Source organism: Myotis nattereri (genome assembly GCF_964212035.1).
Source record: "Myotis nattereri genome assembly, chromosome: 10".
NCBI lineage: Eukaryota > Metazoa > Chordata > Mammalia > Chiroptera > Vespertilionidae > Myotis > Myotis nattereri.
The window spans coordinates 65,085,371-65,229,549 of record NC_138085.1 but is presented as its reverse complement, the minus strand read 5'-3'; the positions used below and the strand labels follow the sequence as shown (position 1 = coordinate 65,229,549).

General features: G+C 41.9%; 1 protein-coding gene across 3 annotated transcripts; it reads right to left on the bottom strand.

Moving 5' to 3' along the window:
• Positions 1-71,655: 71,655 nt before the first annotated feature.
• ATL2 (atlastin GTPase 2) lies at positions 71,656-122,458 on the bottom strand. Of its 3 annotated transcripts, XM_081101274.1 has the most exons (14): positions 122,317-122,458; positions 96,566-96,810; positions 87,419-87,553; positions 86,459-86,563; positions 83,843-83,893; positions 83,474-83,530; positions 82,163-82,255; positions 80,069-80,207; positions 78,973-79,100; positions 77,457-77,513; positions 76,524-76,595; positions 75,418-75,849; positions 73,942-73,956; positions 73,651-73,848 (listed from the first exon to the last, which is right to left on the bottom strand). In XM_081101274.1, exons 1-14 carry the CDS (start codon positions 122,432-122,434, stop codon positions 73,741-73,743), a joined length of 1,755 nt encoding a protein of 584 aa, XP_080957400.1. In that variant the 5' UTR covers positions 122,435-122,458; the 3' UTR covers positions 73,651-73,740. The 3 variants fall into 3 exon arrangements, with proteins under 3 accessions (XP_080957398.1, XP_080957399.1, XP_080957400.1); XM_081101272.1 differs by lacking the exons at positions 73,651-73,848; positions 73,942-73,956 and adding an exon at positions 71,656-73,359; XM_081101273.1 differs by lacking the exon at positions 73,942-73,956 and having other exon boundaries at positions 73,525-73,848; positions 75,414-75,849.
• Between the last annotated feature and the right edge of the window lie 21,721 nt (positions 122,459-144,179).

The following is a 144,179-nucleotide window of genomic DNA, read 5'->3' as shown; positions in this document are numbered from 1 at the left end:
CAGCATAGCATTCCAGTTATTTTGCCTTTATTTTTGGAAGTTATTTTTCCTGGGCATAGAATTCTGAGCTGAGAGTTTTTCTTTCGGCACTTTAAACATGTTACACCAGTCTTCAGCTTGCACTGTTTCCACTGAGAAGTCTGGAGTTACTCTTATCTCTGTGTGTCTGTGCCTTTTAGTCTCTGGTTGCTTTACATTTTTTCTTTTTTGTCCTTACTTGCCAACAACTTGATAGTATTATAATCCTAGATACAGTTTTATTTTTTCCCCTTGTTTGGTGAGCATGTTTTTTTTAAAGTTTTCTTTTTGTTGTTTGTTTGTTTGTTTAATATATTTTTATTGATTTCAGAGAGGTGAGGAAAGGGAGAGAGAGAGAGATAGAAACACCAGGGATGAGAGAGAATCATTGATCAGCTGCCTCCCGCATGCCCCCTACTGGGGATCAAGCCCGCAACCCCGGCATGTGCCCTTGACCAGAATCAAATCTGGGACCCTTCAGTCCGTAGGCCGACGCTCCATCCACGGAGCCAAACTAGCTAGGGGAGCACGTTCTTTTTAAGGCTCACAGAATCCTGAGGTTTGACCTTGCTTCAGGAAGAAGAACCAGTTGACATGTGAGAGGTTTTAAAGATGAGACGCAACATGAGGAGGACAGGGAAGCCGGTGTTTCACCCCTTTCCCGCAAGCCCTGTGGTCATCCCCGAAGACATCCATTGGGTGGGAGGAGGCCCATTGCCAGAGAACACAGTCTGATGTTTTCTGTTCCTGCTGCAGGAAGTCCCCTTCCCCTGCCGCCCCCACATCCTCAGCCTGGAAGCAATTTTTAGAGGAGAAGGGAAACAAGGCTGTGAGCAGCCGATATTCGTGGTGGGTTTGAAGCCTTTCTCCTCCGGATGTTGAAAGGATACTCCGGAATCATTCCTATAAGTTTTTTTTTTTTTTTTAATATATTTTATTGATTTTTTTACAGAGAGGAAGGGAGAGAGATAGAGAGTTAGAAACATCGATGAGAGAGAAACATCGATCAGCTGCCTCCTGCACATCCCCCACCGGGGATGTGCCCGCAGCCAAGGTACATGCCCCTGACCGGAATCGAACCCGGGACCCTTCAGTCCGCAGGCCGACGCTCTATCCACTGAGCCAAACCGGTTTCGGCCATTCCTATAAGTTTTAATGCTTCTTCAGAATTTGAGTAAAAAATTTACCCTGGGTAGACAAATCCCTGAAGCTGAATGAGAGCTAGCTGCTACCACGCCATCTTGGCCTGTAGTTTACCTGACTTCATCGCTTCCCACTCCCTCCTCTTCCTGACTGGGATGCAGCCACACAGCCCTCCTTGCTGATTCTCAAACGCCAAATGGGCGCCTAGTCCACAGCCTTTGGCCTCCTGGTCTTGGCCCACATAGCTCCACGGCTGGTGCCCTCACTTCAGGACCCTGCTCATATGTCATCTTGGCAGACAGATCTTTCCTGGACACCCTGCATATACCCTAGTCCTACTGGGTTTTCCTTTACAGCGCTTTTTATTACCGTTTGGTGTGTTTAACAGTTATATGTTTGTTTGTAGTGTGGCTCGCCAGACTAGACTATAAGATCCATGAGATCAGAGACTTTCTGCTCAACCCTCGACACGGGGTGGGTGTTCAATAAATATTTGAAGAAGAGAGAGAGGGAGAGGGAGAAAGAAGAGGGGGTAAGATAAAGTTTGAATGGGGAGCTACATGGGGCCTCTGAAAGTAGACATCTGAGACAGCAAAAGAAACATTCCTGCCCTATTTGCTCCCTGTGCCTGGGATAACTTACCCTGGATGGTAAAGAAATAGCTCGATTTTGTGTTAATTCCATGTTAAATGAACTGTTGGTGATGTTATTCTCTCTCATTCCCTAAACCCATGTTATAGTGTCTATTCTTTTGTTCTGACCTGTTAACCCCACTATTCCCCAGCCCTCCCTGACCCTCAGGCTGATGGCTAGAGACCCTTCTCCATGCCTCTGAGGAGTCTGTCCTCTCCCTCTCCCTGCCCCAGTGCTGCCTCTGAAACCCTTTCCCAATATCAGCTGATGGGAACCCTGTGGACTCCTGCCTGCTGCACAAGCAGAACAGGTAGCCTTCCCTTTCCGAGCCAACCCAGCTGGCCCTCTGGAGTCAGTCGCCACAGTGATTTTCAGTCTTGTGCTGGATCCCAGCCTCTTTTCTCACCCACCTCTGGTACCACAGAGTGGACCATCTTGCCTTGCATCCAAATCATGGTTAACAGTTCTACAAAAGAGAATTTTTTTAAAAATCTAGCACATACATACTTCAGAAGGCCTTTGGCCTAATAATAATGTGCCACATCAAGGTAAATGAACCAAAAAGTAAAAATTTCCCATTTACCTCCCTAAAGTGGACTAGCCTGCAGAGATAGGGGCCTGACCAGGTTTCTGATCACTTCCTGTTCCCAAAGACCATCCCTTGAGCCTGTCAGGTCCAGGGTTGACCAGATGGACTCGTGTGTAAGTCTAAGCTGAGCCAGCAAGAGGTGGTTCCCTCTGAGCTGCCAGGAAAGGACCTGGCCTCCCCTGGACTCACGCGTCTGGGTACGGCCTGGTTTGCCTCGGCCTTTTGGAGGTCCTGCATCACCAGCAAGGCCTCCCTGATCTGTGCAGGCCCCTTTCCCAGACACACACTCCCAACACCGACCTAGAACCAGAGCCAGGTGGCTTTGGCCTGGAGTTTTTCTCAGCTAGACTCCCTGCTCTGGGAATTTCCCAGAAAGTCTCTGCCTGAGAAACAATTTATCCTTGCACAGCCCTCCCCCGGTGCAGTGAGATTGTTTACGAGGAAAAGTTGATCGATGAAGGGTGATGTCATAAACTGCAGTCACGCTGCTTGTCTTGAAGGCTAATCACATGGTGGTATAGTCATGCAGACTGAGATTCAGGGAAAGAAAACAGAAAGCAGACACAGGCCTCGGGCGGAAGCATACCTGACATGTTGTAGAAACCAGGAGGGGCTCCTGTGCCTGGAGCGGAGTCATTAGGAAGTAGGGAAGGTCAGCTCAAGGGCCTGCTGGCCCATTGCAATGGCTGGAGCTTCCACTGCGAGTGGGAGAGTAAGCAGACAAGGTGGAAACAGGAGAACAGTTAGAGGAATGTTGCAAAAATCTAAACTGGGGGAGTGGTTGTGGTCAGTTAGGAGAAGTGGTCAGACTGTGGATATGTTCTGAAGGCAGAGCTAACAGAATTTGCTGGAGGGTTAAAAGTGACATTAAAAGAAATAGCGAAGTCAAACACGACTTTAGGGATTTGGGCCTGAGCAGCTGCACAGATGAAGTTGCCATTAACTGTAAAACTATAGATGGGTGAAACTATAGATGAAGCATGTTTTAGAGGGTTTCAAGTCTAAACATTCTAAGTTGAGATGTCTATTCGATTTTCAAGTAGAGCTATAGAGTAGGCAACTGCGAATGCAGAGCTAGAACTCAGAGAAGTCCATGCTGGTAATACACATTTTGAAGTCCTCAGCATATGGGGGAAATTTAGAGACATTAAACTGAAAAAGAGACCACCAAGGAATAAGTGTAGGTTGGGAAGGGAAGAGAAGTCCAAGAGTGAAATCCTGGGGCACCCCCTCTTACGAGATCAGAGAAAAGAGAAGGAATGAGCAAAGCAGGTTGAGAAGTGTGGTCTCCTGGAAACTGAGTAAAGACACTGTCCCTCAAAAGAGAGACTGATCAACTATGTCATCATGTCCAGAAGTCAGGGAGGAGGAGGGCTGGGAATTGACCATTGGATTAGCAACATAACAGTGATGTGCAGGTACATGGTTAACAACTAGTTCTCCAGGGGCAGGGAGTCCTGATTAGTAGGGTTTGCCAATATCCGTGTTGAAAATACTCCCACCATGTCTGATTCCAAGCTATTAATGTGAAGTCGCTGAATACAGAGTTTGGAAGAGATGCATGTAATTGCCTCTCAAGAGGCAGAGCAAGCTGGCCCAGCCACGCCCTGAATGCTAATGGTATCCATTGCCTCACAAAGCTTTGACTTTGGGTTCCAAGAAGGAGCTGCTTGGTCAAGTGGGAAGCTGGCATGGCTGAACCTACATCACCTAGACAGAGCGAACGAAGATTTATTTTATCAAACATTCACTTAGTGTGGGGCAGCCAAGCACTTGCTGGAGGCACCTGGGACCCAGAGGAGGATATCATGGTCCCTACAGCCCAAACGCATACTAACCTCTAAAGAGAGTGCATTCCAACAAGGAAAAGACACAAGGCATGTCCCCTAAGCCCACAAACAGTACAGGTTGGAGTCATGCAGCCCCAAACCAAGGAACACCAGGATTGTTGGCAACCACCAGGAACTAGGGAAGGAAGTATAAAATGGATTCTTCCCCAGAACCTCCAAAAGAACCAGCCACGCTGGAACCATGATTTGAGACTTCTGGCTTGAAGAACTGTGAGAGAATAAATGTTTGTTGATTTAAGCCACTGGGTTGTAGCCATTTGTATGGCAACCCCAGAAAATGAATACAGACAGACAGGATGACAGCATTCTTCACAGAAACATGAAGGAAGAAGAACAGAAAAGAATAAAAGATTGAGAAGTGTGGCCCCTGAAGCTGAGTGCAGATACTGTTCCTAGGAATATGGTATGACCCCCGCTCTGCTGCCTATAACAAATCCTGGACTCCTGATCTTGGTTTGATCCTGACTAGCTCATTATGGGCTGGGCAGTTTGCCTCAGAGTAGCTAACATCTGGTCAGTTTCCTCAGCTTACTGGTTGGACTGGTTTTTGTTGATGGAAGCTATGTTTGACCTGTGTAGACATAGCTCCTGGCATATTTGTCTTCAAATATCAGAGAACATTGAGTCGACCACTGAGGAGATAAGCTTCCAAGAAATAGTAGCAATATCACTGATAATGACTACCATTGGTCAAAAGTAAATTTCTCAGTGACTCCTGGTGGTGCCTAAACTTTTCCCATGAGCTCTGTCAGATGCAATGTAACTGCTTTAACAGAATTAAACCATTGTGAGCCATTAACACATCAGTTCTATGGAAAGCAGCTCTCTAGTGATGTATTGTGAAGTGAGAGAGGAAAGAAAACTCTAGAACCTAGGCAAGACCCAAAAGGAGACTATCTGGGAGTCCTACAAACATGGGAATGTTAGTGAGGAATTAAGGAGGGGACCGAAATAAATATGACAGAATGAGAATAAATCATACTTATGTCTATTTCTTTTTGTGTTGTCAGTTCAGAGGCCAAAAGTAGCCATTTACTGAATTCCACGTACAGCCACTTACTCAGATCTTACTAAGGGCAACCAATGTACCCTATTAGGTAGATACCAGAGCCACAAGGATGAATGGGTCCATCAGAAGTCTGACTCCCAGTAGGGGAGGGAGTATATGATCTGAGTGACAGTAGAGGGAAGAAACACGATGCCTCATCCCTCAACTTCTGGGTGGTGATGCCCCCAAGAGAACAGCAGCATCTTTAACGTTAAGAGCCCCATGAAGTTCTACCAGAAGGAAGCCATGGGCACCAATAACACACTAACAAGTTCATAGGAAACTGGCTGTTCAGAGCTTCAAGCACAGGTCGGTACCTGCCAAAGCGGGGAAGGTACGCCACCTTTATGTAAACCAAGGCTCACATGCATATGTGTTTGCCATTTCCTGGATCATGGGGAAATGGCAGAAGCTTGTTGGACAAAGGATCACTGGAATCTTTTGGTTTATGTGGCAAGATGTTATAGCATCCTTATCAGGAAGCGAAGTCACAGCGTGTTCTTCATGAATCCTCTTGGGTTTCACAGTCAGAGTGCCTCTGGCCTTCCCTTGGGCCTCACCCACCTCCATTAGGAACAGTTTCCACGTGAAGGAGTTCAGATGGAGAAACCATTGGAGGGTTGGGTTTGTTTGTTTGTTTGTTTGTTTTTTGTCATTATAAGCAAGAAGAAAGGACAAATGAAGACAATTATTTGCTTAATTCACTGTCCTTAACACATCTCCTATTGTTTTAAATCAAGGCACCTATATTTAAAGTAGGCTTCATGTGCCAGTCCTTGGAGTCATATATTTTTCTTGGGGTTTTTTATTATTATTAATATTATTTGGAGAAAAAAAATGCTTTTAGGCCTAAGGAACTTGCAAATTGATCAATTTTCCAGTTCATTTTTTTCAGGAGTAGGCACAGCTTTGGGAAAAACAGATTATATACCCTCCCAACTCTCTCATTCCATCGCAGCTAAAAAAATGTGTGAAGAAAATGAGGCCAAATGAAGCAAAGTTCAGGAGCAGGAGAAAAGTTGGCACAAAGACTTCAGCGACAGCGGCCTGAACTCAGGAAAACTCAGGCAAACTTTGGACAGAAGAGTCTGAGATGAAGGGGATGTTACTGAGTGGCGCGGAGCCAGCCACATTGTGAAGTCTTGCAGGAAGAAAAAAGAGGGAATGGGGAATTAATTATAATGAACTCCTCCTAAAAACACTGAGAGTTGGACACAATGCATAGGTTATTCAGAGGGTAACTTCTAATTTTGCAAGGTTCAGAGAGCTTTCTACTCACAAAGGGAGCTACAGGAACCTCTGCCAAGCATATGGAATTGCCAACATAAAGTCAAAAGAGCTTGCTTCCGAGACTCTTTGGAAAGGGATTTGTGGACACAGATGGCAGGTTTGCTCTCCAGTTTAGTAAGGAGTAAACTTATGTTTGTTTGCTTCTCTTACTACTTTCTATCCCCTGCTGATATCTCCCTTGGCAGAGAATGATTGCACAGACTCAGCCAAATGCAGGCAATAAATCCACCGATGCTTTATATGCTATTAACTCCACCAAGGGTTTAGGAGGCCCCAAGACAAACATGCCTGTTGTGATATCAGAGGTTCATTGTTTGAAGGGCAGACCAAACCCTGGAAAAGTCTAATGTCTAAAGCAGAGGCTGGGAACGGGAATTGGAGTTGGGGGTCTGAGGGGGTCACTCCAACTTTGTTTGCTTTTGGTCACTCTTCTCAGAGGATGGTGGGCAGACCAGAAAAATCGTTCTGGAGCGGAAGCCAAACAAATAGGGATTTTAGTAAAGCTGCAAATAAAGGTCTTCTCTAATAAAGCTAGCAGGACCAATAAGAGGCTGCCAAATGCTGCTCACTCCAACCCCATTTTATTGGCAGCGAAGCAAGTCAAATACTTGCTATGAAGACCAGCCCTTTCTTAGAAGTTACCCTTGTTGATAAAAACATCCTGTGTTTTTGCTAAATGGTCTGTCTCTAAATAACACTGTGAAAGAGAAACTCTAGCTGTGACTTTGACCAAGTGAGATGGTCTTGCAACTCATGAGGGGGCTGAGTCCAAGTACTCAGATTGATACAGAAAATGAAAATCGATGCTGTCTGGCCAGAAGGTTCCCATTCCCGAAAACTGACCCGGAATAGGCCCTCGCCTTTGAGCTACTTATACTAAAATTTGGTTTGCTTTAGGCATGGGGTGTAAGGTAAACAGGATTCCCTAGTGGTTTACGGTGTTGAACCCACCATATTCTGTTGTGGACACAGAGTGTGGTAGAATCCAAGTCATTCATTGAACACATCTCCTATTGTTTTAAATCAAGGCACCTATATTTAAAGTAGGCTGCATGTGCCAGAACAAACATTCTGAAGATGCATTTGATGAGATAGTCAACAGGGCTTCTCAGGCTCACCCTGCAACTACTGAGTTGGTCTCAGGGGCGCTTAGGGGAGGGGCCTGGGAAGTCAGGAATGTGGGTGGAAAGGCCCCACCACTTATAAAGTTGGTAAATTGAAAAACCAAAATGCAGACTGACCTCTTACATTTGGGGGCAAGTTCTCATCTGTGCCTAACAAAGAGAAATAACAATTGGGTAGATTTCTACTGACAATTTCACGTGATGATTCAGTATGAATGGCCTAATATCCAGCTTTCTCCATGAGCCACCAAATTATCTATCCAGCTATGTCTACTGAAAGTGCCCAGGGGCTCCTCATATTAGGTAAATGCTGTAGAGCAGTGGTTCTCAACCTCCCTAATGCTGTGACCCCTTAATGCAGTTCCTCATGTTGTGGTGACCCCCAACCATAAAATTATTTTCGTTGCTACTTCATAATTGTAATTTTGCTACTGTTATGAATCATAATGTAAATATCTGATATGCAGGATGTATTTAGGCGACCCCTGTGAAAGGGTCGTTCGACCCCCAAAGGGGTCGCGACCCACAGGTTGAGAACCGCTGCTGTAGAGACAGATCCCCTTGGAGTCGGGAGTAGGAATAGAGGACATATCGGTGGAACGTGGCTTCATGTAATGCTCTTTCCTGAGCATGTTCCTCTTGCTCTCTTTGCCTCGACTAGGTTTGAGATTCTGTCTCTTCTCAGTGACTTTAGGAGACTCTGCTTTGGGCTCTCTGCATAACACGAAACAAGACTTAAGTCATTTGGGTTTTCGCCCATGGCATTCAGGATATTGAAACAAAAGGAGCATTTTTTCACACTTCCTGTCCTTAAACCTGTAGGCCACAGGCTTTCGTGCCAGAGGTGTTTGGTTAGAATTTCTATGGTATCATATCTCACAATCCACTGAAGTCTGTTCTTTAAAAGTTCTAGGCAGGAACGTGGCAGCCATCTTCGGTTCTGAGTAATTCACAAAATAACTCCATCAACATAAGTCTATGAGAATTGATGTTTAATATATATTTAGAGGAGAGGACTATACTTTACTTACTCTAAGGCTACACATCTTAAGCTGAGTTACACTCACTGGGGAGGTTTGTAGCCAGAGGAAACTCGAGGCTCCGCAATAAACCTGGTGCATCCTTCTGTATTGAAACAAAGGCAGGTATATCATAATACAGAACTTCTTCTGGTGATGGCTTCATGAGTATTTGGCAAAGCTGCCATGCCTGCAGGCTGTTTTATTCAGGCATGAGCTTGGGCTCCTCCCTCCTCTGGTTCGTTGCAGCCACACCCTCTTTCAACTTTGAAGCCATTGTTAGCTAGACATGAGATATATTCTTTAAAAGGCCCAATGTCAAACATTACCAAGAAGCAAAAAGTCCAGGTCTCAGCTATGGACTGAGTGATTCCAAAAGGTTTCACTAAAGCCACCCAGCCACAGTGCAGCATCCTTTCTGTCACCTGTGCTCCCCCCTAACCCCCTTCACTTGACAACTCCTACTCATCCGTGAAGACTCAGCCAAAGAGATTGTTCCCTTTCTTGTTTTATAGGATAGACCATTTTCTGCCCCATTTTAAGCACCTTCCATTAGGCACTAGACAGACCCTCGTCTGAGAACTAGGGTGCCTGGGTTCTAAAGCTGGCTCTTACCTCTCTGGGCCTCAGCTATTAAAAAGAAACACTGAATTAGGGGATCACCAAGGTCCCTCACAGCACTAACTTTCTGGAATTCTAAATATAGCATTAAGGAATTTCAGGAAACATTTCTCTCTGCTTATTGTTAGTTTCTTCCTGCCTCCTCAGCACATACTGCGCCCTTCTCTGTAGCCCCTCACCCCCTGCATGGGCCCAGGCCCTCACCTTCTCCTGCTTGGATTACCTATTCCAACAGCCTCCAAAACTGCCTGCTATGATCCAGTCTTTCCATGGCACTGTAGTGGATGTATCCACAGTGCAAATCTTACTCTGTTTCGCCCTTGCCTCAGGCCTCCCTCTGCCCCATTTCCTAGTAAAAGAACATCTGAGAAGCCTTACAAGCCTGGTTTACCTCTTCAATGTCGCCCCTGCCTGCCAGCTGCCTTGCAGCTGGGCGCTCACCCACATCACACTGTTTCACCTTTGTGGCTTTGCTTCCGCTGTTACCTGTGCTCCAATGCCTTCCACCCACCCCACCCACACTTCACTTGGCCACCTCCTATTCATCCATGAAGGCTCATCCCAGGAGATTGTTCCCTGGCTGAGTGCCCTTTCTGCCCCCCTAAAACCCTGCATGCTTCTATCACATCACCCCCATGAAATACCATAACTAACTGTTCAATGGGTCTTTCCTCACCTCTGAACTATGGGATACTTGAGAGCAGGGAAGAGATTGTATTCATTGCATCCCCAACATCTAGGACAGTGCTTCTCAACTGGTTGTGATTTTTCTCCCCAGGGGATATGTGACAATGTCTGGAGACATTTTTATTTGTCAACACCGGGTGGGAGGTTCTACTAATGTCTAGTGAATACAAGCCAGAGATAACTGCTAAACAAGCTACAGTGCACAGGACAGCTTCCCACATCAAAGCATTATCAGATCCAAAAATGTCAACAAAAACCTTGATCCTGGACAAAGAGTACCTAATTTATGCTTCCTAATAAAAAATTGTGAATCTGGGTCACTCAATCCAACTCTGCTCTCAAGTAAGATCCATGTGATAGTTATTAGGTCTGAGAAGGAATTCAAGTTAATGTGTTTGCTTTTTTCAGGACAATTTAGTTTAAGTCTAATCTTTCATTATGGACTGAAACTTTGGCTTCAGTAAAGGTATCTCAGTATCAACTGGATAAATGGGAACAGTATTTTGGGACAGTTCTATACTAAAACTAAGAATTCTGAACCTGGAATTGAATCATGAAATGTAATAAAAGGGGCTGTAGAAGCCACCCAGGTCAACCTATGATTTTACAGATGAAGACTCTAGGTTCTGCTTGATAAAGCGACTCATTGAAGGTTTCCTGGCTAAGAATAACAGAGTCGGGGGACCAGTGGAAGGATGGCTTGTGTTGTGACTTTACTGAAAATGAATATAGGACCCTTGTGGCCATCTCTAAGTCTCTGGTAGAGACTGTGGCCAGGGTGAGGGGATGGAGAGAGCAGGGAAGTTAGATTTGCCCTCTTGGAGAGACAAGGAGAAGAGAGGAATATGGATAGCTGGGAAAGAAGCTTTATGACATATCTTGGTTTCCTGAACTTCTAGACCTTCCCTCAAATCTCATGGTTACTAACCTTACTGCCCACCTGGTGCTTAAGTCTATACCTTGATGCTTCTGATCATACACAATCAAAACCATTCCACGTTCCAGGGTCTCTCACTGGGTGCTCTATGGATATTTGGGGTGGGACTGCTGATTCTTTGTGGAAGGACTGGCTGTTGGGCATCCCTGGCCTTCGTTCACCAAATATCTGTTGCAGCTCCAATCATGAACATTAGAAGAAAAGCTTAGATGTTTCCAAATGCCCCCCAAGAAGGTGGTACAGCCTCCCCCACCCCCCACCCCTTCAGTGGAGAACCACCGAAGGCCAGGTGACAGAGTAGTGTTTATGTTGAGCAAAGTGCACTTGGCCAGGACAAGAAAGCAATCAGAACAGTGCGTGAGAGTGGTTTTAATGACCATCTTTATCAAAATGACCCGTGGGGTCTGTTAAATTTAAAATTCTCAGGCCCACCCTCAGGGGATAGGATACAAGAATACATATTTTTAATAGTCTCACCAGATGATTCCTATGCACACTAAAAGTTTGAGAACTATGCCTTAGCAGTAGCTCTCAACCCTGGCTCATAGGAGAATCAATGTTTAAAAATCCCATTGTGAATCTAATGAACAAAATATATTGATGAACAAAATAGAACCAGAGACATAGAAGCATGGAACAGAATGTGGAATCTCAGAGGGAAGGCAGGAGAGGGAAGTGATCGACCAAAGAACTAGTATGTATCTATGCATAATGCATGGACATAAACAATACAGTGGTGAAGGACTTGGGGGGAGGTGGGGCAGGGTGTTCAGGGTCAGGCTAGAAGGGATCAATGGGGGCTTAGGGGGGATATATGTAATACTTTCAACAATGAAGATTTAAAATGAAATAAATAAAATAAAAATGCCACTGTGCATATCTCACACTCAGGGATCCTGAGTTAATTCCGCCTGCAGTGTGGCCCTGGCACTGGATGTTTTAAAAGCTTTCTAGATGGTTCTGATCTTCAGCCAGGGTTAAGAAACACTACCATTAAGGAGTCTTGCTCAGTAAGAGGTAACCACAAATTCATTTCCCCTTTCTCTCTTCGGGGTGATGCAAACAACTTAAAAACAATGGTTCTCAACCTTGGCTCCATCCTCCAGGGAGCTTTATAAAATCCTAATGCCCAAGTCACATCCCTTACATTGAAATCAGAATCTTTTGCAATAGGATTCAGGCATCCGTGTCTGTAAGGCTCCCCAGGTGACTTCAATTTCTAGCCAAGTTTGACAACCACTGATTCAGAAAATTTGCCTGTCTTCTTTGATAATCCCCTGCTCTTGGCTTATCTCTCCTCCAACCTCCAAGTTTGAAAAGTCTGAGAAAGCTTGTGAGAGTGATGAGAGGATAAAGGGCAAGATTCAACCTGGCTCTCTTTGCCATTTAATCTCTTGTCATTTATCCAGCACTCAGGGAGGAAAGGGCAATGGAGAAACCTCTAGACCTATTACTATATTTTACCAAGAGGAAGAGTCTTTGACCTGCATCAAGCCTGCTTTTACATCTCTATTTTTCCAAGAGGCTTCTAAATATTGTTCCAGGGTAGGGATTTAAGCTTTCATTCTTTTCCAATATTTCATTTGTGTGGCATGTGTGGGTCAAGAAGCCATGGAAAGTTGGAAACCATTCCTTCCAATTAGCAGATGCTTCGGTGGCTGAAATTATTTGCCAGTAACAGTGCCAGCACTGCACCGGAATGTTAATTACTATCACTGGTCCTCAACCTGCACATGTAACTGACAAGGATTGTCAATATGTCACCATTGCAATTAGAGGCTCATATAAGACTGTCATCCTATGCCTATTCAGTGTCATTGGGCAATGGCTCTCAAGTCTGCCTTTGGGTAAATCAGAAGTCAAACATATCCCCCTTTGAAGAAGTGCTAGATCTGATCTCAAGTGTTAAAGGCAGAAGAGTAACATGAGTTTCAGACAGAGCTGCCTCCTCGTTGAGGTCTTACAGTCATGTCAGAGCAGGGGCTGCCTATCAGCTCCATCCCCGTCTTGTTGCTGCTTCCTTGAGATGGGAGGGAAAATGTTCTTCTTTTTATGTTCGGGTAGATCCTAGGTGCTCAGAGTAAAGCTTGCTAAGCCTGGAGTGCTCTGGCTCCTAGTGTTAGGTTCTTTCAGTACATACACACAGGCACATTTTCTCTAAGGCATATCATTTGTGTTGGGCTGGTGGACCCCAGGGTCATGTTGGGAATCACCAGCCCACACTCTGCTTCCCTCTTGATCAACAGTCCTTCCCTGTTGTGTCACCTCACGTGGGACCAGCTCTGATCAACAGGTAGTTTAATAAACCTGAACTGCTAATCCTTCTTCCCCCAAAGGATTCCCCTCTCCTTAGGTAAATGTATGTCAGCAGATAGATAAGGGCTTGGTGAGGGAAGAGCACAGCCTGATGACATAGAAAAACAGCAGCATCTAAACCCCAAATAAAAAATATCCTCCAATAGGTAGATTCTTGCCTTAAAACAGCAAACCCTAAAGGGACCACTCAAGTAGTTCTTACCAGAATTCCAGACATTTTCCACCAAAAATGGCCTCTGAGAACTTCAAATGTCAGTTTCAAAAACATTAACATCTAGTTCTCAACAGCTACTCTTTATTGAGTATTGTGCTAAACGCTTTACAGCTGAGACATTACTCAGTCTCAGACAACCCAAGAAGGGAGGCATGATGTCATTATCCCCACTATAGAGGGGGAAATGTGCCCAAGTTTACACAGACAGGAAGTGAGGATGTGAGTCAAGGTGTGCCTGGATCTGGAACTACACACCATTAACTGCTGTGCTGTCTGCATTGCTGCTGATTCTGCTACTGCTCTGACCGAGGGTACTGGCTGAGTTTGCTGTGAGACTGGAGCATGGTCTTGTCATTTTTCTTTATTTTCATCATAGTTTCTATCACCTCTTTCCATAACCTTATCACTCTTACAGCTTTGGTTCAGGTCAGAGAGGTCTTTGCCAACAAGTCTCAGTTCTTTCGGTTCCAAATATGGCATCTTCGTTATCTAGTTTTTTTTAATAGTTCCCTAGTATTGTAAACTTTTAGAAACTAAGCTTCCAGATGTCTTACAGATAACTCCTTGCTCTTCTCCTTGATTCTCTAAACTTGTTTTTGCAACAAGAAACTTACAACAAGTTCTCTAGAGGTTGGGTCAGAAGCACTTTTTGGGGGCCAGAAGAACATTAAAAGTGATAGTCTGCCAAACTCCTTTATTCTCTCCCACCTCAAGCTGAGTATGTGTCTGTCTCACTATTCTTAGACTGACTATTCAATGTTTTCATTACCAATGGAAGTGGACAATTGTTTTGTGCCTTCCAGCACCCTGATTTTACTTTAAGAAACCATTCTTATCACACTTTTTATCCATATGCAATCAATTGATGACTCCAAGGGTGGACATATGACCCAGACTTCACCACTCAGAATATAACCTCTCCTGGGCCAAAGAATTGGCTCAAAGAGTTAGATAGGGACCAAATAAAGTGAATCAGAATTCATTCTAGACTTGTCATTAAGTAACTGAATAAGACTGAAACTCTTTACTTCTGGACTTGTAGCATGAGGATATAAGTGTGAAGTTGCTGGCAGCCACCAGTCCACGAGGAAGGGAGATGAATCGATTTCACAATATGTATGGATTTCTTCTCTGTAAAAAGAGAGCCTACAGAGAAGAAAACAGAGCCAAGAGTTGGAGAAACCCTGGGTCATTATGACATTGTCTGAGACTTTGTATCCAACCGTGGCTCAAGCATAGCCATGGACTGTTCAGTTGCAGGAGAAAAGATAAGGTCTTTTTTGTTTAAATCAGTAGGGTTGATTTTCTGTCACTTGAATAAAAAGGTTCACAACCAAAATCAGATTTGGATCATCAGATGGCTCCTCATGCAAAAGGACCATTCTTTCAAGACTTTCAAGAGTTACCCTTCAATGAACAGACATTGACACTGAGGAGAACAAGACTGCTGCTGGAGTGTGGGAGGCTACGCTGCAGCTGGGCTCTTGTGTTGGGCCAAAGAGCTAATGGGGTTTTGGCTTCCTGAGCACCTCTGTTGAAACTCCCTGGGGAATTTTGCTTTATAAAATTCCCAGCAACCTGGTACCCCAGTGGGTTGATAATTAGGAGTCTGAATGGCTCCCTGTTGGATGGAAAAAAAATGTTTGAAGTCAGCTGCAAAGAGCTGTAGGAGGGAGTGGATCAGTCCTCCCTAACTCCTACTGTGCATTGACGGAAGCTGCCCCCACCACCGGGTATTGCCAATCACTTTTGTCTCCACAGCCAAAGAAAATATATTTGAAGTGAACCCTTTGAATTAGACCCCTTTTCACAAGGATCCACAGATGGTGAAGTATTAATAAACAGGAGGGTTGCACAATAATTCAAGGTTGCATTAGAAATTATTTTTATAGGTTAACTTACTAACACCAGAGGTACTGACATATATTCTGGTATGGTTATCCAGAAGGCATTAATATCAACACAGAGCAACCTCAGAACTAGCAAACGCCAGGTCTATTTTTACAAAAAAAAAAAAAAAAAAAAAAAAAAAGGAGTAATAAGTGAAGGGATGGGATTACACGGGGACAGCTAATTTCGTAATGGATTGGCAGCAAAAGCTGTGGCAATGCCTACTCTGGAAGTCACTAAATTTCTTTTCTGCCCTGGACTGGATAGTTACTGGCATAAGAAGGGTTGGAAGAGGACAAATAGTTCTCCTGGAAGTCATGCTCACAACCAGAACAAAATTCAGTCTATGCAGAAAGTTATGCTTAAAGAATTACTATCCATCAGCTAAATAGTTCTGATCTTTACTTGTGCCTCTTGAACATACATTATTCAGGTTATACTTTTTAAAGCCTTTTCCTCCAGCTCAAAACATTCTCCTGGCCTTCACCTGTTTCAGAGGCACTCCCTTACCAAATCCTAAAACTTTGCTCCAGCTCCAAACAAGCCAATAAATATAATGTGTGCACCTTATTTGAACCTAGTTCAAGCAAACCAGCTGTAAGGCAACAGTTTAAAGACAATGAGAAAATCTGAATTTTACTGTGCACTAGATGATACCAACAAACTTTGATATTTTTGATAGGTGTAATAATGGTATGGTAATTATGTATGAAAACACCCATGGTTTTAGCAATTCACACTTAAATACATAAGGATGAAATGGTGTGATTCTGGGATTTGCTTTAGCACACTTCAGCCAAAAGAGAGAGAAGGAAGGAAAAATGTATAGATGAAGCAGAAGTGGGAAGACACTGACAATTCTAGCATTTGAATGATTGATATTTGAACTTCATTATATTATTATCTCTACTTTTGTGTATGACTAAAAATTTTTCTAATGTAATTTTTATTAAAATAAGAAAAACTAATACAAATATACTCAGAATATCATAAGCAAAGACAAAAATAAATCAGAGAAAGATATTTGAAAACAATAATAGAAGAGATTTTTTTTTTAGACAGATAAGTCCATCAAGCAAGCCTGGCATATATGAATGCCACTGGTGGAACCCTGAGTCAACAGCGCTGTGTGTGGTATATTTCAGAGCAAGCTCTCTACACCTATTCAGGAATGAAATGGAGAAAGGTAGGACCACATTTTACAAAGTGGTCCTGTGGAATCATTCTCTGACCTCCCGTTGTAAAAGCAGGATGCTGCACACAAACATTTTAAACCTTTATAATTCTTTTAAGCCTGAAGAGCCTAGTCTCATCCATAAAATATTTCCTCACTACTTTTAAAGCTAGTGATATCCTATTGATTTCTTTATTTAAATGTTTTAATGAGAGATATTTTAAAAAAATACTCTAGCCGAAACCGGTTTGGCTCAGTGGATAGAGCGTCGGCCTGCGGACTGAAAGGTCCCGGGTTCGATTCCGGCCAAGGGCATGTACCTGGGTTGCGGGCACATCCCCAGTGGGAGATGTGCAGGAGGCAGCTGATCGATGTTTCTCTCTCATCGATGTTTCTAACTCTCTATCTCTCTCCCTTTCTCTCTGTAAAAAATCAATAAAATATATTTTTAAAAAAAAATACTCTAGTTGAGTAAAAAACAAGAAAGGGATGAGGTTAGGCCTCTGAGGAGAAGGGAAATTGTACTACAATTTATCAAAAAGAAGTTTAACCTCATCATTTTCTGGCAGGACTTGGTTTTCCTCCCACACCCTCCGGTCTGTGGCCAATGTTTGGAAAAAAGTATTGCTACTCACAAGTGGAATTCTTAAGAAACTAGCATGGATTCTGAAAGAAGCAGTCACTAGAGGGAGGAGGAGGGGAAGGAGGGGACTTTTATAGCATCCTCAAAGGGTTTAAAGAGAACTGAAATTTATATCCAATTGATGTTAAGAGCACAAGTACCATTTGAAAAACATTCAAGAAGTTGGAATTGACCTACCCCATCTTGTAGGAACTAAGGCCAGTGTGCTATCTTGTGTTGCTTATCTCCAAAACAGAGAGCCCAGGAAATCAGGCTGGGTGAGCGGACCATTCCTTGAGCTAGAACAAGCAGATCTTTTCCATTTCTCAGAGTCACAATAACTTTCCAGCTTTTGGCTCTTATTTGAGCAAGACCTTGTCTATCCAACACTGATCTGGCCAAATGACTTAGTGGAGAATTTGCTCAAATTGGTTTTGTTGCATCTTGTTTGGAGAAGTGGGAAATGAATGCTCAAAAATTCCAGTTTTCATCCTGACATGTGGAGACGTGAGGTTGGTGAAACCGAGGTTCCTCTGGCTGGAGAGGTAAGATGAACACATGGGCAGCGATAGGACCAGGAAGAAAATGAACCATCCTGAAGAAAGACGTGATTATGCCCTAAGACTTTTAAAGGAGAGATGAGGACACTGAGTTTCAGAAAGAAACTATTTGCATTTGACCGTAAAGGACAGGGAAGGTAAATCAAACAGAAGATCAATCATTAGCAACCTCACACAGGCTGTAACAGAGAGCAGGTGTGGGGAGGAGGAGGAGCTTCATTTGACTGGAACACAGGGTAAACGGAAGGAAGGAAAAGGTACAGACGATTGGACAAACACTTCATGGAAAATCTGGAAGGCCAGGATGAAAATATTTGGTGTTAGTAGATACTGGGTGGGGCACTGAGCATTTTAAAAACATGATCAGAGCTGCCCTGTTGAAGGTAAAACCTATCAGTGGTATTGTAGTAATGAGAGGACAGATAGTAATAATCACTGTTGTTATCGAGTGCTTTACTGCTGCCACTTTATATACAATGATTCTCTCTCATTGTTGATGTTTTTATTTCTCTCTCCCTCTCCCTTCCTCTCTAAAATCAATAAAAATATATTTTAAGAAAAGGAAAGCGGCATCAAGTTGGAAAGACTTAGTAATCAGTTGCCTATGGAAGTCCTTGATTGGGAGCCTGGGTGAAGGGAAAATGATACTGTCACTAACCTAAGTAAAGAAACCACAAGAAAAATCTGGTATGGGATAAAAGATGATTGGTTTGCTTTTAGCTATGTTGAGTTTGAGATGCCATTAGTCAGTTCCAGTAAAATATCTATCTGGTGGTTGGAAATATAGTTTGGCTGCCAAAGGGAGAAGACAGAGCTAGGAAGAGAAATCAAGACATCATATGCAAGCAGCAGAGAGGTGAATAGGCAGAGGAGAGTGGAGGAACGAAATAATCACAGGTGTCTGCTTGTTCGTTTTTTCTGCTCTCTCAACAGATAATAGAGATACTTTTTGAGTTTTGTCAGCCATCCCTTCCCAAACTATCTCCCCCCATTCAGGAATGAAATGGAGAAATGCAGGACCAAATTTTACAAAATGGTCCTGTGGAATCATTCTCTGACCTCCCATTGTTGGGAAGGATAGAGGCAGTGTTGATGGAAGTGGGAGGATTCTAAATGAAACGATGAGGGCAATCCACTCTCTCTCCACCAAGATAAGAAAAGGGTGTCCATCTTTGGACCTAAAGTCCTGTGTGAGTCTCCCAGGGAACCATTGCGCATAGCTGCCACAGCAGGCTTTGAGGGGCTAACGTAGGTCAGGGAGCACACATGCCTTGTTTGAGGGGGGAGGGGAGGGAGATGAGGCTTAAAGCTAGTAGGATATGCACTGCACCCCCAAGATTCTCCTTCGGAGCAGCCAGTCAGATCTTTCCTGAAACATCCTAAACAAGAGAAAGGGCAGTGGAAGGGCAAGATTCCACTGATGAATTTCCCCACAGGCCCCACAAATAAATGACTTGGAGTCAATGGGGGTTAAAGTAAAACAATAAACACAGCAGGATTTGTGCAATCCTGTCTAGGTCAAGGAAATCACCTCATCAGTCTCCCGTTGACGGACTGATTCTCATCTCTCAGTTCACCATCTTCCTCTCAACTCGCCTCAGCAATTTTTGTTCCCAATTGCATGTTCGGGAGGCTATTACATGTCTCTGTTGTGAGTGTGAAGGGGTCACAATGGGACAACTCCCCCGCTAGGGACTGAGAACTACGGGAAATAAGATTGCCCGACAAGACTTACATTTTTAATGCTGATGAATCAGAGAAGAAATCTGGGAAATCGCTTCGAAGAGCAAATGTGTTCCTGGGACAGCAAGACTTGACTGGGCCCTGATGGATGAGGTTAATATAGCTGCAGAAAAACAAAGCATCCTTGAGAAGGGAGTTCCGCTCAGTTACGAAGAAGGCAACTGCATTCAATAAAAATGTGCTGCGTACCTACCAGGTGCCAGCACTCGGCTCACATTCTTGTTGGGGAGACAGACAATGAGCAAATACATATGTAACTGAATGTCAGGTGCTAGTTCTCAGGGAAGGGTCTGCAGAGCAAACAGCATCTAGGGCTCAATGGCAATTTGCTCGTTCAAGTTCTGTGCCAGATTTAGGAAGTGTGCTCAGACCTATAGCCTGAAAACTGTGTCTCCAACATTACTGGTGATACTTTGACCGATCAATAGCCCTTCTGTTAATTTCTTTCTATGTGATTTCCATGAAGACATATATAGAAAAAAGAGTACCTATCAAAAGCGTACAGTTCAGTGCATTTTTCAGAGAGAGCACACTATAAAACCAGCGCCCTGAATCACTCCGCGTGCCCCCTTTCACCACAAAAATTAACGACCATCCTGATGTTAACACCGTAGGTTTGTTTTGCCTGTTTCTGAATTTTATGTAAATGGAAATATACAGTACATACTCCATACATAATGTCTGGCTTCCTTTACTCAATATTATGTCTGTGAAATCCATTCATATTGTAATATGATTTGTTCTTTTACATTGTTGTGTATTTCATTGCACCACTATATCACAACTTATTTATCCAGTCCATGTCAATGGGCATCAGGGTAATTTCCACTATTCTTTTAATAAATTATTTTTCTGCTAAATCATGTGTCCAGCTAAGAACCTTGTCTGATACACTTTAATTTTAAATGTTTATTGAGTGAGAAAGAGTTGTGTTCTGTAAAAATTCTTTTTAACGATGCTTTTGAGGACATGGACACTTTCTTCATCCGCTACTTGGCAAGGAACATCCACTTATTATGTTTCAACAGTGAGGCCAAATGATTAAAAATAACATTCCGTGTAGATAAAGCTCTGAGTTCCTGGCCTGAAGACAGTACTTCCTAGAATAACAACGATCGCTTTGGCTCTTAGGTTGCTACGCAGTTGGTTAGGAGGTTTCTCTGCGGGAGCCAGTGAGATGACCACTTCTGGGTCTGAGCCTCAGCAGTTGGAGTGGTTGGTTTGCATTGCGACTGCACAAGAGCAGAGGTTGGAGGTTGCGGTTTTCTCCACAGCCCCACAGCCCACTGCCCTGGCTGCTGCTCTCAGGAACTCTAAAGAACATTGTTAACAGGCAAGCACAATCCAGTGAAAAAGAAAATAACAGACTCAATTATAAGACAGCCATGTCAATTATTCATCAATTACTAGGATCTTTCCTTTTTCAAGCACATGTTAACCTCCCTGGTGTAGGCGTCTACCCTGGCTGAGTGGGGCTGTAAGAGAGAATGGACCACTCTGTCTTTTTATCTTCCTCATGGGCCAGGCCATATCAATTGCTGATGCAATCATTCCCAGCTTGACTTTTGAGCCTTGAGTTGGACTGGCCAACTGTTGCCCTTAGTTATTCAAGGAGCCAGACTCTTGTAATAATAGCGGCAATTATTCACTAAGCACTTACTATGTGTACCAGGTATGTGTGCCAAGGACTCCGTGTGCATGCCCACTTCACAAAAGGCCAATCTCTCCACTTCTGCTCTGGATATTATTCCATCTTTCCCAAAGACTTTCCTCCTGCAATTAAGCCCTCTTTCCCTACATGATCGATTTCTCCCTCCTTCCTGGATCACCACCACCAGTGCTCAGACGTGCCCTAAGTACCTCCTTTAAAAAATTCCTTTGACATCATATGCCTCTCTAGACACAATTCTTAGCTCTTTTATAGGACCACTTTCTGAAAGAATTGTCTATAATCACTGCTCTACTTTCCCATACTGCATCTAAGCTAGGAGGTAGGACTGGAAAGCTTTGTTCTCTGTTAAAGGCACTTCGAGCCTAGATGTCCTGAACTGAGGATCCACCTAAAGCTGGACCTCTGCCTTGAGGGGAAAAAGACCCTCACAGTCAGGATGTGACCCAAGGAATATCAAGGGCCCAGAGCTTCAAAGTTGGGACCTAGAAGAAGTTGGCAATGGGAGGGTAAACCCACCAGAGAAATGAGGAATTAAAACTAGAAGGCCCAGAAGTTGAAAACATGCTTCACTGATGTGTTTTTTTTTTTTTACCAGAGCTACTCCAAGGTGAGCATAACTCACTTAAAAGAAAACCCTGAAAGCTGTTCTTTTATGCCAACAAATAAAGTGCAATTTAATAAATAATAGTCCATCATTTTTCTATAACATGCAGGTCAAGCATGAATGGTTTTGATCTTTTATAGTCTTGACACAAAAGCTTTTTGATCTGCTCATGGTTATATCATTGCATGAGCCTGGACAAGACTTACAATTTTGCTGGCCTTGACTTTTATTTATGAGTTATAGACAATTGTGCCCTGCCTAGTGGCCTGGGGGGCTGGTGAAGATGAGCGGGGTGAATTTGAGGTTTAAGGGGAAGGCCAGATGTGGTGTTCAGTGGTTGATTCCAAGCATTACCTATGGTCTGGATCTAATCTTGAAAAGTCCAAGATTAAATATCAGGGAGAATTTAATGTCTTGAGCTTATTGTCTAGTTACATGAGTGTACAATTAATAACTTGCAGCACAGATTTATAAGAAACTAATTGAAATATAACATAAACCCCACAGAGAGTAAAAGACAAAGGGAACTTAAAAATAAGGCTCAGGAAATAAATGATATTTAACTTGGACATGGGCCCCCAATGCACCTGGAGAAAAACAGATATCAATGAAAAATCTAGAGAGATGAGCCATAATTACTGTCAAAGATAGACGAACAGGAAATTGGATAAGAGCTTACATTGTTGTTTTGGGCTGCACGGATGGCCTTTTGTGCCTGCAAAGGGAAATGAGAGGTTACGTCTGAAAAATCAGATGGAATTGTGCATAAAATCAGGCTAAAAGATGTCACAAGCCATCCCACAATTTTGGGGGGTTCTATACCCTGCAGGTCAGTCATGATCCTTGGAGGGACATGGGTGTAGAGAAGAGGGGTCAGGTTTATGGTCAGCCATCTTCCTGGGATCTTTGCTCCTTATTAGCATTGTGACGTTAAATGTGTTTTAACTTGTCTGACCCAGGGGTTTAACATAAAAAAAAAAAAAAAAAAAAAAAAAAACACAGAGAGAAAAATTTCTCCCATTCCAAGTTGTTGGCAGGACTACAGATAAAGTATATGAAGTTCCTGGCACATGGGAAATATCAAATAAATGTCAGTCAGTAGCAACAGCAGGAGTAGAAATGAAAGCTGACTCCTGAGTTATCAAATTCTGCCGATCACAGAGCCCTTCTCTTCCCCATGTGTCCCATTGTCCTGATCCCTGCATGGTGCTCCTCACCCACAGCCAGTAGAAGCTCTAGAACTGTTAAGTAAGAGGGGCTTGGGAAGGCAATGGAGACTGGGATACAGGAGGAACCCAGCTGCTAGGAGAGTTGAATTGAAACTGAGTTTATGGTGACTGCTAGCTGGTTCACTCACCAGCCAATACCATCAACTACTAATCCCCCTAGGAGGGTTCTTCAATGGACTTGATAGAATCAAAATCTAGGATGTCTTCACTTTAAAAACAATCCATTTTCCAGTGGCAAAGTACAGCACTTCCTTAGCGCCTTCTACAAATTAAGGTGAGATGTGTTTTAAATACATGCTTTCCCAATTATTTTATGAATTTGTTCATATGATCATTATAACCACATGCTTGTGAAGGTTTTTAAGAAAAGCTGTTAGAGATAGGGGCCCCAGCACCCCATCACCCACTGGCACCACCATAGACTCCCCATTCCAGAGAGGTAGTCCTAGGAAAGCAGGAGCCCATGGAGCAATATCCTTGATCCCGATACCAAAGGTGACAAGGGGATCGCTGTCTGTGTTGCATTCTCAACAACAGAAATGACAGTCTTACCCCTCAGAACCCTCGGAGACCCTGGAACGTGGAGGAGGGTAGCACTGAGGAGCAGGAGGGAGGTGTGGTGGGGAGACTTCACCTCCATGACTTGCTCTATCCACTATCCCTTTTACACTGAAAACTGTACATGCCAGCCATATTCTTTGAATGTGGGTTTAGTGCATTGTTGGCTATGGATGAGTCAAGATTTCTTGTCCTCGCCCGAAACATAGCCCTCTTTGCCCTCTACCTGAAACCGAGGGACCTGATTTAATGTGTGATGTTAATATACGGTATAGCCCCCCACTCTATTCAGTTTCTTTACAGCATGGCCTGGAGGTCTTAGCTCTTTTCCTACTGGTTAGTAACCCCTAAGGCAGCCAGAAACAATGGCTAGGCCTTGACTGAGGGTGACAAGGTAAGGGTTTCTGCTAAGCAAAAGATAACATCTTGACCTAAGTTATGTTTCAGGTCCTGAGATCTAAGGTGGAACGACCCCCTGGCTACTTTTCCATGAAACCAGATGGAGGGAATTAAATCCCTGAGTTTCCAAGGTCCCCCCTCCCTCCATCCTGCCATGGAAGAAGCCCAGCTGTGTCTTCGGCAGAGCTAGGGCCATTCCCCAGAGTTTATATTCCATATTTGCACCGTCCAGTCCAGCATGAGGCTCTCCTCGCTTGTGTTCCCCGCTGTCGTCCACTGTATGTGGGGCCCGCATGGCCTTGAGCCATGCAACTTTAGGGCCACATGGCTATGGAGGGAACATGAGCAAGTGCAAGGAAGCAGGAGCGAAGCAAAAGGAACAAGAGAGAGAGAATTCCTTTGTCTGCAGATTCTAAGCTAAGATTCCACGTGCTTGCAGTGGCTCCACCCTCTCTAGTCAACCCATGTTTCCCCAGGCTAGACTGACAGAACAGTATTTGCCCACCCCACCTGCACTATGCATGTGCCCATCTTCCCCTTTTTCCAGTCCCTTCCCCCCTTGATCTGTAGGAAATGGACAGGTAGCTCCCTGGGGAGTGCAAAGTTGCAGCTTCCTGGTGAAGCTGCCCAAATGACTATGCTTATAACGTCTGGCCTTTCCTCTGTTCCTCCCTATTATTACTATCTAGCTAATTACAATGGTAACACATTGTGCTGATTTGATGGTCAAATAAGAATTATCATTTATTAAAACCACCTCAGCTGGCCAATTTTTATTTCAGCTATAAATCCAGTCAATTTGGACATCTAAAAGAAGAACTAGATACAGGAACTATCTTTTCTTTCTTGCAGGGGGGAAAGGGGACCTTAGAAGGGAATTAGGGTTCTTTTAGCACTTAGGGTCGGGAAACACCAGGTGAGAATGTATGAAAAAGATAAAAAGGGGAAGAGAGAAGGGGGAGATGAAGGGTGAATGGATCAAAATGGAACTTAATGCTTTATTGTGTCCCAGACAGAATGAACATCAGCAGTCAATTATTTTTTCTTCTCCTGTCTAGATTAAACAAGGAGAAAGAAACAGCCAGTGTTATATGAATATACCTCTTTCTGTTGTACAGTTTTATAAATCATAGTAAAGCCTCAGACTTAAATGATTAAAGGGCAGACCAGGTTACCGATTGACCTGAGATACTGAAAATTATGAAAAGGATGCATTGTTATAACTAATACGTATATGTAAGGACATAAACTGGTGATACCAAATCTTTTGTTGGTACAAACTTTAGACCATCTGGGTGGTGGGGTGCTACACTCAACCGAAGATTGGCATATTACTGAGGAGGGGATTAAGCAGACTTCTGCCTGGATTTTGCTTTGGGAAGATGCTGAGACTCTGCTTAGGAATATTTAAAGCAGTCACACCATTCAACAAATGTTTGTTGAGTCTTTCTCTGTCCTGCCCAAACAGGACACAATGTGGTAAATTGGGGTAATATGAGTACGGTAGCTAAAAACAAAAATAGACAAACAATACCCACACATTCTACAAACCACACTGTAGCCACAAGCACCTCTTCACCTCTCACATCTCTTAGCCAAAAGGCCAAAAAAGGGTAAAAATACGGTGATTTGAATTTCACTTCCTCTCCCTCATTCTGCCCAAACTCTGGGAATCAGAAACAGACAGTAAGAGGTATTAAGAAGAGAAACAAAACCTGAATTAGCACAAAAGCAAATGGCTTTGGGGTGAATTCTAAAGCAGAGCACAGGAAAAAGGAAATCATTAAATGTTGTTGAGTCTTTTATCTGTGTGTGTGAACCTTCAAGTCCCACTTCTTTTTCAAATACCATCTAGTCTCTGCATGAATTTCCCTGCTCATAATTTCCTCCACATCCTGAATGAGCCCCATGTTCATCTCTGAACATTATTGTCATTTGAAGTTCAATGCTTTTTCTTCAATTTAGCTGAAATAGCAGCCACTTATGAATTTCTTTATATTGTCTATTCCAGCTTCAATTTTTTTTTTTTTGCCAGCTCTTAAGAAGTCAGTCTAAGTTTAAAATTCAGAACTCTATTTTCTCCCTACATCCCCAATTTTTCCTTCTCATAGTTCAAATTTTGGTCTACTGCTCTGACTCATTCTTACTCTGTGTACACAGAGGGTTCATTTTTTATTATCCCTTTCTGAAATAGCCTCTGACCCAAAGGCTACCCTACACTACACTCATCTGAAACCAGTGGTTGAGAGGATATGTTATAGAACAGAAAGAGTCAGTTACCCGGCACTAGCAGAGCCAGAAACCAAACACCAGAGAACTGCAGTGGACATAGGCTATTTTAATATGAATGGTGGGAAGCTAATGCTATAAAGCAGAAACTCCTTGATGGCGTAGAGGTTATAGATTATATAGGGCAAAATCACAAGAGACTATGGGTTAGAGACTCAGGGTCTTGCTGGGAGCTGATTGGTCAGAGGTGAGATAAGGGTCATAAATTATTTCTTTAGTCTTGAGGACTGCCCATTCTCCCATGTGAGTCTCAGAAAATTCCATTTCTCGTGACATCACAAGAAGCCTGCTTCCACCAGCAGCAGGTGGGGACACAGAGAGCACCCCACCATATCAAATGGGCCACTGCATATCCTCTATAATAAAGCCTAATATGCTAAGTGTCCCACCGTTCGCTCGTTCAACCAGTCGCTATGATGTGCACTGACCACCAGGGGGCAGACGCTCCAACAGGTAGGTTAGCTTGCTGCTGGGGTCCGGCCCATCGGTACTGGGCAAGACGGGCTTGACATGCTCTGGAGCCCTCCCACGATCCCTCCCCTCCCCCGATCGTGCACTGGTGGGATCCCTTGGCTTGGCCTGTGCCCTCTCACAATCCAGGACCCCTCAGGGGATATTGGCGAGCGGGTTTTGGCCTAATCCCCACAGGCCAGGCCAAGGGACCCCACCGGTGCATGATTCCGTGCATCAGGCCTCTAGTAATATATAAGTACACCCACAAGTCAGTCCGTTAAATAGACAATGCCTAAAACTATAGATACACCGGCTCCTGGCTCCTTCTGAGGAATCTTTATTCATTTGTTTAGTCTGCAGCAGGAAGCCAGCTGCCCCACTTCAGTCCAGAGAGGGAATGCTGAGATACTGTACGAACTACATCTAGTGTTGCCAGCTTCAGGAAATTTGACCTGAAACATTGACCGAAAGAGCCCACAGTACATTTACACGTCGGGCTGTTGTTTAAAGCCTCATGTGATGAGCTCATATTCAAACTGTTTTGACTCAACATGCCTCAGGGCTTGGCAAGGTCTTGCAGGGAGGAGCAGCCTGTCACGGGGACCAGGAGGAAGAAAACAAGGCCGGCTCAGCCCATTCGCTCACAGACCTTCCTGGGCCAGGATTTGTTATTTTTTAGAAAACCACATACAGACTCTCTCCTCTTGATCCAGCACTAATTCCTAGGTTACAATAAATCAACACCTTTTCCATGTCTTCCTGTTACAGAGTGTCCTAATAACAATATAGACTTAATTTATTAATATATGTTTTAAAGAGTAGACATTAACCAGTACTTGGTTGGATTATGTTAAAGCCACGCATGTTTAAAACAGCCACCATTTCAGAGCTGACCACACGCAAGATACATGTTGCTTTAAATAGGTATGTTGGTCATCTGAAAGGGATACCCATTTTCCCAGGACACGGTGTTCCCAGGGGGTTTATAAAGGCTTCAGAGCTCCCGGGCCCTGGGGTGTTAGCGCTGAGGCTGCTCATCCTGGCATTCACCAGTGTGCATGCCCTACAACTTGAGTCCAGCTCCAAGTTACTCTCAGGCTTCCATACTTCCCCAAAAATCCTTGGAAGGGACTGCTGACACAGTTCATGCATAAAGTGCTCACCCTCAAAAAGATAGTCATTCTATCACATAGACTGAACTGGTGGTTGCCAGAGGGGAGGGGAATTGGGGGATTAGATGAAAGAGGTGAAGGGATTAAGAAGTACAAATTGGTAGTTACAAAATAGTCAAGGGGATATAAAGTAGAGCATAAGGAATGTGGTCAATAATATTGTAATAACTATGGATGGTGCCAGGTGGGTACTGGAATATCGGGGGGGGGGGGAAACATGTTGAAAAGTATATGATTATCTAACCCCGTGGTCGGCAAACTGTGGCTCTCGAGCCACATATGGCTCTTTGGCCCCTTGGGTGTGACTCTTCCTAAGCCTTAGGAGTACCCTAATTAAGTTAATAACAATGTACCTACCTACATAGCTTAAGTTTTAAAAATTTTGCTCTCAAAAGAAATTTCAATCATTGTACTGTTGATATTTGGCTCTGTTGACTAATGAGTTTGCCGACCACTGGTCTAACCACTTGAAACCAATACAAAATACAACTGGAAGAAAAACAAATAACCACAATACCATAATTACACCTAAAAGTTAATAATAAATAAAATTAAAGACCGGCATCCTATTCCTGTGTTTCAGTTGAACCAGTAGGTAATCCAAGTCAAAGAACAAGGGTGGCTGCAGTGAATGGACCACACGGAATGCCGTGCTGAGCAATGTAGATTTCATTTTACATCAAGGGGACACCCAGTAAAGTTTTGCAAGTTTATTTGGAGATAGGAATCCGGTAAGAGCGAGGATGTCGGATTTAAGGGAGTAGGCACTGTGGGGAGATGTAGGGAGAAGATCAAGTCCTGGATCTGAGTAATGTTGGTAAGAATCGGGAGGAAGGGAAGAAATGGAGAAACACTTAGAAGATTTGACAAGCCCTGATAACTGAACAGATATAGGGGACATAGAAGAGAGGGCGGTGGGAGACAGGGACAGCATCAAGGTTTCTATCCAGACAGCTGGAGCGTGACAGGGCCATTGACAGAAATAAAACACCAGGAGGAGGAGCCAATTTGCAATGAATCAAGAAGAGAGTTTAACTCAGAGAACCTTAAAGCTGGCATTGATCTCAAAGAAGACACGAAGCCCAAATTTTTGCTTCCTCTATGTATTTCAGATACAGAACTGAGGCCCAGAGAGGAGATCATAGAGGACTATGAAGTCCCACAGCTCGTTAGCACGAAGCAGACACCAGTACCCAGTCATTAGACTCTTGGTTCTTCTGTCCTACCCCAAAGCTAGAAATCTCTTGGTTGCAAGGGGTAGAAAACCCAACCTGATCTTACTTGTAAAAGAATTTATTGATTCATGTCATTGTGAAGCCCAGAAGCTTCAGGTGAGACTGGGTCCAGCACCTCAGCAATGCCACTAAGTACCCAGTTCCTTTTAGTCTAGTCCCTGCTTAACACCCCTGGTGGTTCCGAGATGGGTGCGGACAGCTCCCTGGGCTGTGCTGACTAATTCGCATTCAGCATGAACGAGAAAAGGTATGTGTTCTGGAATTCCAAGCAAAGGTCTTGAGGTTCCCTCTAATTGCATCTGCTTAGTCACATGTCTACTCAGAACCAACCACAATGAAAAGGGAGTCAAATATGCCGATCTGAGTCATATGCTTTACCCCTGGGATCAGGTTCCATAGAGCCGAAATGATCTCCAAATGAAATGAGGGCCAATAGGAAGAAAATAAGAGAAGCTGTAAGGGAAACCCCAAATGTCTATTAGATACATTGTTCCGTTAAATCCTTTTCACTCCTTTTCCATACCACGTTTATGGCTTTTATGTTACATACAATGATTAAGTGGTTTGTCCAAGGGCTTAAAAATATATATTATGTAGAAATACATACTCACCATAGTGGTGAGAAAGGGGAGCGGGCGTTTAACAAAAATGTTTAAAAGGGAAAGAAAAGTAATTAGAGCGAATAGATTCAAATTCAAGACAAATTCAACCAACTCTTTGCCCTTAAATATACACTGAGTGCCCTGGCCGGTTTGGCTCCGTGGATAGAGCGACAGCCTGGGAACTTAAGGGTCCCAGGTTTCAATTCTGATCAAGGGCTTGTACCTTGGTTGCAGGCACATCCCCAGTGGGGAGTATGCAGGAGGCCGCTGATCGATGTTTTTCTCTCATCAATGTTTCTGACTCTCTATCCCTCTCCCTTTCTCTCTGTAAAAAATCAATAAAATATATTTTTTTAAAAAAAGAATTATAGATTTCTCATTAAAAACCAAAAATTTAAATAAATAAATAAATAAATAAATAAATAAATAAATAAATAAATATACACTGAGTGGCCAGATTATTATGACTACCCCATCAGTACAATGAAGTGAATTAGTTATGCAAATAATAATAAGAATAATACCTTGAGAGTATTTGCTTAGGAAGTTTTCAATATTCAGTATTTCTGGAGGTGTCAATGAAGTACTGATGGGGTGGTCATAATAATCTGGCTGCTCAGTATATTTCAGGCTGCATTCTCTAAAGCTAGGCATAGTCTAAGGCTGCCACGTGTAGGCCTTTTCCCCTCACTTCAGTTGTGGGCTGTCTTGGTGGTTGGTGGCTCTGCAATGTGAGACCTCTGGTCACTCTGGCATCCATGATGAGTGCTGTGACAATATTAGGTATATCTTTGATAATTACTTTAAAATGACTCCAAACTACTTTCAGTTTTTACTTTTTCTCTCCTACACCATTGCATAAGGAAGTCCTTAACAACTACTGGTACATGCTTCTCAGAAACACTTGACCACAAGTGTCTTAGATTCAAAACATATTACTTTGTGGGAAGAATGGCACCACCCAGCACATTTTGAATGGACTTAATTTCTGAATTCTAGACACTGACTCACAATGCTATGAAAACACACACACACACACACACACAGTAAGAGCCTCGTTAAAATTTCAGTGGCTGTACCCACAAACAGGGACTAATGAGGTCTCCAGGAGAAAGGTATCTTGGCTACATTTCTAAACTCTGAGTTGTCTGGCAGGTGATCTCACGGTGGAAGTAATTTTCAAAACATGTGATGCTGACCCATCAGGACAGCAGCCAACCGAACTCAATGTACACTGATTCTTTCCTGCTCCCTTTCCTTACCAGTTAAATATCCGCCCTGCCCTGTGGGCTGAAGGGATCTAAAGAGGGAAATCAAGACAAGATTGTGTTGGGGCAAGAAAAGGCTGTTCTGAATGGTGAGAAGAGGAGGCAGCCCACCCATCCTAAGTCAGAGGAGTTGACCGGTTCTAGGAAGGAGGCCCAGATGAGGAGAAGAAAGGGAAGAAGTGGAAGGAGACAAGGATGGACAAGGAGCAGAAGCAGCTGAAGAAAGGGATGGAAATGAACAGAGAAGAGTAGAAAGAAATGAAGACAGGGAAGAACAGGCTAGGGAACAGACTCATAGACCCAGAGAACAATCTGATGGTTGCCAGAGGGGAGGGCAGGATCTGGCTGTTGGGGAACTGTGTGAAAAAGGTGAAGAAATTAAGAAACGCAAATTGGTAGTTACAAAGTAGTCACAGGGATGTAAAGTACGGCATAGGGAATAGAGTCAGTAATGTTTTAACAACTATGGATGGTGTCAGGTGGGCACTAGAATATCGGAGGATCACTTAGGAAAGCACACGATTGCCTACCCACTATGCTATGCACCTGAAACTAATACAAGTTAATATTGAATATAAACTGTAATTGAAAAAAATAAAATATAAACTCAAAATATAAAAAATAAAAAACAGACCAGGAATAAGCAAAAAAAAGTGGAGGAAAGGAGAGACTGAAAATCCAGACAAGTAGAGGAGGAAAAAGAGTAGTGATGATCGATAAGGGAAAATAAGGCAGAAAAAGGAGAGGTGTTGCATTGCAATATGAAAAACGGCAGTGTTTGTGAGTAATATTGTCTCTTACCACCATGTGATACAGGAGTCAGCCAGCTTTTCTGTGAAGGGCCAGATAGTAAATAATTAAGCTATGTGGATGGTACAGCTTTTGTTCAACTACTCAACTCCGGAAACATGAAGGCAGTCATAGACAATGAGTAAACAGGTGAGTGTGGCTGGATTCCAATTAAACTTTACAGAAATAGGTGCTGAGCTGGATCTGGCTGTGGGTCATAGTTAGCGGACTCCTGATGTAGTGTAAACCCCCGCAGACAAGGGTGTGTATGACATTTCTTATACCCCCACAGTGCAATGAACTTAGGGGTGCATACAGTCTTTCCAATTAGTGTTTTGGGTTTCTTCAGGTTATATACCCAGAAGTGGAATTGCCGGGTCATAAGGCAGTTCCATTCTTTATCTTCTGAGGAAACTCCATACTTTTTTCATCGTGGCTGCACCAGTCTGAAAGTTGCACCTTTTCCATGGAGTCTTTCCTGATGTGACCCTGCAGGGCACAGTGGCAAGAAGACTCTAGCACCGTAGTTCACACGCACCCTCCTGTTTCTCTGATGATGATGATGAAGATGATGATGATGATGATGATGATGATGATGTGTGTGTGTGTGTGTGTGTGTGTGTGTAAGTCTCCCCATTGGGATTGTATGCTCCTGGAGAACACAAACCATGTTTCAAAGTTGTTTTGTTTGTCAGCTTGTTTCGGTGGTGGTGTTAGTGTTCTTTTCTGATTTATCTTCCCAGGGTCTTGAACAACATACGAAATGAGTGACAGATAGCCTGTTACATCAGCAGGTACACAGATCATGTGTTACTCTACTGGCCCCAACCCTAAAGGCTCCCCAAGTCTCTCTGGGACTCTCTAGGGGACATCTTGGGTGTGTTCTGAAGCAAGTCCTCTCAGCCCCAACCTGCTGGAATGCAGTCTTCCAGTGACCTCTTAGATTTGAATGGGTTGAGAGGGAAAGGGGTGAGTCAGATGGCTGCTGAGATCATTTGTTTGAGAGGACTTAGGGGCGCCTCTATGAGATGACCAAACATAGCTGCAGGAACATTGGAGGTCCCACACAACCAAGTCAGACAAAATGCTGCCTGGGGCTGAGGCAGTAGTGCCTTGCATTACGGAGAGCAACTCTCTTTTCAAAAGAAGTGTTTTTGGAGACAACAAGGATAAGATTCAATTTGTCCAAAAGCTTTATAAAGAGGGTGAGTGTGAAAAACTGCAGGCCGTTAGGCCTGATCTACACTTTATTAAGAAGATTCTCCCTGTCCCCCCCCCCCCAAAAAAAAGAAGATTCTCAAGTGTGGTTTTGTAACCACCTGAATGGAGCCAGTGATTTCAAAGGGTTTCACAATACTCCCAGACAGATGACTTTATTTCTTTATAGTAAGTGCTAAATGATATGTTACATAGCAATTTAAATATGGGGAGGGAAGGCCATCACTGACTAAGACAATAATACAGTTTCACCAGGTGGAAAAGTTGGCTACCTGTGCCTTCTTCACTATAAATAAGCGAGTTGGGGATTGTCCTTCTGAAGTCTGCAGCTTTAAGAGAAAAATCGACACTGTGGATTGATTTTTTTTTTTTTTTGGTCATTCAGTAAAGTAAATAAACTTCAAACACTGTGTAACCATGTATTTATTCTGCCAAACGACTATAAAAAATAATCATAATTGAAAGCCAAACCACTGATTAGTGAAATTCTCTCGATTGTCAGAATCTCATGTTCACTTAGGGACAGACGTCGATTGGGGTTTGTAACCCAATGTCACACTTCCTGTAAGGTGCGTGCATTCTTCCAGTTCTTCCAAAGTCAGATGCTCAGTCACCTCTTTGCTGCTCTACATGGTCCCCTCGTGGCTGGCAAGTGCTCATTCACCACTGAGTTTACTTCCAAACAGTAGTTTACCATAACATATCTAATTTTATTTTCTGGAAGAAGTACTTCAACCTTGCATATTGGCACAAACTAACTATAAACATATCAAAGAAAAGGGTCTTATATAACCTAACCATTTATGGACACAGTACTTGAGGAGAAAAGAACTTTAACTTTTCCCTCTCGTAAATTAAGGAAGTTCTCCCTGTAAGAGCTCATGTTGAATTATAGCTGACAACAGTATGAACAGCTCGGTCACGCCACTGAATTCTTTCCAACTCCAGCTCCATAACTCACCCTCTCCCACATGTCCTGTACTCTTGACCTTAGAAGACTTTTCCTAATAATTATTACTTATGGTATCCTAATTGGGATGCAAGAGGGAAAAGTTCAGTAGCTATTTCAGGACTCACAATATGGTAGAAAACAATTGTTGGATTTAAAGACTAAGAGTTTAGGATTGGGTGCAGCTTCCACCAGATGCTATATATGTTACCTTGGGAAAGTCGCTTGCCTTCTTTGAACTTCAGTTTTCTCATCTCTCAATTGTTCACTGGGTTTAGTCATTCAAAATCATTTTTATTATCTTCTAAAGTCCCCTTTAGGTATTGTGATAGATAGATAGATAGATAGATAGATAGATAGATAGATAGATAATCTATACTAATAAAAGAGAAAGATGCAAATTGACCATACCTTCGTGACACCCCAGCCAATCAAGAATGGGCATGCAAATTAACCCAGCAAAGATGGCGAGTTGATTTGCATACGCAGGTGCCCAGCAGCCGGGGACGGGATACTTGCATCATCACCATGACGATGATGCAGGCTTTCCATATCGCCCCAGCCGTTCCAGGCCTCTGGGCAGCATGGGAAGGTGGAAAGGCGGCTCTGGCCAGAGCGAAGGCGGTACCAGCAGCCAGGGGAAGGAAGGCCCATTCTTGCACAAATCTTCATGCATCAGGCCTCTAGTAGATAGATAAGATGCTAGGTGATAGATAGATAGATAGATAGATAGATAGATAAGATGATAGATGTTAGATAGATAGATAGATAGATAATAGATAGATAATCTGGACCAGATAGACCTATTGTAATGAGATTCTGCTCTTCAAAGTGAGCAAACCAAGTAACAAATTTTCCTTTTCATAATGCTGTCCTGGCAGAGTCAGCACTTCCTGTGTGAATGTGCTATATATTACAAAAATATCGGTTGCATTTTCAAAATCTAAAATGATGTAAACTCCTCATCACCAACTGGATCTTGGGCCTGAGCCCTTGCCCTGCTGACCTGGGCTGGCCATACAAACAGGGAGGATTTCTGCTGCTCAGAAGGCTTGGATAGCCCAGAACAAAAGCAGCAGAGCACCCACACTCTCTCCTGGGGCCTAAGGTCTTCACAACTTGAAAAGGAAGGAAGGAAGACCCCAAGGAGAAAAGAAGTATCCCTGGGACTGAGAGCAGCTGATCAGAGGGAGGTGAGGAGAAGAAGGAAAGGAAGGAGGAAGGAAAGAAGGTTCTTATGGCTTCCTTCTAGAGACTTCTTACCTATTCAAGGAAGAATGAACTTTCAATGATCAACGGTTATACATTTTGAATCCTCTACCTCACAACTGCCATATATTTTTACTGTGGACTAACCAACTGAAATAAACTTACATGTTTAAATGTGTCGCTTTGCAGAACAAGGAATCAATCAGCAAGGGACTCTCAGAAGCAGACTATCCTGCCACATCCCCAAGATCAATGATTCCAGCAACAGCACATTAGGGTCCCTGACACTGCACATCCTTAATTTATGAAACATTCATTGGAGGGGCTTTCCCAAGGGTTATTTTCATACACAGATTAATATAGGGGCTTTTTCTTGCATTTGTTTAGAAAAATCTCGTCCTGATGGAGAACATTCAAGCTTCTCTGCTGAGTAAGCTAAAGTCTTTCTTCTGAATTGTCCCTTAACCTTCAATCTCATCTCATCTGAAGCAGAAAGCATGCTGGATTTTGTTTTGTTTGCCTTCTAATATAGAAAGCGCTTCAGATCAAAGAACTGGGAAGAATGTGAATGCTGACCCTATATTATGCTTTTAGTTATTTGTGACATCCTCTGTACTTACTCTAGTGTGGACTTTTTCCCCTTCATCCCCTTCATCCCCTTTACCCCCAAGCTGTTAGGATCGTACCAATGTGTTGTTCTAACCTTGAGTGAACAGCTTCTTAACTAACCTACAGCCATGGAAAGCCCACTGAGCTAACAACCACAGAGGTCCATCCGGAGTCAAGATGTCCCAATCCCAGTCTGAGGGACCTTCCTCAAGGGGCCCAGGAACCACTCAGGACGGCTGCTTGTCTGTGTCCTCTTCTTTCTCCAGCCAAATATCTTTGAAAGAAAGAAGAAAGAAAGAAGAAAGAAAGAAAGAAAGAAAGAAAGAAAGAAAGAAAGAAAGAAAGAAGGAAGGAAGGAAGGAAGGAAGGAAGGAAGGAAGGAAGGAAGGAAGAAAGAAAGAAAGAAAGAAAGAAAGAAAGAAAGAAAGAAAGAAAGAAAGAAAGAAGAAAGGAAGAAAGAAAAAGAAAGAAAGAAGAAAGAAAGAAAGAAAAGCTCTCTTTGAACGCATTCATTTCTTTCCCAAATAATCCTGTTTAATAATGAATACCTTATTAGGCCAAATCCAGCACCCTGAACACACTGACACATCTGCCAAGCACCTCCAATTCTGCACAAAAGGGGTTTGAAAATAGCCAGTAGCCACTGCGCGGGGAGGACATGTGAGAGGCCTCACTGAGGAGTTTCCCATCCGTGTTTGGAGGTCCACCATGCCTCGCTGTTGGCAGATTTGGGCTGAGCTATGCGTCACATTGTTCATGTAAAGAAAAGCAACTGTTTTCCCCGAGCGCCCTTTCCCTGTTCCAAATGGCTGTGATCAGCAGCCCCAGGACCCTAATTGCCACAGCCTATTAGGAATAATGAGACATAGATGGCAGAAGCCAAGGGTAAAAGCGACATCTCACAACACGAAAGGTTAATATCAACATATACTGCCCCTGAGTGCAAAGGGCGCCTCAACCGGTGGCTCATTACTGCGGTTGACCCACGGGGAAAGTGTCATTCTGCAGAAAGGCTTTCCCAGGATGGGGCAGCCAAAGGTACAAAAGATAAGGACTTGCCTGTGGAAAACGCTCAGCTAATGAGAGCTGCAAAGGGAAACATCCCGATGACCTCACAGATGGCGGATGCTGATTAAGGTGGCTACAGGAGGCTCCTTTCTTGTCTGACAGCCCGTTCAGAAGCTTTGGTGAGATGTGACTAACAGGCCGTGAAGGTGTCTCCATCTTGTCTGGCATGGTCCACGCTTTGGGCAAAACAAACATGAAAACTAAGTCCAAACCGACATGCATGTGTGAGTTTAGTTTTCAGAGACATGTTTTGGGAAATGCGCACGATGGGGCCATCAGCTATGATTCCTTTATGGCAAAGGGGGGTTGTGACAACTTGCGTGACTAATCGCATGACTGCGCTGGGGGCGAGCCAGCGGCAAATTTAGGTCTTGAACACTTGACAAAACAACCCTACTGTTCTGTGGGTGAAATTCTATGGAGCTTCGTGTGTAATTAAATGAAAGTTTCACAAGAATTTGCACCTCAATCATTCAATGCTGATACGTGGCACAAAGGAAGGGGTTTTGCCACATCAAAATACATCCATGAAACAATGGAGAAATGAAACCAAATTTCTGTTTGCTTTGTGTGACGTTTTCTAAGACAGAGACATTCACAGAAGAAACCCAGGAGTTCTCTTGACTTTCATTTAGTGCCTGGGACTCTGCAAAGAGATCACCATTACAGATGCCCTGCCCCAGCTCACACTACAAGCCAGGATGAGAATGCACCTCCTGCTGCTTGTCTTAGCTCTTTCTCCAGCAAAGCCAGATGTAACAACCGCCCGTTTACCACCGCTAGTGGTAACTAGTATTGCGTAACTAGTACTAATTATACTAGTTGTCCAGAGCTTGTTGACAAATTATCACAAAACATAGTGGCTTAAACAACAATGAGCTTTTATTATCTCACATAGTTTCCCTGGACAACCTCATAATAGAGTCAAGATGCTGACCAGAGCTGTGGTATCATGTGAAGGCTTGCCTGGGGCTCGAGGATTCGCTTCCAAGGTGGCTCACGCACATGTCTGGCAAATGAGTGCTAGTTGTATCCAGGAGGCCTCAGTTCCTTGCCCCGTAGGCCTTTCTACAGAGCTGCTTGAGTGGCCTTAGAACATGGCAGCTAGCTTCCCCCAGAGTGATAATCCAAGAGAGAGAAAGATGGAAACCACAACTTCTTTTATGATCTAAACTCAGAAGTCATATACCATCACATACACAGTATTCCAGTGCATACAGAGGTCAGCTTATTTAGTACAGGAGGGGACTCCCCATGCGTGTGAATACCAAGAGACAAGAATCTTTGAAAGCCATCTTGGAGGCTGGATACCACCCCACTTTTTAAAATATTTAAAGTATACCAGACTGTTTAAAAAATATGAGGCATATGATGTTGATCTAGTCAACCAGATTCTACAAAGGAGACCAAAACAAAGAACACCACAGGAAAATTTCTGAAGAAAATATAATCCACTCAACTAAAAATGTTTTCTTGTACTGATAAATGCTTATATATTGTGCCTGTAAGGACAAAGTTGAAGTGACAAGTTAGAGGTGATCCAAATGAGATTGATCTTGGTAGATTATTTTTTTTAAGAATCCAAGGTTTTAAAAATATATATATAACTTACTCTCTTCTGACCTCAAGAGCAGGATTTTTTACCTAAAACATCTAGGAAATTGCAGTCTTCCTATTTCAGTATATATCAATGGAGTGGTCTACAATCATTCACCAATGCACCAAGCACTGATAATTTAAGAGGAACAAGGTAGAGAAAATCTAAATCAACTGATTCTAGAATTCATTTTATGGAGGACCCACCTCTTTAGGGAAATGGGCTTGATAAACCTGTTTAGGAAAAGTGTGTTCCTGTGAGTTTAGATGTGGCCAAGATTTATATATGTTCTCTATATATTAAAACTAAATTGATTTATAAAATGTATCAATAATTTATCTCATAAAAGAAACTCTTACTTAAGCACTTGATGAATCAGTTTAATGAATCAACTCTTCTTGTTTCTCTATAGAATACATGGTAGACTTGTTCACCTAGTTTGAAATTATCACAAAGTTAATATTCCATTCTTTAATTTATATTGAATTCCTATTTTATTAATAAGAACCATTACTTTCTTAGACTTCTTTTTTTCATTTCACCTCCATCACCAACACTAAAAGTTGGTTGTCTTTTCTAGGCCAGTTTCATTTAAAAAAAATTTTTTTATTACTTCATAAGAAGTATTGAATGCACACTAATGAGGAGAGAACCCGAAAGCAGATTTAAGGTAAATTCTAGGTAGTCAGCTGGACTCACCCACAACTTCATATAATTCAAGGCTCAAATTCCTGGAAAACTGTACTTTGTTGTGTGTTTTCAGAACCTCATGTGAAGAATCAAAGTCACAAATGTTAAATCCACACATGCCAAGGGTATACTGTCTACTGTATATCTTCTAAGTAAAAGTAATAAAAGTAAGAGCTATTTATTTACAAGTAAGAATTTAATCACTATTAAAATTGTTCATTTAATGTATCTACATATATTACAGAGAGCAAAAACCTATGTCCAAGTAACCATCAACATATATTAGTCTATCCTTTCACTGAAATATTTAAAGTCAAGGTTATCCAATTGTAATAGTAGTGTCCTCAGCACAATTAATGGAAATATGGAAGTCAAGACAAAGGCACATTTGGGTAAGGTAGTTAAGTTTAGTATTAGTCATTTAAGTTTGAGGTACTTGTGTATGAAAGGTAGAGATATTCAACAATATGGACCCAGGACCAGCTCAGTTTATGGGCTAAGAATAATGGTACGTTTGGAGGAGAACTAATAGATCTAAAATAAAAGCCACTGATAAATTCTCAAAGAAATTGGGACACAGCAAGAATTTTGAAGAGCCAGAATCCAAGCCCAGATCTGTTAGATAATAACCTTACTTTTTTTTTTTTTTTTCATTCTTTGGAATACAGTCCAAGAAAGTTTATATGGTTCACTGGATTTGGATTACTTTAAGGTTATAGGCCAAACATTTAACTTTAGTCTATTTCTCTTTCTTACAGGGTAAACAGACCCATCCTATTTCTTTTGTTCAAAGACCCTCTCATTAAAAAGAAATACAAAGAATGGTTACTTATGTGAATAGACTATCTGCTTTAATAAACGGTAAAATCTCAGTAAACATATTAAAATTTTATTTTGCCTTACACAAAGTTCAAGGTGGATTCCCTGGTGGAGTAGTAGTCCTCTTCTCACGTGGTGACTTGAGGATTCAGGCTCGTTTCATTCTTAGGGTGTCACCTCTTCAACATGGGACTCCCAAAGTCACCATGAAGGGTACCAAGCACATGGGACACGCAACCACCTTGGCCTGAAAGTGACAGTCACCCAGCTCACTTTCTACCAACGAGAGCTAGGCACACAGCCCCACTAGATGCAGAGAGACTAGGAAATGCCATTTCTGGCTGAGTAGCCACATCCCAACAGTACTCTGCATTGTGGAAAGGAAGCATGAATTATTGATGATCAGCTAGCTGTCTCTGCCACAGGTTATTTGTTGATTTTTTTCACTGGCTTTTCACCTTAAAATATGATTTATATCAAGCCCTAGCCGATTTGGTTCAGTGGAGCCTCAGCCTGCGTACCAAAGGGTCTCAGGTTTGATTCTGGTCAAAGGCAGGTACCTTGGTTACAGGCTCCTCTCCAGCCTATGCCCTACGGCGCATGAAGGAGGCAATCAATGGATGTGTTTTTCTCACATCCATATTTCTATCTTTTCCTCTCTCTCTTCCACTCTCTCTAAAATCAACAGAAAAATATCCTTGGGTGAGGATTTTTTTTTAAATAAAAAAAAAATAACTCACATCAATTAATAAGGCAAAAAGGTTATTTGGGAACCTCTTTTAAATAAAAACATTATTAACAGCACTTTGAAGTTTTAGAGTGATTTCTCACATGCTTTAGCTCATTTGTTTCTCATGGCAATCCAATTAAAATAGTGTAATATCAGACCTTAATATGGATATTGTTCACTATACTAGTTACAGTTTTATGTTCCTATATTGGACAATGTGTTATCATGGTTCATGTCTCAACATATTTCTAAATAGAGTAGATATTTAGAAACTAAATCAATATAAAAATTTGAACAAAGACAAAGATAGAATATGAATTAAAATCTGAGTCTGTGATAAATTTGCTTTTGATAAAAAACAATCTAAAACAAACAAACAAAAAGGAGAAGAAAGAAGAGGAGGAAAATTTTCTAACTTTTTACAACAACAGTTGAACAATAATTGTGAGACTCACAATGGTTTAACGTTAATGTCCAAATACTTTGTCTCCCACCCCAATTTCTCTTATCTAAGTAAGTGGAGAGATATAGCATGTTAAGAGATTAGAAACTCTAAACAGTTAAAATGGCAATGCTGCCCAAATTCTTCCCAAGATCCAACACAAAACCAATCAAAATTCTCACAAGCATTTTTGTAGAAATTAACAAGCTAATTCTATGATTTGCGTGGAAATTCAAAGAATCTAGAATAGCCAAAACAATTTTTAAAAAGAACATAGTTTAAGGACTTCTGCTTCATTTCAATACTTACTATAAAGTTATATAGTAAATTCAGACACCTTGGTGTTGCTTAAGGATATAGATACAGATCATTGGAACAGAATAGAGTTAGCAAATAAATCAACTGATTTTTGACAAAGCAATTCAATGGGGAAAGGAAAGTCTTTTCAATAAATATTCAATCAACTAAGTACCCATATTAAAAAGTAATTATCAATCCTTAATATCATACACAAAAATCCATTGAAAATGTATCCTACTGCTTCATGTGAAACAGTGCAAAACTTCTAGAAAAACACACAGAAAAATCATTTGCTACCTTAGGGCAGGCAAAGATTTCTTAGACATAACACCAAAAGCATTATCCATAAATGAAAAAACATTGATAATTAAACTTTACCAACATTTAAAACTTTTGCTCTTTGAAAAACATCAATAAGGAGAAAAAAAACATAAAATACTTGGTAGAAAATATTTGTAATACATTTATCTTATAAAGGACTTGCATCCAAAATATATAGAGAACTCCTAGACTTCAGAGTAATATAAGCAGACTTCAACAAAGAAGCGCTATGAATGGCCAATAAATACATAAAAAGATGTTGAACGTCATTAGTCATTGTTCTGACATAGGTATGACAATACCACCTAAAACCACAATGAGCTACTACTACACACCCATTAAGTTGGCTAAGATTAAAAAGAATGAACATACCAAGTGTTCGTAATTATGTAGAGAGACTGGAACTTTTATGCAATGATGATGGGCATAAAAAATGGTACAGAACCCCAAAACAATTCAGCAATTTCTTAAAAGTCAAATATACACCAACCATACAACCCTACCATTCAAATCAAAAGAAACAAAATATATGTCCACACAAAGATTGTACATGAATGTCCTCAGGCGCTTTATTTGTACTAGCCAAAAATTGGAAACAATTCAAATGTCCATCAACAGGTGAGTGGATTAGTAAATTGTAGTATATCCATACAATGGCATACTATTCATCAATTAAAGGGATGAACTATCAATATACACAACAACATGGCTGACCCTCAAAATCATTATGCTAAATGAAGGAAAACAGGCAAAATGGGCAGACACTTGGGCTCAAGTTCCAACTCCATCTGGCTATAAAACACCAAGCAAGTGACTTAATCTCTACCTGCTTTAGTTTTCTCACCTGTTAACTCAGAATAATAATAGCTACAATACTAATAATTGCTACTACTTACTGAGTGCCACTGTGTCTCCAGGCCTTTATTTGCAATATCTCATTTAATCCTCACAACTCTATAATATTTGAGACAATCATGTTTAGAGCTTACCACAGTATTTAATAAATTCTACTTGTTATTACTTACTAATTTCTTATTAATAATAGATAAATAAATGAATGTTGAGACCTAATTATGTGAAAGGCCCAGTGTAAAGCCCTGTGGAGAGATACAAAGACGAATAAGACAAGAGCCCCTACACACCAGAATCTTATGATCTAGAATTGGAAACAAATCATACACAGATCATTTTAACACAAGATAGCATTAAAAAGAGGGGGTGCAGGTGGTGCTATGAGAGGCGACCATGGAAAATGTTACAGAGAAAATAGTGCTTAATTGGGCCTGGAATGATGGTAGCCTTGCAGCAGGAAAAGCTGCTGAGGATAAAGAAACTCTGGACATCTATAATAATAAAAGCGTAATATGCTAATTAGACCGGACAGCCAAACGACCTTCTGGACGTCCTTCCGGATGTCTTTCCGGATGAAGCCTCGGCTGCGTGGGCCAAGCCCCTTGCACAAATTTCATGCATCGGGCATCTAGTAATAGGATAAAGAGAGAAAGCAGGAGCATTGGGAATCTACAATTGTCTCAAAATAAAAAGTATTTTTTAATGTGTCACACTTTTTGATAGCAGTCCCTTGATATGTGAGAGTTTATGTCCAAACCTTCAGGAATCCCCAAATCCTGGAAAATGGACATGCTCATACAGGCTGTCTCCCACATCACCCCCCTCCCCCCCCCCCCCACCATCATACGTCCCTGCACACACCCTCAGTTCTCATCATACTCTCCACTTTGACTGGAGTTTTATTCAGGGAGCAGACACCAGGTCCTGGGCTGCTCCAATCCACGCCTCAGTAACACGCCAAACTGCTGCAAAGACTAGTGAGAACCACGCTGCTCAACCTAGAGATGCCAGGGCATGCGTGTCTCTTTCTTTCTTTATTGGCATAAACAAAATGGGCCACGCGTTTTTCTCCAGATGTGCCAAAACCACACATGATACGAGGAGGGAATGATTCAGAGGTGGAGATCGTGGAGGCCCTTGTTTGCAGCAGGATTCTATCTGAAGTTTGTCTGTATATTTCAGTGCCGAGGTCTTCATCTCCACTCCACTCATGTCAGCTAAACATGAATCACACCTGACTACACGCTCCCTACTTTTATGTAAGGTGTTGTCTTAGTCAGCTCAGAGCAAAACTACCATAGACTGGGTGGCTTATAAACAAGCAAAGTTTATTTCTCACAGATCTGGAGACTGTAAGATCACGGAGCCAGCATGGTTAGGTTCTGGTGAGAAACCACTTCCTGGGTGACAGACAGCTGTCTGCTCTCTGTAACGTCACATGGTAGAAGGGACCAGAGAGCTCTATGGCATCCCTTTTATACGATCACTAAGCCCAGGTCACTTCCTTGATGATTATTTTTATCAAAGAAAAGCCGGGATCAGGGCCTTGCCACTGTCAGAACCTCACTGGAGCATCAGGGGGGAGGAGACACGCTGGTGGCAACGGGAAGAAATGAATGAATCTTCCCATTGACTCAACTGACACAGGTGGGGGTCCAGGCAGGAGCCGCTCAGACAGAGCCCCCCGTGGGCACCTGGTGCAGCTGTGCATGGGGCCCGGTGGCTGTCGCTGAAGGCCTCTGAGCACTTATCCGGATGAAGTCCCAGCTGGATGCCAGAGCTGTTTTTTTAACCCTAACAAGATCTGTCACTAAACATTACGGGAGCCTGACTTTGCCTCTTTTCCTCCAGGCCTTGCTAGTGGAGGTCGAAGGTCACATCATCCTTCAACACAGGCTCCTGGGCTTTTGTTCACCAGGCCTCATACCAACGACGGGCAAGCAGTCTGCTGGCCCTTGGAAGACACACAAGAAACCAGCGAACCATGGTCCTTAACGAACGGGCCCCTCCAAGGCCAGCCGGCAAAACCACTTTAAGATACGTACAGCTTCCTGTCCATGCAAATTACACACAGGGAATGAAAATGGAACTCCTTTGTCTGGTAAATGTATGTCATTCCTTGTCAAGACAAATTGAGAACAAACCTCGATTATGTTGGGAAACAACTTTTGCTTCTAAAGACAGTCTTAGATGAAGGTGGGGGCATTTCTGGGGACAAGGACATCTGGTACAACATTAGTATTAAGTGAGAGTGTCTTCTGATCATTTCATAAACACTTCGGCAGTATTGTTTTCTAGCAACAGAATATATTTTCGCCCAGGGCAATATTTTTCACTTGTTCATTGGTGATTAGTGTTGTAAACAGATACCTTGCAAGAGCATTCCTCAGCAAAGAATCAACACTGAAACAACAAGATTTTGGCAGCCCGAGTTATTTCTGTTTGAAATGTGGACAGTTTCCTAAGGATACATCAGCACTCTGGGTGCTGAGGTTGAGGAAAGTGTTCTGTTCACTGTCTCTACAATCCGAGAACCCTAGGTCTAAGGACAATGAATTTTGACAGAGAAACGCCACCCCCTTTTTTTTTTCAAAGAAAGCATATTCATGAGTTAATATGTGCTTTAATTCAACCCAAATAGAAGACCAGAGCTCATCTGATCAGCAACTCTACTTCTCATGCTCACCCCCACCCCACGTCCCACCCACGGGGTCCCCTGCGAAGGCTCCATAGACTACAGCTTGCAAACCACGGGTCTGTCTACTATCTGGAGCTGGTTGCTAGGAGATCTGGGTGCCTCCTGGACCTTCTGCAAAGCTATACGAGCTTGGGGAAGGTTCATGGTCTCACTGTGTCCGGCATCCTCATCCAGTAAATATGACTCCCTTAGTCCACCAGTCCAGTAGAATGGAGAGAAACATGTGCTGATAAGTCCATGACACCTACCATTGAGGTGTGGGGGTTACTACTCAAAGTGGTTGTTTTTCAAAAGAACTTTACTGAGATCTGATTCACATATCATGTAATTCTCCCATTGAAAGTGTGCATCGTGATGGTTTTAGCATATTCACAGTTCTACAACTATCACCACAGTCGATGTTAGAATATTTTCGTCACCCTAAAAAGAAGCCCTGTACTCATTAGAGCCACTCCCCATTTCTGCAAACCCACATGCAGCATCAGGCAACCACCAGTCCACTTTCTTTCTGCATAGACTTGCTTCTTTGGGAGGTTTCATATAAATGGTATCATACAATACATGTTTCTTTGCAACTAGCTTGTATCCCGTAGCATGTTTTCAAGGTCCATCACTACTTCAGTTCTTCTTCTTTTTTTTTTTAAATATATTTTATTGATTTTTTACAGAGAGGAAGGGAGAGGTATAGAGCGAGTTAGAAACATCGATGAGAGAGAAACAGTGATCAGCTGCCTCCTGCACACCCCCTACTAGGGATGTGCCTGCAACCAAAGTACATGCCCTTGACTGGAATCGAACCTGGGACCCTTCAGTCCACAGGCCGACGCTCTATCCACTGAGCCAAACCAGCTAGGGCTTCAGTTCTTCTTATACACATTTTGTTTATCCTTCATCAGTTCAAGGATACTTGAACTGTTCCCACGTTTTGGCTGTTATGCATAATGCTGCTATAAACTTGATTGAACAGTAAAAACATGTACAAGTTTTTGTTTTTGTGTTTGGTGGATGTGTATTTTTATTTCTCTTGGATATATGCCTAGATATAGAACTGCTGGGTCCTATGGTAACTCTGTGTTTAACCTTCTGAGGAACTGCCAGCCTGTTTTCTGAAATGACTGAATCATTTCCCATTCCCACCAGCCCACCAGTGGTGGATGAGGGTACCAATCTCCACATCCTTGCCAACACTTGTTATTATTTGCCTTTTTGATTATAGCCATCCCGGTGGGTGCAAAGTAGTATCTCATTGAGCTCTGATTTAAATTTCCATGATGGCTGGTGATGTTGAGCATCTTTTCATATGTTCATAATGGGTTTTTCTTCAGGTAATGGCAGAAAATTTAACAGTAAAAGATGTCAGGACAGATGAACCTCTTCCAGATCAATTGTTTTCTGTCTTCCAAATGTACTTCTTATTTGAAGACTTAAAATATTTTTACTTGAGTTTTGACAACTATCTCTCTCCAGCATCCCCCCAGCCCATGTGCTTCTAACTCCATTATTATACCTTGAATTGGGCCAAACTCTATTGTAAGAGAGATGTTTTCACAAAACTCCCAGAAAAGCTCCAAAACCCAGCCAAAACTCAGTTTCTCAATAAATCCTAGCATATTTTATCTTCTGAATTTCACAAGGCTACCTTTGCAGAACCCTGTAGGACACCATTCGCATGGTCACCTGTGTGCCTGGAGCCCCCGGGAGCTGTGCATTGCTCATCCTCTGAGGCCTGCCCCCTCCACCAACACACCTTGAACAGGAAGTGCTCTTGAGAGCTGTTGTTCAGTTAAGCATGGAAGTGACGGACCTAAGGGGCATCTGCCAGCCTGGTGGTCGGGTAGAGGGAGAAGATGGAGTGAGAGTGGCCGCGTGGATCTGTTTTGCTCATCTAAATGTTGATTAACAGGCTTGCCTAAAGCAATGGCTTCCCCGACATCTAAGAGAGCTCTTCTCAGCCACAGCCAGTTACTAGAGCAGCTCTGTCCAGTGGTTAGGAATGAGCACTGGCTCTGGTACCCAAAGGGTCTTGATCAAAACCTGTGCCACCACCTGCCAGCCCTGTGATCTCACAAAGATCCCTTCGTGATGGTGTCTCAGTTTTCTCATCTGCACCACTAGCCGTGCAGTGCTCAGAGTTGTGAGGACTAATGAGACAATGCATAGGCAGTGTTTCATAGGGTGTGTAGGACATGGTAGGTCCATAACCAATGTTGTTGTTATTATTGTTTTTATTTCCAACGGTCCATTAATGCACAAGGACTTCTTGCTTCCAGGTCTTCACATTTGCTTGTTTCCTCTGTCCAGAATACTATCCCACACACTTTACCCAAGTCATTCCTGTTCATCTTCTGACCTAGGCTTATAGAGAACTACCTCCAGGAACCTCCCCTTCCCTGCACGCCCAAGAGTAGCTGCCCCTACCACGATCTCACACGCATCTCATCTGATCTTATTATGGTCCCGCTACCCCGTCTCTAATTGCCTCTGTGCTTGTCTGCACCCTCCACCAGGCCCTGGGCTCCTGCACTTTGTGGGAACTCCTTCAATATCTGTCTCCATTTCTGCCTGTGCCTGAACCTGAGTTAGAGTTCTGTCATCCTCAGGGCCTCCTTCATGAAAAGGAAAGAAAACTAATATTTACTGAGCCTTTACCATGTGCCTGCACTGTCCATAGGTTAGTTCATACAACCCCAGTGGAAAACAGGTGAGGTAGGTATTTTCCTGTTTTATGAATCAGGAACTGGTAGCTCAGGAGGTTAACCTAACTCACCTTCACTTGCCTAAGGTCTCACAGGCACTAGGCTAGGCTGGCACCAGAGTGGGTGCTTTTTGTACCACCTGCATGGAGCTTCGCCCTGTCCTCTTTAAGATCTAGTTCCCAACAATCCACAGGGCTCACCTCAATAACTGCCGTTTGGCAATGAGGAGCCAGACCAGTGCTCTCAGTGGGCTGGAATACATCTTTTCCCTTTATCCTTTACACAAAACCACTCGATATTTTATCAAAATCTGTTCCATTTGTTTCATTGGTTTTGAATGCTTAGAAGGAAACAAGGCAAAGTCCTCTCTGGGGGCCTATCTCAGGGAGGAGAACTCAGGTGGGGTCAGAATGGGCCTCAGGGGCTGAGGTCTGGAGCTCAGGGACAAGCCCCTGGGGAACCAAAGATCCGAGTGGACGGGCCAGAGGAAGGCGGAGGCTTGGCTGGAGACCCAAGACAAAAGCTCTGGTTGTGCCTCTGGCTGACCCTGCGAACCCCACACACATTTCCTAAGAGGCTTTGTGGTTTGAACTTGATTGCACATCTGTGGGTCTGCGTGCCATGGAGTCCAGCCCTGCCCTCTGTTGACCCAGCCCTGCTCAGCAGGCAGGACTGTACGTGCAGAACCAACCGCGTGGGATTGTAAAAGCCAGGGTCAGCCGCCCCTCCTGGCTGGAGACTCCTGCAGAGGTGGCTCCTCCAGGGAAAGGCTGTGGATGTGAATGAGGACTCATTGTCCTGTCAAAATGAAGGACTCCAGAGCAGCCTGGGGATGGGGAGCCAGCATCTGCTTTGTGCAACACGGCTGTTAATGAAATGAAAAGGATCCTGCTGCTGCTCTTATCTCGAGGACACAAAAAGCACTTCCTCTGTGCAAAATAGAGAACACCGGGACTAAGTGATGGTCTGTGCTCTCTTAGACAGCGTGGGGGTAAAGACCATGTGCTTGGGGAACTCTAATGTGGATGGGTTGCGTGCATGTCACGAGTACAGTGGGGGAACTTACATTCTGAAAACTACAAAACATTGTTGAGAGAGTTTTAAAAAGATCTAAAGCATTGAGAAAACATCCGTGTTTATGGACTGAAGATTCTGTGTAATATGAGTTTTAACAGAGGTCCTCAGGCAAGGAAGCATGCCAACAACAATCTCAACAGGAGGGAAGGGGAGTCTAGAATAAGGACAGTCTCTTGGTTTGGGGGTCGGGGAGTTGCTAGTAGAGCTCATCCAGGTATCACTCATGGCCCCAAGACAGGAGCAGGCAAAATAGTAAAGAACACTCAGGGATTCATGGGCCAGTAAGGTGGAGGGTCTCCTGAGAGGGACAGTCTGCACTTCCTGCTCGGAGCACACAAAGGCATCCTGTACAAAATGGTATCGCTAAGGCACAGCTTTATTTGCTGGCTTAGGGTATTGATATCTCATACTTAACTAAAAATCTGCCTGCAGGCAATTCTTCAATGACGATTTTAATAGGGTGTCACCTGCCGATTATGTAAAGGTGATTCTCTTCACTTGAAGGTAGATTAGCATTGTGATATGGCTGGAAGCAGCATGAAATGGGTATCTAATTCCAATGTTCCTGGGACAGAAATTAGAGATAGGAAACCTTTTCATTGCCATGACCACTGCAGTTGTTACCGAGCTGCAGTGCAGCCACAGACAGGACACCCACACTGTGGGACCCCGGCAGGAACATGGTCACTCTGCCTCAGGTCAGGTTCTAATGCATGCTGCGTGATCTGTTCCCACATTTCCCACGTGATTACTCAACTCACTGTCCACTTTTCCACTTTCAAACTCCCAAGAACCTATGTTTGAAATCTCCATTTGACTTCATGCTCATAAACATAGACATTGACACTGAATCCATGTGATCACAATCATCTGAAAAATCTTCTAGAGCAGCGGTTCTCAACCTGTGGGACGACCCTTTTACAGGGGTCGCCTAAGACCATTGGAAAACACATATATAATCACATATTGTTTTGTGATTAATCACTATGCTTTAATTATGTTCAATTTGTAACATGAAATTGGGGGTCACCACAACATGAGGAACTGTATTAAAGGGTCAAGGCATTAGGAAGGTTGAGAACCACTGTTCTAGAGCAAGGGTAGCAAATGCTCCAAAATTCCAGATAGTAAATATTTTAGGCTTTCAGGACACACACTTTCTCCATTTTCAAGTTGGTCATTGATAACTTAGTTGAAACGGTTCCTTTCTTTGAAAGACACAAACTTCCAAAACTCACACACAGAAAATACAGAACATCAGACTAGGCTTATATCTATAAAAGAAATTTAATCAGTGGTTAATAACTTTCAAAAAATAGAATTCATCAGGTCCATATGGTTTCACTGATGAATTCTACCAAACATTAAGGAAGAAATACCATCTCCCTACAAGCTCTTCCAAAAAATAGAAGCAGAGAGAACATGTTTTAACTTATTCTATGAAGCCAATATTACCTTAATAACAAACCAGATTAAGAACATTACAATAAAGGAAAACTTAGACAAATATTGTTTATGAACATACATCTCCAACAAAATCTTAGCCAACCGAATCCAACAATGTATCTAATGTATAAATGAAAGGCTTTTTGACACTTGTTAATTTCCACTGAGTTGCCTCCACCACAGTATTTTCCAAAGTGTTTCACAGAAAACTAGTCCTCGAGATATTAGTAGCTAGATTTTCACGGCTAAATGCTTTCGATAAATGCTGAATTGAACAAAGAATGGCATAATTGTTTATAACAGAATATATCACAGCCTTTATTAGTCTATAATGTCTATGCGTGTCTCCAAAACAGAGTATACATTCTTTCCCAAACTTATTTGAGAAAAAAATCCTCCTTTCTACTTCGTTTGTTTGGGTGAAGGCAAGAGAATTTCATGAAATTGGTGGCATCCTTTTTTTTTTTTTTTCATTCTGTGGGCTAGCAATACTCTTTTTTTATTATTAAATCTTTATGGTTCAGATTATTACAGTTGTTCCTCTTTTTTCCCCCCATAGCTCCCCTCCACCCAGTTCCCACCCCACCTTCTGCCCTTACCCCCTCCCCACTGTCCTCATCCATACGTGTATGATTTTTGTCCAGTCTCTTCCCGCACCCCCCACCCCTTTCCCCCCCGAGAATAGTCAGTCCATTCCCTTTTTATGGTGGCATCCTTTAGTACACACTTTTGAGAATTGCTACTCTGCCATATGTCACATCAATGATTCATGGGCCATGACTTATCGTGTTTGTCAGTATATCCCCTACTACTCCCAGCAACAAGCACAGCAGTTAGCACATGCTTTCAATAAGTATTTGTTAAGTAAATGGATGACTTTCCTTAAGAAAAATGACCACAAAACTCTACACTTTCTGTAGCTCTTCTAGATTTTACTTTCACTTCCCTACACAGGCAATAAACCATCTAGGATCACAGTGAACAGCCCAATATAGACAGTCCACCTCGACACGAAAGGATTCCAAAACCTAGTCTCACCAGGACTCTGTTCCAGGAATTCTTTCATTTGAAAATGAAATTCTCCTCCCAAGGGTGAACCAGGGAAGATGGGTCTGTGGTTCATCTAATCACTCCCCAAATTCAACTTGCTTCACAAGAGCCCCTTGGGAAAGGCCTCCAAAGGAAACAGCCACTTGGGTTATATTATGTGAATGCATGGCGGTCAAAGCCATAAAACCTTGCCCTTTCCTCTTCTCCACCAAAAGTTAAACAAGGACATGGTTTCGCCACCATAGCCTGATAACAGCTGCCCCAGAGGATGGATTGCACATGGATTACAACTAGCTGGGGTCAAGGAGAGAATGTCTACAGTCTTGCAAAGGAGGAGCACATCTTGGGCTGAGAAAGTGCGTGTTCCCTCATCTACTAGCATTTCTCTGCCCCCAAACGCTCAGCCCCTGTGGCACTTGGTGTTTCTACATTCTGCAGGCTCTGTCATTGAACAACAAAGAGCTCTGACCCTTGTTTCTTCTAAGAGCTGAAGGAGCTCCTTAGCCCTGCAAAACACAGCGAAGGAAAAACGAGTTCAGCCAAAATTCAAGCCTAAATTCTAAATCTAAATATTTTAACTGATCAGGATGGCCACGTGTCACAAAATTATAACTTTCTTTAAAAGAGAAAAACAAACCCTGCTAATTCTGCTCTAAGTATTTTATGCAGAATGCTTTCTAGCGCCCTTTTTGAACTCTCGACACTTTATATATGCAAGAAAAGAAAACTGAAAGTAAGAGTCACTCAGTTTAAATATAGTCCTAAGATGAATTTCAACCTCCCTGGTTCTCAATGCTCATGCTGCTGTCCAGACCAGCAGATGCTACAAGGTGGGGTTTCCTGTCACATAGGGAACTTGGACTAAATTACTCCAGAGGGGTATGTGCCATTTCTAAGTTTGTGGGTTGCTTCACTGTGTAGAAAGCAACTGTTGTTAGATACTAATGCTACACAGATTTCCTAAATATTCTGTGTGGCAATGGCTGAGCCAGATGCGAACCACATCAGGAGAGACATGCGTGACAGCGTTTTCCTAAATGCCGTGATGAATTATAATTTGCAAAGAGGAAAGTTGCAGCAGCATGATGCCAGGACGATTTCCTCCAAACACCACTCTCATCGGGTCATGTTCTCCCTGGACAGAGTCATCGCTCCCTTTTGTGGTGAACTCTAAAGACTGGTAGGAAAGACTTCAGTCCTCTGCCTGCCCTACCTTAAGCTTATCCAGAAGGACCCCTGCACCCCAGGGAACTTCTTTATTCTCTTCCTATGTATTTTGCTGGGGTGGCTCTTTCTGTCTGGAATACAGGGCTACAACACCCTTCAAAACCTAGCTCACACCTCAGCATCTTCCCTACCCAAGGAAAGGAGCCTTCCCTACCCAACGCCCTCTCCATGCCGATCATTTGCCTGTATTCAACATCCCCTGCAGTTATTATCTATAGCTGTCATTGTGGCTATTGGTGGTAGCCACTGGAAACCTTAACATCAGACCTGTGTCCCCCAAACCAAGTGGGTGGAACGCTGCATTTTCTGCACTTCCTCCCTCTCACTTTCGCTCTCCATCCAGAACCAGGATACTGAATCTTTGTTTACTAAGAACCTTTTGACACATTACCTTCTCTAACTCCCTCCCAACTCCTCCTTGGTGGTTCATGCTTATGTAATATTTACCACATGGCATTATAGTGATCTGTCTATCTTCACCACTAGACCACCAGCGACTCAAGGACCATAATATAATCTTTTGGAAATATCATACATATGTCACTCCTCCCCAAATGGATCTAATTCCAATAGAAAGCCAAATAGAATTGTTGAGGAACTTGGCCAATAATTCTCAAATTTATATGGAGGAGCAAAGACTTAAGAATAAACAAGGCACCCCTGAAGAGGAATAGTAAGACTTACTACAAAGTAATGAAAACAGTGTTGTACCCACATAGAAATAGACAAATTGCCCAGTGGAGAAGACTAAAGAACCAGAAACAGAGACAGAGAGAGAAGGGGGTGTGGGTCCTTGCAATATAATAGACTAGAGGCACGATGCACAAAATTTGTGCAAGGGGATTGGCCCTTGCAACCCCAGCCAGCCCTTGCAGCCCCGGCTTTGTCCAGAAGGCCGTCTAGACGGTCATCCGGAAGGTCAGCCAGATGGTCGTCCTGCTGTTTGGTCTAATTAGCCTATTAGCTCTTTTTTATATAGGATAAGGCATTATAGATCACAAGGAAAAAAATTCCTCAACAGATGTAATGCAATTGGTTATTCATATGGAAAAAAATTGTAATTAGATCCTGCTTTACACCATAGAGAAAATCAAATCCTAGTGGATTTAAGACATAGATGTAACAGGTAAAAATCTAAAATTTTTTAAGACACTGTCCAAGCATATCTTTAGGACCCCAGGGTGGCAAAGCTTTCTTAAACAGAACACAAATGTATAAAGTAGGAATGAAAGAAATAATACATCTGGCTGCATTCAAATTAAGAACTTCTAACAGTAGATCCCATGATGAAAATGACTGGAAAGCCACACACCAGGAGAAGATATTTACAATATGTGTAATCAATAAAAAATACATAAAGAGGATTTATTTTTAAGTCTTCAAAGTCCAATAAATAAGTAAATACAAAACCAAACAGTACCATAGAAAAAAAAAATGAGTAAAAGATAGGAACAGGCAGCTCACAGAGCAGGAAGCATGAACTGCCCAGAAATACAGGAAAGAACACACAACCTCATTAGTAATCGGAGAGACACTAATTAAGACACCAATGAGATACTACTTTTCACCCACTGGATTGGCAAAAATTAAGAAGCCTGACACTGTCAAAGTCTTGGTGAGGGTGTGAATCAAGTGGCATTTTTCTACGCTGTTGATAGGAGTCTAAATTGGTACAATCACTTGAGAAAAAAGAGGTTGAATGTTCGCATACGTTTTAGCCTAGCAATTCTACCCAAGAGAAACTCTTACACACCTATCCAAGATTCATGTGATTCTACTTCTAAGTAGAAACCTCAGAGAAACATTCGCATAGCATTTGTGTGTAGGAACATTCATAGTAACATTGTAATAACAACTGGAAATAACCCCTGTCCAAATGGCCAGGGAATACAAAAACAATTATTTACTCATACTCACACAGTAAAACTTTATATAGTTTTACTACATGCCACATGGGCCAATCTTAGAAACATAGTATTGAGTGAAAAAAGCAAGTGAAAAGAAGACTAGGTAGAGCATAATGCCATTTTTATAAAGCAAGCAAAAATAAATAGCATGTTGTTTGAGGTTGAATACACATGAGCTAACTTATTCTTTGAAACAAGGGGTTTCTAGAAATAACATTCAGAATGTTAGTATGCAGGGCTCTTGTGATTATGTTGTCATGCTTCATCATTACTCGTGTGATACTCACATTCCTTTGCATATATCAACTGTTACATAATAATAATAATAAAAGGGAAGTCACCTGGCCAGGCTCTTCTGAGAACACGGGAGCAATTCTTCCAGTTACTCGTGATTCTGCCTGTGCTCACAGACTCACCAACGTCCAGCATTAGAGCTGGATGGCCCAGCGAGATCATCCATGCCCATCACTAAGGGTACAGGTTAGGAACCTGAGACGCAGCCACCATAGGCGACTGTTCTGCCATCACCTGTCAGAGGTGGGAGTCCAATGAAGTTATTCTGACATTTCTTCCCTTGGACCAGGTTCAATGACCATGCCCTTCAGTCTGATGAATAATAAAAAGAAAACTCCAACCTTCTTTATTTTCATCTCCAAAGCCTGGCCCAAGGCCCGACAATGTGTTGGCCTTCAAAATGGTTGTTAACTGTCTGTTACGGAATTCTCGATGGATTGTCCACAAGGTGTCTCCAAAGTGGGAAAAAGTAATTTTTTTCTCCTGGTTCAATGGCTTCAAACAAACAAACAAATATTCCTGGAAGCAAAACAGAAGAATCTATCAGTCATGTCATTAATGGGCATTCCCAGAACTGGCGCGTGGGGGCACATGGGAGGAGAGATCTGAGAGAAGGGCGGGGAGATCTCTGCAGAGACCACGGGTGCACTTCCCAGCAGGCCAGCCTCGCGTGACTGACTTCTTTAGCTTAAGGTATAGAATTCAGAAGGAAGGAGCCAAACCCTGGGAATGTGTCTTTGTTGCCTCTGAGGCGAGGAGTTGCCAGTGTCTGTGGTTTGGCTGTGGAAGGAGCAGTGGAAGCATTTTCTCTTCCATTCTATCTGCATAACAGGCTGGCCGAGCCCACAGCGTGTTAGTAAGTTCCTGGCAAGGCAAGTGGTTTCCGTCTTACTTCACTGCTGGCTTCCCTGAGCCTCAGGTTTCCCAAGTCCCTCGTGCTTCAAGGTGCAAGTCCCCTCAGGTATCATTATTCTTCCTCCGTTGGTTCCCCCAGACCTTCCCTGTCACCAGAAGGCTGGGCCGAGGCTCTCATCTGTGGGGAATCTGCAGCCAGCCTCCTCCTGCATCTCTTGCTGGACGATTGCTCAGCAAAGGCTCTCAGAGCAGAGCTGTGGTCCTGGCCTCAGTGATGCTCCGGCCCACAGTCTCTCAGGGGGCCCAGGTGTTCCAGCTGCAGCTGCCAGTGGCCATGCCTCTGATCTACCACAACACCTCCTGGAGGGACTGTGTTGACAGACCAAGACTCTCATCCAGAAACATAATACATCTCCCCCTTTACTCAAATCTTTTACATCCCTCAATAAAATTTGGTTTCTTCACCAAACCCCATGCATTTCTCAGTAACTATATTTCTAGGTATATTCTCTTTGAGTTGACCATAGCCAGCAATCTAAAAAGGCTCTGAGATAATATCTAAAAACAACCTAAGTGCCCATCAGCAGATAAGTGAATAAAAAAGCTGTGGTACATTTACACCAATGAATACTATGCAGCTGTAAAAAAGAAGGAACTCTTACCCTTTGAGACAACATGCCAGGGGCCTGGAGGTTATTATGCTAAGTATAATAAGCCAATCAGAGAAAGATAAGTATCACATGATCTCACTTAAATGTGGACTCTAATGAGCAATATAAACTGATGAACAAAATAGATCTAGAGACATAAAAGCATGCAAGAGACTAATGAATCTCAGAAGGAAGGTGTGGAAGGAGAAGAGAAACCAAGAACTTACGTGCACAGATGCATAACCCATGGACACAGACAATAGTGTGGGAGTGGGGAGGAAGGGAGTAATGGGGGTGGGGGACATCTGTAATACTTTCAACAATAAAGATAAAATTTAAATAAATAAAATAAAAAGGCACTGAGATGCCTGCTGGCTGCTGGGAGTTCTAATGAGGACCTTAGCCAGGATGGCACCATCTGTTTTCTCTAAACAAACCACTTCTCTCCCATGGAGAAACACCACTGCCCTGCAGGTTGTGTGAAGCCCAGCTGCTCACTAGCAATTTCTGGTCTGTACAGGTCATCCCCAAGGGACTGTAGAGAGGGCGCTGCTCACCACAGTGAAAGCCTGGATGTGGTCCCCCACCTACAGTAATGCCAGGAGCAGGTGTGGCCACCTCGGCTGGTCACCATACTTGGCCAAGGCTGCCTGACTTACTACACATAGAAGGGCTGTGGGCAGATGACAGGAAATGCTTTCTCCTCAGCTGAGCTCACTGGGTGCCTGTCTGGAGGAACATCACCTTCAGCCACAGGTTATAGGGGGGTGATGTTTGTATTTCTTGCTCATTTGGGGTTTTGATTTCCAGCACACTTGGGTCTCAACTTCTGCACCTAGTTTTTCACATCACTGGCCCCAATGATTCAGTAAAACCTAACTCATGAGATTGTGGTGAGGCACAAATGACTTTGCCAAGAGCCACGCAAATGAGAGGCACCACAATTGTACCTGAAGACTAATAGTAAATGTACCATCGGAGGAACCAAGATGGCAGCGTAGGTAAATGCCTGTACTTGCCGCCTCCCACAACCACATCAAAATTACAACTAAAATACAGAACAGCCATCATCCAGAACTGCCAGAAAGCTGGCTGAATGGAAGTCCTACAACTAGAGAAGTAAAGAAGAAAGCACACTGAGACGGTAGGCGGTGCGGAGACTTGGAATGGGCTGGTCCGGCACCCACGTGGGCTGCTTTTTTAACTGGGAGGGAGAGTCTCTCTGCAGAGGCCCCCCAGAGGAGCAAGGGGTCTCAGCCCCACACCAGACTCCAGCCAGGATTCCAGAGCTGGGAAGAGAAGTCTCCATAACTATGGCTGTAAAAACCAGTGCAGTTTGGGGCTCAGTGACACAGAGGCTGCTGGAGACCCAGCTGTTCCTCTTAAAAGGCCGGTGCATGAACTGAACTTACAAGTTCCGCTTCCTCTGAGCTCCAGGCTTCCTGGTTCAATGGCTTCAAACAAAGAAACAAAAGGGTGAGGCTCTGGGAGACACAGACACATACCACGAGGAACAGGATTGTCTGGCATCGGGGCAGGAACTCGGGGGCAGCTTTCTCCCAGATGGAGGTGCTTGCAGGGATCATATGCTGGGAACTCCCTGCTTGCAGGGCTGACTGGCAGCCATTTCTGTTTGCCGAGCCCTGGTGATTCCCTAAGAACCCGCCTCATCCAATTTACCACCTCACCCAAGCTGTGTGCAGTGGTTTTTGCATATGAATGGCCTGTCCTTACTTAGGCTAAACAAGCTGCAGCTGGGTCAGGGAGTCCCAAACCTATCAATAAAAGGCCCAAGTCCCAGCACCAGCACCAGCCTGCCTTGCTTCACAGCTGGGTCTCGTCTGGGCACTTCCAAACCTGATACAAAGAGGAGGAATATTCAGATCTCTCTGTAGCTCCTGCTGGATGGCCCTTTGTGCATAGATGTAAACCCATGCACCTTCCTGGAGACCCAAGAGCCAGTGTACCCAGTGGTCAGTGTCAGACCACACCAGATTACAACTCTACACATCCATGAGTGACACACTCAAGGGGCAGACTCAGTGAGCACCAAAGCCCCACTGAAGCAAGTCCTGCTCCACAGGGGTGTCTCCTGCTCAGCAGCTCTCCCATTGTAGTCTCAGCTGGTTCTCACAGCCAATTGGCCTGCAGGTCAATTCCTCCCAGTGACACCAACAGCAATCAAGTCTCAACTACAATAAGACTGTGCTCACTGCCCACAAACGGATGCACCTAGAGGGCCCAGCTCAGGTGACTGGGGAGGCTGCTACTGGGCCCTATAGGACAGCTAATACATAAGGCCACTCTACCAACTCAAGGAGACATAGCAGCTCTACCCAATACATAGAAACAAACACAGGGAAGCAGTAAAAATGTAGAGACAAAGAAACATGTCACAAATGAAAGAAATGGAAGAAAATAAACGATTGGATATAGAGTTCAAAACCACAGTTATAAGGTTACTCAAGAATCTTCTAGAAACCTCCAAGAGACTTAGTGAGACTTTTAAGGATCTTATTAAGAATGGGGAAAAAAAAATGGAAAAGACCAGTCAGAAATTAAGCATACACTGACTGAAATAAAGAATAATGTAGAGGGATTCAATAGTAGAGTAGAGAATTCCAAGAATCAAATCAATGATTTGAAATATGAGAAAGCAAAAAAACACCCAACCAGAAGAGCAAAAAGAAATAAGAATCCTAAAATATGAAGATAGTATAAGGAGCCTCTGGGACAACTTCAAGTGCCAGAAGAAGAGAGAGAGCAAGATATTGAAAACCTATTTAAAGAAATAATGACAGAAAACTTCCCCTACCTGGTGAAAGAAATAGACTTACAAGTCCAGGAAGCACAGAGTCCCAAATAAGAGGAACCCAAAGAGAACCACACCAAGACACATCATAATTAAAATGCCAAGGGCAAAAGACAAAGAGAGAATCTTAAAAGCAGCAAGAGAAAAGAAGTTAGTTACCTACAAGGGAATGCCCATACGACTGTCAGCTGATTTCTCAACAGAAACTATGCAGGCCAGAGGGAGTGGCAAGAAATATTCAAAGTAATGACTAGCAGAGACCTACAACCAAGATTACTCTACCCAGCAAAGCTATCATTTAGAATTTAAGGTCAGATAAAGAGCTTCACAGACAAGAAAATGCTAAAAGAGTGCATTACCACCACACCAGTATTATATGAAATGTTAAAGGGTATTCTTTAAGAAGAGGAAGAGGAAGGAAAAAAAAGATAAAAAAATAACAAAATGGCAACAAACACAATCAACAATTGAATCTAAAAATCAAAATAAATGAATAAAAAACCTAATGAATAGAATAAACTGGTGAATAAAATAGAATCAGAGGAATGGAAATGGAACAGACTGATGATTCTCAGAGGGAAGAAGGAGGGGGCAAGAAGTGATTAAACAAATCTTATATGCATATATTTCATTACCTATGGACACAGACAATAGGGTGGTGAAGGCCTGGGGTTGGGTCGGAACCAGGTGGAGGGGGGCAATGAGGGGAAGAAAGAGGGAAATCATAACAGTAAAGATTAAAAATAATAATAATAAAGGTATCATCAATACCTTATTTCAAGATGACAATTAATTATGTAGTGTTTACCTGCAGGTAGAATATGAGAGATTCTGACAGCACCAGAAAATGGTGACAACAACAAAAATAATAATAATACTAGTTCATGTTTATTAATCACATACTTCATGCCAGGCACTGTGCTGAGGCCTTCATGTGACGTTTCTCATTTACTCTTCAGGTAATATTATTCATCCATTGTTACCAAGCTTTAGTGACCTTTGCCAAGGTCACATCACTTCTAAGTGGCAGAGCTGGGATCCAAATGCGAAGTACAAAAGACTTGAGCCTTGCTCCCAAGAAGCTTCCAGACTATCAAGAAAAATAAAACGTATTTACAAACAAGACATAGTCACAGAAAAAAATAAATCCAATTCACAATATTACAAATAAATAGAAGGTAGATCATGGATTATAATTTTTACCTGGGTTAAAATTTTTACTGAATTATTCGGAACTGCAAGTACCTTGTAAATTAATAGATATTCAACTATTAGTATTCTGACTTTTCACTTATTTGATTTAGGTGCAATTTGAGAATGACAGATTTTTTGCTTTTCTTTTAAATTTTTCCTCCCTCAGCACAGATCCGTGATAAATAAGTGTGTGTGGTAGAAGTATTTAATATACAGCACACGTTGAGTAATATCCTGAGAGTATGTTTATAAGGCAAGATTTATGAAAGGCAATCTTTAGTTAATAGACCACATGCTTCAAATGTTGGCTGCTTACACCTGAATTTCTCAAATAGGAGAGCTACAGATTGATCTCAAATTCTGCAGAAAATGCTTACATTTTGTTCCTGGTATGATGACAACCCAAAGGAAACTAAGCAAGCACGTTCTGGATTAGCCAGATGACTTATTTACGCTCTGAAAGCATTAGTATATATGAAAAGTGTCATGTGAAAAGTATAAGGAAAGTCGATGGTGAGCAAAGATGAATGGTAGAAGTCATGTTAATATTAAATTTTAACTTAGAACATTAAAAAGTAAATGAAAGAGAAACATCATGACAAGTCGAGAGAGAGAGAGAGGCCACTGTAGAAAGGGGAAAGCCTTCTAATTGTAAGACTTTCAATAGCACTTTGCCCCTGATTTTTGAACAAGGGCCTTGCCTCTCCCTTTTGCACCGGGCCTGATAAATTAGGTAGCCAGCCCTACCCAGGAGATTAACACTGCAAAGACCTTAAAGATTATCTATCTCAATCCCTTCGTCAGACAAGGAAGATGAGGCCCAGAGAGGTGGACTGGCAATTTATTTAGAAAATTAAGAAGGAAGAACAGGATGGAAGGAACTTCCTCCATCTTCACACCTTGATCAGTGAACTGGGGTCTCAAGGAAACATGCTAAATCCACAGGGATGCACACCTGTCCAACCTGTCCCTGCCCAGCTCTCTAGTATTCACACCCTCCCAGGGTTCCTAGAGCCCACTTTGTCTTCAGGGTTCGGGGCAGTAGAGCCAAAATCCCAGCATTATTTGCAGCTGCTGTGTATTTTGGCCCCATTCCCACCATCCTGGATTCCCCCACTAGGCATCACTCCCACACACTCAACAGCCAGACAAAGTCCTACCTCACCACAGGGTGTCGGGGGACTTTCAGCGGATGTGTGTTTTATTCTTGACAGCATTTGGCTTCTAGTAAGTCCACAAAGCCTTCAGATGTCTGGGACATGCATTTTCAAGATGGGGTTTAGGGGAGAACAGAGAGAATTTGCCTCCTTGGGACAAATTTCTTCCTGCCTGTGACAGTATAGAAAGGGAAAGAAGAAAATGCTAGAACTGACCTGGGAAACATGTGAGGTCTTTTCCTACTGCTCTGCTAAAATCCTTGCTACGAAGCTTAGAAATGTTGATTCGAAAAAATTTACCTTTTTGCCCTGGCCAGTGTTGCTCAGTGGTATTGCCCACTGAATGGTCTTGGGGTTGATTCCCAGTCAAGGGCAGGTACCTGGGTTGCAGGTTTGATCCCTGGCCCTAGTCCAGGCATGTGCAGGAGGCAACCAATGGATGTGTCTTCCTCACACCAATGTTTCTCTCTCTTCCCCTCCCTCCTTCCCTTCCATTCTCCCTTTAAAAAAAACAATAAAAAATAAAAAATCAATGGAAGAAATATCCTCTGGGTGAGGATTAACAAAAGAAAAAAAAAACAAAAAGAAAGATTTAACTTTTTTTTTTTTTACCAAGGCAAATGATTGAATAACACAGATAACAAGTCTTTTTATCAGATGTCGTGTCAATCTAATATTCTAACCCCACCCCCACCCCAACACCCTCTCTCTCTCTCTTTCTCTCTCTCTCTCTCTCTCTCTCTCACACACACACACAGAGTTGGGTTTTTTCCCACTTCTTCGGGGAATAAGAAGAAAATGGACACTTTTTTCAAATTGCAGTGAGATCATTTTACCCTCCCCTGCAGTCCTAGAGCCCAAAGTACTCCCAGAACACAGACAGCGGTGTCAGAAAGGACACCATGTACCATTTCGGAATTCTGAACTCCACCCTGCCTTCCCTCCAACTACATTAAAATCCTAGAGCAGCAATTTTCAACCTTTTTCATCTCGCGGCATACATAAACTAGTTGCTAAAATTCTGGGGCACACCAAAAAATATATATATATTGCCTATCTGACTGAAAAATACATATACTTTTGATTCATTCACAGCAGACAGCTATGGTCTTTTTTAAAAATCTTTATTGTTGAGAGGATTACAGATATCCCCTTTCTTTCCCTCCCCTCCCTCCCCCCCCCCCCCCCCCGTCCCCCTCCACCCAGTTCCCACCCCACCCCAGGCCTTCATCACCCTATTGTCTGTGTCCATAGGTTATGCACATATGCATGTAAATTCTTTGGTTAATCTCTTCCTGCCCTCCCTCCCCTTCCCTCTGGGATTCGTCAAGTCTGATGTTTCCATGCCCCTGGTTCTATATTATTCATCCGTTTATTTTGTTCATTAGATTCCTTGTTCATTTATTTTGATTTTTAGATTCCATTATTGATAGACATGTATTTATTATGTTGGCTGTTGTCTTTTTTTAAAAATCTAAGTGGGGGGCTGGGGGGGGGGGCCGTCAATGTCCCCAACTAAATAGTCAGGTGTTGCATGTTTTAAGAATTCTTGTGGCACACTGGTTGAAAATTGCTGCCCTAGAAAGGCATTTGAATAATATGTTTTCTGGGACTTCTTTGTGCTGCCTGAAAAGTACTTCCTTTTGAAGGAAACGGTTTGGGCACGGGCCATAGTAGCTGTGGAGTGGCGGCGGGAACTGGGACTGTGGTCGCACCCTGGTCACAGCACACCCTCCCCCAGTTTTCAGGCTGCTCCAGCTTTCCTGGAGAAAGTCCTTTCCACGGACTTTACAGCCACACACACACACACACACACACACACACACACACACAGTCTGGCTTCCTTGCTATGGGGGCGGCTTCAGGCGCTCCACCCCCTGACCCTCTGGCCCTGCATGGACCCCACCCCTCACAGTCAGCCCTCCCCACAGAAGCTGGAATCTTTCCACCGGCTCCTGGTGCTGGACTTGTGGCCTCTCACTTGCTTCCCGAGATTTCTTGCAAGGACTCAGACTTGGGTCCTCCTGCCCAGCTCTCCTCCTGCTCTTGCGTGAACCAGTTCAAGCCACCAGGCCACCCAGGGCCTCCTCGTCACTCGCAGCCCGTCCTGGGGCGTTGAAGCACGTTCTGGACTGGAACTCGGGGACAGCGACTTCTTTTTCTGTGCTTCCCCCTTCCACACAAAGGCCTGGTGCAAGGATGGTACGGAGGCTCACGTTAGGTGTCCGGTAACGGTTGGCTGTATAAATTCAAAGTTTCTCACGGCGAGCACAGCCTTGTTTGTTAACATGCTGCACAGAAACTCAGTAAACACGGGTGGTGGTGACTATGACTTTGGATAAGTATCTCCCGGCGGCGTGTTCTCAGAACCCTCCCTCCACCACTGCGAAGGCCGCAGGCAGGTTGACACTCTCAGGAGGCCTGAAACCCCACGCGGCTGCTCTGCCCAGCTGGAGGGCACTGGGGGCCGTTGTTGAGCTTCGAACAAATCCTGGGATTATTTATCATTGAAAATCGGACTCCAAGAGCCTTCAGATCCACGAAGGAGTTTATTATTCTCCACCCCACATCCTTTCCCCTCCCCTCGCCCTCTGCCCTGACAGCCTGCCACACTCCCAGCAGGCTCTCCGGCTCTCTCCGACCTCAGAGCACCTGTGCTTGGCAAGAGGCCGCCTTCCAGGAGTCCGGAATCGCAGACCACCCCGCACGCCACACCTGCCCTCTGACTGGGGTGGAGCAGCAAAGACTGAGAACGGCCAGCTGAGGCGGAAACTGACTCCCTTGTTGCAGGCTCCTCTCAGCAAGGGCCCGCAGCAGAGTCCGGAGAAGGAATGGAGGCCGCTGTGCCTTGGTGGGAGCTCAGTCCTGTTTCCAACCCTCGGGGCCCCCTCTCACCCCACCTCCTCCACTCTCCTGGCCTGGGCCTAACCCTCCCTCCAGCACAGCATGCTCTTAGGCCTCTAACAGGCACACACGGAGGCCAGGTGACCAAAGAGAAATAACAAAGAACATTAGAGCTGGAGAGGCTGGCAAAGGTCTTCTAAGTTCGAGAATGGAAAACTCTGTTAGTTGCAGGGCCCTTTCTTCAAAAGAACCTTACCAGAAAACGCAATGAGCAAAACCAACAAAACCGCAGAGAGGACAGCCCACACTTGTGCCCTCTGGTTTTGCTCCTTCTCCTGAGCCAAGGTGTGTTCACTCCACTCCCCTTCCTCCACCGCCTCCCATGCCAGAGGCCCCTGACGCCTGAGCCCAGCTGCGGTGTGCCATCTAGAGACGGTGTTTATGGAAAGTTGTAGAAGACAGGTGTTCATCAGACTATTCTTTCTTGCAGTTGGTAGAAGCCCAATGCACACAAGCTTCATTCAAATGGAGCTTCACTGGAAGGGTACTGGAGCCCTCACCCACATGTCTGGGCCCTCAGTGCCGGGAAGACCTTCTCTCTCTGTCTCTCCGCCCTCCTTACCTCTACTTGGCTTCATTCTCTCTCATAGAGACAGGATTTCCAGGGGCGACTGAAAACATAGCCTCTGGAACCCTAGATTCCCATCCATCCTCCCTCCCTCCTTAAGTTAGGAAGCCTTCAGCGCTCACTCTTCTTAGATCATTGGAAAGGCCTCTGATTGGCCCACATTCTGTCATATGCCTACCCCTGAACCAATCACTGCAGCCCTTGAGATGAACACATCCCTGAAACAATGCCCTGACCCTAAAGAATAATCCCCACGAGTTCCACTTCAAGACTTACTAGTAGAGAGTGGCCTCGGAGAGCCTTGCAGAGCCCCCGGACCACCCACAGAGGGAGCCATGGACACTGCCCCCTACACAGCCAGAGCTAAACCCCCGCATTCGCTGGGAGCATGTGTGTTGTTTTCCTTTTAAACTTAATTCAACTTGAAAGGCCTCTTCGTCTTATCTTGTGCAAGTGAGCAAGGGAGAGTGTGTTCGTTCCGTGGTGCAATAAATAACCTCTCATTATGAGAAATGTGATGCCTCAGTCCACTAAGCCATTTGGTAACAATAATCTGACATTACAGAAGCTTTTCTGGTGAGACCAGAGATATCTGAGCCACTTCCCTTTTCAAACAACTCTAGCTAATGGCTTTCCCTGCTATTAGTGGACTGAGTCCAAGCTCTCTTTGATTTGTGGTCACTTGATTGGGTCCTGACAGGGGAGGCTGAGCTTTGCGAGGAGGAATGATCGCCTGCGAACACTGCAGGGTGATACAATTCCTGTGGATCCGGAAAGACCACAAATCTGGAGAAACTTAATTCCCCTGGAGAGATGAACATATTTGTAAAGGCTCTTCATTCCTAGGCTGGCCCTGTCCTCACTCTGACAACTCACGTTGGCCCCTCTGCTTCTTCAATTTTCCTGACGCTGGGAATGCTGTCTTGGAGAGGAGGGGGGTCTTCTCCGGTCCTGCTCCACAGAGCCAGCGCCATTTAGAAAATGATCCAGCCGCACAGCCAAGCAAACAGGACAAACCACCATATCCTTAGGCAAAATGCCAGTCCTCCCAGCGTCCCTGAAACCCTGGCTATGAATTTCAAGCTCTGAGTCCAGGGGCCCCAGAGCAATGGCAGCTGGAGGGCAGTAGTGTGTGAGGCCACGGAGTCGACTCTCTCTTACTAATAGGAAGAGAGGCACCATTTTGTACTGCGAAGATGTATGACCACCTGCATGCTTCTGGACTAATCCACAGGCCATTGCGGGGAGATGGGTGTTTGGTACCATTTGACCTAAAAGAGAACAACAGTAGAGCTTGACACCACGCTAGGCATGCGGCACACAGGTTGGGAGAAAGAACACCAGGGCGACAGCATTGGTTTTGACACTGGAGACCTGGTCTCATTCTCCGAACCCTAACAACTCAAGGTTATCTCGGGCTTGGAAGGGACTTTCTTCTTAATAAACTTCCGATCTGGGACTAATTATAGATTTGTAGAAAAGTTACACATACAGTACATAGCTCCCATATCCCCTTCACCCAGTTTCCACTCACGTTAGCATCTTTCATTATCATGCTACATTTGTCAAAATCAGGAAATTAACATTGGTACAGTACCATCCACTGAACTCCAGACATTACCCGGAATTCACCAATTTTTCCGCTAATGTTCTGATCCTGCGTGGAATATAGTCACCATGTCTCTCTGGTCTCCTCTGACCTGTGACCGGTTTTCCGTCTTTCCTTGCTTATCATGACCTTGACCATTTTGAAGGGTACTGGACAGGCATTTCAGAGAATGTCCCTCGATTTGGGGGTTGTCTGATGTCTCAGAACAGACTGCAGTTATGGGGTTTGGGGAATATCCAGCGGTGAAGTGCCTGGGAGGAATTACTTCAAAGAACAGGTAGCTGCCTTCAAACTGAACTGCCTGCAAACCAAATTGTGTTTCGTTTGTTCCATCTGTATTTTTAAGAAATTTTGGGCTGAATTATTTCAATTCAGACTTCCAGCTTCCCTTAAGAAACAGAAAGAGCTGGTGACTGCATGCTTGCCCGGCAGGCACAGGCAGGCGCTAAGAAGCAATGGCCTGAGAGGCCCTCCCTGCTCAGCCACTGGCTGTTGTCCCTCAGCTCCATGGAGACTGGCTGGATCTGACAGGTTGGGAATCCACGAAACCAGGAGATGGCCTTGTTCACAGTAGGCAAACGTGCAAACAAGTCATATGAGCAAAGCGGAAAAACCAGGAGAGACGGAGCCAACTTTGGGCCTGGCCAGTGGGACCCTGGTCAGAGAGATCCTCGGGGACTGTAAGTAACCGGATGGCGTTTGTCATAAGATTATGCAACACTGTGGAGCTGTGGTTCCTGTAATTTGTCTGCCTCAGAGGAACTAGTGTGTATTGATTTTCTCCTGCTGGAGGCAGAATCATCACTTCGGTTTGCCGGTATTGAAAGTGCTCAGGTTTCTGGAAGAAGCTTGGACTGAAGAACTGAAATAGGCATCTCTATATTGGTTTTATTCTTAATAATAGGGAGTGCTGCATGAGATTCATGAGATTCATGAGAAATCGATTTAGTCCCTCCCCTTGCACATCTACTTGACCACTAGCTCTCCATGGAACCATAGCCAGAGAGAGTTGGCACAATTTTCCTGTTTGTCCCATAAAGAGGAGTAGAACAGGAGGGCGGGGGAAAGCATTGACTAATGAAAGAGCCAACAGAATACTGGCTGCTCAAGTAACTCTCTTTGCTTTAGCTCAGATTTGCCTTTTCAGAGGAAATTCCAATATCTAGCTTCATAATTCAAATGCATACGTATCGCTTTTTTAAAGCACCCAGAAAAATCCAAATAGCATTAAAAAGTCCAAAATTAGAATATGCTCTTGAGGTCTTTGCCCAAAACACAGCACCCCACATTCCTGGTCCTTTCCTCTCTCCTGCTCCGATACCATTCTTGTGCCCATAGCAACATCACACACACACACACACACACACACACACACACACACACACACACACACGGCATTTGCTATCTCAACACTTCTGAAAACTTCCTCTTGTTTGAAAAGCTAAGGAAGTAGGAGGGGCTACTACTCCTGAAGTAGGAAACAAGATTCGCTAAATGAGCATGATGGTCTCTTTGACCCATTCTCTCAGCAACAATAAAAACGCAGCCACAGTTCAATTTAAGCAAACACCTAAATTAAAATTCAGATTTGCCGTATAGAAAACATTAAATTAATATTAAATCCATTCAATAGTCTCTTTTTTAAAGCATTTGGAGTAGAATTCCTTTACTTAACAAGCTTCTCTCTCAACTATTCCAGAAAATGTTTTCACAGATTTGATAGCACAGGTACCAAGTGTTCCATAAACAATGAGCACCATGCAAAACCAGATTCTAGTTTCCTTCAAAAGCTGAACTAAGTAAGTTTTAATTGGCTACATCTGAAATGCTAAGCGGCCACAAATGATTTGGATAAACGGATTTCCTCTGCCCCCTGCTGTATTCTAGGTAAATAACAAGACTTCCCAATTTAGCCTCAGGAGAAAGTCAAAATTGGCCCATACTACTAGCATCCTTTCCTAGCATATAAAGACTTTGTCTGTGACTCACCGTTGCATCTCAGCATATAACATACATAGCTGGAATAGAGTCGGTGTCTCAGTGCCAAATGATGGGCATACAGGTACGTACACATTCTTAGTTAGAGTGGATGGTCAGGGACTTTGGCTACAGTATGAAAATATAAGACAACTGGGGAAAGTTGAAGGCTTATTGGATATTTGATATTGAGTAATATTTTATTCTTTTAGAAGTGATGAGTATTGTAGCTGCTAAAAATAAGTCCTGATGGTTTACGGATACATATTGCGGTATTTATAATTGAAATGAAGTATCTGAGATTTCCCTAAAAATAATTAAATTGGGGGTGGGGAGAGACATGTGGGAGTATATAAATGAAACCAGATTGGCTATGTGCTGATAACTATTTGAGTGGTGGGTACATGCCAGATCATTACACGGTTCTCTCTCCTTTTATATTTGAAAAATCTTCATAACCATGTCTTTAAATATCTTAAGGACATTTTCATTAAGTCCTGATTTAATCTGTGCCTGGCACTACACTTCCTTAATCAAGAGAAACACAGTCGGTAAGTGCGCACACAATGACACCAAAAACAGCCCAGAGGTAGGATCCTGACCTTTTACACAGACATGGCAGTAAGCACAGGAAAGGTCTTGACGGCTCATACCAAATAGTTACCTGCAAGGTGGACAGGAAAAAACTCACTTCTTACTTAATATCTGTTTTTAAATGCATTATTACAGGCGATTTTCACCTTCCGTATTAACAGCATCTTGTTTTCTCCATCTTCTGGTGCTTTTCCTAACACAGCCAAGACGGCTTTCACCTTGCTTTAGGGACATCACTCATCTGTATCTGAAACTTCGTATGGATTCTCACAGTTCCCCAGCCATCTCACAGTACTGTGGTGAGTATAAAGGTGCTGATGTATGTGGGGGTGCTTTACTGCGCCAGGCAAAGGCTGTGATCCCCACTCCTAACCCTTTTTATGCATGCCTTTGGGTAATTTTGATCTAGTCAACTGCTAATTTGAGTTCTGATGAGCCCTAAGACATGAAACTACACGAGCATAGTAGTTGTATTGCACTGAAATATGTCAAGAATAGATCAATTCCTGTCTAAACTCCAGCAAACTGCAAATCTAAAGCAGACACTCCTAGATCTGGTACATGACTTCGGTAGAGGCAGTGGCAACTCGGTCCTGCTTGGGAAAGCCCTAATTTAGCTTGGTTTGCCCAGGGGCCAACTGCAAGGCCTCCCCATGACAGAGGCTCCAGGTGCACTCTAAGCGACAGTCATCTGAGCAGCAAACCGGGCCTCCTGGGAAGGTGGTGGCCAGGAGCACAGCTGCCAGCTCTCCAAACGGGTTTTCATCACCACCCCACATCTAGGACACATGGAAAAACACGCAGGCGCACAGGCCAATGCTGGTCGGTGTGGGGATTCGGGCCATGAATGAAACTGCTGAAACCTGCCTGAAAGTGTCTCCAACTGACACCAGCTACCCATGCTAGCAGATACGCAGCTAGTCAAAAAGCCAATTCCCTAGTTAAAAGGACTGCTTAAAGTGACTTTCTGAAAGGCCATTTTGAATACTTACATAATGGACCACTAACAGCAACATCACAGTGTTTGCTGGTATATTTTTAATAGGTTCTTAACCAAGGCCTAAGCTTATTTTTAATCCCATAATGATGAAATAATGTAATTAACAAGAACAGCCCTCACACTACAAGGGTAAAGTCCCTCCCCTGTCCAATCCGGAAGTAAAATAAGTGAAGTAAGTCCAACTCAGGGTTCTTTGAAAACGTAACCCTCGAAATGAAATACTGATTTTTGATTCTACAAAGATGATGTTCACTGAAGCAACTAGCTATCTTCATGAGAAATGTGTAAGGGATGCTTATAACAGGGTCACAAATGAACTGCCTCTTCCACAAAAGTAAATTGTCATTTTTTTAAATATATTTTTTATTGATTTCAGAGAGGGAGAGGAGAGACAGAAACATCAATGATGAGAATCACTGACCAACCGGGAATCGAAATGTGACCTCCTAGTTCAGCCGTGGGCAAACTATGGCCCGTTTGAAATGAATAAAACTAAAAAAAGAAAAAAGACCATACCCTTTTATGTAATGATGTTTACTTTGAATTTATATTAGTTCACACAAACACTCCATCCATGCTTTTGTTCCGGCCCTCCGGTCCAGTTTAAGAACCCATTGTGGCCCTCGAGTCAAAAAGTTTGCCCACCCCTGTGCTAGTTCATAGGTCCACATGCAACCACTGAACCACTCTGGCTGGGCCAAATTATTTGCCTTAACTAGGAAGATAAATCACTTGTCCTAAATTATTTTTTTTAATCCTCACCCAAGAATATTTTTCCATTTATTTTTAGAGATAGAAGGAAGGGGTAGTCAGAGAGAAAGATCAATGTGAGATGCATTGTTTGGTTGCCTCCCGCACGTACCCTGAACCAGGGCCAAGGACCAAGCCCACAACCAAGGTATGTGCCCTTGACTAGAATTGAACTTGGGACCCTTCAGTCCTCAGGCTGATGCTCTATCCACTGAGCTAAACCAGCTAGGGCCTAAACTATTTTTGTAAAAACCCACCTTGTAATATAGATTACTAAAAAAAAATTGTATCACAGAAAATGTACTACACTGAAGTTATTTCAGTCAACAGTTTATCTTTAACCTCTTTTATTGCTTTTTGCTTAAAAATGTTCAGAATCTTCCAGCTGAAATCAGTGTGTTCTTGGAATCCTTTATAGAAGTAATCGTCTCTAGAGAAAGCACACTCCTTCCAACAATACTAAAAAAATCCAATGGTCTAGATTTCACAGCCCTTTAGTTTAGGAAGGAGTAAGCTATGTGTCTTTAATTTCAGAAGAACTGCTATTCTACAACAAACTTTTTATTTTTTTCATTCATAAAAACAGTCCACAGCATTCATAAAACAGGGTAGTCGAAGAAATAAAAAGAGACACTTTTCAGGTGGATTCTTTATGTTTAAGAACAGATGAGTTGGTAGCAATTTAATACAGATGGAAACAAATACAATCCATAGAAAAACAGGAGTTGAAAGGGGGAGGAAATAATACCAACCAAGATAAACTTAGAGTTTTCAGGCATGCAATTCAATATCTGAATTTTCTTCACTTAAAAACCAAAGTAGGTGCTTTAACAGGTGTCCTAAAAGAAAGCTACAAAAATATTGCAAATGTTAACCTTACATATATCACACACACACAAAAAATTAATAAATCCTGAGCTACACCCAGGCTAATCACAACAAGTTCTCCCTATCCAAGACAGACACAGAAAAATAACTTTTTACAAGCTTAGCTTAAAGGTACAGTACCTTAGAGCTCTCACTTGGGTGTTTCCTGCTCATGCTCTTTTCAATATAAACAAATGTGATTTATGTAATGGAATACATACTTGAAGAATTCCTTAAAGAAAGAATCACAAGTTTCATTTTATATATACAACAAATTTTTAATTATGTACTGAAAATAAATTACAGGAAATAACTTTAAAATGCAACAGAGAACAAAGTCACAATAAACATTCCCATTGGATTCCCTTGGGGGTGAGATTGCAGTGCTCAAGGAAGATAAATATCACAAATATATCAAAAACTTCAAATAGTTTATGCATTCACACACCGACGTGAGCCACAAACATTCCTTCACAGGGACTGTACTTATTAGCCTACCACAGAACCAGATTTTGCCATAAACTACAAAACTTTTAATACAAAATTGTTATTTATATATTTATATTTCATATACATGCCCTATCTGTGAGTTTAGAAAATAAAAGCTACACACTGTACAGACACTCTTAACTCATAGCTGTAGGCAACATTTTTGGATGGAATTCCTCCCCCAATAAAATTAATGGCATATTTTATGTACATGAAGGCTAAACTGCATGACAGTTCAGATTCCCAGATATGCATCTCCTTTTAGGGCAGGTTTATAAATTTCAAAAGGCAAGACAAATGTACACCTCAGAATCACTTTCTTAGCTACAAGAGTTGTCATGTAATTTCTGTGAAGTTTCTGATACATGCATTTATGTAATACTGGTATTGAAGGCAGTAAAGCAATATATACTTTTAATGTAGTGGCTCAATAAAGGCTTCATTGTCATTCCAATCTGATTCTTTATACAGTGATTCATAGCTTCTTTAAAAATTAAAATTCAATGGGACACTGTTAGAGAGACTCTAAATAGATTTCTTAAAATATTTCCCTGAAATATCCTTTTACATAAAACAAATTTCACTAACATTAGCTTAAGTAAAAAGGAAAAGAAAGATTTAAAAACATGGCACAAATGTGCATGATAAACTAATGCTCCTCAGCCAATTTCCATGCCTTAGGAGCCATGAACAGAATGCTTAAAACCAACCAACAATTTTCACACTCTGTGGCAGCCATCTGTGAAGCCAGTTGTACTAAACTACTTCTACAGTTGATTGTAAACTTTGGTTTATTTGTATTTGAGTTCTCATTGTACAGCAAGCATGAACAAGAGGGAGAGTGGAGTCCATGAGGAGATGAACTGTCAGTCTGTCTTTAACCGGGCATGATGAGACACCTGGTCAGTCAGGCCTGCTTTGATAGAGTTTGTTACAGACTGCCTTATGTTTTCCTCCATCAAATTATCACCCAGGGGCTTCAATACCTGTGGTATGAGAAATGTGCAAAACAAATAAAAACATGAGGTAAAAAAGGAGTTACACATAAAAATAGATATAAAAATTCAATTCAAAGCAATGAAGAAAATAATCAGAATGTGGAAAATAAAAAGATGCTTCTCCCAAAAAAAAGTTATGATGCTATAAATAATGCAGTTAGACATTTTTTAATGCAACAAAAATCACTTTCCTCTTATTCAAACCATTTACAATTCCTATGAGATGGATGTGCAATTCCATACCCTATTTGCAGCATCAAATCTGGTATGTACACAGCATTTATGCAGACCGGCCCAGACGGTCCTGCTTATTGTCCTACATGTATAAGTGTGAACACTTCAGATAGAGAAAAAAGTTTAAAATACTGTCTAATTTTTCTTCTTGTTATTGTTGGATGGCAGTCTCTGTCGCTGTGCTGATGAAAGAGCACGATGAACCATTCGGCGTCTAGTAACTTCAAACAGTTTGGAAAACACCTAAAACATGGAGTGATTTGTTAGGAGAATCACTGAGTGCCTGTAAGTTAGCATTTAAGACTACAGGAATTTGAGACTGTGTAGGTTTCTCACCTTCCTGGGACTCCTCTGAAGCAACAGAAAAGAGAAATGCAAAATAAAATTTAGACAAGTTTTGTTGACACAGCACAGACCTTCTCTGACTAATGATCCCCTTACCTCAACTACACTTAAAATAAGTTCACCCACTTGAGATCCTTCCATTTAACTGTTTTGTAATAATGGCACCTCTAAAATCTTAAGAATCAATGCTGTATAGAAGATGACTGGTTTTCAAAAGAAGACATTGTACAATTATTGAAATTCTTGTTGCAGAACATTAGTAATGGTCCAAAATTTTAAAGTGGATAACACTTTTTAAAAAAGTGAAGTTGTAATAGCTTTTAATCCATCTTCTATTAGAAGGTATCAAAGGAATGTGAAGAGCCAGACTTTTAAGACAAAAATTTAAATTTAACAAATATCCGAACATAAGCTTCCGAATCGGACCTGAATAAAAATGAGCGTTTCTCTAAAGAATAAATTCAAAATCCAAATTAGTATAGTGGGTCACTTTATAAAATAACAGTATTACAAGAAAAGTCACCACCCAATCAACTTTCTTTAAAAAAAAAATGGTTTACTTCTTCAGTCTTTGCATTTAAAGCCAAAACCAATGTGGACCTGCATATTCTACATCTTCAATTAAGCCCAATCCTTCATTGGCCCAGAAATGATAGCTGAAAATGCCTATTTTACTGTCCACCAGTAATAACTGTAGCTTTCATTCTGGTCCTCGACATGGTGCTAAAGTATTTCATGATGATCATCACTTTAATGACAACATCCTTAAATGCAATTTTCTGTACATAGGAAATTCTAACATACAGTTGGCCAATATATAACATAGCTTGCCTTAGTAGAAACATGTCAGGTCCGACTTTGATTTCTGGGTGAAGTAAAGATTATGATTAACAGTTGGTTCTCTGTAGTGCTTTGCTTTGTTCATCAGTATTTCCTTGGTACGGAGGTCAAACAAAGGGTTTTTTTGGTGTAAGAAATCACTATTGGATTGTTCCTTGTAGTATATCAGCAAATCACCACTATCTTCATGATAGGCAACGAAGACCTGAATGCCACCTAACATTTTCGCTGGAATATATGCATGCATTGGTTCTTGCCAATATTAGTAAGAAACTTCTTTTGCTTTCCTAAAGTACTGAACTTCCAAACTTCTTTTCCTTACCTTCGTAACTCTTTCACCGATTACATTTCCTCTTCTCAAAGAAAGAAATCCTTAAAGACTTGCCCTGCCCACTGTTTGGCAGTTAGGCCTATGATTAAGAATCTGTCCAAAGGATATTACAGATTTAAGCCAACCAAAACACTCTCCCATTCACACTTTATATTCAGATTATACATCCAAACAAAACAGAAAAATCCTTTTGACATTTTGTGTATAAAAGAAAAGTAGGTGCCAAGTATTGTGTGGGAGGAGGGGGAGTCACAGGGATGAGATTAGTCACTGAAAATCAAAAGACAGATACCAACCTGTTCCCACAGTGTTTCAGCAAGCTGATCAATCATTGTTCCAATTTCTCTGAACTCCCCAGAGTATTTAACATATGCCCAAGTACAAAGAGATGTCAGTGCCAAACCCATGACCAGGTTACACAAGACGGCTATAGAGTTTAGACCGATGAAGCCAGTCAGTCCTGAGATTATATACATAGCAAACATGACTGCAAACAGTGTGGCAGGTGTACGAGCAGCATAGAAGATATTTTTGCCATCGTTGTGCTTTATGAAATTTGCATAGGTTTCTTCGATTTCAGCTTCAAGCTGGTCCTGATAACGACGGCAGAAATCATCTCCACCCATTTTTTTAATTGAACGAAACTGTTTAATTGCCACTTCCTTGAGATCCAGATGTTTTCGTTCCAGATCTGAAGGTGCAATGTAAGGCTTGTCTCCACCACATACCTGTACAGACACAATTACAGTACAAAGGTTACATGCTAGAAATACTTCACACTTGAAAGTTCCCTACTCATAGTGTCGTCTCAAAAAGTCAAACCACTTACATGGTTTAATTTTAAATTTCTTCATTATGTCTCACACATAACCATAACCTACTTATTTATAACCTGTATGTTTAACTGACTCGGGCAAAATAAATTTTCCAAATATAACTAATACAAGACAAAAATAATTACATTGAAATTTGAACCTGACTTCACTTGACCCACCAAAACACCATAAGAGTACAAAAGACTACTGGCAAGGGAGTGGAAAAAAGATAATAAATCAAAAAGGTACTTTAATGTTCAAATTAGTAAGCTTAGCATAGAAATTGCTAGTGCCCTTAAGCTAGTGTTAATTACATTAGAAGCTATTAATTAACAGCACTATGAATCATGTGTCATAAAATATTCCAGTATGGTTTGTGTAGTAACTTACTACCCATCTCTTGCACTCTATGTGAATTATTTTGTTAGTTTATTTCCAGCAGAATTAGATAACAGAGAATTAGGAAATGATATAAAATAACATTGTATAAGGAGTACAATTTACTTCAATTATTTTACATAATAAAAATCTATCTTACTCTTTTTAAATTTTAGTTACAAATTTAAATTTAAATTTTAGTTACAAACCTGTTCCATATTTCTGCAATAAATCTCTCTTGCTCCTGCTACTGCAGCAAGATTATTAGCTTCAGCTGTTGCCTAAAACAATAAAATGTGCCAATTTTATGCAAAAAAAAACTGATGACTCTATAAATTCTGATCAACACAGTAAGTTATATACAATAAAGAAGTCTGAAAATGAACCAGAGAAAATATTATCAACTTCTGGTTTTCCTTTTCAATGAAACACTAGTATAAAGAATACAGTAACGCTCTTTCTAGCTTCTAATAGAACTGTCTGCCTAATTTTATTTTGCTTAGGTTTGTTAAAATGGGTTTATAGAAAATACCACATACTAGTATGCTCAGGAAATTATAGGCAATTAGATGGACACAAACCTAAAATGCATCAAGTCTCCAGATGTAAAGAATCAAGTATTACCCAATATGGTTCTCTCTCTCATAATCAATATTACACAAGGGATATTTTTAAATGCACAAAACTGCTTATTGGGTGAGTTTTATGAGAAAATACTATGTAGTCCACCATAAAGTGGAGAAATTGCCTGAGATAGCATTAGAAGTAACTCTAAATCATTAATACAAAAAGAAAATAAGACTTATTTCAAACAACATTCACTGTCAAAGATGCAGAGGAAAGGAGAAGTGTGGTCCAGAGGCCCATTTTAAGCTAGCTTCTGCAACAGAAATGTTCCTACACTTTCTGAGCAACTAAAGGGAAGGCACTGAGGATTCTTATTTCTGGTGGCCTATCTGTGTGCAAGGTCTGCGATCTGTAGTTACCAAAAACTTCAGGACCCATGACAAGTACTGATTTAAATATCTGATATTTATATGCATGCAAAGAAGCACCACCCCATTTACAGCATTTACTAGTATCTCTAAAGCAAAGATTTTTTTCTCTTTCACAAATACATACATGTACGACGCACACACTACCTGAAGCATGGACTTTGGATGTGGAAGTTCCTCTCCTTGATAAATTTTAATGTAAGCCTAAAAATATTGAAGACTTGTTATATTGATAGGTTTCCAAAAGAAAGAAAAATCATAATATAAATATAAAAACAATCCACACTATTAAAAGCCTAGACTTTAAAAATCATCCAGTCTCATTCCAACAAAATTAACCCTATGCTCAACATTAAATATATTTTTTTTAGTTGATTTCAGAGAGGAAGGGAGAGGGATAGAGAAATAGAAACATCAATGATGAGAGAAAATTACTGATCGGCTGCCTCCTGCACACCCCCTACTGGGGATGTGCCCTTGGCCAGAATCAAACGTGGTAAATGAAAAGTCAGCAGACCAATGCTCTAACCACTTACACACACCGGCTAGGGCTCAACATTATTAAATGCCTATGTTGCTAAATAATATCCTAGAGAAATGTTTCTAAATATAATTCCAATGTGCATAAAAGTTATTTCTCATATTCCAAAGTTATATATAAAATGCCATCCACTTTATTAAAAGAAACACATAATTCTCCACTACCAATGTTTCAACTAAATATGTTAGAAAACATAATTCAGTATTTTACTTAGACCAGCTTAAATACTCTCTCAGTTTAAGAAAAAAAGAATTATGTACTTGTGGTTTAAGAGTAAGGCGGCAAGATGAGAGTTTTTAGTAAGTCCATATAGGAATCTTTCATCTCAACTTTCTATTGACTAAATTAAGTCATAACTAAACAAAGATAGTATGTATAAAATGACCAAAAATATACTCTTAGTTAACTGTGTTTTCCCTTCCACTTATCCATAACTACTATGAATAAATAAAGGTCTTGCTTTGTCTATCAAGCTATAAAATTTTGAAAAGAACAGAGGAAAAAAATACTACAAATAATTTACTTGCGCTCAGAAACCAGTTCTGATACTTTCAGCGGCTCTTATCAAGTCCTCAGAACTCTGAGAGAAGGCTTTTGTAAGCGCTCAAGATGGAGAATTATGCTCCCAATCCCTACTGTCATTCACAAATGACAGTGGTATTACAATACAGTGAATGGTTCTTCTCTCCATATCAGAGCTGGAGAACAAGTAGGATAGTTCTGTAAACAAAATCACTGTCCAGAACAGGGGTGGGCAAACTTTTTGACTCGAGGGCCACAATGGGTTCTTAAACTGGACCGGAGGGCCGGAACAAAAGCATGGATGGAGTGTTTGTGTGAACTAATATAAATTCAAAGTAAACATCATTACATAAAAGGGTACGGTCTTTTTTTTTTTAGTTTTATTCATTTCAAATGGGCCGGATCCGGCCCGCAGGCCATAGTTTGCCCACGGCTGGTCCAGAAGATACAAGGTGTCTGCTAGAATGTTAAATAACCTTAAATGATGACATACCAAATTCAAGGCAGATATTATACTTTTGCTTTAAAATAAATTTCTTATACATATGTCAGCTACATTTCTAGCTTAAGCAAAGTCATTTAATGTGAGAGTTTTCCTACCTTAAAATATTCTACAAGATCCCTGCAAGTGACTTTAGATCCACTTATCTCTTTTTCCACCAAATTCTCAGGGGCAAGCAGCAATGGCACCAGATTTCGAAGCTCTCGTTTAAAGTCTTCATCAATGTCTAGTGGACGTGAAATCAGTCAATATATTAGTCCAGAAAAGCTAAGAACTACCCATTGATAAGAGCTCACAAAGTTCTATTTCATGAAATAAGAGTTAACAGTATCTATTACTTAAGTAGATTAACTTTAAACTCATCCAAACATGTCATATCCTAGAAAAAAATATAGCACCCCCAACACTTCCCCTCACACCCCAAGAATTCTTTCAGTCAAATAATAAAGTGTGGACTACACAAACAAATCCCACATTAAGAATTAACTAAACCAGTGGTCAGCAAACTGCGGCTCTTTGGCCCCTTGAGTGTGGCTCTTCCTAAGCCTTAGGAGTACCCTAATTAAGTTAATAACAATGTACTCACCTATATAGTTTAAGTTTAAAAAATTTGGCTCTCAAAAGAAATTTCAATCCTTGTACTGTTGATATTTGGCTCTGTTGACTAATGAGTTTGCCGACCACTGAACTAAACTATCCCTTTCAGAAGGCAAATAATTCAAAAATTTGTATTAATTGTTAAGATTTTTCCCAGCCATACTGTAAAAGTTTCATCAATCTTTAAGCCTTTTTCCATCATTCTCAAAATAATCCAAAAACAAACATAATGAAGTTATACTACCACCCCTGAAAAGGAGAGACTTAAATCTGGTTGCATCAACAGAATACACTGGTAAAGCTTTATAGCAGAAAGCAACCAGATGAAATACTGAAATGTTCTCAGCCTTCAGAACTTTTAGGACATCAGTGCTGAGCAACAGACCACATTATAAAATGTTAATCAGTATGATAGCTGTTTGCAAAAAAAACAATGAAAAACTAGAAAGACCACACAGAGCATTATGATCACATCATTAACAATGCATTAAAATGTCCTCCAGTATCAAACACAAAATTTAAGGAATCATGTATTTTTAAAAACTTTCAGCCCCTAAAAAAATAAGTTCTGATTTTAGCAAGAATGGGAATTCCCACCTTTCAATCTCCCATCAAAACTAGGATTAGTTGCAACTTTAAGACCAGGATGTGGTAAAAGGAAGCAACCAAGATTTGAGAAACAATTGTGAATGTGCTTCCTTACATTCTGTAGCTCTTCATGCTGATTTTGCTTTACCTGAGGACAGAAGGAGACAGAATGAAGGTGCAAATAGGAGCAAAAAACTTTTTAAAGAAAACACACACATACTCAATGCATGCACACTTAACTCAGATACTATTCCAGATAGGTGTTTGACAACATAAAATTTTACTAAAGATCCATTTCTGACCACTTTGGTAAGACCCCACTTCGTCTTAAACCAGAAAAGATTGTTTTTCCCCCCTATGTTAGCTGCCAAGGACATAAAAAAAAATAAAAAATTAATAATTAATCATAATATCTAACACCAGAATAACAAATCATGGTTGAGATTTATAAACCAGGTAATAAATTAAGAATCTGCCTTTAAAGTACTGACAATGGCAAAGATAAAAACAAAGTATTAACCTCCCTACAAATAAAAGGGTCAAATAATAGCTAAAGTGAACCGCTCTAGCACAGTCCAAAAAACCTTAGAAATTTGTTAGGATTTCAGCTCTCAGTCCCAGTGATTTTTTACGATTAATGCTAGTTATCAATGTTTGGGGAAGAGAGATTGTTCAGTATTTCCTGGAAGAAAATCTTAACTTTAGATTTTTAATAACTACTTATCCCAATATAACTTCTCAAAAATCACTCTAAAAAACATACCAAAATACACCAGTCATAATCAATAAAACCTGGAAATTACCTAAATCACTATCAAAAGTAGAACTGAAAAATCATTGTTTATTCATACAATGGAATACTGCAGAGCAATGAGAATAAATGAATAAGCTACATGCAACAGTATGGATTAATCTCAGAAACATATTAATGGACAAAAGAAGCTATTCACAAATACATACTGTATATGATTCCCTTCGTAAAACGTATAAAAACAAAGCCAGTTAGAGGTCAGGATACCAGTAGAGGGTTTGTGGCTGGGGAAAGGGTGGGTGTCAGTGGATGGAGGTGGGTGATTCAGGATGCCAATAACATGGTGACTATGTTTAATCTGTACAAAGTCATCAAGCTGCACACTGATGGTTTTAAGCACTTTTCTATGTCACTTCAGTAAGACACTAAAAATCCCTCTTGGCTTTGAAGTACATAATTCTCAGTTTAGGTAGTATGCCTCATGTGCTGTGTGTTAATTTCTTCTGAACAAACCAGAGAAAATTCTTGATGACTAAAATGATCTCCAACAGTAGGGTCTAAAAACAAAAATGCCTTTCAAATAATCCAAGATTGAGGAGCTGGTTTTAATCTCATTTTAGAAATAAGACAACTATAGTGTACCCAAAGTTTATTAATGTGGTTGAGAAACTAAATGTGTCATCACATAGGCAAAGAAAATTGTATTAATCAAGACAGAACCCTCTCCCTTATGAATAAAGGGACCTTTATGTATCTTTTGTGTATGTGAGTGGATGGGTAGTATCTGACATAAGGGTTTCCCAAATAATGCCACGGAGAGTACCTGTAGGAATAAAGGATCATGTTGGCGAGGTTATTTTCCAGGAATGCCTTGGTGTGGCATCTGCATGGGCCAGGAGACTGGATATTTGGGTTGTAGTCCAGTTATCAATAATTAGTTGAAGTGATCAAAAGCAAGTCACTTTTCTGGGTTCTAGTTTTGTATTTTTTTTTTTTAAGAAGACTGAACTAGATGATATTTAAGATCCCTTTCTAGCTCCATATGCTGTCATTCTATGAGACAGTATTCCTTGGAGAGATGGCCTCACATCATCTGTGCTCAGTGCATGCACATTACATTATCCAGTCTATTCCAAATGATCAGAAGATCAGCTGGGCCAGAGAGGAGCATGCATGCAATCTATGTAGGTAAGTAAGTCATTGTCCTCTTTTCACCAATTATGTGTGGAGTCATCTGGGCTAATTGGGATACTCAATTTATTCCAAGGATACCTAGAGATTGGTAGTCTAAGCAGCAGTCCAGGCAGCCCACTCCTTCACCTGTCTTGGCGCTTACACTAAGTGGGGCTTACCTGCAATCTCTTTTCAAGGAATTGTTTTCCACCTTCCAAACCATATGAATGTTCATAAGGGTAACTCCAATCTCGAATCAAAAACATTAATGTCTATACACAGGGGGGAAAAGAAATCATTTTTACAAAATTTTACAAAAAAAGCCACTATTTTAACAATTGAAGCCAAATAAGGCCCTAAACCAGTGATGGCGAACCTTTTGAGCTCGGCGTGTCAGCATTTGAAAAACCCTAACTTAACTCTGGTGCCGTGTCACATATAGAAATTTTTTGATATTTGCAACCATAGTAAAACAAAGACTTATATTTTTGATATTTATTTTATATATTTAAATGCCATTTAACAAAGAAAAATCAACCAAACAAATGAGTTCGCGTGCCACCTCTGACTCGCGTGTCATAGGTTCGCCATCACTGCTCTAAACAATCCTTATAAAAAACTGTAGTATTAAATAGTTAATACTGGTCATAGTTATATCAAGGGCCTACCTAAACTAACACTCCCAGACCATATACCACCAAACAATTGCCACCATTTGAGAACTTCACTATGTTTAAAGAGCCACCACAAGCAATACTGCAGGTTTTTTAAAATTAATTCCCCACCCAAAATGTGACAACCAAAAATGTCTCCAGACACTGGCAAATATCCCGTTAGTGATAAAAATACCCCAACTCAGAAAAAAATGAAACAGAACCAATAGAGTGTAGTTCATCCATATGCACAAAATGAGCCTATAACGTGCCCAAGTATTTCATAAAAGTGATCACTTGAGCCAGACAAGACTGAGGCAGAACTGTTTTTAATAAATCTCTGTCATGAACGGGCTCCAGAGGAGCAAGCAAAGCAAATACTTCTAAAATAACTCCACCCAGATTAATTCTGACAATATTCTGTCATTTAAAAAACATGGGGATAAAAGAGCAGAAGGGGGGAGAAATAGAAGTAATACTCTATGAAACCAAAATAAAAAACAGGATTAACCTCAACTTGCAATACACCACACCAAAGAAGCCTATACTATTTTGTAGTAGTTTATCATGTTAAAAGAAATTTAAGTGACTATCTTAAGCTTTAGAATTAAATAACACCTAATTAAGAATCTATAGTCATTTGTTCTATTTCCTACTAGTATTTGGCTAGCCTACAATTAATAAGTTGGTGATAACATTAACATAAATTAATATCAATTCTGCTGAATCTATTGCTAAAAATGAGTTTGTTGTAATGACCTGTTTTCAGTTACAAAATAAGATGACTTGATAGCTGTACATAGGTAACTTTTAAAAAATGATAAAATATTTATTTACCTGAAATGGTTTCTGGTAGATTTCTTCCATTGCAAGCCTGCCATACTCTGTAAATAACTATTAAATTAAGTTATTTTAAATAATGCCTCCAAAGAGATTGAAAGAAGACATCTCTAAAACTGTTTTACAACAGACCACTCACTAGATGTCAGATATCATTTGAAAGCCACGCATTTAATTTTCTAACAGACTGGGTGGGTATATATTAAAATTTAATTAATAAAAAGTTTAATGAATAAGAAGTCATACATCAGTTTAAAATCATGCAGTATTAAATCTTCTTACAATGTTATAGGCTTTTAGGGGTAAAGTCACAATAAAGTAGGAATTAATTTTTCAATACGTGGACATACATTAAGTCTTACGTACTTGCAAGTGCTGAAGATCATCTTCTTGAATATTCTGAGACAAATTATATACCTATCAAAACAAAATTGTTTTTACTGGTATTTTATTTTGAATACCCAGCTGTGTATAGCTTTACTTATGGAAATAAAGGCTACTTTATACCTCAGTACAAATGAATCACTTAGCTACTCACTATCTTAATCCGTGGCACATGAAAAGGATATACTCTTTTTTCCTAATAGTCAGGATAAAACATTCAGAGGAAAACAGTGGTAGTAAACTATAAAAATCATGAATACATGCATATGGGGCCTAAAAAGTGGCAGACTTTTAAAAAGGTATATTAAGTAGTAAGTTTCTATTTTCCTTCTCAAGGTTACTTTAATGTTATTAAACAGTTTTTTTTAAGTAAAGATTATTTCCAAAATTATTTTTTCCAAGTCAATGAATGTGAGGGGCATAGTTCTACAAAGATAAATTCCTCCCTGATACTAGTACAATCACAGTATATAGCTGATAGTTACTCGGTGGGTGTCTCAACTACCATCGATTCTAATATGGTTCTCTTTTTACATAAGTAAACTCATCAGACAAAATAATTTAACATGAAAATTTCAACAGCCTGTGCTAACTGAAAAAAAAATAACAGTAGGTGGCACTCTCGCCCTTTCTGAAATGTTTAGGAAGCTTTCATAGACCAGAGCTAGTGACGGAAGGTCTAAGTACTCTCAAGGAAGGAAAATTGGAGAAAAGATCCACTAGGTCCAATCCTTCTGGCTCAGGTCTTCATAAGGTGACCTAGGCCACCACAGGAGAAAAATGGATGTCCACAGACGTCACTCTGCTAAGAAATAACGTTGTCTAAGAAAATAGGGTTGCTCCAAAGACAGAACAATTTGTTCTAACAGCAAATGAGTGATAATCTAGCTGAATCACTTGGAAGTCAAGAACATAAACAGCCAATATAGGTCAGCAAAATTAAAATAATATTCTCAGCTGACTTAACTCCAAACAGATTACTTAAAAAAGTAACTAATGACTGAAGTGATTAAATTCTAGATTTAAACTTAAAACCAAGAAAATAAATAAATAAACAAACAAACTTAAAACCAAAAGCATGACCAACCTATTTTTAGCACACGGGCCTTAGCTTTTAGATAAGAAAGAGGTCCAGATCCTTGTCTGAGCCAGGTTGCAAATAGCAATGAGAGACAGGATTTGTTCATTTAGATCATTAGTATTTAACATACTGTGTTGCACTTAATAGATGCTCAATAATTATTTGTTGAAAGTATAAATGAAAGGAGGATCAATTTGTCATTGATCTATCAGCCAGACAGCTTATGTAAGGAAGGTGAGAAATCTAGCCTCAAAGACCAGGAGGAAAGCAATAATAAAATATAACTTTAACCTTCCTGGTTATTAATAGCTTACAAAGCCTTTCTTATGCATTACCTCATGTAGATCTCATATCTGACTGCACACAACCACCACACGTGAGATAGGCAAGATGGGTAAAATACTCATTTCATGGGTAAGAAGGTGGATGAGTGACCATAAATGATTATCCAAAACCAAGCCTTCTACTACCATAAACTGAACAAACAAACAAGAGAAAACCATGGTACAAGTTTTAGGACAGAGAACTCCACCCCACATTATATTTTAAGGCAGTGGTTCTCAACCTTGGCTGCACATTAGAATCACCTGGGGATCTTTTTAAAATCCTGATTTCTGGGCCTCATCCTCCAGAAATTCTGTTTCTTTGTTATGGGGTGGGGCCACAACATTAGTAACAAAGAGACAGAATTTCCGGAAGATGAGGCCCAGAAATCAGTATTTTAAAAAGATTCCCAGGTGATTCTAATGTGCAGCCAAGGTTGAGAACCACTGTTTTAAGGCAAGCCACAATGCCAGCTAATCTGAAGGGCTATACTGTGATAATATAAACACAAAGATGTGGTTTCTGCTTTCCTAAAGGGATTAGCAGTTATGCCACCTTGCAAGATTAGAGAAAAAGAGGGTGAACAAAATAGACAAAGGAGTCTGAGGATCCCCAATAGTATCATTTAGTTGATAGTGACAGATATCCCAAGCCCTAAAATAAACAGAAGCCAGGCTGAAAAGTACTCCTCTTTTATATCATAATATCCAAAACTTCCTTCTACTCAGACAGCTAGATACTTCAAATTGAGGAAGAATGGAAACGGGAACTTCCAAGACTGGTCATATGTTCCAGATATTACTGGAAAGCAAAACAAAAATTCCAAGAGACTGTGACAGCATCACCTATAACCTACCACTGAGAAGAAACATTTCTTATGTCAGGAGTACATGTCTGGCAGCCATATGACTGAATCCAACTAAGGATAACATGCAATAATAACTTTTCCTTTAAAAAAAAAAACGCATTAGATACTATGAAGAAAAACCAAAGGAATTGGCTATTTATTGGTTTATTACTTTCTTGGCAAGCACTCAAAGTATACAATTTTATACTGTGAGCCAGAACAGCAAGCATGAAATGTAAACAGCTCTAACTTTAACCCTTTTTTCTCCGATCAAAAGGCATTTTGAGGAAGAGGAAAGGTATTAGGCTGATCTGAACCAATCATACCACAGCATCTCGTGTCTCACCTGGACTGAGCTAGTCATAGTGCTCAGAGCAAACACTGTTGCACAGTCTTTGATTGTTGACTGGCTATCGAAGGCACCCTGAGTATCCATTAGCAGCACAGCCACCTAGAAATTTAAAAGTTTAAAACACTAAGTAAAATATTCACCAATAGTGACTAAAAAAAATCTATATATATAAAAGCCTAAGTGACCGTTATGACCCAACGACCAGAATGACCAGAACAACCAACCAACCACTCACTATGACACATGCTGACCACCAGGGGGCAGACGCTCACGCTCAATGCAGGAGCTGCCCCCTGGTGATCAGTGCGCTCCCACAAGGGGAGTGCCACTCAGCCAGAAGCTTGGCTCACAGCTGGAGAGCGCAGCTGCAGTGGCAGGAGCCTCTCCCAACCCAACGGTAGCGCTACCAAGCAGTGGTAGTAGGCACAGCGGGCCGGGATGAGTGCGAGCAGCGTGGTGCCCGGCTTGGGTTCCTCCCTAGCCGCCAGCCGCTTGGTGCACTGCTACATCCTCCAAGGAATCCCGGATTGCGAGAGGGCACAGGCCAGGCAGAGGGACTCCCTTTCCCCCACCTCCACCTCCACCCCCTGCCTGTGCACAAATCCATGCATCAGGCCTCTAGTCAAATATAAAATGATAAATGCTAAAATCAGTAATTAGGACAAGAAAAGTACTCTAAGTTAACTATCTTACAGATTTTAACATAATAATCCATATACAGGGTGGGGCAAAAGTAGGTTTGCAGTTGAGAGTACACAAAACAGTTTATTCTTTTATTATTATTTATTAATTCTTGTATTACCTTCCATATAAACAGCTGTAAACTTATTTTTGCCCAACACTGTAAGTTAAAGTTATCAGACATTAATAGTTCTGTATTGTTTTAACCTTTAATACTAGAAAATAGCTCAAGAAAGAATACGGGAGAAAACACAGTAGGGATAAATATTTTACTTTTGTTCCATCAGGTCTGTCAATCACAAACACTTCATTCCAGACTTGTATGCCTGTTGTTTCTCTTTCACAACCACCTCGCCATGTAAAGCCAGTCAATGGTTCGTTGTTTCCACCAATCCAACTTTGATGATCCTGTTAAAGTCAAGCATAAACGTAAATTAAACACAAAAATTAAGAACTAGAAATATAAAAATCACCCACTCTTTATTTTACAGATGAGGAAGGTAAATCCAGTGAGATTAAAATACACTGGAACATTACACAAGCAGTTACAAAAGCAGTCCCAAATCTCATCTGAAGAGGTCCATCAAATATGGTCTCTCTCACACCTAAACCCTCTCAAATCTGCTCACATTTTCACTCTCTATGCTTCTAAATAAGTGGAGTCACACCACTTTTCCCCATTTTGGAAAGTTTTCTTATCCTATATAATAAAAGCCTAATATGCTAAGTGTCCAACCGTTTGACCATTCAACCAGTTGGTATGACGCATACTGACCACCAGGGGGCAGACGCTCCGACCGGTAGATTAGCTTGCTGCTGGGGTCCAGCCGATAGGGACTGGGCAAGACAGGCTGGACACGCCCTGGAGCCCTCTCTCGGTCCCTCCCTGGCTCAGATCGTGCACCAGTGGGTTCCCTTGGCCTGGCCTGCACCCTCTCGCAATAAGGGTCCCCTTGGGGGGTGTCGGAGAGCTGGTTTCGGCCCAGTCCCCACAGGCCAGGCTGAGGGAGCCCACCAGTGCATGAATCCGTGCACTGGAACTCTAGTGTTTAATAATCATAAAAAATAGCTACCATCTATTTTGACATCAAAGTTCCCAACAGAATGACTGTCAAGAACAGTATATCTCTCTTAGAATAACATATACAATGTTTTCACACTAGCTTAATGTTCTCTTTAAAAAAATATGGACTTTAAAAATAACCACAAGACTTGCTTGGAACCTGATTGAAACAATCAAACTGTAAAAGTCTCTTTCAAATCCTAAAAAAAATCTGAACCCAGAGTGGGTATTATATTAGATGGTGTTAAATCACAACAAAGCTGATTCTTTGCTATGATAATGGTATTATGGTTATGTTATTAATAATAATATTAACAGAGTCCTTTTGTTAAATATGCATGTACTTATGGTGAAAGGCTTTACCTGCCATTTGCTTAAAAATGTTACAGCAAAAACAAAAAAGAATTGCCTAGCCAGCATGGCTCAATGGTTGAGCATTGACCTATGAACCAGAAGGTCATGGTTCGACTCCTAGTAAGGGCACATTTAAAAAAAAAAAAGAGCAAGTGTAACAAACAAAACAGTTGCAAACATAAGAGATATTAATCCAACTATATCAATAATCACTTTAGATATGCATGATCTAAAATAAAGCAATTAAAAAACAGAAACTGTCACTATGGATAAAAAGACCCAACTATTCATTGTCTACAAAAAACATACACAGTTTAAATATAAAGACACAGGTAGGTTACAAGTAAGGAAGTTATACCATGCAACCACTAATCAAACAAAAGCTAGAGTAGCTGTACTAATTTCAGACAGAGCTGACTTCAGAACAAGGAAATTATCAGCATAAAGAGTGGTATCTACCCTAATAAAAGACAAAGATGCTAACTGACCATACCTTCGCTACACTCATCAGCCAATCAGAAGAGTATGCAAATTAACCCAACAAAGATGGCAGTTAAATTTGCATACTGCAGGCAGATCTCGCTGCGCCGCCTGGTCCGGGGCAAGCAGCAGCAAGATCCCAAGCCGCCACCCGCCCCAGCGCAGGATCCGGGCCTGCAGTGTGCGGCCCGGGGTGAGGGGGTGGGGGGGTGGGGCAGGCGGCAGCGTGATCCCCAGCCACCGCTCACCCCAGCGTGGGATCCAGGCCTGCCATGTGCGGGGCGGGCGGCAACACAATCCCAAGCTGCTGCCCCCACAAGTGTGGGATCTGGGCCTGATGTGTGCAGCCCGGGGCAAGGGGGGCAGGCAGCAGCGCGATCCCCAGCCACAGCCCACCCCAGTGCAGGATCCGGGCCTGCCGTGTGCAACCGGGGGAGACGGGGCAGGCAGTGCGGGATCGGGCGTGCCATCTGCCACCAGGGGAGCGGCTCTAAGCCAGCAGGTGGTTATCTCCCGAGGGGTCCCAGACTGTGAGAGGGCACAGGTTAGGCCTCTAGTTACATATAATAAAGGAGCCAATTCTCTAAGAAAATTTAACAATCCTTAAAGTGTATGTACTTCACAACAAAGCATCAAAATATATGAGACAATACTCAACGTTTGAGGAGAAATAGACAAATCTACTGTTATACTTGGAGACTTCAACACCCCTCAATCAGTAACTGACAAATGCAGCAGACAGAAAATCAGTAAGGATATAGCTGAACTGAATAGCACCAGCAATCAAGTGAATCTAACTGGAATTACAAAATATTTCATCCAACGACAGAATACACATTCCTCTCGGACTCACACAAAACATTCACCCAAATAGACCACATTCGGAGGGCGAAAAACAAATTAAAAGGAATAGATTATACAAAGTACGCTCTCAGACTACAATGGAATTAAACTAGAAACCAATTAACATCAGGGCTGAAAACCCCAAACAACACACTGGCGTCTAAACAACAGACTGTGAAATAACATATGGGTCAATAGGAACTTTTAAAACATTTGAACTAAAAGAAAACAAAAATACACTCATGAAAAAGCAGTGCTTAGAGGAGAATTTATAGCATTGGTGCACACATTAGGAAAGTAGAACTAAAACTAATCATCTAAATGTCCACCTTAGGAAATTAGAAAAGAAAAGCAATATAACCTAAAGCAAACAGAATACAGGTAGAGCAGAAACCAAAAAAACTGAAAAGAAAAAAACAGGGTATCAATAGAAAAAAAAAAAAAATCAATAAAACCAAAATATGTTCCTTTGAAAAGATCAATGAAATTTATTTGAGAGAAAAGACAAGTTAATAATATCAGAAATCAAAGAGGAGTTAAAATTATTAATTCATGGACATCAAAATGAAAATAAATATTAAGAACAACTCTATGCCCACAATTTTGATAGCTTAGGTGGAATGGGCCAATTCTTTGAAAGACACAAACTACCAAACTACATATACAAAAATAGGATTATCTGAATAGATCTATATCTACTAAAGAAATTTAATGAATAATAGCCCTCTAAAAAAGTAATGAACTAAAGCCCAATTTCACTGGTGAATTCTACTAAACATTTGAAGAAGAAATAACAAACACCATTTCTCTATAAACTCTTCCAGGAAATAGAAGCTTAGGAAACACTTCCTACCTCATTCTATGAGGCCAGCATTATCTGAATACCAAAATTCGCTAGACATTACAAGTAAGGAAAACTAAAGATCAATATATCTCATGAACACAGATACAAAAATACTCAGTAAAACATTAGCAAATTGAATCCAACAATGTATAAAAATAATTATATATCACAACTAAGTCAGATTTATTCAAAAGATGTAAGGCTGATTCAATATTCAAAAAATTAAAAGCATAATCCATCACATCGACAGGATAAAGAAAAATCAGACGATCATATCAATAGATGCAAAAGAAAGCGTTTGACAGAACCCAACATCTATTCATGATTTAAAAAAACAAAACAAAAAGCTCCCAGCAGACTCGGAATAGAGAGGAACACCCTGAACGTGATTTGTTTAAATTTACAAGAAAATCTACAGTTAACATCATACATAGTGTTGAGAACCTAGATGCTTTCATTAGGATGTCCGCTCTTATCACTTGTTCTCAACATTGTACTGGAGGTTCTAGCCAGGAAAATTAGCCAAGAAAGAGAGATAAAAGGTATTCAGATTGGAAAAGAAAAAGTAGAACTATCTCTATGTGCAGATGAAATGATCTTGTATATAAAAGACTCTATAAAGAATCCGCTAAAAAACTACTGGAATAAATGAGTTGAGCAAAGTTGCAAGATAGAAGATCAATGTACAAAAATCAATTGTATTTCTATAAACTTGCAATGAACAATCTACAAATGAAATTAAGAAAACTTCCTTTTATAATAGCATCCAAAAATAAATAAATTTAAAAACCGATAAAATTTACTCTGCAAATTACAAAACATTTTTTAAAGAAATTAAAGAGCTAAATAAATGGGAAAACATCCCATTTTCATGGACAGGAACACTTAATATTAAGAGAGCAATACTCAAACTTTCAGCCTCAAACCAATCAACAGAATCCCAGTTAATCTCCCATAGAAATCTGCAAGCCAAATCTAAAATTCATATAAAACTAGAGGCCTGGTGCATGAAAATTCATGCACATGGGGGGGTCCCTTAGCCCAGCCTGCACCCTCTCACAGTCTGGGACCCTTGGGGGATGCCCACCTGTTGGCTTAGGCCTGCTCCACAAGAACAGATGATCTAAAAGAAATAATCATATCCTTGGGTAAGGATTTTTTAAAAAGGTAATGGTCACATGAAAATTCACTGCCGACAGGTCTGAAGAGACTGGGGGACTCCGGCGGCAGGAGTGCCCCCCGGCAGGGCTGAGGGGACTGGGCGCCACCATCTTGTGGCTGTGGGCACCGCCATCTTTTGAGGGCATGATGGTCAATTAGCATATTACCTCTTTATTATACAGGATTGCAAGAGACCTACAATAGATAATCTTGAAAAGGAAGACCAAAATAAGAGAACTCTCACTTCCTGATTTGAAAACTTACTACAAAGCAACAGTATCAAGACAGTCTGGTGCTAGTATTAGAAGAGATATATAGGTCACTGAAACAGAATTGAGAGCCCAGAAATAAATTCACATGTCTATAACCAGCTAATTTTCAACAAGGTTGCCAAGACCATTCAATGGTGAAAGAATAGTCTTCCCAACAAATGGTACTGGGACAACTGGATAGACACATACAAAAAAATGAAACTGAACCCTTACCTCACACCATTTTTATATACAGATATATAAAAGTATTATGTATAATTAGTGAATACATGTTAAACTATGTTAACACATTGTATGCGGGAAACGTATTTATACGTTTTACGTTGACTGGTAGTAGAGAGGTGCGGGACACGTATTAATACATTTTTTTATAGACTAGCAGTAGAATGCGGGTAACGTATAAATACGTAAACTAAAGTTATTGTAATTTTACTGAACGTTGCCATTTGCGCAAAAAAATAGCAAAAATGGCCCGCACCACCTGTTAGCGCGCGATAAAAACTACCCGCAAACAATGTGTTAATACAATTATAGCATTATTCATAAGCCTAAAGATGGAAACCCAAAAGTCTATTAACTAATCAATCTATATATATAAAAAGCTAGTGAACAAAACGCCATAACAACCGAAACGACCTGTCACTATGACGCTCACTGCAGCCAGAGAACCGGCCTAATCTGGGGGTGGGGCCAGCCGGCCAACCTCCTGCGGCCCTTCCCCCCGGCCAGCCCCACCCCAATCTGCCCACAACCTGTCCCCCCTACCAGCCCCACCCTGATTGGCCCACAGCCCCCCTCCCCCGGCCAGCCCCTCCCCTGATTGCCCCTCATACCCCAATAGGGGGAGGGGCTGGCTGGCCAACCTCCTGCAGCCCCTCCCCCTAGCCAGCCCCTTCCCCCAGTAGGCCCCGCCCCTGATCGCCCCCCCCCACCCCAATAGGAGGTGGGGCCAGCCAACCAACCGCTTGCAGCCTCACCCTCCGCCAGCCCCACCCCCGATGGGCCCCCACCACCCCTGTCAGGGGCAGGGCCCACCAGCCAACCTCCCGCCATCTCCTCCTCCTGACAGGCCCGGCCCCAATCAGCCCCAATTGAGACCGGGCTGGCCAGACCCCACCTATGCACAAATTTGTGCACTGGGTCTCTAGTAGATAAATAAAATCTGTTATATCTATACAACAGAATAATATTATCCTAAAAAGGAATGAAGTACCGATAATGCTACAACATAATTGAACCTTTAAAGTGCCCTGACCAGTGTGGCTCAGTTGGTTGGAGTGTCATCTGTATCGTGGGTTCAATTCTCGGTCGGGGCACATATCTAGGTTGCAGGTTCAATCCCTGGTTGGGGCATATGTGGGAGACATGTGTATGTATCTCTCTCCCCCTTCCTCCCTCTCTAAATAAATACATAAATAATAACACTGAGTGAAAGAAGGCAGTCACAAAAGACCACATATTGCCCAGCCAGTGTGGTTCAGTGGTTGAGCGTCGACCCATGAACCAGGGGGTCACAGATCCCCTCCTAGATAGGGTACTTGCCCAGGTAAAGGCTCAATCCCCAGTGTGGGGTGTGCAGGAGGCAGCCAACTGATGATTCTCTCTCATCATTGATGTTTCTCTCTCCCTCTCCCTTCCTCCCTCTGAAATCAATCAAAAAAAAACTAAAAACGAACATTTTTTTTTAAAAAAAGAAAAGACCACATTATATCACTTCCTACCTTCTTTAGCTAGCATGCCATCTTCGTGGGCATATAGGTTAATGAAATAAATCCAAAACCATTCCATTATTATTTCTCCCCCTTTCATCTCCTAGGAAAACTATAACCCACCATAAAGTCAGTACAAGCATGTTATCCTAAAAATCAGACACTGTTTAATGCAATTTTCAATTAAGAGAGATTACTTATATCAGGAATTCTACATAGAAACCTTTTGAATAAAAAGTAATAAAAATATTTCAACTTAGAAGCTACTAATTAGGTATGTAACAGCACTCAAGCCCTCCTAACTTTCTATGGCTTCAGTGTCTTCCCCAGGAGAGGGGGTAGGAATCCTATTAGCTAGAGACTGCAAATACATGTGTGGGCTGCTATTCCTCCTCTGAACAGCCCCTACTAAGTGATCAGAGATGGAATCACAAATAGCACCTGAGGTGAAACTTATCTGTCATTGCCAGACAAGTGATCTAAGCTTCCTTCCCCTTCTAGCATTTTACTGTCTGTGACCTACTTGAAATCAAATACATTTGCAGTGAACAGCTTAGGCACAGATAGAGACAACACACTCAAACTAACTTAGGTTGGAACCTCAAAATACAGAAATTCTTTATCATCTTTAAATGTACACTGTACTTTTAAAAGGATATGCCACTACTTATACATTCCTCTATTTCAGATGTGAAACTCAGGGGGGGGGAAAAAACAAGTCTAAGTGGAAAAACTTTAAAATACTATCTCTTGCCGAAACCAGTTTGGCTCAGTGGATAGAGTGTCGGCCTGCGGACTGAAAGGTCCCAGGTTCGATTCAGGTCAGGGGCATGTACCTTGGTTGTGGGCACATCCCCAATGCGAGATGTACAGGAGGCAGCTGATCAATGTTTCTCTCTTATCGATGTTTCTAACTCTCTATCTCTCTCCCTTCCTCTCTGTAAAAAATCAATAAAATATACTTAAAATACTATCTCTTTTTCAATTTCCAATATAATAGTATTCTTTAATATGAACTACATTCTGATACTCAGACATACTTGAATATTCCTGAAGAGACCCCTATAAAAAAAATTTCCTGAAAAGCAGATGCATACCCAGTTACAGATTTATATAGATCTCAAAAAGGTGAGCACCTTGACCAATATTTAGACCAACAGTCGCCAACCTTTCGGACCTCATGGACCACCAGTGGTCCAAGGACCACCGGTTGGCGACCACTGCTCCAAAGGTTTCCTTAAACCAGCGAAGCCCAACCTTTCAGACCTCACGGACCACCAGTAGTCCGCAGACCACCGGTTGGCAACCGCTGATTTAGACAATTACATAATTCTGTCAAAGTGTTATTTCTAGCATCTTTATGTGGCTTCTAAATGTCAAAATGTCAAATGCCCCCAATAAAGCCTTCCCGCTAAATGATCCATTCCTAATTTCCAGTTCTTTCTTGGTCTCTATCAAACTCCCATTCCCTCAGCCCAACTTGCAACTGTTATAAAAACATTCTGATTCAAATGGAAAAAAACTTTTTTTTTTTTTTTTGCTTTTTTCAGGGAAAAAGTCAGAGTCGGAGGGGTGCAAGAGAGGAGGGAAGTAACAGTTGTCTGGCACCATAAAAAAGTGAAAATGTGTAAAGAAAGGGAGCTCATTGGCCAAAATATAAAATAAGTGCTCACAAAGGCCAAGTATTGTGCTAGGTGCAGGAGATATGGTATTCAAGATAAGGCCCACCCTTGACAGAGGTTATACTAGCCAGAAAAAATAAGTAATAAAGTGGTATCAAAAAAAGTAGTACCAATAGAATACATGACCTGTGCCTTGAGTATTGGGAGGAGGACATAACTTAGTCTTAGACATCTGGGAAGGCCTCCTGTGAAGATTAGCCAAGGGCACAGCAACATTTGAGAAAAAACATGACACACTCAAGGAACTAAAAACTAGAGGATACTTTTATAAACAAAGGCAAGAGATGAGTCCAAGAACATGGAAGACACTCTAAGGGACTCAACTTCATCTCAAAACGTAACCGTCACTGAAGGTGACTTGAGGAGCATAGCTATACTTCTACAAAAGTCTCTATCAGCCTACCCCACCCACTGGAAAGGTGTTCAAGAAGGGGAAGGGCCGAAACCAGTTTGGCTCAGTGGATAGAGCGTCGGCCTGCGGACTGAGAGGTCCCAGGTTCGATTCCGGTCAAGTGCATGTACCTGGGTTGCGGGCACATCCCCAGTGGGAGATGTGCAGGAGGCAGCTGATCGATGTTTCTCTCTCATCGATGTTTCTAATTCTCTGTCTCTCTCCCTTTCTCTCTGTAAAAAATCAATAAAATATATTTTAAAAAAAAAAAAAAGAAGGGGAAGGTATGAGGAAATAACAAAAAGGGAGAGATGAACAATACTTCAGAGACTTTGGAGTATATTCAGGCATCTTGGATTAGAGCTGAAATGCCTGGAACATAGATGCTCAATCTTATGCATCAATATCTATTATAAGCAAAAAGGAATTATAGAGATGAAGAGCAATCAAGAAATCAAACATATATTACTGTCGTAACTGAGAAGTCTTATTAAGAACTGATTTTTGTAAAACTAAAAATACAGCTCTTACTAGTTTTTGTCTATTAGCTTTTAAATAAAATTGGTTGGTTGGTAGAGTTTGTTGTTTTAAATTGGGTTCAATTTAAAAGACACTATTCACCTTGTTATACATATATCTAAGCATGAAGTCCAGTAGAAATGATTTCCCTTTACGAAAAGCTCCTGCCACGGATACTACCACTATGTTAAGATCACGAATGTGCTCCTGTAGCAATATCTGCTCCAAAGCTGCTTCATCAAGCTCAAAGTTATGGTCATCTTCATGAGCAAGAACAATCTGTACTGGACATGGTTTCTTCATAACCTCATCAGAGTTTACTAGGTTCTCATCTTCATAATCCTCACCTAGAATTTAAAAAAAGAAAAACATTACTTGAATTCCTGCATTACAAACTTTTTCTAAAGGATCACAACTAAGGCAAAATTTCAAGTAACTTCCCATACCACCCCCCCACTTCACCCCCCACACACATACCTTATAACCATCTGAAAATATTTATAAGTGACGGTCAAGTAGAGGTTGGATTTCCCATTCCTTCTATAATAGGACCAAGAATACCAGTAAGATTTCCCACTATATCTACAATAATAAAATTATTAGACCGGACAGTCGGACTACCTTCCGGACGAAGCCAGGGCTGTGAGGGCCAAGCCCCTTGCATGAATTTCATGCATTGGGTCTCTAGTATACAGATAAGCAGCAATGCTAAGTATGGCTTCTATCTCAATTAAGTCTTTAACAGCTAAATGTGAACAGTAGATGTTGCTGCATTATTCCATAAACAACTTTTGCTACTGTATGCACACAGAAACCAGTTGGGGGTGGGAGGATCAATTTCACCTAATAATTCACAATCCAATTTTCCTTGTAGGTATTGCCTGAAAATTATTCCAAGTTACAAAGATTAAAATATGTATGAAATATAAACACTTTTCATTCTGAAACTTTAGAGGGCTATGTTAAGGTCCTCAGAAGTCTCCAAAAATGAGACTATGATAAAGCTAACGAGTCCCTAATTTAATTAGAGTAACCCAATAGTACATGGTAAAGCAAAGCACAGGATTAATGTTTAGTGCAGCGGTTCTCAACCTGTGGGTCGAGACCGCTTTGGCGGTAGCACGACCCTTTCACAGGGGTCACCTAAGACCATCCTGCATATCAGATATTTACATTACGATTCATAACAGTAGCAACATTGCAGTTATGAAGTAGCAATGAAAATAATTTTATGGTTGGGTCACAACATGAGGAACTGTATTTAAAGGGCCAGAAGGTTGGGAACCACAGGTTTAGTGGAAGACAAGAAAAATGGTCAGTGAGGTGCACAGTTCTAACTTAGTTTCAGCTACCTCGGGTGTTCTTTTTCAGCCACCACCTTCAAAATTACACAGCTCACCAAAACAGCTACATAAACTTTTCCTTGTCCACCCAGCACACCTGAAGAAAGTAACTCTTGCAGAAGAACTTTACTGAACAATGTATCCTCTCAACTGAATGGGAGTAAAAAGCGGGGACAGGCTGTAAACAGGGACAGGCTGTAAACACAAACAAACAGCAAAACTAGTTAAAGCCCCATTGCTACCTCTCTATAAGCCTAAACTGGCAAAGCCTCAAACTGAAATTGCTTTCCTTTCAATACTCTACTCTGCTTTTGTGTCCTTTATTATAATTAGGATTTCCACAGTAAGGATCAAAATTCAAATTTCTAACTATAAACACTATGACCAACTCAAAACCAAAGATTGTTGCCAATTAGCTGATGCTAATCATCCAGTTAAAAACCTGGAGTTGTGCTTAGCAAAAATATATGCACTCTGCTCTCCTTGTTTTTTTTTGTGTTTGTTTGTTTGTTTTGGTACATTTTTATAAATTTTGGAACTTTTTGCTTTCACTATAATCTCAAAAAAAGTAAATCACCATAATGTCAAAAATGTTTAAGTAAAAATATTGTCACTCTAGAAATAAAGCATGGCACTTTAAAGTCTACAGAAGTGAGGAATAAAGAATACAAATTGCCGAAACCGGTTTGGCTCAGTGGATAGAGCGTCGGCCTGCGGACTGAGAGGTCCCGGGTTCGATTCTGGTCAAGGGCATGTACCTGGGTTGCGGGCACATCCCCAGTAGGAGATGTGCAGGAGGCAGCTGATCGATGATTCTCTCTCATCAATGTTTCTAACTCTCTATCTCTCTCCCTTCCTCTCTGTAAAAAATCAATAAAATATATTTAAAAAAAAAAAAAAAAAGAATACAAATTATCTTCCAAGTTCAAACTATCACGTTGAACAAAGCACAGTTGTGAAGGACAAGGAAATATAACTGAAGGAAGCATAGACCTCTAGGTCAGTACAATTACCAGTAATCTTGTTAAATGTGACAGACTGACTAACGATGTGGACAACTTGATAGAACGCGTATCCGCAAATCCATACAACTGAATCAAAGAGGCCATTTCCTTATAAAGGCACAATCTACAGTCTTCAAAATGCTTAAAAACTGAACAGGTGAGCTAGTAGAGGAGTAAGTTTTTAGCTGAAAATATTATTTGAGAAGTTTAGGAAGATAACTGACTGGCTCTGAAATTCAGTGGAAAGTATTAAGTGCCATTACAAATGCACTGTTACCTGGAAGAGAAGAAATTGCTATTTGAGATCACTGTCAACAAAACAGAATTTCTCGGAAAGTGAATGCATTAGTAAAGCCAAGAAAGAAAGAGCAATACAGAATTTCAAAGCAAACTTGGTCTGTTAGAATTTCACTCAAAATAGTTCACCAACAAAGCACTTTCAAAGTGGAAAAGCAAGAAATCATTGCAGAAAAATTCTTCTCTAGCATTTGTTACTCACAGTTTTAGAGCATCAACAAGAAAAATATGAACTAGATAGTCACTCTGGATATAATTCTAAGGTCTTTTACTAAAATAATGTATTAGTATTATATATATAATCATTACTAGATAATATGTTTATATTGGACATCTAGTTTATATTCCTAATAAATGTTCTTAAAAGATTGTCCAATATTCATTTATTTTTCAAGATCAAGTACGATACAGAATGAAACAGATTTCCTAAATCAAATTCCCAATTAGAAATAACACACACAGGAACCAATCAAGTAGTGTCTAAAGTCCTGCATAAATAGAATCAAGGTAGTCTTCACTCTAGAAATGGGGACTACAAACAGGCAGCAATGCACCATGATTTCGAAGACTACTAGGTGAAAAACTGATGGGATCCATCAGCGATTTTCAACTTTTTTCATCTCATGGCACACATAAGCTAATTACAAGATATGTGCAGCACACCAAAATATATTTTTGCTGCTCTGACCAAAGAAGGGTATAATTTTGATTCCTTCACACCAGATGGCTATTATTGTTGACTGCTGTCATCTTTTATTTGACAATCTGAGAGAAAAGAGGTCAGTGCTCCTGACTAAATAGTCAGGTATTGCACGTTTTACAATTTCCTGCGGCACACCAGTTGTAAATCGCTGCCTTATATACAATTACAGGCACCTAATTATTTAAAAAGTCACTTTGGAGCAAAAAGGGTAGGTAATTATTACTTTTTTTTTTTTTTTTTGGTAAATCAATCAAAAGTGTGCCTATGTTTTTGTCAGATTAGCAAAAAATATTTTTTTTGGTGTGCTGCAGAATTGTAGTAATTAGTTTATGTGTGCCATGAGATGAAAAAGGTTGAAAATCGCTGCTCTAGATCTCACTACAGGGAAGGAAATATAGGAGACACATTCACCACAACCAGAGATGGAGTCAGAAAACTCTAGAACATGGGAAATTCCATGAACAAAACTGGACAAATAAATTGCAAAGCAAAGAGGGGAGAAGGGGGAAGAGTACCTACAGAAGAGAGACTTAAGAGGCTTATCAACCACACGCAGTGTTTAAGCAAAGCAAATATAAAAAATTTCAAACAGGAAAATATGAACTCAGAATATTTGATATTAAGAAATTATTTTTCTAGTGTGATATGTGTTATTTTTTTTAACATCTTTAATCTTTTAAAGACACAAAATATTCATACAATCTGCTATTTGCTTCAAAATAATCTAGTGGGAGGCTGGCTATGAGAGACTAAATAAAATAAATTGGCCACTGTACTGACAATAGTTGAATCCGGGAGATGTGTCTACACAGTGTCCTTATGTTATTAATTTCTGTACATATTTGAAGATTTCTATTAAAAGAAGGATGTTTTTGTTAAGTAGGGAGTCTAATAAAGGCTTTATTAGGAGATGAAGCAGATCTAAACATTTTTAAAAGAGAGATACAAGCCAGTGCTATTAGAAGTGGAAGAAAGTCTCTAAAATACTCTCTCAGCCTATCTTCTACTTCCACTGCATTTTGGTGATGGGAGGGGGGGCGGGGGGAGGGGAGACAGGAGGGTATATGGAGAATCAAAAAAACAAAAGGTTTTCAATATATATAAGACAAGATCAAGTGACTGTAAAATTCTGTGACTACCCCACCATTCACCTCAACCCACTTCCCCAGAAATACAGTTCTAAATTCACATTAAGTCTTGCCTCTTAATACCTGGAATCAAGAACCCTACTCTAAGAAACTCATTATCAACTGGCTACCTAAAAGAAGGTACTCACTTTTTAGTAGAGAAAATTAAAAGGAATCAGATTTAAAAATCAAATCCATTAAACATCTTACAAAGAAAACTTTACATCCTGGTGGCTTCACTGATGAATTCTACCAAACATTTAAAGAAGAAATTATACCAATTCTACTGTATACCAGACTCTTACAGAAAAAAAAGAGAAGGGACCATTTCCCAATTCATTTTATAAAGCCAGTATTATTATCCTAATACCAAAATCAGGCAAAGATATTACAAGAAAACAAAGCTACAGATCAATATCCCTCATAACAGACATAAAAATCATTCATCAAAATCCAGTATTCAGAATATATAAAGAACTTCTACAACTCAATAAGTACAATTCCATTTTTAAATGGACAAGAGATTTTAATAGACATTCAAGGAAGATATATGAATGGCCAGTAAGTTCATGAAAATATATTCAACACCATTAAATGTTAAGAAAATGTCAATTGATAACACAATGAGTTACCACTATACCCTCACTAAAATAGCTAAAATTTGTAATAAGATTGACACAAGAGTTTGTGGGAGCAATTGGCACTCACATATATTTCTGGTGAGGGTATAAAATGACACAACCACTTTGAAAAACTTTCTGGCAATACCCTATATACAGTTAAACATACACTCACCATACAACCAGCAATCACACTCCTATGTAATTAAAAGAGAAATTAAACATATGACAACAAAAGGCTTGAACACAAATGTTCATAGCAGCTTTATTCATAACGTCCATAAACTGGAAACAACTCAAATGTTCATTTACTGGAAAATGAATAAATTGTGTGTTAAATCCATATAATGGGTTACTACTTGGCAATGAAATGAATTACTGAAATACACAATGACACAAATAAATCTAAAAAGCATTATACTATGTGAAATAAGTCACATGCAAAATACTGTAGTGTCTGATTCAATTTAGAAACAGCAAATCTACAAGTAACAAAGCAGATGAGTGACTGCCAGGAACAGAAGATACAGAAAGAGAACTGACTACTACTATGGACTAAACGTTTGTGTACCCCCCTCACTATATTTGTATGTTGAAGCCCTAATTGCCAGGGTCCAGCCCTGGCAGTCCAGGGGTTCCCAAAGGTGTGGACGGAGTCGGCGAAGAATGAAGGACATAGAGACAGTGTTCAGATGATCAGCATAGCCAGGTTCTTCTTTATTCTCCTGTTACATCTGTGTTTATACCATTTGATCCTATAAGCATGCCTCTATAGTCACATCATGGTATGTTTTGGGTCCTCCCTTGACCTTCTACAGTTCCTTGTTTCATGTCCATAGTTTCTTATCTGACCTTTGCCAAAAATCCCACCTCCATCTAGTTCTGTTGATTTTAATCCTATCTATTCTATTCCAAAGGTTCCGGTTAGTTTGTTATCTCCATTCCAAGGTCACTACTCTACTGTTCTGTTAAGCTACAAGGAAGTAACTGAAAGACAATGGCCTAAGATTATGTAGCTTAAGCGTGATTGTTCGTAGTTAAGGTGATTAACTACCCGCCTGGCACTTAGTTAAAGGGTTTTACTGATTTATTCCCTTCCTTAGTCCTGTTAATCCCTAACTCCAGGGAAATATCCCCACCTGGGGAAACAATCTTTCTCGGGGAGGTGGCCCTAGTTAGAACACATAGCGCTAAGAAGGGGAGCAAACATATTAAGAACAGTATGCCAAGTCCCTTGAAACATATGCTGTGCAGATGTTTCCTCCCTGCAGTGACTGTGTCAAGCAACAAGGATGGACCGGCCTCTGGCACCTAATCTTCAATGTGGTGGTACTTGGAGGTAGTACCTTTGGGGGATAATTAGTTCATGAGGGTAAACCCTAATGTATGAGATTAATAAGAGACTTGGGAGACATAATGTTTCTCCACCATATGAGGATATAGCAAGAAGATAGCCATCTCCAAAACCAGAAAAAGGGCTCTCACCGGAATCTGCTGACACTTTGATTCTGAACTTCCCAGTCTCCATAACTGAGCAGTAAATATTGCTTAAGTCACTCAGTCTATGGTAATCTACACTAATAAAAGACACACATGCTAATTGACCATACCTTCACTATGCCCTAAGACACGCCCACCAGCCAATCAGAGCGACCATATGCAAATTAACCCAACCAAGATGGCGGCCAGCAGCCACAGAGCTGGAGCAAGCAGGAGGCTTGGTTGCCCCAATGATGGAGGAAGCCAAGCTTCCCGCTTGCCGCAGCAGGCTCTGAGCTCCACTGAAAGCAACAAAGTTTCAATTATAGAGGATAAATAAACCCCAGATACCTGCTTTAAGCCAGCCGTGGCCACAGAGCTGGAGCGAACAGGAGGCTTCTCTCCCGCCCACCCTGGCCGGCTCTGAGCTCCACTTAAGGCAACAAAGTTTCAATTATAGAAGGTAAATAAATCCTAGAATAAAAAAAGAAAAAGAAAAAAAAGGAAAGGCTGGGAGCTTCCGTCGCTGGAGGGGCTTGGTCAGCCTGAAAACAGCCATAAGCCCCTCACCCAGGGTGGCCAGGCACCCCAGTGGGGTGCCCCACCCTGAAGGGGGTGTGACCAGCCTGCAAACACCCATCAGCCCTCACCCAGGCTGGCCAGATACTCCAGCAGGACCCCCACCCTGATCCGGGACACTCTTCAGGGCAAACCAGCCGGCCCCCACCCATGCAAAGGGCCTCTATCCTATATAATAAAAGGGTAATATGCAAACTGACCCTAACAGCAGAAGGACTGGGAATGACTGGTCACTATGACACACACTGACCACCAGGGGGCAGACGCTCAATGCAGGAGCTGCCCCCTGGTGGTCAGTGCGCTCCCACATGGGGAGCTCTGCTCAGCCACAAGCCAGGCTGATGGCTGCCAGTACAGCGGTGGTGGTGGGAACCTCTCCCGCCTCCTCAGCAGCGCTAAGGATGTCCGACTGCAGCTTAGGCCTGCTCCCCACTGGCAAGTGGACATCCCCGGAGGGCTTCCGGGCTGCCAGAGGGATATCTTACTGCCAGCTTAGGCCCGATCCCCCAGGGAGCAGGCCTAAGCCAGCAGGTGGACATCCTCCGAGGGGTCCCAGACTGCAAGAGGGCATAGGCCGGGCTGAGGGACCCCCCGAATGCACAAATTTTTGTGCACCAGGTCTCTAGTTTGTTATAGCAGACCTAGCTAAGCCAACTAAAACGAATACAAAGAAACTTTTTGAGATGGAAATGTTCTACATCATGAGTGTGATGGTGGTGGTTGAGCTATTGGAATGTGTTCAGGTACCTGCTACCCAGAACTGGAATAAGTGCGATGGAAAATAACAATCTTGTTTCTATTCTTTTTGAATGTATATATAGCTCATATTTATTTCAATGTATAATATTAGAAGTGTTTGGGATCTTTCTTTATAAGTTTAGTGATGTTTTTTGACCAGAAATGTGCTACAGGAATTTAACCCTTTGCAGTTGTTTGTCCACTCTCAGTCACCAAAGCTTTATTACCGTTCTGGTCATATGTCTGCTCTCAGCCACCACAGCAAGGAACCGTACGAATCTTAACTCTATTCATTCATGTATCAGTTCATAATTTCTCTGAAAGCTCTTAAGTGTCTAAGCGACCTTCACAAACCAAAACATTGCCCCGACAAATCGGAGATATCGAAACTCAATATAAACAAACGCAGTCGTTCCACACTCACCATGCAAAACACCATGGCAAGTCAGTCGCCTTTTGAGAGTGAAGAAATCGACAAGCTTCGGAGATACTTCGCAGAATTTCAAATAAAGCTTCACAAATTACATTTAACTATAATTAGGCATTCTCGCTTGTTAAGATATTTCAAAATAATACTCCAAAATGGCAAAAAGAAAGTTACCAAAAAAAGTGTACTGCGAATCTGAAAGTAACAATGAAGAGTTTTTTTTTGGCACCTTGAATACTGACTCTGATGTAGAAAGTGGTAACGTTTGTAGTGATTCTACTAGTGGTGACGTAGTTCCAAAAAGAATTAATAAATCTTGTTTATCCTTCATAATCTTGCATGTTATGTATCACTGCTCTTTCAATGGAAATTAATTCTGACCAGTACGACACCCATGTCCAAATTTAATACGACCGCAAAGGGTTAACTCTTGTTTATTATCAACTAGAGGCCCAGTGCACAAATATTTGTGCACTGGCGGGGGAGGGGGGTGAAGAGGTGTCCCTCAGCCCCACTTGTGCCCTCTCACAGTCTGGGGCCCCTCAGGAGATAACCACCTGCTGGCTTAGGCCTGCTCCCCAGATGGCAGGCCCGATCCCTTGGTGCCTGCCCCGCCTCCCTGGGTCGCGCACATGGCAGGGCCGATCCGGGGGTTGGGGCACTGCCCCCGGTCGGGTCGCACACGGGACACCCAGGCGGGCCGGCCCGATCGCTGCTGCCCTGCCTGGCCACCCCGGGTCAGGTCACACACGGACACCCGCCGCCCCGGGTCACAGATAGCAGGTCCGGGTGGCGGCAGGGCAGGCGGGATGGCACTGTCCCACCCTGCCTGCAGTATGCAAATTAGCCACCATCTTTGTTGGCGGTTAATTTGCATATTGTGCTGATTAGCCAATGGGAGGTGTAACAAAGGTATGGTCAATTATCATGTTTGTCTATTATTAGATAGGATTAGCTTATGGTAAACTTGATTATGCTATATGTAATTTCACTGCAGCTTTAAGAATCCATCAAAATTAAGTAAGAACTTGCTGTACTTAAAATTAAATCTAACATATCACTCACAGGGGTTTTGGACATTATGTAGCCAATCTCACCCATTTTAAAGATAAGGAAAACACATGCCTAGACCACTAAAGGGCCAGGTCTTATTAATTTAGTATTATTTCCTCTATAGCAGTGCTTCACAAACTGTTAACATGCACATTAATCACCTGGGGATCCATGTTCTGATTCAGTAAATCCAGGGTAGAGCCTGAAACTGCACACTTCTAACTCCAACATACCAACACTGCTGGTCCACAGGAAGTAAGAGTACCCAGGATCACAATATTTACAAGTGTTTAGTATGTAAATATCATTTTATTTCATTTCATGTAGTTTCAAGTGATGTTAAAGTTCCCACAGAAGAAAAAAGTTTAAGCTCAACTATAATCATCCATTCTTTCTGGGAAACCGCTAATACTATGACACAACTAACCATCCATCCTGGCTACCTACTTTAAAAATGTAAATGTAAAAAATATTTTAATATGTTGACATGAAATATAGCTAGAGTTGAAAACTACTGGTAAGGAATTACCATCAGTTACCTGGGTGAACTTTTATAGTAGTGCTCTATTCCCTGCCCCGGCTCCAAATAGGTACTACCTAGAGCCGTGGTCGGCAAACTGCGGCTCGCAAGCCACATGCGGCTCTTTGGCCCCTTGAGTGTGGCTCTTCCTAAGCCTTAGGAGTAGCCTAATTAAGTTAATAACAATGTACCTACCTATATAGTTTAAGTTTAAAAAATTTGGCTCTCAAAAGGAATTTCAATCGTACTGTTGATATTTGGCTCTGTTGACTAATGAGTTTGCCGACACTGGCCTAGAGTAAGACAGACAAAGACTTGGACTTCAATAAACTATGTTTTTGAAAGAAAGAAGCTATTAGCAAATCAATTACTAGCAAAAAAAAAAAAAAGGTTTTAACTATTTGCTCCTATAAAATAATGTTATTAAAGAACTTACGAAGTTAAACTTCTCTCATATGAAACTGGAACTATAATGCAAATTGCCAAAATAAAAACTTTACAGATTCCTGCAGAGGAACTATTAACAATGTCAGACATCAGATATGTGGGGGAGAAAGAAGTTTACACTACCCTCTTTCCAGAGTCTTATAGCTGGTCTATTTAAATTGATTTGAGACCAAAAAAAATAACCAAATTTAATTATATATTGATATGGGAACCCCTACAAACATGACAGGTTCAGAGACAGAAAGTAAAATGAAGTGTATATGGCAGCCTAAGCCAAGAAATGAGGTAAGATGCCTTGAGGCTTCAGAGGGGAGAAAGGTCATTGGCAGGATGGTAAAAACAGAAGTTCAGTAAGTAGAAGTTTGCCCTGCCCTATAGATAAGCCATAAAAGGTTATCTCTGGTAATAACTCTTATTGTGAGCAAGGCCCCCAATTCAGATTCTTCTAGGTCAGTGGTTGGCAAACTCATTAGTCAACAGAGCCAAATATCAACAGTACTTCTTCAAAATAGACTCACCCAGGCCGAAAGCCTACTTCTGCACATGGGCCACAAAGTTTTGTGGAAGAGCCACACTCAAGAGGCCAAAGAGTCGCATGTGGCTCACGAGCTGCAGTTTGCCGACCACAGTTCTAGGTAATTAAGGAGGGGTAGGGTCGCCCTAACTGGTTTGGCTCAGTGGATAGAGCGTCCGCTTGCAGACTGAAGGGTCCCAGGTTTGATTCCGGTCAAGGGCATGTACCTTGGTTGCGGGCACATCCCCAGTAGGGGGTGTGCAGCAGGCAGCTGAATAGATGTTTCTCTCTCACTGATGTTTCTAACTCTCTATACCTCTCCCTTTCTCCGTAAAAAACCAGTAAAATGTATTTCTTTTTAAAAAAGGAGGGGTAGGGTCTCAACTGCCTTCAGCACAAAATAATTCATTGGCCAAACTGGCACATCTTGGGGAGGCCTGTTCTGAGCCCCTTCAGATAACGTCCCCCATTAGCTTTACCCCTTTGACCAACAAGACCATCCTAAATCACCAAGTTTTAAAAATGCTTTTAAAGAGTATATGATGTAGTTCATCTCCTTCTTTCATTACTATCAAGTCAAGAGATAAACAAAAAGTGGTTTTCCTATAAGATTTACATATTATTTTGCACTTGAAATCTGTTTCCATAGTAACCAGCACTGATGCAACAGAATTTTAAGAATACTGAATCATAAAAATTCTTTCATGCATTTATCTAAATAGATGAAGAAAAATGTAAAATAGATTACAAATATATCAGCTAAAAGTATTTTCCCAAAGCTTATCATCAAATACTAAGTAGTTCTTAAAGAATACATTTGGATATCAGTGTACTTTGAGATAAAAAATATTTTTCAACTGAAATTAATTTCAAATTAGATATTTTAAATGAGGCTGGAGTTTATAAAGCAATTTTGTTGGCTAGTTAAAAGATGCTACAATGAGTAATGGCTCATGGGACTCTGAGCAACACAAATTCAGAAAAATTCTATTTAGGCTCTGCAACTTAAGAGTCCTCATTTAGGTTCTTCTCTATTTTCTTCTAAAGGAAAGTCTTGCAGGAAATCTCACCCAAGTCACCCCAAGACTCTTGCATCTGCTCTTTCTTTGGGGAGTGGGGGTATACTTTTGCTTCCTGGTCCGAATTTTTAAACAATTAAAGTACACAGTAGTGAAACTTTTTAAATTTAATTTTTAGGTAACTCTGTTCATATGCTAGAGGAATTCTTACACATATGCACATGAAGAAAGGGACAAGGTCTCTTGTTTCCTGAAGCATTGTTTGTAACAGTAAAAATAAAAATTGGAACCTAAATATCCATGAATAAACCATGAAATAGAGAATTGAAATTATGAATAACATCTAAATGTGCACACATGGATAAACCTCAAAACCAATGTAAAATGAAAAAAAGTGAAGCCACAAGTACATAGTTTAAGCCACTTACTAAAAAAAAAAAATTTTAATATGCCACAATACTATGTATTATTTAGGGAAAATATATAGACATTTTATAGAACTATTTAAAAACCAGGAAACATATATATCACTTCCAGAGAGGCTTGTATCTGTGGGGGAAAGGAAGGAGAGCGACGTTGGGAGAACCCTTCAACTACACAGTAACACTTTATTTCTCTTTTTAAAAAAAGGATTCTAAACAAACATGGCAAATATTAACAGATCTATGCAATGGGCATTTGGGCATCTATTACAGTTTCCTGTCATTTTTATAAGTTTGAAATGTTACAACTGTTTTTAATGAAGTATTTTAAACTGCTTCAGAATTTACTTTCACTGAGACTCTTACGATTCTGACTTATGCCAGGCACCGTCACAGGAAACCTCTCAACAACCCTGTGTTTTAACAATTATTCCCATTTTAGAGAGAAGGAAATGCGGATATTCAAACAAGTTTAAAATTTCTTTTTCTTGAAGATTCTACAGCTAAAAGTAGTATATGCATCAAGATTTCTACCTTGGTTTTTATATTATGCCCAAGCTGTTTCCTATACCAAACTGCCTTTAAATGTTATAGGACCAACCACTGTTCTCAGGTGGTACAGCCATAGAAAGGAGACTAAATCAGTCCTACTTTTGAATTATGCTTTTCACTTAAATCCCTGATATCAGCTCATCCATTCTTTTTTTTACTTTTATTTTTTTATTTTTTTATTTTTGGTTAATCCTCACCAGGATTTTTTTTTTTGTATTGATTTTTTAGAGAGAGTGGAAGGTAGGGAGGGAGAGGGAGCGAGAGAAAAACATAGATCTGAGACACAATTGATTGGTTGCCTAACAAACACACCCTGACCCAGGTCGGGGAAGAACCCAGTTACATGCCCTTGTTTGGGAATCAAAAACAAGACCTTTCAATCCACAGGCCAACACTCTAACCACTGAGACAAGCCAGCCAGGGCATCATCCATTCTTGTTGTCAGTAAAAAAATAACAAATACAGATTATTTGTGGTTTAAAGGGTTTTATTTTGTCTGGGCGAAGTGCATTGGTAAACATCTAGTATTCTAGATTTCTAGACCCTTAAAGTTCTGAGTCATACTGGATTTTGGGACAAAAACTAGAATAACTAAAATAATCAAAACTACAGATACACATAACTCTTCTCTACAGATCATCAGGAAAATATTTGCTACGGAATGGTCAATTCATCTGTAATTTAATTATACATGGGACTACAACTGAGTTACACTGTCAGTATTTAATTAGGTACAGCCACACAATAAAACTGTGCATCCCATGCACTCTAAAGCTTAACATGTTAAACGCCTTGTCAGTCACCGGTGACTGACACTATACTTTCCATCCTGCAGACAAGACAGGCTGGGCGCTTAACGTGTTAAGAACCACCAGGGTGGCTTGTTTAGAATACAGATTCTTGTACTTCTCGTCCAGTGTTGAGACAGCTGATTAGATATGGTGTCCAGTAATCTACCTTTATAAAAACACTGCACTGAAAACCACCAAGGTAATTTTGATTCAGGGGACGATATGAACACAAGTGGAAGGTATGTAAGTCTTGATTCTCTCAATAAATATTCACTGAACACCTGCTAATATGCAAATCGACTAAACAGCAGAACGACTGGTAGCTATGACGCGCACTGACCACCAGGGTGCAGATGCTCAACGCAGGAGCTGCCCCCTAGTGGCCAGTGCACTCCCACAGGGGGAGTGCCACTCAGCCAGCTCACAGCTGGCGAGCACGGTGGTAGTGGCGGTGGTATCCCCACCTCCATGACAGCGCTAAGGATGTCCAACTGCTGGCTTAGGCCCCCTCCCCACGGGTAGCGGGCCTAAGCCGGAAATTGGACATCCCCTGAGGGCACTGGCTGGGCTGAGAGTGCATGAATTTCATGCACTGGGCCTCTAGTAATAGCATAATATCTCTATAATCTTCAAAATCACTTTGTGGGGGTAGCAATGAGTTTCCTGTTTGCAAATAATCTGCAAGGACATAACATTTTAAAGTAACCAAATAGGGATACACACCCAGGTCTTTATAATAGTCAAATCCATCATCTTCCAACTGTGCCAACCAAGCAAGTTTGTTGAATAAACTCAAAGCTGAATTCTTATGTGCTCAAGATTTTCAGAAAACTGAAAAAAGTTACCAAAAATACAATTTGTTGTCCAGGCCTATGAACCTGGAGGTCACAGTTCTATTCCCAGTCAAGGCACATGCCTGGGTTGCCAGCTTGATCCCCAATAGGGGGGAGTGCAGGAGGCAGCCAACTGATGTTTCTTTCTCACCCATGTTTCTATCTCTCTATCCCTCTCCCTACCTCTCTCTAAAATCAATATATATTTTTTAAAAAGAATCAACCCGTGAGTGCATAAATAAGTGAACCAACAAACCAATGTTTCTCTCTCTCTCAAATCATTAAAAAGTTTTTTTAAAAAAATACAACTTTTTAACAAAAAGGAGAGGGGTATATCTCTCATTTTTATAACGAATTTTGGCATACAGTTATTTTTCCCATTACTTTCTTCAAAAATTTCCTTGTCAAAACAATCATTTATACAGTCACCCATTTGGGAAACAATTCTTTTTCATTCATAAGCTTTATTGAAGGGAAAATTTTAAGTTCTAGACTTTTAAAATATAAGATGCAGAAGCATTTGGGATCTTGCTCTCTAGCATATGTCATCAGTCAGTTTTGGCTCAAATAAACTCTAAATAAATAAATAATAAAATAAAATTTTATTTGCCCATCTTTGGTAAGATATGCATATAATATTTATATGTAATATAAATAAATGTGTAACTCACTAGTTCATATTCACTAACACAATGACTTATACGATGTGTCATGAGTAAGTGAGGAAGATCCCTACCCTACGTACCTCAAGCCAGTAATTAGAGAGCAAGGCACTATGCTAGATACTAGAGATGTATAATTTGCTAATAATAATCCTAACTCCCAAGGTTTGAACACAAACAAGCATAAAAGAACAGTATAAAGAAAATGCTATATTGACTATTTAGGGTTATTAATGAAGACATCCTGGAGAAGGCTGCATCCCTCTCAGCCCTGAAAATCAGATTAAGGCTAAACTTAAAAGTTTAGGCTAAGAGTACTGGCATTATCCTGAAGAGAGCCACGGAAAATTTTGAAGCAGAGGAGTGATAAGATCAAAACTGTGTGAGAAAGATAAGGTGAAAGTGATGAGTGAGTAAGAAGTGTAATGAGAGTCTAAAAACAGAGAAATCAGATATAAGGCAACTGGAAGAGAATAAGGTGAGAAGCACAAAGTGAGGAGGTGACAGTCAATAGAGAAAGTGATGCATGTAAGAGCTAGCTAGTTCAACCTCCTTCTTTGGACTAGGCAACAAATAACACTAAATTACTCCATATTTTTTATGAGACATTCTCTTTCTTATAAGCCTTTATAAAGCAACAATGCATTAAATTTCTATTTTCAAAAGTATTTTTGATACAGTGGCTACAAAGTTTTGTAACACAGGGGACAGGAATCCCAAGTCAGAGTAGGTTTCCTTGACTCAGGCAAATAATTTAAACATTCCCTTTTTGGCCCCCAAAAATTAACTCCATAGTAAGTCAAAAGATATTAAACCCACAAAAGAGCTATTGACATTTGGGATAACCAGTTAGGAAAGGAGTCACTAAAATTAATAACAACAATGCACACAGAACCCAAGCTTAAATTTAGAATAGGGTTTTCATGACAAATCTCAAATTGGTATCTATCTGCCAAGACTCTGGAAATAAGAAGCTTAAGTTCCATTTTGCCACAACACTCTACCTCAGATGGCTTGTTAAAGCAGCAGTTAAAAAAAAAAGGGGGGGGGGGGGGGGTAAAGTATACACTCAAATCCCAAACTTGGCTCAATAAAGGCAAAATTTGTAAGGAGTAAAAAGAAGGGGAAAGTACCAAAAACAAACGTCTATCCAGCTAGATAAAATGTAACTAACTTGAGAAACCAAAAGGGATAAGAAAAGTCAGAAATTCTCAGCATACTCTCCTTTCATCGTTTCTCTAGCATGGATGGCGAACCTATGACACACGAACTCATATTTTTGGTTGCTTTTTCTTTGTTAAATGGCATTTAAACATATAAAATAAATATCAAAAATATAAATCTTTATTTTACTATGGTTGCAAATATCAAAAAATTTCTATATGTGACACGGCACCAGAGTTAAGTTAGGGTTTTTCAAAATGCTGACACGCCAAGCTCAAAAGGTTCGCCATCACTGAACTAGACATTCCTAAAACACACCTGCTCAAAAACAGATAGAAGGAACACATCTCCACAGTGTTTGTTTGTTTGTTTATTTTGGTTGTTGTTTTTTAAATATATTTTATTGATTTTTTACAGAGAGGAAGGGAGAGGGATAGAGTTAGAAACATCGATGAGAGAGAAACATCGATCAGCTGCCTCCTGCACACCCCCAATTGGGGATGTGCCCGCAACCCAGGTACATGCCCTTGACCAGAATCCAACCTGGGACCTTTCAGTCCGCAGGCCGACGCTCTATCCACTGAGCCAAACCAGTTACGGCTCTATAGTTCTTAAGAAGTCACATTTGGGACTGCTCAAGCAGTTTTCCTGAGAATTTTCCAGTTATTTAAATCAATTCTTTGCTCTACTGGGGTACAGGAAAACAGCCCATACTCCTCTTTTATTAAATACTAGAGGCCCGGTGCACAAAATCTGTGCACTCAGGGGGAGGGAGGGGGAGTCCTTCAGCCCTGCCTGCGTCCTCTTGCAGTGCGGGAGCCCTCAGTTGAACATCCTTAGTGCTGCCACAGAGGCCAGAGAGGCTCCGGATGCTGCACTCGCCAGCCGTGAACCCAGCTTCTGGCTGAGCAGCGCTCCCACCAGGGGGTAGTTCCTGTTGAGGTGTCTGCCCCTGGCGGTCAGCGCACATCATAGCAACCGGTCCTTCAGCCATTCAATCAATTTGCATATTAGCCTTTTATTATATAGGAAGGTTGCTCTAACACCATTTGTTCTTTCAACTGCCTTTCTCTAATTGTTTTTAAATACTTTTTTAAGCAATCCTTTTAGAAAAATTATTAGAAAGGAGAGACAAGTGCTTAAACTATTTTGCAAAAAGCTCTCTTACTATCTTTATCTTTCAAACTAGTACATCCTACATTACGCTCTCTTAAGACCAACCCATCTTTCAAGGCCTGGCAAAGTCCACCCATCTCCATGAAGTCTTCCTCAACAACACTGGCACACAGTAATTTCTACTTCTGAAATTATAAACTTAATGATAAACTGTAATCACAAATATGCGTAAGTTCTATTTGATCTCCCATCTACATGAAAGCTTAGAACAGGAGGCTGTTCTGCACTTTTCAACATAGGTGTTCATTACAAGCAACTGCAAAACCCTTTTATAAGGTAGGTGTTAACTTATAACATCAATGGGAAAAAAGCTAGCTCTTTGTCTAAATATGGTCTATTGGCCTGTCCTTCTCCACTTCTTTACTCCCAAAAGAAAACTAATCTGTCCCATAAGGTTCTCCTTTACCCTGAAAAAGGGGTAACTTTCTTTGTACACTCAATACATGCCAAGTGCTTTTAAGACATTATCTTTTCATATTAAACTTTTAAAGTGGGGGTTTTTGTGTGTTTTTAGTTAAGGAAGCTAAAGCTTGGTTGTGGTGGTGATTTGAACCCAGCTCCTAAACTTTGGAGTCTACCACACTACTGGACACTGAAGCAGATGACCATAGATTCAATCAACTCAATCCCTATTAAAATACCAACAGCATATTTCATAGTTCTAGAACAAATATCCCCAAATTTATATGGAACCAAAACAAGCCCTGAAAAGCCTGAGCAATCGTGAGAAAGAACAACAAAGTTGGAGGGATCACAATATCTGATATCAAACTATATTACAAACCCACTGTAATCAAAACAGCCTGGTGCTGGCAGAACAGGTATATAGACCAATGGAACAAAACAGAGACCTTAGAAATTGACCCACGCCAATATGGTCAACTGATATAGACAGTGTGGAGCACATCTGTAATACTGTAAATTATAAATAAAAAATTTTTAATTAAAAAGCAAATATGAAAAGGAATTTATTGTATGCAAAAGGGCATCTATGAAAGAGTAAGAGAAACACTGAGAGATGGTCAAAGAACATACAATTAATAATTTGAATTCAGTTATCCTATTAAATTTTCAACATCGATTGTAACCAAAGATATGTAAATAAAGCAGTAAGATCTCCATTTTTACCTGTGTTGCATTTTTAAGTAACGCCCACTTGTAAACAAAAGTATCTGTAAATAAGCACAAACCTAACTCTAATGGGAGACAGAATGGATACACCTTTCTGGATGGATTTACTGATGTGTGTCTTCAATCTTGAAAATATACATGCCATTTGACTCACAAATCTACTTTATAACCTATCCTAAATGTCAAGATTTATCTACACAGATGTTTAGCCAGCATTATTTACAAGAAATAACCCTACATCCAAAAAGAGGATTAGTTAAGTAGTACTACAATGCCACTTAAGAAATCATGTTGTAGAGATTTTTTTAATCACATAGGGAAATACAATATGAAATGAAAAAGTAAATTACAAAATTACAATAAGATCTTAATTTAGGAAAAATTACAAAAGGATATAAACTAAAAGATGTATACTAAATGTCAGCAGTGGTTACCACTAGTTGATATGATTTTTACTTTCTTCCTTTTTATTTTGTGTTTTCCAAGTGTCTACAAAGATTATTACTTTTTAAATTTAAAAAAATTAAACTTTTACAACAAGGTGTGAATTATCATATCACTGTTTTAGGTAAAGAGCTGTGGTCACAAACCCTGTTCCATCAATCACAAGTTTAGCTGTAACTTAAAGGCAGTAAATTTCTATCTTAAGCCAGAGGGAGGGGAGGGAAAGGTCTGGATAGAGGTGGACAAAGGGGGGGGGAGGGGGGGGGAGGATGAGACATCTGTAATAATGTCAACAATAAAAATAAAATATTAAAAAATTTTCCATCTTAACATCCAGTTGTAAGACATTTGGCATCAGCTACAATTGTTGACCTTCCCTTGACCTTCTAGCCTAAATTTAGAATTTTTTGAAAACAATATCCAAGTACACTGTCATTTTCTTGCAATACGTAAAAAGCCTCTCAATTCTAAACAAAAACTCCACGTAGCCAGTCCATATTAACATACTTATTTTAAAATTAAAGTGCTGATGAAAAGAAAACAGCAATTTCTGAAGATCTGATTAATAACTGTCTTTTTTAAAAATCTAAGAACAAGGTTCATTTTCCAGCCAAGATTTCTCTCCTATTCAAAAAATCACCCTCCATTCTAATACAAGTGAACTTAATCCAACTTTTAATATCTCATAAATACATTCATTCAAATACAGAAAAAATAGCGTTTAGTGTGCCAATTTCACACCCTTTAAAGAATTTAAGGAAGGCTTTAAAGCTTCAAAGTGCCTTCATAAATTATCTATTTAATAATCAAAAAAAGTTTAAAGACCAATAAGGTGATTATTAACTTTCTAGGAGGGGGGAAATGTTATTACTGAGTAATCCAAGCCTCCATTCTGAATCCATTCTGAAGGTCATAGGAAGTTTATAGAACTCAAAAGTAAGTCACTGGTTAAAATAACTATGTTCTAATCCAGCCGTGGGCAAACTACGGCCCGCGGGCCGTATCCGGCCCTTTTGAAATGAATAAAACTATTGAAAAAAAAGACCGTACCCTTTTATGTAATGATGTTTACTTTGAATTTATATTAGTTCACACAAACACTCCATCCATGCTTTTGTTCCGGCCCTCCGGTCCAGTTTAAGAACCCATTGTGGCCCTCGAGTCAAAAAGTTTGCCCACCCCTGTTCTAATCACTACTTGTGACTCTACTATAAATTATTATATAAAGGGGAAAATTTTTTTTACTGATTTGAGAGAGAGAAGGAAAGGGGGGAGAAAATCATCCATTTGTTGATTCTACTTATTGATGCATTCATCAGCTATTTCTTATATATGATAATAATTAGTGTGGTATTAAGTCAATCATTTTTTAGTAATTCTTGTGTATACCAGACCATCATTAGATTTTGCATGTTTACTGTTTAAAAAGCACTCTACTTGGAAACTGTCATGGCCTTAACTAAAAAATGAATTCATATTGAATCTTGTAATGAAATAAGCAATTTCAGAAGACTATTTTGCCACATGAAGTGATCCTCTAAAATGCAAGTTTATTAAAATGACAGAAGTATGGATGTTTATTTTTATCTTATAAAAAACTAAACAAGGGCCTTTCAAGTCACCTATTTTACAAATTAATTTTTCATTCAAAGTCTCCTCTTAGATAACCACAAATTATAGTAATAACTACCATCAATAGAATGTTTTCCATTGGGTTAAGCATTTTTATCACATTTAACACTCACAATACCCTAATCATGAACACATTATCACCATTTTATACATAAAGTTAAAAATTTACCTACCACTCTTGTCCAAACTAAACCTCTGTCCACATTACAGAAAAAAAATTACAAGAGACTTTCTGGTTGCAAATAAACACATATAATAGCACAAGTAGTCAAATTGGCATTTCCTTACATATCAATTACTGTGTCTTAAGCACAGACAACTTTACAATTTACAAAACGCTTGTACCCTGTCATCTCATTTGTTTCCCACAGCAGCCCTGTTAGGGGATTATCATCACTCCCATATGTCACAAGCTTGGAGGACCAGAGAGTTGAAGTGAAGTCACTCAGGTCTGGATTCCTCCTCCTTTTTCCATACACCATCTTTCTTCTCTATGGTTAAAGAAACATAACCCCCACAATCTGCGTATTATGCAATAAAAAGATGAATGTATGAGAGATCTAGATAAGCAACTTTCATCAGTTACATTCTTCACCAAGTTCAGAGAGTTACTGGTTATTTTGATGCCAACCATAGAAATACAAATTATGTAAGTAAATTTTGTTAAGTTGGCACATTAGCAAGGGAATCCCCTAGATTCTACTTGTATTGGCCAGAAGACTAAACCCAAAGTCAGTGAGAAGTACAAACTATCTCCTTGTGTAAAAACAGGATGTATACACTAGTCCAGCCGTGGGCAAACTACGGCCCGCGGGCCGTTGAAATGAATAAAACTATTGAAATAAAAGACCGTACCCTTTTATGTAATGTTTACTTTGAATTTATATTAGTTCACACAAACACTCCATCCATGCTTTTGTTCCGGCCCTCCGGTCCAGTTTAAGAACCCATTGTGGAGTCAAAAAGTTTGCCCACCCCTGCACTAGTCTTTCATGACTTAACTGTTGTTTCAAATAGACATCTGCCCATAAAATCAACTACCTTATAGCCATTTGCTCCAGAGTGGGTACTGAGTGTGTCTTCCTATATACACACATTTCTACTCAAGTTTAGCAAATATGTGTACACCCAAACACACAGAGTTGTGGTTAGTAATAACTGGAAAAATAATTTTTAAAATACAGTAGTTATCTTGGCTCTGCATTTATGAAGACTTCGTGCTTCTCAATGTGCACAAGCAAAATTGTTCTATTTAATTACTTCTACTTCTTTCTACAATATCTACCATTACCCTTTCTACTTTAAAATTTCCCACTCCTGCCCTGGCCAGTGTGGTTCCGTTGGTTGGAGCATTGTCCTGTAAACCGAAAGGTCGTGGGTTCAATTCCCAGTCATGGCATATACATAGGTTGAGGGTTCGATTCCCAGTTGGGGCAAATACTGTCCAATTGATGTTTCTCTCTCTCTCGCTCCCTCCTTCCCTCTCTAAAGTCAATAAACATAACCTCAGATGAGGATTTTTTTTTAAAAAAAATTTTAATTTCCCGCTTCACTTAGTGACTTGCCCCATCTTTACTTTTTTTTTCTAATCCCCACCCAAGGATATGTTTTTATTGAGAGAGAGAGAGAGAGAGAGAGAGAGAGAGAGAGAGAAGGAAAGAAAGAGAGAGAGAGAGAGAGAGAGAGAAACATCGATGTGAGAAATGAGAAACATCAATCAATTCAAACCTGCAACCTAGGATGTGCCGGAAATTGAATCTGTAACCTTTTGGTGTACCAGCTGACACTCCAGCCAACTGAGCCACCCATTACTTTTTAACAACCCTATCTTCTCATTGGTATGATATCAGACTTCAAAGTTTTACCCAGTCATCTCTAATTGTGACAATTTTCAATGAAGAAAGGCCTCCTACTTTCTCTAAGAGGGCCTCTGAGTAGTTTCTGTGACAAGTCACAATCATTCCCTCTAATAGGGAAACTTAATTCCCTCACAGAAAGATTTTCAAAGAAAATAAAATCAAAGCCAGATGTTTAAAGTACTTTATAAAGTAACAAGTATTATCCTATTGCCATCGTATTTTCAGGTTAATGGGGTTTTTTTCTGCTAGCCATTTTTAAAGCTATCAGAGAAAGCCGTCAACCAGAGTCTTCTGTACTAAGGGTGCTAAGAGTAAAGGATCGGAAGAAACTTACATGAGTAATGAATTCATTGGGGAATCAAGTTCAATTACTTTATATTCCCAACTATCTTCCTTAAGTTAAATAATGCCCGGAAAGTTTGTAAACACACTTGAACTTTGAAATTCCAAAATGGTTATAGAGACTACAGTACTATTACACTTTTTAAAAGAAAAGAAAAAAAAGGCTGTTTCTCAGCACCCACCCCAGGGAAAACCTCCTTTGGTAAAGCTGTAAATGACCATTACAAAAGTTTAACTTTTATTCCCACCCCTTACATTTCTAGCTCTTACATTTGAGAGCCTGCCTGCTAAATGGCTTTGCTTACAATTTTATGTCAAACAGGTCTTCACTGGGGCACAATTTTTTTTATGTATACTGCTACTAAGTGTTGCAATTTTTAAAACATGTTTTGCCCCACAGGCCTGGCTCAGTGGTTGAGTGTCTACCTAGGAACCTAGGTCAGGGTTCAACTCCTGGTCAGGGCACATGCTCAGTTTTCTGGCTGGATTCCCAGTGTGGGGCGTGTAGGAGGCAGCCAATCGATGATTCTCTCTCATCACTGATGTTTCTCTCTCTCTCTCCCTTTCCCTTCCTCTCTGAAATCAATAAAAATATATTTTTAAAAATAAAAATAATAAAGCCATGTCTTAGAACTACAGGATCAAACTAGATGACAGTCTTCCAGGCAGCAGTTTACTATCAGACAGATGGAAAAATCACAATTTTGGAAAAATTCTAACAATTTCAAGAAATTATTTTTACTTGTGAATATTCAAAAACTTTATCCTAAAGTTACAGAACAGTAGCAAATGAAAAAGGAATTCCAAAATAGGTGCACTCTAATTAAGGCCAGAATAATCTCATTTTAAACTTGTTCCTTATAATAAATCACTCTAAGACAGTTCCTTCCTTCCCCAAAAAAATAATTTCAAAGGATTTCCAAACTTGACTAATTAGGTTTAATCACATCTACATATATCCTATCATCCTACAAAGTCATTAAAATATGAGTGTTAATGCTTTATAAAGATCCTACACTTCCTAAAAAAGAGTAAGCATTTCTCTTAAAAGAGACACGAAGCACCTTCCTAAGACTGAACTCCTGGAGTTGCACCTGACTCACCCCAACTTAGCTCTTCAACTTTACTCATCCAGAAAGCAGAGGGAGACAAAGAGTTTCTACAGTCAAAAACAGATGAGTCCCTATTCATTCGCCTGTTTGCTCCTCCTTTCAACACAAATCTTAACAAGTTATTTGGTTTCTAATGTAGTAATGGGTGACTCAGAGCAAATGAGCAGGGAGAGGGACTGTTTTAGGCGATCATTTGCTAGGAATGGCTATCAAGTGAAGGCTAACTCTAGAAGAAGGAGAGAGAAAAAGACTACAATCTGTGAGCAGCAGACTGAGCATTTAATAAATGGTGAGCGTGTTTGTCCAGTTTTAAGGATCCCATCTCTTCTCAGTGTACCACAGCATAAGAACGATGTTCATGGCCACAACTGAGTAAAAACTTACGCTTCTGATTAGACGAGTACACAGAGAAACAGATACACAGACAGACACACACATCCCTTAGGGTCCAAAAGCGCTAAATTAACCAATCCATCTGCAATGCCAATTACTTGAGAATCCCAACCAGAAGAGCTCTAGGACAAAACTTCCTTTTATTTATTTATTTTTCCTGTGTAAACAGTTCTGCCATGTGCTTTGGTTGGCAGGTAATACTAAAATAAGCTTTATTTCCTGGTTTTTTTCCCCTTACCAAATCTCTACCATCTGGCACCACCTCCGACACGTCCCAGGGCTACCGTGAATACAGAAGTGTATTTCCCAGAAACTTTTCTATTTAAGTGAGCCTTCATCGTTACTATTTTATCAAAACGTTTTACATTTCATCTCACACACACACACACACAAAAAAAAATCTTAAATCAGATTCTGGGAAGAGAGAACTCTGAAAATCGCGAGTTCATATTTAGTGCAGTTAACAAACTCTTAACCTTATGCCATGGCCGGACTGCCCTCACTGCAAGCTTTTACGATTTATATAAAAGCCTTCAAGTACCATCAAAATTCCCAGACCGAACTCCATGTGTTCAGCTCACGCTACGGCGGAAGGGCAAATGCTGACCTCCTAAAAAGAGGGGTGCTGTCGGTGAGAGGGGCGCAGCGCCCCGCGTCTCGGGGGGCAGGGGCGCTGCTCGCACTCGCGGTGGTAACAGCAATTCAGCAAAAACCCGGGAGCCAGGGGTCAGGTGACCTCGCACCGGACACGCTCCGTCGGAGGGTCTGAGCGGCTGACGCGGGCCCCAGTTTGACAACCAAGTCTGGACTCGCACCCTGGCCACGCGCCGCCGCGCCCAGGGGTGCAGGGGCCGAGGGGCCCGGGCACGCGAGCGCCGGGCGCAGCCTGACCCACGGGCGGCGCTTCCCTCCGGGAAGGTGCCCGGAGAACGTCCCGACCCGGCAGCGAGGCGACCGCTCCCCGCGCGCGCTCCTCCTCCGCGGGGCCGGGCCCGTCCCTCCCGGGTCACCCGGCCGCCCGTTCCGCACGCGGGACACGGCAGCGAGCGCCCGCGGGTGACAGGTCGCCCCGCCGCGCCCCGACCTCTCCGGGACCCAGCCCCGCCGCCGCCCGCCCCGCGCCCGGGTCCTCGGCCCCGGCTCAAGGCCGCCCCCTCGGGTCGGGGCGGACGCAGCGGCAGCCACGCGGCGGGCAGGGGGCCGGGCCGGGCGCAGACGCGCGCCTCCCGAGCACCGACAGCTGCGGGAGCTGCGGCCGCCGGGCGCCCTTTCAGGCCGCGCGCGGCGGGAGCGCGGGGCGCGGCGGGGGTAGGCCCGGCAGCGCGACAGCCCGGCTGCCCGGCGCAGCGACGGGAGGAGAGCCGAGCGGCCGCGGCCACGACCCCGCCGCCTGCAGCGGGAACCCGCGCGCCCGAGCGGCCCGCGCCCGCCCCCCGGCCGGACCCCGCGGCCTCCGCCCGCCGCCCGTACCTAGCGAGGTCGTGGACGAGACGTGGTTAACCTCGGTGCCGGGGTCGCTGGTCCGCCGCCGGCGCCGCAGCTCCAGGTGCGGCTGCTGCCTCCGCGCCACCTCCTCCCCCTCCGCCATCTTGTACCGATTTAAAATTAACTCCCCACTGACGTCAAACGGCGCCGCCGCTTTATCAACCTCCCGGGAGCCGGCGGGTCCTAGCGCCGCCCTCCGCCGCGCCTCCCGGTCCTCCCACGCCCTCCCGCCACGCCCCTCGGCGCCCTGGCTCCGCCCCCGCTCCGCGGGCCGGGCGGGGGTTTGCCTCGCCTTTCCCTTCTGGGAGGAATTGGGCCGCGCCCCCAGCGCCGGTCTCACCTCCCCGCAGCCCGGGGATCTGTGTCCACCCCCTTAGCCCTGGGCTGCAAGAAACCCAGGAGGCATCTCCTTGGGACCAAGTCCCTCCTCCCCAATTCCCTAAACCCATTCTCTTGACAGTTTTTCTCCATAATCTTCGGAGCCCTGCACGTGAGGTTGCTTCCCCACTCCTTTCCTTCTCACCTTTTCGTCATCCCTCCTCCTCCACAGCTATTCCCCTCCTCCCTCCCTGCCACCCCGCCCTCACCCCCAGCTATTGCTTGCGCCCTGCTTTCCCTTTTGATTCCCCCACACCCTCCAAACCCCCTATACATACACACACACACACACACACACACACACACACACACAGGTCCCTGATGTTGCTTCCCCTCCACACACCATCCTATGGTTCCTTTGCAATACCTCCATTTACTTGTAAGACCCTCCCCTATCTTCTTAAGTGTGCATACCCTTGCCCTCCAGCCGCTAGCACCTTGCAGGGGCAAGCCCAAAAGCTCTCCAACCAGAAAATGAATTTTAGCAGATCCGAGTGATGAACTTTCTTGTAGGGATCCAATGACTTCCTGTAAAAAGTTCGGGTCACTTTTTAAAACAGTCTGTGGGCCCTGGCCGGGTAGCTCAGTTGGTTGGCACATCCTCCCAATAAGCCAAGGTTGTGGGTTTGACCCCTGGTCAGGGCACATCCAAGAATCAACAGATGAATACATAAATAAGTGGATCAACAAACAGATGTTTCTCTCTCTCTCTCAAATCAATCAATAAATAAACAACTTTTAAAATAGCCTGTGGAGCAGGGGTCCTCAAACTTTTTAAACAGCGGGCCAGTTCACTGTCCCTCAGACCGTTGGAGGGCCGGGCTATAGTTTAAAAAAAAAACTATGAACAAATTCCTATGCACACAGCGGCGGCAAAAACACCCGGCGGGCTGGATAAATGTTTTCGGCGGGCCACATGTGGCCCATGGGCCCATAGTTTGAGGACCCCTGCGTGGAGGCTTCTGTGATACATGGTCCCTATTCTTTTGCAGTTGCATATCCGCAGTTGCATTAGAAATTCCTTTTCTCTGGTGGTTGCCAGAGGGGGTTGGGGTGGGGGAGACTGGATGAAAAGGATTAAGAAGTACAAATTGGTAGTTACAAAATAGTCATGGGATGTAACGTACAGCATAGGGAGCCTAGTCAATAATATTGTAATAATTCTGTATGGTGCCAGGTGGGTACTGGAAATATCAGAGGGAACACTTTGTAAAATATATTATTATCTAACCACTAAGCTGTACACCTGAAACTAATACAAAGTAATATTGAATACAAATAGTAATTGAAAAATAAAATTAGCCTCCCCCCCTTTCTCCATGCACAAAATAAAGGCCATTTGCGGATACAAAGGCCATTTGTAAGCCAGGAAGATAGCCCTCACTAGAAATCCACCCTGAGGCACTTTCATCTTGGACTTCTTATGTCCAGAAATGTGAGAAAATGTATACATATTTGGGGGGAGAGAGAGAGAGAAACATCGACCTGCCATTCCACTCATTTGTGCATTCATTGGTTGCTTCTTGTATGTGCCCTGCCCGGGGATCAAACCTGCAACCTCGGTATATGGGGACTACGCTCTAACAAACTGAGCAACCCAGCCAGGACAGAAAATGTCTCTTGTTAAAGCCATTCCATCTGTGGTATTTAGTTATGGCAGCCAGAGCTGACTAATAAAGAGTGCCTCATTAGTGGGCAACTGAAGTGTAATTTTGCTGGGAAACTCTGGGGATTGGTACACCTAAGGTTTCTTTCTTTTCTTTTCTTTTTAAGGTTTGTTTCTAACCAAGGGATGAAGAAGCTAGAATTTCTGCACATCAACTCATAACAGATAAAGCTAATGACTGCTCCCGTGAGTCATTAATTTCTCCAGACATCTAGATACAAAGTGGCTTCCTGCCGTTTAAGGCAGAAAGGAAACCTCGGGAACACATGCAGACACAGCCGCTGGAAACGTGGTGCTGTTTGGTGAGAGTACTGACTGAGGTCTGAGGCCTTTGAAGCTGAATGTAATATACTTACTCCAAGGCAGTTTCGGGAGCTGTACAGGCTTTCTGACCTTATTCAAATCAGCATCTACCTTTCCCTGCATCCTTCCCCCGACCGTTTCACCTAAACACAGCAACCTGTCACCAGGGCATGCGGTATGTGTTCTGTTCCTCAGTCACACCAACGTTCTAACAGTCAATTACTGCAAAAGCCCTCCATACAAACTGGGAAAATCAAATACAGAACTCTATAAAGTAAAAGGGAAAAAAAATTAAGAAATTCCTTTTCTCGCCCAGACGCGGTAGCTCAGTGGCTGAGCGTTGACCTGTGAACCAGGAGGTCACAGTTCGAATCCTGGTCGGAGCATATGCCCGGGGTTGGGGGCTCGATCCCCACTCATGAAGGAGGCAGCTGATCAGTGATTCTCATCATTGATGTTTCTATCTCCCTTTCCCTCTCCCTTCCTCTCTGAAATCAATAAAGATATATTTTTTAAAAAGAAAAAAAATTCCTTTTCTCTGGTAAAGACAGGTAGACAGGTGTCCAAATCACTGTCTTGTCCAGGATTTCTCACAAATCTACAACTCACAGCCTTCATCCTGCATGATCTCTAGAAAAGCATTGGCGTCATCGAAGCTTGCAGCGGGCCATTCTACAGGTATTTTGTAGGGCTGCTTCAAAACGCACCTGTTTCTGTCTTTATGGAAAGGGGTTTGGAGCTCCTCCTGGACTTTCTAACTCCCTGTATCCTGGTTCAATGCCTCTGGGGCAGCCTAAGCCCCATAAATCGTGCTTGACGATGGATTTCCTCTCATAATTTCCCCATGCGGCATCTATTTATTGCCCACAGTCTGCTTTATGCAAGGCATCATCTTGGGCATGAGAGAAGATGCAAAGATGAGTGATTCTGCTGTCAAAGAATTAACTCCCGGTTAGAATTAGTAGACAATTTAGCACTGAATGTGCCTCATCAGGGACACCTCCTCCCCAGAGAGATGGCCAGTTGGTGTCCTCACTGGTGTCCTTTCTACGACAGTAGTCCCTCCCTGATCCACAGGAGGAGTCCCTTCCAAGATCCCCAGCAGATGCCTGGAACTGTGGACAGTAATGAACCCAATATTTACTATGTTTCTTCCTATACATACACATACCTACGATAAAGTTTAACTTATAAAATAGGCACAGTAAGATATAAACAACAACAACAAGAAAATAGAAGTTACAACAATATACTGTAATAAAAGTTATATGAATAGCCATTGTTAAGTAAAGTAAGGGTTACTTGCACACAACCACTGCGATACCTCGACAGCCAAGTTGATGACCTAGTCCTAAACCACTACTACGAAGTGACTAGCAGGACCGCATGAGATTTCATCACAGTCTTCAGAAGGGCATGCAAATTAAAACATAAATTGTTTATTTCCAGAATTTTTTAATTTAATATTTTCAGCCTATCTTGGACTCCAGGTAACTGAAACTGTCGAAAGTGCACTGCAAATAAGAGAGGACACTGTGTTGTTGGTTTGAATCCCAGTCATGGCACAAGCCCAGATTGTGGGCTCAATCCCCAGGGGGTGGGGGTGTGCTGGAGGCAGCCAATCAATGTTCCACTCTCACATCATGTTCCACTCTCACATCCATGTTTCTCTTTCTCTCTCCCTCTCCCTTCCTCTCTAAAAAATCACTATATATATATATATATAATTTTTTAAAGGTTAAATAATTTGGTAAGGCCACATGACTAGTAAATTAAGAAGCTGAGACTTAACTGCAGTTCTGTCTGCTGCCAGAGTCCATGTTTTCAACCATGTATCTCTGGAAAACACACTGGTCTTGAGGCGAGACACTGAAAACTCTGTAATCATCTATAATAATAAAAGTGTGATATGGTAATTAGGCCAGACAGCTGAACGACCTTCCGGATGTCATTCTGGACGTCCTTCTGGATGAAGCAGAGGCAGTTAGGGGCGATCAGGCAGGCAGGTGAGTGGTTAGCAGTGATCAGGCAAGCAGGTGAGTGGTTAGAAGCCAGCAGTCCCGGACTGTGAGAGGGATGTCCCACAACTGGTTTAGGCCCTATCCCTGCATCCCCCAACAGGTCCCGGATTGTGAGAGGATGCAGGCTGGGCTGAGGGACACCCTCCCATGCATGAATTTCATGCACCGGGCCTCTAGTATAATCATAACAACCATTTGCATAGATGACTGAGTGTCCATGGGTTTGTTCCAGAGAGCTGGAGTGGAGGTGAACACACTCAAGTCCAGGACAAGGGCGCCATGAGCACCGTGACAAGACTCCATGGGAGCACCTGCTTGAGTGATCGACTTCTCCGGAATTCACAGGTATCTTGCAGTCCCTAGAATCATTTTGTAGTGGGAGCAACAGAAATCCAAATTTGTGAACTGGACTTGCTTGAGCGTGTTTCAAAATGTAGGTAGAGACTGGGTTTTAACTTAAGGTCAGAATACAAAAGAATGCTGGCAGGAACTCTTTGGCAACTATGTCATAGTCTATAACACTGTCTCAAAAATAACCATGAAGAAGTGAATGTAGCCACCAGGAAACAGAAACTGTGTTTGTCGCTTGCAGCAAACACTGCTGTGTGCTTTCATCTCCTCTGAGAAACAGAGCCTTGAATGAAATCCACCCCAGACAGCCTATCTGGACACACCCCATGTCCCCCCATCCCTGCCCTACCCTCAGGAATGCCTTTGAAGTCAGTGGGAAATCTGTGTTTCACAGGAGGAACTGTGTATCTCTTTTAAGATTAAGACAACATCTCACTGTCCTAATTACAATCAAGGTATTTTATTTGTACCTGGAGAGCAGCCAAATCTTTCCTTCTCACACCCAAGCTGAATTCCGAACTCCCCAAAACTGAGTGGCTAGTGGGCAGGCAAAACACTCCACCTTGGCAATGCCCTTAGAATTGATTGTCCTTGTGGTAACCTGTGCAATCCTTGGATTCACTGCCACGAGCATAGTTTCATCATTATATTTTGATGGTTAAATCTGCACCTCATCTCAAACACTTCCCCCGGCCCCTCGCCATTTCTCCCCTCCCTCAATATTCTTGGGGTCTGTCCTCAAAAATTAATGTTTAGAATGTGAGTCCCTTCTTTCTATTTCCCATAGCAGTTCTTCGCTCAAGCTGAGATATCGGTGGGTAATGCCACTGCCACCAGATCCGCCTGGCAAATATTTATCTTTCAAGCTTCTCCCTTTGTTTGAACTGTACTTCAAGCTTGTCTTGATCACCATCCAAGAAAGTGAGATGTCATAAGACATAATGAAATGATTGTGTTTTAAGGCATTCTGGTTTGAGGTAATATGTTGTAGGATAGCAATAAGTAACCAGAATGCGTGCACATGGTGCGATATCAATGTATAAACATGTACACGTGGTAAAAGTGTAAACAAACACAGAGCAATAACAAACACTGAATTCAGGAGCGTGATTCTCGCTCGCTAGCGAAGTTACTTGTTTGCTTCTGCTGTCAAGAGCAGTGGCTCTTAATTTTTGTTGTTGTTGCGGTTTTGTTTCATTTAAAAGCCATGCAAATGACAAATGGCATTTGGGTGCAGATATGTTGCCATAGGCACACCCAAATATCCACTGGTGGCCACTGTAAATTAGACTATTGGCCACGCAGCCCCTTTCACGAGCAGATCCAGGATGCGTGGGGCCTCAAGCAGGTACAAATTTGGGGAACTGCCTTAAGAAAGCAAATTATGAATCACAATTGGACGTGCAAGTAAATATTTATTTAGAATGAGAAAACAAACCCCCACGTCACAAATTTTATAAAGTTAATACCACAACATACAGAAAAATTACATTTTTATTGATTAAGTTCATGGCCTACCTCTCTAATACTTGTGTCTGACTGTTTCGGCTGCATTGTCTTTGGCTCTTTATGTTACTCCATTTGGGGATGCCATTTTCTGAAGAGAAAATAGGCAGGTGATTTGGTGTTTCCCTCCAACACAGTTAACACAGTGTTTATTTACTGAGAGCTTCAACGTCCCTTTCAGCTTCACAGCATGTAAATGTTTAGGATTATTGTCAAATTTTGGGAAAAATCTCCATCAGGTCTCTTTCATGTAGGAACCTCAGATTGCAAGACACATCAAGTTTGCTTTTTTTTTTTTTTTTTTTTTTTTTGGTGGCTTGGTTGTTGGCGTTATTTTTTAGTTGAATTTATTGGGGGGGTGACATTGGTTAATAAAATTATACAGGTTTCAGGTGTACATCTGTATATTATATTGTGTGTTCACCACCCAAAGTGTATCCTTCCATTTATCCACCTTTTACCCGCTTTACCTCCACTACCCACCTTTCCCTCTGTAATCACCATACTATTGTCTGTGCCTATGAGTTTTGGGGTTGTTGTTATTTTTGTTTGTTTGTTTTTTGCTTAGTCCCTTCACTTGTTTCACCGAAGTCCCCAACCTCCCTCCCTTCTAACAGCTGTCAGTCTGTTCTCTGTATCAATTAGTCTGTTTCTGTTTGTCAGTTTATTTTGTTCATTAGATTCCACATGTGAGTGACATCATGTGATGCTTGTCTTTCTCTGACTGGCTTATTTCACTTAGCGTAATGCTCTCCAGGTCCATCCATACCATCACAAAAGGTAAGATTTCCCCCTTTTTTTTTTTTTTTTTTTTACGGCCAAGTAGTATTCCATTGTGTAAATGTATCACAGCTTTTTTTATCCACACATCTACCGATGGACACTTGGGCTGCTTTCAAATCTTGGCTATTGTAAATAATGCTGCATCAAGTTTTCTTTTCAGTGGCTAATCTGAAATACTCTTTGACCTGAAAACGCATGGGGTGTTTATAGTTGTACTAGTATATGCTGCAATTTGCAGTAGAGGTCTTAACATTTTAAATCATCATTGATGAAGCACAAAATCCTTTTTGTACAGTTTAATCCATCTAATGATTGGGAAGAGTTTTCCAGAGACTAGTTCCTATCTCCATACTTTTCAAATGTTCTTTTTCCCCCAGGCACCCCAGGCACACTGTTGGTCTGAAGACTGCAGGGCACTTTTACTTCTGATTTTCCATATGTTCCTATCACCTTTGAGTCTGAGAACACAGGAATGAAGAGACAAGAGTGCGTGCATCCTGGCCAGCCCCTTCAGGGCTTAGACTCAGGAAGTCCGTGCTCAGTGGATTGAAGGGAAACAGAAAGCAGGGGGCGGTTTGAGCTCCTCTCCCCCGGCTGGAATCCAGGGAGGGAACTGTCCCACAGAGTGACCTAGTGCCTTCAAAAGAAATCGTCACAACAAACTAAAAGCAATGGCGCAAGGGGTCTGCGGGAGCGGGTCTTTCATCCCTTCTGAGCTCCGTGGGGGTCACGGCACACACCATGGAGGACCAGGGAGGTAGCTGAGTTGGGAAGCAGAGGTCATCATTGTGAGTACAGGGTTCAGCCTAAGGCAGGAATCGATGGAGGTCGTAGGTGAGAATCAGACAGTTGACCCGATTCACAAAAAAAAAAAAAGTGCTGGGTCCCGGACATGCCAAAGAGCAAAGCACAGGCAAGTCCACAGATGAGTGCAAGGTGCCCGGGGTCCAGATTAGCCAGAGCACCTCACCACGGAGCCCAGCCAGACTCCACACAAGCGCCTGGATCCAGCTATGTGTCCCAAGCCCCCCGCCAGTCACCCATGCAAGCTTCCCGCTCTGTCTGCGACCCTGTTCCCTGAGCTGTTGTTCTAGGAGGGAATAGAAACAGTGGAGTCTAAGATACTAGAATCAGGTTTTCAAGTCACAGGGGAAGAGCCCTGGAACCACTACTAAGACTTAAAACAACATTAGACATTTATCAGGTACGTTTTTGTGCCTGGCCATTCATATTACCATACTAGATAATATACTTATATAAGATTACTTTTTTTTTTTTTTCAGTTAAGCTTCACCGTCACTTTAAAACAGAGATATTATTACTAGCTCCATTTACAAGGAGCCTGAAGCCAAGAGAAGTTCAATAATTTGCCCAAGGTTGCCCAGCTTATAAAATAGGGACGCTGGGCTTTGAACCCACAAGTGGAACTGGACAATTCATACTTGGAACAACTAAGCTCTGTTTTCCTGGAACGGCTTGAGAAATTGCAGGTGTATGATACCAATAGCTCTTTGGACTTAGCCCGACTCTCCCCTGCCTCACCCGCACCCACAAGTCCCCTTCTTGTCGCCATGTGCTATCAACGGCCAATTTCAGAAGATGAAGTCATCGATGCTCTGGTGTGTTAAGTGTAGTCAGCATCTCAAATCCAGAGCCCAAACTGCTTTGATGGAGGGTCACCTGTTGCTAGGGAAACACTACACATCAGCCATCACTACTCTGGATACCACACTGGGCCGCGAAGGCAGCAGCCAGCCCTGCCCTCCAGCTCATACCCGTTCTCCGCTCCATTCCAGAAGCCTCAGGAGCATCTTAAAGGCATATTTCAATCCATGAAAACACATCCTTAGAAGTCCACACTTGCTATGGATAACCCAGAAACTGCAGTAGCAAAAGCTCCAGATTGCAATTTCCACTCTGGGATAAGAACCCTTGAAAACGTATTTAACTTTTATGTACTTTCATTTCCACAAAACTGAAGGAAGTGCAACATCCCACTATCATTTATAGGCTGGTCGGTTTGTTTTTCCTTGAGCAAGTCTTCATGTTCAGCGTACTTCTCCGCCCAGCCTTGCCATCGCCTCCAACACCTCCCTCCCGTCGGCATCTGCTTTCCTCGGAGTTCTTGAGGACAGAGCCTTATCCCGGCTGGTGCTGACAGTGCCCATGCAGAGAGCTGGGATCGATGCCAAGCGTGCAGATTGCTGACGCTCCCAGCGCCTCTGGTCCACTGGGCACCACAGCTGAGAAGATTCCATGCAGGGGCAGTGAGATCAGTCTCCCATCAGCCCTGTCACATTGTGTTCTGAGTAGGTCTGCTTGTGCCGGAAGCTTCCCCATCTCTCCCCTGAATAGAGACTTCACAGTTTCATCCCCTCACTTCCTGCTGGGCATGCCTCAAAGTCTCATGAAGCCAATTCCTCTGTTTTCGGTCTCAGCCCACTAACTAGGGGCCCCCAGCAGCTCCCAACAGGATAGACAGGGAACAGATGCTATGCCTGTACTCCACCACTCACCTCTCAGGCCCTAGTCTTACCGGTCCTCCTCTTCAGGGCACTGGGTGTCTGACCAATCCAGCACAAACCAGTGCACAGGAGTGATGATAATACATGCAACGCCAAAAGGAACTTGAAGGAGAAATGTTATCCTCACTAGCTGTATTTTGGCTCTAGCTCAGTAGAGCAAAATTGCCCCATAACAGATGATAAAAATAAAAATACTTAGGAATTTCAGCATGGATTAAATGTTTTCCTCCTGTTCTTATTTTACCAAAAATATGCATGTCTATCTGGAAAACAGCAATTTTAGATTTTAGTTCACAGGCATATTGAAATCTGAAGGTGATGACCAACGGCACCCTGTATCCGTTATTGGGACTCTCTCCTTCCCTACATTCATCTTTTCTTTTATTTCATCCTCAGTTGATAGTGATTGATAGTATTTGTTATATTCAGGCCAATGAAGGAAAACATTGGGCAAAACACCATGGCTATAGGTAAGGGACTTGTTCTTAAACAGGTTATTTCTCACCATAGAAGTTGCAGTTGTATAAAAGGACACAAAATTTTCCACTCTAATACTTTAACCAGAGTGGTTTTAATATATTTAATAATACTACGTGAGAACTGAGGAGCTGGTTGCCATGTGGGGGGCAACGGGGCTAAGCAGAATATGCCGAAGACTGACACATGGCTATTTGCCAAAATTAAATCAGGAGAAGAGCACCAGTAAACCATGGAAACGCCAGGTGGACACGTAGATGCTCTGGGGAGGGTGGAAGAAAAATAACAGGCCTTTGGTGGGAAGACAGAAGAAGGCATATTATGGGATAAAGGCGTTGTGAGCAGTCAAGAACGGGAGAGACAAGAGGAAGTGAAAGCTAAGAAAGTGAGAAAATACCCATGTGGGCCAACAGGGAGGAAAGAGAAATTAGGCAACAAAAATTCAAGAACTAAAAGAAGAAATTTCTTAAAAAGACAATTTGGAATGTATTAGAGTTCATCCGCTCACTAAATGATGGTGTTCCCAAGCCTCACAAGCCAGGAAATGGAAGCATAAGACCTTGGTGTCTCATCTACCCGCTTCAACATCCACTAAAGCAATCCGGCCAGCTATTCCCTCCACGGCGGCCGTAGGGAAGGGGAGAAGGATGCAGAAAACAAAGGTGGGAGTGAAATACAAAACACAACAGCAGCAAACATTTTAATAGAGGAGAGACTTGGGAGATGCTGCTGGGGAGACTCGAGAGATAGGTGCAGGATGGACCGTGAGCTGGGGATCTCTCTGGTAGACGGAGCCTCAAAGGATCTGCAATGGGCTTGCAAATAGTGATCACAGATGCTCAGGCATAACTCTTCAGATCATTTAGATCATTTGCATTCAACTAAGACTGTGGCTGGTTCTCTAGGCAGTGTACTAAGGATATGGTGTTGGTGCTGGGCACGAGCTGCCAATCCACCACAGATGCCCAATATAGCTCTTGTCTCCTGCCAGTGAGGCCTCCCATCACACCTGCAAGCTTTCAACAGGTTCCTCCACCCAGAGACAGCCGTAACTTGCAGAGGCTTCTTCTTTGAGCAGAAAGGGCAACATTAAGATTCATAGGCTGCTTCTAGTAGACGCTTTGAGGACATAATTTCATTTAAAGGAGAAAGCTATGCTAGTTCAATATTATAAGTGAAGTCATAATTGATAATACATTAGGATGCCTTAGGCTGAAAATAACAGAAAACCCAACCACGAACATCATCAACAAAAAGGAGAATGTTGTAGTATCTCATGCAACAGTAAGTTCAAAGGCAGAGCATTTACAGGGTTGGTTAACTCGCTGTTCAAAGGCATCATTAAAACATCTGGAGGTTTGGGGGGAGCTTTTTTTCCTTTTACATTTTCTACTTTTCCTTCCTCTACAGGTTGACTTTTGTCCACACATTTATCCCCTATGGTTACAAACTGGGTTGCTAAAGTTTTGAATGCCCTTTAAAGATGCAACAGGGTAGACCAAGCATGTCAAACTCAAAGGCTAACACAGGCTAAATACACAAGGTTTAAGTTCATGTGGGCCGCAAAAAAACAAAAGCTTCAATTTTCATAGGAACATAGGTTTATTTCGATAGAGACATGCTGAACACAAAGGGCGGAAATAAATGAGTAATCATTAACACAAAATGAAAGAACATTTTAATAAAAAATAAAAATTTTTTGAACATTAACTTACCAGACACTGAATAACAACTGCACAAATTAATAAGTGTAACGCAAGTAAACCTATTTTTCTTGTTCTCAGAAAGCAAAATATTTCCTGTTGCGCACACCAAACAAGTCAGTACAAGACTGATGATGTGGCAATCAGCTGCTAAAATATTCGCTGCTAGTGTTAGTGGAGAGAAATAGGGCGCCTGCCCATAAGGCACATAAGGGAAACGAATGCAACACGATTATAGTAATCAGTCGTTAGCAAACATTGTAGTTCGTTATTAATAATTATGTATAACAGCAGATTGTAAAAATTAAGTTACGAAAATTTTATTAAAACGTTTCTTACATACCATTATATTGACTGGGCTGCAAAAATATTCGTTGTGGGCGCATGCGGCCTGCAGGCAGTGAGTTTGACATGCTTGGTGTAGACAAAAGAGCATCTATTTCCTGTCTTGAATCTTTTCTCATCAGAAGGAAAATGCCCCTTAGACTTTCTCTGTCTCATTGCTTAGAATTGCTACACACGCCAATTTCTAAACTAATCTTTGACAAAGGAAGTGGAGTTGTCATGAGTGATTTAATGTGATCAAAATCCAACTTTCCCTGAAGCACACAAGTTACCTGATATCAGATCTAAGTTGAATATTAAAAAGAAAAAAGGGAGGAGTTGCCAATGGAAGAGGTAGCCCATAATCTCTGTCATGGATTAGATCATCGGTTCTCAGCCTGTGGGTCGCGACCCCTTTGGGGGTCGAAGGACCCTTTCACAGGGGTCGCCTAAGACCATCGGAAAGCACACATATAATTACATATTGTTTTTGTGATTAATCACTATGCTTTAATTATGTTCAATTTGTAACAATGAAAATACATCCTGCATATCAGATATTTACATTACGATTCATAACAGTAGCAAAATTACAGTTATGAAGTAGCAACGAAAATAATTTTATGGTTGGGGGTCACTGCAACATGAGGAACTGTATTAAAGGGTCGCGGCATTAGGAAGGTTGAGAACCACTGGATTAGATCATGGGCACAGCTTTCAAATGCACCCTGTCCTACCATCTCCTCCTCTTCTGCTCCAGCAATGCACTTGCCACAAGGAAAATGAGCCCACACCTACCCCCTCGAATTTGAGCATAACTAAAGTATTGAAGCGTAGGAGCAGCCTGGAAGCCCTGAGATCCAGTCAAATATGCTACAGTTGCCAGAGAAAGTAATGTGAGAAATTAATTAATAGGCAGCTTATGTTGAAACATGCCACCGATTGAGAAACAGAGGTGACATCATTAGTGGTGATAAAGGACCTTCCAGTTCCCGGCAAGTATCAGTCATGTACAGTTTCGGCTCATCCCTTGACCAGAGATCTTGGCTTTTTATGAGGCCTGCTTGCATAGTTGAAAATCCTGTTTATCTTATGGTCACACATATCCTTATAATCTAGTCCTCTGTAACTTGAAGTGACTTGAATAAGTTGGGTTTTTCCCATCGGAAAATTCTTTTAACTTGGATGCTTGGGAGCTAAATGAGACCTCCAGGTTTGTTTTGTTTGATTCTCACATAGTTGGCCTGCAAAGTGATATTTTTTTCAACTTAAATTAGTTACAAATATTTTTTAAAAATATATTACACACATTTTTTAAAAATCAGGATTTCTGGCTTTTTTTGGAAAATCAGTGGGTCTGAGCACCTGGGCCAGCCTCCTCCATAGTGACCCTTATCTAAAGCCAGCTGGTGGATCCCTATTTGGAAGGGAAATAGATTCTCCAGCTTGCTACAAACCACATTTCATATATATGCTGCCTTGCTCAATCCACCCTCAGCGTTTGAGCTTATGGTCCCTGGCTACCTAATCAAAAATACTCATGGAGTTGCCTAATGGACCTGAAGTTAATAAACCCAAGTCATAGCCAGTTCAATCTGAGATTGAAATATACATATATATAATATATATGGAGAGACATATGTATGTAACATATGATCTCCTATCAGGAGACCTGAGACATGAGGCCCATCCCCAGAGGAAAAGCATTTTGAAACTCAGTCCTCCTCCCACACCCCACACATCTTGGGAAGCTGGCCAGCCCTGATAGGAGAGAAAGAGGAGACTCAAACATCCCATTGTTTTTGGTCTAGTCTACAACAATCACTGTGTCATGGGAGGCCCCAGAGCACGAGATCTGATTACCTGCTGATCATGATTCCAGCTTGCAGAACAAGCCTGTTCCCATTAGTGGATGTATACAGTTACACTCTGATATGCTTTGGGGATCTACCACAATATTCTTTTCAGGGATTTCTCTCTTTCTCTCTCTCACACACATACACACACACTTAATTTTGATATGCCTGACAGCCAGTAGCCCAAATGGAGTCTGAAAACTGACTCAGTTTTATCAGCACTTACACGTGTTTCTCAAAGTCCATATTTTCTTCCTTCTTTAATCTCCACTTTATAACCAGGCCCGTAAAACCAGTCCTTCATGCTGAACGTCAGCATGCAAAACAGAGAAAGCAGGGGGTGGGTGGGGTGGGGGATATTTCACCAATTATTTTCAGCAAGTGCCTAATACCAAATTAAATCAGAACTGTTAAAATGTACTAAGTTGACATCTCAGGATCTCAGTCCGGAAGTAGCCAACATGTAATATGAACAAAGATGTGGGTAGCATGACATAATGCTGCATGTTGAAATGGGCAATTGAGCACAGATTCTTCAGCTGATGAGATGACAGAAATAGTTCTTAAAAATTAGGACAGATGTAAAAAAAAAAATCAGCAAGAAAAAGGAACTACATATCCTAGAGATTACTGTGGCCTTCGGAGAAATTTCTATGAAACTGGATGCAGCAACGGGGAACTCAGGTTAGTGTAATAAGATCAGGCGTTTTGAGTGCAAAGCACCCCTTCAAGCATGGAAGGACACAAACAATGCTGTCCCCTGACAACCCAGGGTGAGACAGTCTGCTGTCTGTTCCACTTTCTGGCGGACTAAGGTAGTGCCTCACAAAAGTCCTGTTGAAAAGAGAAGGGTGCATCCTACCTAATTGTTTTAGCATTGGAATGTAGGCTCTAGAGCAGTGGTTCTCAACCTTCCTAATGCCGCGACCCTTTAATACAGTTCCTCATGTTGTGGTGACCCCAACCATAAAATTATTTTCGTTGCTACTTCATAACTGTAATTTTGCTACTGTTATGAATCATACTGTAAGTATCTGATATGCAGGATGTATTTTCATTGTTACAAATTGAACATAATTAAAGCATAGTGATTAATCACAAAAACAGTATGTAATTATATGTGTGTTTTCAGATGGTCTTAGGCGACCCCTGTGAAAGGGTCCTTTGACCCCCAAAGGGGTCGCGACCCACAGGTTGAGAACCGCTGCTCTAGAGGAGCATGAAGGAATTGGACATTTTCTAGAATCCCTCTCTGCTGGTCCTTCCATCACCCTAGGGAGTGCCTGAAAATGGAATGATCAGGCATGAATCTATGAATGGAGAACCATTCCATAGCTGTTGGTGTGTTTGCCTCCATCATTTAGTTCAGCCCAATTAAATCAGAACTTCCTGGGTGCCTGCTCTGCCTAGCACTGTGCTAAGGGCTATAACCACTATGAAAGAAGCCTGCCATCTTGTTGGGTGGGTTGAACCTATACATAGGAAGGAATCTGAGAACAGCACAAGACAAAAATATAATTGAGCATTAACATTGATCTAACATCTACCTATTCTCAGGTTAATTATATACCATTCCACAAATATATTACTAAAGCATATAACAAATTCAATTCATTATAATTAAATATATTCAAATCTATCATGAGTCACATTCCAGCATAGCTAAAATGAAAAGATAGACAATGGCAAGTGTTAAAAATGTGAAACATTTGCAGCTCTCACACACCAATAACGAGGGAACAAATTGGTACAACCATTTTGGAAAACCCTTTGGCACTAGCTATGAATATAAGTATAACCTATGACCTAGCAATTCTACTGGATTTATACCCAACTAAATCCATATATATTTTCTTTCTTTAAATATATTTTTTATTGATTTCAGAGAGGAAAGAGAGGGAGAGAGAGATAGAAACATCAATAATAAGAGAGTATCATTGATCAGCTGCCTCCTGCACGCCCCACACTGTGGATGGAGCCTGCAATCCAGGCATGTGCCCTGACAAGAATCGAACTGTGACTTCTTGGTTCATAGATCAACACTCAGCCACTGAGCCATTCCGGCTGGGAAATCCATATATATTTTCACCAAGAAGCATGTATAAGAATAGTCATTGCAACACTATTCATGATAGTCCCAAACTAGAAACAACCCAGACAGAGAGCCAGTGTGGCTGGAGCAGGGAGAGAGACAAGAGGGGGTCAGAAAGGCAGATGGGGCTAGACCACAAAAGACACTGTGGGTCATGTGAGGGGCAGGGTCACCTAGGGTGTAGGTAAAAGAGGACACAGGACTGACATGTTTATAGCAAACGACTTTTCTCCCAGGGAAATAGCTGTGAAATTATAAAATCAGGCCTTACTTCTGACTTGCAATATTTTGGACAATCACCACACGGGTCCCAGTGTAAGCCTCAGAGTGTCTCACCTGTACAAGGCTCTTCCAAGGCCCTGGGGGGCACCCCATTACTCTTGCAATCAAATTTTGTATTCTTTTTCTTAAAAAAAAAACTCCTCAAATCTGCTCCTGCTCCTACTCCTGAATAATATCCAAATGCCAATGCAAATTTCTAGAATCAGAGCATCAGCAATAAGTCAGGGCACTTTGACTACTCCAGGGTTTGCCTGTCCAGCCGAGGGAGTCTGAGATTACGTTTCCATGGACAGCACTATTCCCTTCTTCTTTTTTTCCTTACTAGGCCCTAGAGCAGTGATGGCGAACCTATGACACGCGTGTCAGAGGTGACACGCGAACTCATTTTTTTGGTTGATTTTTCTTTGTTAAATGGCATTTAAATATATAAAATAAATATCAAAAATATAAGTCTTTGTTTTACTATGGTTGCAAATATCAAAAAATTTCTATGTGTGACACGGCACCAGAGTTAAGTTAGGGTTTTTCAAAATGCTGACATGCCGAGCTCAAAAGGTTCACCATCACTGCCCTAGAGTCATACTTTCCTCATTCTGGCCGCAGCTAACCTTTCCAGCCTCATTGCCCATGGCTTCTCCAAGGCCCTCCGGTGCAAAGCTCCACCAACTTGCTCCTCTTCTGGCAAAACCCTTCTCTGGGGTCCCTATTTTTGCATATGTTTTCCCTCATGATTCGAGTGCTCTGCCCCCTCTTGCTGAACCCTCTTGCCTTATAAAGCTGAAGTTTTCTTGTCTTCCTCCTCTGATGACGGCTCCCATGACACTGTGCTCATCCCTGGATTAGGGCACCGATCCCACTGTATCAGAGTTCTCATTTACACGTCTGCCCTCCGCCTGCGCCGTCCCCACATTGGGCCAGCGGATTCCTTGAGAACATGTTCTGTTCATCTCCTGCCTTCTCTTGCCCCATTTCAGTATCTAGCACAATAGCAAGCAGTGAATCAGTGGATGGCAGCCTCCCAAATACTTAGCAGGGGAGAACACAGTGTTCGAGGAAACTTCTAGTTTTGCCAACATACCTCCAAGCATGCAACTCATTTATTTTTGTTTTACTTTTTACAGACACACCCATCCCAATGCCTAGTGCATACTAGATGCTCAATAAATGATTGTTGGCTGCATGGCTGTGCACCTCCTGATGTAAGGCACAGTCATGGGCACTGGCAGAGAGCTCCCCTGCTCCAGGGAGACCTCACACTGCAGTTCAAGGTGGAGGATGACAGTCATTACAGACAAAATAAGTAAATAAGGTAATTTCAAATAGTAGTAAGTGTTATGCAGACCATATTAGCTACTTTGGTTGGGGTGTCAGGAGTAACTACTTCCGGGAGTAAATGATGAATAAATCTTGTCTTCAGGGGTTGCTCAATACACAAGAACTAAACTGCCGGGCTCTCCAAGGGAGAATGGGTTTGGGAATGGGTTTGGTTGGGGCTTGTTCCCTTGAAAACTCTCTGAGGTCCTGAGGGAGACGCAAAGCTTTCCCAGAGCAGTCCCGGGCCATTTGTCAGGCTGCTGGATTGTAGAGCGGGCCGCAGTGTTTACTAAACAAACCAATGGGATTATCCTGTCAAGATCTGAAAGAGAAAGACAAAAACACGGAGCATAACTACAAGGTCACTTTTCCCATTAAAGCTGCAAACCAGGGCGGCTAACAGGCTGCATGTGAAACAGACAGGGAGCGCTTTAATACCAGTGAGTTACGTAATTGGAGACGTGCTTGAGACTCAAACAAAGGCATTCTTATCAACGCTGAAGGAAGACCTGAGACGAGCAGCAGGTCCCAGGCACTTTTCCTATGAACTTTCTGCCAACACGAGGAGGGACAGGCCTCTACAGCTCACTCCCCTGGGTTAACCAGGATGTCTTCCCAGCAAGGTGTGGATCCCTCCTGGTGGTGGAATCGTGGGACTTTCAAAATCATCACCACGTCACAACACAGAAGCGGTTCCAGTTGGAAGCAACCTTTGAGACCGGAAGGCCAACCCTTTCCTTTAATAGATAAGAAACCCCAAAGGTCATCCAGCCAGTTACTACAGGACAGGGATTAGAACCCTGACGTCCAGGCCAGTGCCATTTCCCCTTATCACACTGCCTGCACCTTCAGATACGGCCACAGACCCGCCCGCGGCCATCAGCAGGTGGGAAACTGGGCACGAACCACCCCTCCCCCAACCAACTCACTAAGGCTAGCCCTCCCCACCTAAAGCCTTCTCCTTTCTCCCTTTCCTTTCCCTTCTCCTCTCTTCTCTCTCCCCCTTTGACTTCCGCAACCTGGCTATGTCCTCAACCCACCGGGGGCACAGGGACCCTTAGGCCTTGTTTTATCTTGCTAGTGGCACTGGGAGACAGTGCAATCTGGACACAAAACGTTTCTTTCTCTTTCCATCGTCTCGTCTACCTTCCTCCAAACCAAAGCCTTGCCCACCTGAGGGCCCTTCCTGCCACCACCCCCATCCTCTTGTTGCCCCCCATCCCCAAATTTTTTCCTCCCTGCTAGTCAGTGTTACCCCTAGATTAGAATCTGGTTTAAGGCAGACCCCACCACAAGGTAATTGCATTCTAATAGGGCCCTCCAGCACCCAACAGCTTTCAATCAGAAACAAAGGGCCCCCAGTGGACACAGTTGGAGACAGGGCCTGCCTGACCTCCCTCAGATCATAATTCAGAGGCAGTCCAGGTGTCAAAAGGGACTCAGAGCTGCCCAGCTCCCTGCCCCACCTCCTTCAAGGGGCAGTAATCTGTTCTTGGTGTCCAAGGCCCTGGCCAGGGACTCTTCCTTCAGTGAAATCTATATTTGTCATCCTCTGATGCCATCCTCATTGGGGACACATAACACTAGTCATATCCTCTGTGTCCTCTCCTTTGTGATAGACAAGGAGGAAGTAAAAGGTAAACCCAAACCGCACTTAACAGAAATCCTGACTTAACAGATGAGAACAGGGCTGCTACCAACCTCGGGCCGGCAGGTGTGCGGCTTACAGCTTTAAACCCAGCAGAACGTGGTTGAAACTGGTTCTCCGGAAATGAAGTGGTTCTTTGTTTGGGGGACCTGCTGGGCCGAGTAGAAGGCAGGCTGGTGCAGGGTTGGTAGGCTCCCGGGGTGTTGGGATTACCCAGCCTCTCTCTGGATGGACAGGCAGAACTGGCAAGCTGGCGGGAACAGAATGAGACATTGGGAGAGCTCGTCCCTGCAACACTGCCAGCATCCCTAAACATTCTGGCTCTAGACTGGGGGACGTGGAACAACAAAATGATAGGTCTGAAATTTATTTTGCCTCTCCAAAGAAAATTGCAAGATTCCCCCTGGCTCCAGAATTTAAGAAGTGTTCGTTTTGAGAAACTGGCTTTTCCAAATCCCTGCCACATCAGCAATGCACGCCAGAGAGAATGCAAACTTGTATTTCTGGGGACCAGGTCCACACTGGCGCTTTCTCATTTCTGGGCAGCAGTTGCCTTAAATTTGCATCAAAACAAAAGGCCCCAGCACCAAACTGGGTGGCTGTTGCTGGGTTATTTTGCATTTTTTTAAATCATCTTATTTAGAAAGCCATAAGACCTTTTTCATTGAAAACTTTTGGTTCCCTCCAAGTGGAATATTCTTGTAGATCCAGCGTACTTTAGGATAATAGGTCAGAGAGAAGGCACGGGATGTATGAGAGCGTGTGTTTAAATTTCTAGTGTTGCTTTTAGAACAATTCAAGAGTGAGGTCTTCCCAAGGGTGGCTCACTGCTCCCAGAGAGCATCCCGCCTCCCCACCCCCAGCCCCCACAGTGAGTCAGCTGGGGAGCAAGGATGGTTAAAACAGGGGGAGGGCTGCCTCCTCGGTGGCATCCAAGGACTGGGCCTAATGACTTCTGGTTAAACTTCTGGAAACCACTACCCACCTGTTCTGAGTGTGGCCATAAGAAAGAGCCACAGAATATCTAAGTGGTGTCTTCTGCATGGATGTCACTGAAAACATTGTGTATCCATCATGCTACACCCTCTTTATGAGGCCACTCAGGAGAAATTTTATTCTGGTCCTAATACCAAGAAGAGACGTACATCTCTTGAAAAATTATGTTACTTTCTGGGATTATGTGCATTCTTGCAAGCAGCCTTCAGAACCTCGTCATATATTCTGGATGGATCCTACATCCATAAGGGCTGCCTCTGGGAGAACTGCCTGCCTGGACCCTCAAATCCCAGAGGACACCTCCTATGGACAGCCAACGAAGACACAGAGCTTCAAGAAGGCTGACCTCAGCCCATAAGCACATCCCTGATTCTGAGTTTGTGTGGGCATATCAGTTATTCGGTAACAAATATATTTCATATGACCAATATGTATGCGTACTATGTGCCAGAGGAAATGGCCATGAACATAGGCAACATTCCTTATTTTCACAGAGTTTGCAGTCTGGTGGATTTGCCTCGCCGGATCCACTTGCATTGGTAGATATGCTGATGAAATAAACAGGCAGCTAAGGTGGAAACCTCAGAAAAAGACCAGAGGGAGGACCAAAATTACAACAACATAAAATGCTGACCTGAGCTAGAGTGAATGTGAAGGACACTTCGAGAAAATGAAAGAATTGCATTTCTGCTGTGTAATCGTGGGCCAGTGGCTTACCCTCTGAGTCTCAGCTTCTGCATCTAAAAAATGGTGATACCACAAGGCTTGTGGTGAGAAATAAGTGAGATCGTATTGACTCATCTCTCAACACATAGGGGTAAGACTCATGAATGTGCTCAATAAACACTGGCTCCTATTACTTTCATTATTACCCACTGTGCCGAGCCAGCTCAGCCAAGGGCTCTGCAAGCCTGAGGGAGGGCGGTGAAGGATGAAGAAAAGACAGACGAAGAGAATAAGCTGGGTCTTCTAGGTGGATCTTCCTGTGCCTGGCTGAGGCCACAGAGAGAGAGAGAGATCTAGACAGCAAGCTGAGCCTTTATTTTATAGCCAGAAGTAAACAAGGTTGTGGTCACCATAGTTACAATGTTCTTGTGAGTTTCACTTGTTTTGGTAGCACTTGCTGTACCTCCCACAGCCCATTAGCTACCCAGTAAAGATCTAGGGAGCATCATAAGGTCAAGCCTAATTATGCTAAGAGGGCTGTGCCCTCTAAGCTGGGACTTGTTTGTGGCTTTGCCAACAGGTCAGTCCGAGGCTTAACCCTATAGCCACTCCCTACAATCCACTTTTATTATTCTTACTTTGGCCACATGACCTGTTTCAGTCTGATCAGTGTTAGAAAAGGAAATGTGGGGAGCATGGAGGCTGCTGTTCTGTAGAGGTGCTGCCTGTGATGTCACCAAAGTCCCATGACTTCCAATAGAAACTCTTGTTTCTCTTACACTTCAATAATTTCTAACCACAGTCTCTGCTTGCACCCTCTTTGAGGGAAGAAGATAACTCTTTTTGTCTGTTCCATTTTAGTGACGAGAGGGGTCTTGTTTCTGTTTTACTGATCTTGGCCAGTGTTAAAGAGCACAGGTAGAAGGTCCAGGCCTTCTAACTCACATTTCATATCTG

Excerpts from the sequence above, each read along its gene's own strand:
- ATL2 (XM_081101274.1), bottom strand. The coding sequence starts at position 122,434 with ATGGCGGAGGGGGAGGAGGTGGCGCGGAGGCAGCAGCCGCACCTGGAG. Across the intron at positions 96,811-122,316 it reads CTCGTCCACGACCTCGCTAG|GTGAGGATTATGAAGATGAG; the intron begins GTACGGGCGGCG and ends TTTAAATTCTAG. Across the intron at positions 82,256-83,473 it reads TCTACCAGAAACCATTTCAG|ACATTAATGTTTTTGATTCG; the intron begins GTAAATAAATAT and ends CCCTGTGTATAG.